This window comes from Chelonoidis abingdonii, chromosome 22 (genome assembly GCF_003597395.2).
Source record: "Chelonoidis abingdonii isolate Lonesome George chromosome 22, CheloAbing_2.0, whole genome shotgun sequence".
Classification (NCBI taxonomy): domain Eukaryota; kingdom Metazoa; phylum Chordata; order Testudines; family Testudinidae; genus Chelonoidis; species Chelonoidis abingdonii.
This window is the reverse complement of record NC_133790.1, coordinates 18,159,267-18,303,445: the sequence shown is the minus strand read 5'-3', so window position 1 is coordinate 18,303,445 and position 144,179 is coordinate 18,159,267. Positions and strand designations below refer to the sequence as shown.

The 144,179-nt window shown below is 43.1% G+C and overlaps 3 protein-coding genes across 6 annotated transcripts in view; 2 read left to right on the top strand and 1 right to left on the bottom strand.

Annotated features, from left to right (window-relative positions):
* MAPK1 (mitogen-activated protein kinase 1) overlaps positions 1 to 5,332 on the top strand; it is a 50,640-nt gene extending 45,308 nt beyond the window's left edge. Inside the window, 1 exon segment of the mRNA XM_032776920.2 lies at positions 1,119 to 5,332. The gene's annotated coding sequence lies outside the window, so the exon portion shown is untranslated.
* A 25,654-nt stretch (positions 5,333 to 30,986) lies between these two features.
* On the top strand, positions 30,987 to 71,736 carry YPEL1 (yippee like 1). 3 transcript variants are annotated; one of them, XM_032776952.2, is made up of 5 exons: positions 30,987 to 31,483; positions 38,610 to 38,892; positions 64,205 to 64,248; positions 65,819 to 65,927; positions 67,257 to 71,736. In XM_032776952.2, the coding sequence occupies exons 2-5, from the start codon at positions 38,776 to 38,778 to the stop codon at positions 67,344 to 67,346; spliced, it is 360 nt and encodes a 119-aa protein (XP_032632843.1). In that variant the 5' UTR covers positions 30,987 to 31,483; positions 38,610 to 38,775; the 3' UTR covers positions 67,347 to 71,736. The 3 variants fall into 3 exon arrangements, with proteins under 3 accessions (XP_032632843.1, XP_032632825.1, XP_032632863.1); XM_032776934.2 differs by lacking the exon at positions 30,987 to 31,483 and adding an exon at positions 31,548 to 32,367; XM_032776972.1 differs by lacking the exon at positions 30,987 to 31,483 and adding an exon at positions 49,441 to 49,523 and having other exon boundaries at positions 38,810 to 38,892.
* Positions 71,737 to 133,450: 61,714 nt separating this feature from the next.
* The window catches only part of PPIL2 (peptidylprolyl isomerase like 2), a 152,780-nt gene continuing 142,051 nt past the window's right edge, over positions 133,451 to 144,179 (bottom strand). For both annotated transcript variants that reach the window (XM_032776982.2, XM_032776988.2), the window contains 4 exons: positions 137,535 to 137,607; positions 137,300 to 137,362; positions 136,669 to 136,808; positions 133,451 to 135,115 (listed from right to left, as the gene is read on the bottom strand). In XM_032776982.2, the coding sequence (XP_032632873.1) occupies positions 135,022 to 135,115; positions 136,669 to 136,808; positions 137,300 to 137,362; positions 137,535 to 137,607 (370 nt within the window). In that variant the 3' untranslated portion in view covers positions 133,451 to 135,021. The remainder of the gene's footprint in view (positions 135,116 to 136,668; positions 136,809 to 137,299; positions 137,363 to 137,534; positions 137,608 to 144,179) is intronic.

The following is a 144,179-nucleotide window of genomic DNA, read 5'->3' as shown; positions in this document are numbered from 1 at the left end:
AGTTCATTTAAACTTCACAATGATATTCCATTCCCTTTGATGTCTCTTTCCTGTTTTCTCTGCTTTATCAACCAGATGGATTTCTCCCATTTTTTTAGAGTTTTTACATCCAGTCTTAGCACTAAACTGCATATTTTCCAGCAAGTATCTGTGGCAGTGGCAATGAGAGGCATCTTTCCTGTACAGTTGTTTCTGTGCATCTGTTGCCAAGTGGTAAGGATGATTCAGACAGACAAATCCAGTCCCATTGTTGTAATTTAATGTATGTGGTCTTGATGAGTCTAAATTTCTCTCTCAAGCCTACGGTATTTTCTGAGATTCAAAATCTACTGTCTTGAGCCTGGTCTCTGGCATTGACAGCCTATATAAAAGTAGCTGATATTCTTCAGTCCACAAAAGAATATACAGTTACCTGAAAAAAGCTTCTTCCTGTGTAGTAGTCATTGTCAACTGTTTTCTCTACTATACATGCTAGAATTCCTTGCGGAAGATTTACACAAGTGATTGTCCTGCAAATGTTAGGACATTCCCCCAAGGCAATGGCTTGTTAAAAGAACTCAGCAGAACTATAGTTTCCCCCTGTTTGCCTTTTAACAGAGTACTGCAAGCTGGATAGCTTTGCCTCCAGTTAGGTGATACATTTTAAGAACATTGGTTCCTGTTGAACTCCCTCCCTATTCTGTTTTTAGTACTGATAGTAAGATTCCATCAATTTGGATTGGTGGATCTGAGGGTATGGAAATACGATTCGCTTTATCTTTCATTATTCGTAAATATTTTTGCTTCTCAGGTACAGCAATCTAGAACATTCTTCTGGTAGTTTAGAATGTTTCCTGTGGGTAATAAATCAATTAATATTAGGAGTTCTGAAAATTTTCTCTTTTAGACAGTTTGTCTGAACACCAGGAGATCTTCTGTAGAACACGAGCAAAAGAGGGTGGGATTTGAAAATCTTATGAATATATTGGTACTGCTGCCTTTGACTTTTGTGATTAGCTGCAACTTGTCAGTCCGAATTCATGTATGTGAGATACAGAAACACTGGTAATTTTTCTTATCTTAAATTACAATTTCTTGTTCAGATCTTCTTCATTAAAACATGTTTTGTTTTTTTGTAGGACAAGGACTTAAAGGACTGGGCATACTCAAACGTTGCTGTTCCTCTTCCCAGTTCTTATATCCTTGGTCATGTCTTATGGCCTATCTCAGCTTACCCACTAACTCCTTTGAGCCGTTCAGGAGGGCAGTTACTGGTAGTTTTGGCTTTTTATGCTTTCAGTTAATTCTTTAAGTCTGAAGAATTGTTATTGATAGTCTTATCCGTAATGCCCATTGTTGACCTGTTGCAGTACTGTACTATAAGTGCACCCACTGCTGACCGTACTTTAACTGCTTGCTTTCTGGTTTGAAAGATGCAGTAGTTCCTTTCACTCCTGTATCAATAACCAAGCAGATTACTCATTAACCCATAGAAGTTTGCACCATGAACTGTGTTTTTCTGATTTTACCGAAGTCACTGGCATTTTTTAGGGAAAGCTACTATTCAGGGCACTTTAAGTCAGTGACATCCCAATTTTTTTGCACTTTGCCTTTATACAGTAACCGTTTACTCACAATGAGAACTCATTCATATATACACCATTAAGGATTACAGCATAGGCCACATTTGCATTAATCTTGCTTATGCACTTATTTAGGTTTCTTATTCTGTACATAAAAAAATCTACACAGCATATTAGTGAATATCTAGGAATACAACTTAACAGAATCATCTACCCATCTAGAACATTTTTTCCTATGTAGTGGAAAAAAATCCTACATTTCCCCTGCCTTTTCTAAAAAGATTGTGGATACTTGTACCATTCTGGAGGTATAGTACTTCCAGAGTTCATGCTATATGTAGTGTTTACAAGATTTATGCAAAAAGAATGAAAGTGGCAGCTCACTAATATATTTATTCACTGTGTGTGTTGAAAAATTAATAAAGAACACAATGGCATATTTACCTAATTATGAATGTTTTCCTTAGTAGAAGGCATCCATATGCATTAGTAAGCAGAGAAACCAAAATGTGCTGTTACTAAACTCAGTCTACTTACTATATATACCAATGAAACACTTTAAATGAGGGTGATTAGTTTATATAATATTTGAATTTAATGAATAAATTCAGGGTTCTTGCTGAGAGAAACACTGCATCTTTAAATGAGAAAGTTTGAATTTACTTTTGCTACTACTGCACGTCAGCATCTCCAGTTAATTTCTTGCAACCTACGTTATAATGATTTGTAATCAAGCCTCCGTGAGCTCGTGACGTGAGTACTGTTCTCTTGTCAAGTACTATCAAACTTTTCTGATAATGCTGAGTTAGGACAGCCAAACAAAGCTAGCACTAAATGATGTTTAAAACTGTATACATTTTAATGATATTTTCAAGTATTTGTTACTGAAATCGTATAATGTGGAGTTTCCTAGATGTTCTGTTCCAGTGCAGTGCCTCCTTTTCTTTCCCCACTGCTCTCTGTGGTGAGAAACTTGCCTTGTTTAAAATAATTACTGTGCCCTCTCGCATGACTGTTAAAGCTTTCTGTGCAAAGATGATTGTCTAAGTGCCACATGCCTATGATTGAAAAAAAAAAATCTATTGTTACCTCTGAATTATGTTCAACTGAAATGCTATTCAACAAATAACTTAGGAAAACTAGTTTTATTTTTAGCTTTTTATTTCTCTGCTGTCTTTTCTCACTTTATTTTGGCAGCAGTGAAGAATGGATTGTATAAAGACTGCCTGCTAATATGAACAAAATGCACTTGTAATTCATGGAAATAAATTTAAATCTTATCTTCACATTAATATTAAGAATTAGTTTTTGGTTTCCTTTTGGATAATGTGTTTGAATGGAAATCAGGTTCCATTTGTTACTGTAGTGTGTGTATATAAGGATGCTTCCTGGTATGTTATCCCAGGCTTCCTCATAGCACTTCTCTGTCTGCTTTTCAAGATAATTTAGAAAGCCATTAACTTAGATTCTCAGTTTATAAGGGTGCTTATCAGATATAAAATTCTGAATTTTCATTTGTTGTAGGTGGTGTTAGTCTGCCAAAACTAATTTTTAATAAACAAGGATTCATCTTCAAAGGGCATTTTCTGTTAGAAAAATCCTGTGGTCCATGAATATCTTTGTTGCATACAATATATATTAAGAGCATTATCAGAACACTGCAAAGTTGATCATTGAATTGCTGGTATAGAGCCTATGCTAACAACTTTTCTACAATACTGCACTTGACTGTTGATACTAGTGTAAAAATCTCTTTTGATGTTTCTACGCATTATATCTTCACCAAAATACTTTCCTTGCCCAGTTTCTAAAAGCTAAACTATATCTAGATGCTTGGACACTTGCATGATCATGGTCACTACAGGAGTTGATTTGGAAAAATATGGAAAGAAGACTGTTATTGAAACATTTAGTTTGCAACAACTCAACTTTAATTTATTAAGGAAGAGCTTTGGCAGCTTATTTCATACACCCCTTTTCCCATTCATCTTTTAACCATTTTCTTTTTAATATTAGATTTTTTTTTTGGTATTACGAATTTATTGTCAAGTTGCATGTCTAAAAAAGAGAAGCCACGGGGTTGATTTACTAACATCTGGTGCTTTGGCGCTTTCTTCCTTAGCTATTATTGCTGAATCAGATTGGCATGAAACCACTAACTGCTTTCATCAAAGTGTCATTGGATGATGTTGAGTGGAACTCATTGTCTGAACTGCAGAAGCATGATTTTGTCAGGTTGGAGAATATTTTAAAAGAAGGTGCCTATAATAACAACACTGTTATGTGAATTATTTCATCACTTCATGCTTGATTTTCCTTGCCTGTTCTGTGTATTTGTAGATTATATTTCTGGAAATTCCCATAGACTAGCAGAGAACCGAAAGGCATATTGTTATTGATGTGACACACATAATATGCCTATTAATAGTAAAGACATTTTTCGTATAAGGAATGTAAACAGAACTATCAAAACATTCCAACCTTTATAAATAAATAAATGCGAATACATAAACATGTAATACAAGAAAATTCTGTTTTGGTGGCTCTGGTGATAAGCTTTTTGAGCTCTGCTTTCATGACTGGCATCAAAATTTCTCATATCAATATTTTAGATAGTATATAAAATTTGGAGTGTGCAATCCACAGTACAGGGTGAACAGTGTAATGCACTATTTGCTTTCAGGAGTTGGGTATGATTATATGGCCAAAAGAAACCATAGATGAGTTAAGCATGGTTATCTTTAGTGAACAAATGAGGGAAAAACCTGTTGTTGCTGCCACTGTAATGTGCTACAGTATATTTATACCATGTCTCTCACAGTCTGCTGAATAACTATACCGTAGATATAAACTTTTATTAATATATTTGCTTATGTTAGTGTAGTTTATGTAGCCCCCTGATTATTGATAAACTTATTGATTGATTTTACAGCCAGTGATATGGTATAAATATATGTCCCTGCAGACATACAGGTATGCACATGATTTGGGTCCCTTGCATAGTACTTTTGTATTTGTACAGCAATGTCTTCAAGCAATCTCAAATTTTAGGGAAAATATTTTTGTAAATGCAGTGGCTTAAAAAAGGCACTGAACAATCCTTTTGCATAAGTTTTAAACACATTGGTCTTTCAAATGGTTTAGTTGGTGGTGACTGAAATACATCACACTAAAATAATGAAAAGTGTACATTTAGTAAAATGAAGCTTACAGTGATACTTGTAGCATGTGCTGGATCAAAACTATGTGATGCATTGGAAGAAATTTAAAAGTTGGAATATCTTTGTAAATCCAGAACGAATTTGTAAAGGTTCAAGGGGATTTACTTATATTGTTGCCTTTTCTTGTGTTGTATCAGTGTAGAACACTCTTTTAAAAAAAAAAAAAAAAATACTCAATCTGCTTTGTATTTGCTTTGTACTGTTGGTGCCTTCTTAGTCATGTACCCCAAAAGTCCTGCATAGCTAACTTAGTTACAATGGTAGGTTTAAAAGACAAAACAAAGGAAAATTTTATAAAAATCATTTTCTGTATGTTCTTATTCATTATATTGTAACAATTAAACATTTATATTGTGACAGATTTGTGATTTGGTTAATCTGTATAGAACAATTGTAAGTAGCAAAGGTTGATATTTTGTCTTGATTCTTTTGATGTTGTAAACGTACCTAATTTTTTTCAAAATCAGTTAACTGAATGTTTTGTTTGTTTCTGGCATCTGACTCTTGTAAAAACAAATGCAAAGATAATCATTAAATTGTGTCCCGGTATTACCAGTGTCGCACAGTATTGTGCATATATAGAATGACTGGAATTTCACTTTTTAATACTAATTGCTACCTTTTTACAAACCGCCAATACATATTAGCTTATTTACAATTTTATTATTTAAAAATTGACTTTATCAGTTTAACCCTTTAATTGGTGACTGTAACTTACGTTAATCAAAATATTCTTTAAAAATATACAGGAAACTGATCTTTGGGTTTTTTGGGTCCTCCCTCCTCCCCCCCCCCCATACATAAGTACAGTATACCTGGTTGAAATGAGAACTTGTGCCATCCAAAAGCTGATAGGATAAATTCCCCACCAGTAAGCAGACCTTCATTTAATGCTTGCTTAAAAAGGCATCAGGGGCTTTCAAGTAAATGTTGAATACATGGTAGTGCAAATAAATTCCAATATATGAGGATTCTTTAGTCCTTCTGATACTTGATATTAACACATGATTTACACTTATATAAGAAACTGAGGAATTTGTTGTTACATTCAACAACTAGCATTTTGGGGTGCTAGTTATTCAAACTAACTTTAGTTACAAGAAAAACAGATCCAGGTTACTTTTGCATCCCACTCTTGGGCGTCCATGTAGAATTAGAGCCAGGCTTCTAATTCTGCTTGTGATCATGGACATGTTGCAAAGGAGTTGGAATTACATTCCAATTCCATTTGCCTTCAGATCTCTTATCTTTCGCCTGTTTTGGTTAACCTAATGCCTACTTTTTTAATCTTTCTTTGTTAATCATACTGTTTAATTTTACGAACGTTAAAAAAATCAATGTTTTGCCTGTGTAAAAGGGAGTTGAGTCGGGGTTATGGTTTGAAATTAGTGAGGGCAGTGTGAGCTTAGCTGCTTTTCATCGACATAACTCTGTAGTGCAGACCTGGCCTGGTGTAATGGCACAGTGTATTTTGTGATTACATAGCAAAAGAATCTGCATGAAAGCCGCTCCTGGATCCCAGCTTTCACTTGAACAGTTTCTTGTTTTTTTAGTTTGTGCAAATAACTTAGAAAACATGAGTATAAATATGCAGTGGTGCCTGTCAGCAGAGAGCCTGAAACAAGACAATCTCCATAAGTAGTAGTTAGCAGAATTACTGTGCATGCTCCCTGTGCTGTTCCAGGGAGTGAGAGGTAAAGTCCCATTTGCAGTCAGGCAATGGGAAGAATTAGAAATGTAGGCTGATGAAACAGGCAGTATATTAATTAAATCAAATCTTAATGTATTGCTCTTTTCTGTATTAGCAAGATAACTAGATGGAAAACCCAAAGAAGTGTATTCAGAGGTGCTGTATCTTTTCTGTAAATCTGATGTCTATAATCAGCACTTCAGATGGTAGAAATACCTAGAAAGGATTTCCTTCAGGACTGTTCAGCTTGAACAAGTTGTACTCATTAGGCATGCAGTAAGTGAGCTAACAAGCTCAGTTATCCTCTGAGGAAGCTTTATTGATGACCTTTTGATATCAGTAGGATCAGTGTCTTCAGTACAGTTGGATTCTGATCTGAAATCAAAGTCTTCGATTTTGGTTATTTCCATTAAACCTCAAATTTTCTCTATGGTTGTCCTCTTTATTAAAAATAGCATTTTGAAGTCTGTAGACCGCTTGATGGAGCATTCATGATCCTGATCCATACATACAGAATCTGTCTTCATTATATGAAAAGGATTATAGACACATCCTGACACACCCTAATGCAGACAAACCCTTCAATGGGAAAATTTGGTGCAAAGAGCCTCCCTGAATTCCAAGCAATTCAGATCCACAGGTCAGTATTGGCATACTTATTGACCCAGTAAGTTCAGGTAGGACTCTTGGATCCAAAATCCATCTCTGTTCTGATAGAGAAGCCAACTCAGCAGATGAAGGTGATGTTTTGTAGGAATATTATGGAACCTTCCAATATTTCTTGAATTCAGAGCAGTCCTTGTATTCAACACTCCTATTCACTGGGGGATTCCCCACTGCTGTTGGGATCTTTAGCATCTGAGGAACTAGTCTCTGGATCAGATTCTGAAAAGGCTTTCTACTTCAAATGCTCCCCCTTCTAAGTATTTCAAATCTTTGAGTAGCCTGTGTGTAATAGACAACTGTGTAAATGGTTATGGCTGCTCAATTCCTAAACACCTCCCCTCATTTTCCTCTGCATTTTCAAGACCCATCTTCTTCCCTTTGCTTTTCCCCGTTCCGTGTGAGGTACTGGTATGACAAGTCAATTTACATACAGTCCTTGTAGCTTTGCAAACAGTCCTTGTAGCTTCACATGCCAAGATGTGCGGAACTGGTTTGTGGTCACAAGAAGGTTGTATTTCCTCTTGGGGAGGGCTGTTCTCCCCCACCCCAAATAAGGTGCCAGTAGCACCTAACAATCATAATGACTGGCATTACATGCATATATTCATAGCTAAAGCTGGGCTAATAAAATTGATTAACATATTTATTGGGGAATTTTTACAGCTGCCATCTTACCTGCAAAGGCAGGACTTCTAGATCATTCCAGAACAGGGTGAGCTTTCCCACTGTCATCCATCCAGAGTAAGAGCTTCACTACCGTCATGACAAAGGACAAATCTGCTAATTAGGATTTGTGAACATGGCCTTTGATGTGTCACCTTGGACTAAAGAGGGAGGATATTTAACTAGTCATCTGGAAAGCCTTAGCATCTTCAGAAGGAAAAGACCATGAAGACCATGTGTAAGAAACTTTTGCTTATGTTCTTCTCGCTCAAGCTCTTTCAGATGAAAAAATTCTGAAGAGCTCTCAGGCACCTTTCTGGAGGGGGCTACGGGTGTGGGGAGAACTCCCGTCCCCAAAAGGATTTGGCAGGAGGCTCTTTACATTTCTCTTAATGTTAGAGCCAGATTGGGGGCTTATTTTTGGAAGGGCAGTCCTGTTTCTATTCAGTTAAGCTCTCACCAGCCCTCCTCTAAAGGATTTCTACAGTTTACCAATCTTCTACAGCAGAGATCATTAGAGTTATTTACATGGAAAAGAAAAGTTTACTTTGCATAACTAGTTCTGAGTTCTCTGCAATGAGTGTTGTGAAAGTTCTCTGCAGAGCCACACTGACCTATCTTTTTGTTCCATGCTCTTTCAGCATTTTAAGATTAAGGGTGAAAACCTGTCCCCGCTAAAGTAGATGGAAAGACTCTCATTGTCTTCAGTGGGACTAGAATTTCACCCTAGATATCAAATGGACAAAGAGAAACTGAGGACGTTTGGGGCCACAGGGTATTATTGCCTCAGAATACTATGATCTGCAGTTAAGACCCACAAGTGTATTGAATGATTCCAAGGCTTGAGAGATGGCACTCAATTCCTACAGTGGGGATCTGCAGAGATTTCGCATTCAGAGAACTCTAGCTAGATTGTTGGTAAGTAGTTTTCCTTTCTCCAAGTTCCAGAATAGCCTCTGCTGTAATACTTACAACCTCTGAATAGTGGTGAATTGTTTTCCACTAGTGCTGCATTAAAGACGTTTTGATGGATTCCCACTTCTGTTAAAGGGGGAATTTATTTGATGGTTTGGGACTCATCTTGGTAAAGATGGTGGCTAAAGCTTTTACAAAATAGCTTTTCAGATTCCTCTAGATCACACACTATGTACCTGAAGAGTATAGTTAAAAACACCCTAACATTCCTCAAGGTGTCACAAAGCTCTGAAATGGAGGCTTTGGGAAGCAAAGAATGCTTTGTGATCCATCAGTAATGTGCAGAGACACAGCAGCATACATGCTGAGTGACATTTGGGAACTTTCTATGTTTGAAATTCTTAATGTGGTTAACATTAAAACGCTTATCACGCCCCTCCATGCAAAAAGATATCATTGGCCCCAAGATCACTAGTGTGTGTGTGTGTGTATGTATACAAATACATTAATGTCTCCTACACTACTAGTCTGTTTTGATCACTCTTGAGAAATCACAACATTAGCATGGTCCAGGCTGTCTCAGACACACAAAGTAAATTGTTTTTCTTGTTTGTATAAATGATAAATTCTTTGACCACCACACTTGGGGGAGCAAGCCCTGGCAGATGTCAGCTGTAGGCTGGGCTGTCAGAGGGCAACTTTTAGTAGGTGTGATGCCACTGCAGACCATGCAACCACAGCTGCTTTAACTGGCACTGTTGTAAAATTAATATTTTATTGGGTAGGTGAAAGAGTGAATCGCAATAGAAACTTTAACAGCTTAAAGCTACTGCACTGAAAACTTGTCCCAGATAGAGGCAGCTTGATCTAGTAGACAGATCATAGAGATGGGAACATAGAATTTTGATTCTAGCTCTGTTCATAGAACTTGATGTGTGGGTTTGAGCAACTCACCTGCCCTCTGTTCCTCATCTCTAAAATGGAAATAAATACTGCTAGTATTTACTGACAGTTATTTCCACTGTACATCTGGTAGGATTGCCCTTTCTTTTGATGGTAGTAGCTTAGTCTCTATTTCAGATGGCAGGGGATTTCTTTATAATAGACATCTAATTGTATCTTATTTACTTGGTGGGGAATATGAACTGCAGCTACCATTAATTTTATTAGAGCTAATGCTAGACTTGAATACAAGTCCAAGAGAAGAAAGGTCAGTGCATTTCCTATCTAGCCACAGTGCTTGTTATAGAACCTTTGAAAACCATACTTTTACGGTAAAAAGGGAATATAAAAGCATGCAAAATATGTTAAAACTTGAATTTATGATCACTTAAAGATTTGGCATATGCCTTTTTTGGTTCATTGTGTTCTATTAAGGCCAGAAAGAGACTCTTTTTTCCTACCTTTATTTAAAAACAAAAAAACCAAAATATTAGAAAGTCAGACTGTTTAGGCTGGAGTATACTGACTTGAAAACTAGTGAAACAGACACATCACAAAAATGAATTGAACAATCAGGTGAAGGATTTTTAGTCACTGTTTTTAAAAAAAAAAAAAAAAAAAAAATTTCTGACGCTTGTTTCATTTCAGTGACTGACACGTTTGGTAAAGGAAGTGCCTCTTCAGTTGAAGGTATTAAAACTAGCAAACATCTCTGTGACCTCTTGGATGTTCACCAGCAAAACAAAGGAAGACCAAACTTGACACTCCTCATGTTTCTAGGGTTTTTTTAAGCAAAAACTTCAGCCTTTTTATTAAAACATAAAAGCCTTTCAGGCTTTCTTTAAATAAAGAAATAAAACAACTCATAAACCAAATTCTTAAAAAATCCTTTGTAGGCCACTTTTTAAACTTAAATATTCGGATGAGTTTTGCTAAATTCTGTTAGTGTAAGTGGTATAGCTTTCTGTTTTTACTTCAAGTAACTTGGCTATAAGTAGGTTGTTATGAAAAACATTATGAAGCTAAACATGAGGTCACAAGATGCTCCATATGGGGAAAGGGGAACTGTGGCCAAATGTGGAGGTATAGTCAGGTCATAACTTTAAGTTCAGCTGTAAAAGTGATTTTTCTTTCGTCATTGAAAATAGTAGCTTGGTGAAGGTAGTATTTTAGGAGAACTGTATTAGACTATTTACAGTTGAATTGCTGACATGTTTCACTGCACATTCCTTCAGGCATAATGTGGTGTTCTAGCGTTCCATAGGTCTGCATGATTCAAGTGTGATAAACTTAATCACTGGTTTTCTCCTTGTGACAATAAGTGGTATGGTACCAAAAGCAAAAGCACAAAGATTCTGTATGCAGTTAGTAGTGGAAATAATAATTACTGTGCAAATCCTGTTTTAAAAGTTGCCTTCCCATTGTTTTGTTGGTTGTCGCCAGAGCAGACTATGTTGGTTTGACAGTCTCTCCAGGCTATTACAGCTGTGGGAGAGAGTGTCCTGACTGTCATTTTTTTGTTTGGTTTTAGGGAGCTGCTACTACCATTTAATAGCATTTAACAGCACACTCTGGTGCCTCTGGTGCTATTTTAAATGTGTTTCTCCTGGTATAACTGTCTTAAGGTAGCTACCAAACTTTATTAATGGGTCTGTAGAGTTTCTCCAGACCTGTACCTACCCATTTTTCCTCTGCAAGAAGGCCAGGCCCAGCACTGATGGGCCTTGGATTTACCTTAAGAGGGGGAAATCTGCTCTTCTTTGGTTTGGGATTCCACTTGCGTTAAACCTAGACTCCAAACCTATAGGTAGTGGAGCTGTAAAAGGTCATGGGACATTGTAACAAGCTGGCAAACAAGCTCAGTTGTACTGATACTGGAGGACAATGCACTGGCGATACGGAGTGCCTAGGAATTATCTCAAGTTCTGAGAGCCTAGAATTACCCAAAGGAATACTTGTACACAGTAGTTGTATTTATTTCAGTGATCAATGCCTGCACTTCTCTTCGTCTGAACCTTTAAACAGCCCCTCACATAAACACCTTGAGCATCTGGTTTCCTGCTTATATGGGAACATGACTCTCCATCACAGAGGTGATGTTCTTTCAGCCAAGTAACTATTTGATTGTGTTTGTGAATTCTCTGTTGCTATATAATTCTACCCCTTTGTTTCCAGTTATTTCTGACTTGCTTGGCCATGTAGCAAGGCAGTCCTGTGTAATTTTCCTGTGTGATGGGTGTTTTTGTTTTCACTTGATGCCCTGCTCTAAAAGGAGAAGGAAAGAGATTGTATCTTCTCCCCACTTCCTACATCTTGTAATTCTGCCATTTGTATCAAAGGGTCAGTTCATGATCATTTCTTTGCTGTAGCAGCTCCTAGGGTGTGGAAATTTCTCCCCCTAGACATCTGCCTCCGCACATCCTTCCTTACTACTTTTAAATGCATCTGAAAACTATTTTTCTAGAGAAATTTTTAGTTTTAACCTGTTAGCTTCCATAGAATCCACCCTAAGCCTACCTCCATCCCTCCCTCCCTCTTTCCACCCCCACTTTTTTTCATATTTGCTGCTAATAGCATTTTAAATAGTGTAGTATTCCAAGTGCATTGGAGTAGAGTTTAAACCAAATTACCATGTACATATCTGGCCAAGTTTTTGGTGGTGTCAGTGAGACAATAAAGTCTGCCACAAAGTATAGTGTTTTTTAGGGACCCTGTTCATATCTGTCATTGCTGGGACACTCCTAGCTCTACACCACAATGTACCGTCTTGTTTGGGAAGTGTACCTTGCTCTAAGAGATTTATATGAAGCATGAGGACTGTGCTCTTACCAAAAAAATCTTTCTATGACTGCTGCCGGTACAGCAGTTCAGTGCCAGTAATAGATTCCAGGCAGTCATCACACTGAAAACAATCACTTCTGTAGCCAGTAATTTTGTAACGTAATTTGCTAGATGACGACGAAACACATCAACTCTAATGTCATCTGGCCATCAATGTAGCAGTTGTACTTATTATTTATCTTCAGCTTTCTGTATAGAAAGAGACTATACTTCAATGTAATTTATGGATGGAGGCTGTGGTTAGAAATCTGTTGCTGTGGTATCATATTGTCCTTGGAACCTGGCAGCTGCAGCAGGGTATTGTTAGTTTGCTACTCAGTTGAGGGATCAGCGGAAAAGAGAGAGGGGATGACCTGTGTAAAGAATTCAGAAAAATAAAACACTCAATTTTAGTTCAAATATAGCAGTACTATTTTCCTTGTATCCTCTTCAGGGCTGCTATTGTGTACCCACAAGGGAACCCAGCTGATGGAAGGTCTGGCTGCTGCTGGAGATATGGTACAGGGAGAAAGTTGGGATGTGCAGAGAGGTGTCTAAGGTCAAGATCACCTGTAACTCCTGAAAAAAACTGCATTAAGAACTAGCATAAACCTAAACAAGATTTTAAGATCTTTGGGGCAAAGACTGCCTTCTGCATGTTTGTATAAGGCCTACTGCAGTAGTGGCCTTTCAGCATTACCACAGTACTAATCATTAATAATTCTACGTTTCTGAGGCTGGTGCTATGATGAGGCAGGATTGCCTTGGGGAAGCTATGAAATAGCTTAAATATGGTATTAGGCTAGGCTGAATTGGCTGTAGATTATCCACAGTGATGCGGGAAGGATAAACTGCATCCCACCCATGCGTGCATATCTAGGGAGCACACTGACCCTCCGAACAGAAGCAGGTTTCTTCACCATGGATCCATAAGACCCAGGAGCGGTGCTAGGGTTTTTGGCGCCCTAGGCGCAGGGCCGGTTCTAGCCATTTCGCCGCCCCAAGCACAGCGGTACGCCGCGGGGGGCGCTCTGCCGCTCGCCGCCCTCCTGTGCTCCTGGTCGGAGCCAGCCCTGCCTAGGCGGGGGTCCTTCCTGCGCTCCTGGTTGGGGGCAATTCTGTGGCGGGGGAGTCCTTCCGCGCTCCCGGTCTTCGGGGCACTTCAGCAGCGGGTCCTGGAGCGAGTGAAGGATCTGCCGCAGAATTGCTGCCAAAGACCCAGAGCGCGGAAGGACCCCTGCCGCCGAGGGTGGCAAAATGCCACCCCCCCAAATCCTAGTGCCCTGTCGCCTAAATGGAAGCACTGACTCTGAGACCTGGGGGGAGGCTGTACTATTCAAAATATGCAGTACTTAAAACCTGACATAGACGCTTGCTAGGGGTGGCTTGACAGTCTTGGCCTCTGTGCCAATGCAGCTACCTCCCATTGGTTTTTGTTTTGATGGGGAAAATTGCACCCTGTTTGACCAGAAGCAATCCCAATCAAAGTGAGGTTTTCCTAAGTCTGGACCCCCTATCCACAAATTCCATTGGAGGCAGCCCTTCCTCTCACTGTAGTTTTCAATTTAGGCTAGACTAGATAGAGGACTATGCAGCAGCAATGAAGTTTGTGGCACTTGTATAAGTATTCATATCTGCAAATTGTCATACACTTCCTTGAAGAAAGATAGCAGCAGTTAATGAGTGGTGTCCATTTCAGCCTCTAAGGTGCCTTACTCAAAACATGCAAGTATTGCCTTAGCATTCACTTACTCTGAAGATGGATTCATGATGACATTTTTCTGTTAACTGAAATTTTGCATGTATGTACTTTTTACTTAAACCTGTGAATCACTCGAATAGCTACTTTTCACAGTGAAAAGGAACATGACTTGGTTTCGGTGAAAGTACTTTGCACCTACTTGCTACCTCTACTCGCACTCGAGAGAAATAGTATTTAATTAAATTGTCTCATATTTGCCCTTTTTTTTTTTTTTTTTTTTTAAACGTTCCCCCTCCAGTGTTCTGGGCACATGTCTTAAGAACAAAAGATCTGTCAAATAAACTAATAACAAATGATATGATATCCCCCCCTTCCCCCATAGCTTATCAGGTGTAATAAATCTCTCTCACCCCTTGAACCCAGGTATTCTCTACATACCCCTTTCGTGTCTTAAAAGCCTGGGAAAATAAGTCTTGCAGTGTGCTTCTAAGGACAACAGTCTTGGTCTCTGTGTTGGACCAAGGAAGGAAGTAGGTTCCAAAATGAAAGAACCTTTCCTGAAAACATCCTGAGAGCCTATTGCAGCTAAACCAAGGGCCTCTCAGCTTTGTATGTTTATGATATCAACAGTAGTGTTGCTACATCAAGAGAGAAGCAGTCCTTCATTTTAGCAAGAAGATGATGAAGATCCTTGATTCCAGTTTGCTTCTCCATTTCCCACAGGTCTTCAGAGGCCTGAAGCAAAAGGAGCTTGTATGGGAAGTGGAGTTTCCTCAGAAACAAGGCAACTGAACATCTCAGAAGGTTGGTAATAGGATCTATTCTAGACCCTTTCACTTCAAGAAAGCCTAGAGCTGCAGTGAAGAAAATTTATTTCTACATGGTAGCTAATCAGTGGCCGAGGTAGAGTGAATATGGTGGGTTCATTTTAGTTCACATGGACAAATGACCATATAAAAGTAGGCTAGGAAGGATTAGATTTTTGAGTGTCAATAAACATTGATTTTGCCAGACACCCACAAACCAACGAAAAAATATTTCTATCAATGATAAATATTTAGAGAGAGGCAAAATGAGAAAAATGCTGTTTGAATGCTTCATAAAGGCTGTCTTTAAATAATTGGCACCCCTACAATATCCTGCAACTGTTAAAATATAAATCAATTTAAAATGGGGGAAAATGCAGAACATCCAAAATTGCATGCCACTGTGGAAAATGTACATTGATAAATATAAAAATCCTTAAAAATAAACATTGATATTCATCAAAATCGTAAAATAATAATCCAATTCTGCTAATCCTACATCAAAACCATCATTGCTCATTGGCACTCTAGTTAACAGTCTTGTCAGAGGGCCAGGGCCTGAATGGGCTGGGAGCCTGAACTATTTTTTCCCTTTATGTTTCGATCCCGGAACATATTTTCTTCCCTCCTGATTGGTTGTGTTCTCCTATCCTTCCTCTCACTTCCTTTGTTGCAACTTCATTCTTGTAGTCCTTCACCCATTCCATCTACCTTGTCATCCCTTCCAACTCTACGTTGCCCTTCTTTTTCCCATGCCCATTGTTCTATTAACTCATCTCCCCTCTTTTCCCTCTCTGCATCTGATCTCCCACTATGTAATTACATTTCTTCTTTTTAATGTGGAACTAACATGATAGTTGCCATCCATCATGCTGATCACTCTGATTACATGTTGCATCCTCCCCCCTTCTCTCTCTCACCTCCTTTCGTCTGTGTATAGTGTAAGCTTTTGGGGACAGAGACTATATTTTATTGTATGTACAGTGTCTAGAGACAATGGGGCCCTGGTACCAATGTGAGGCGTTTGGGTACCAGTGAAATATGAATGATGTACTCCCATCTGTATAGGTAGTCTCTCAAGGAGTCAAGAATACAGTGGAGAAGCTGACACTGCCTTTGCTTATACTGTAGGCACTTTGTGGCTAAGAGGATTTTCATTCTCCCAGGACTGTCCATCGACCACCTTTTACAAGCACTACATTTCACATGCACTATAAAAAGAAACCAAGAAAATGTATGATGACTGAGAGGTACTTCATGTAGCATTTGCTATTGGTTAATTTTGCCTGTAGGTGATATTTTTCATCAACCAATTCATGGAGATTCTGTGGCCTGCATTGTGCAGGAGGTCAGACTAGATCAGAATGGTCCCTTCTGACCTTAAAGTCTATGAGTCCTCAAAGGGCAAAAGAACCCAGATTGGACCAGCTAAGCATATAATGAAGTCTTTTATTTAACCTCCTCCCCCAAAAATCTGAATTAACCTGTCGAAGAAAGGAAAATATTGTGGCCTGCAGCTGTGGTCAACAAATCTCTAGTGTAGTTATTTCAATGATGTCAGAACTATTAGGAGAATTCATCTTAGTGTAGGTTGTAGCCTGTTACTATGCCATCTGCTGGTGAAACGTTACAATTAATGTAATTTATTTAAACAATAAAATGTCTGAATTAAGCTAATTAACAAAACTCATTTATATTTTTATAGCACCTTTCATGCAAATAGCTCCCAAAGGGTTTTTCAAAATGTTCTACAAACTAGGGATCATCAGTGAAATGCCACCACAACAATTTAGTGCAGGAAGTGAAGGATGCTATATTGAAACTTCAGGAGAAAGATTTGTTTACATTATTGTACTAAGTACACTTTGCACGTATGAAGTAAGAGTAGCCAAGCGAGAAAGAAATAAGAATTATCCCCAACTTAAATCTTTGTTAGGTTTGGATTAGTTTCACTATGTGCCCCCTTTCCTTCCCCCATTCAACATTGCTGAGATCTTAAATGGATCTTGGCAATTCTAACAGTCCCTGAGTACAGCACCCCACATGTTCTTCAAACCTTGCAAATTCACACAGTGCAATAGCCTCAGGGGCTTCTCTGTGGCAGAGCATGAGATTTGGCACATAGCCAAAATTTAACTGCAGAGCTAAATGATCCTATTTTCACCTTACCCCTAAATGTAGGTGGATCAAAGAAGCTAAATTTAGGACTGAAGAGACTATTTGAACTAGGGGAAAGGAACTGAAAGTCTCTTCGCCCCTGCCCCGAGAGAGTTGGAGATCAGAGGGAAGAAACATTGCTATATCTAGCAGCAATGAGAAAGTTGGGGCAAATATTTAAAGAACTCATAGAAAATGAATAAAGATGCAGAGCTAACCTTGAATCTCAGAATCTCCCACAAGCAAGTGCATTCACAAAATGAGGAGGTGAAGAAAATAGGAGTGAGAGAGCAGTTCTAGATGTATAAATATTCTACCATCTACTGTATTTGTTTAGGAGATAACATGATTAGAGGGGAATGGCAGGTAGGAGACCTGGGTTCTGTTCCTGGCTCTACCACTGACTAGTGGGTTGTTGAGCAAGTTCAGGGCATCAGCTTCCTCATCTGTAAAACAAGGCAGATAATAATGCCAACTTTTTGTGAAGTGCTTTGAGATTCTTGGGTGGAAGTAGTATCAGAGTGTAAAGTATTATTTAATCATATGACTACTTTCAGTTTTAAAATCTGCAAAAATGTAAATGCACAGTGGCTGTGCTATGCTCCAAATGTGGACCCATGCCTATGGGGAAATTGGTATAGGCCTGCCTGAACCAGGCTGTCATAGAAGCCAGAATCTGTGTGATTTCTGCAAATTTGCAGTGATTTCTTCCTTTCCAGGATGAGATCATGTTTTGGTTTGTGGAGCGTTGGAATAGGGAGGCTGGTGATGGTACTTCCCAGGGTATGTCTGGGGGAGGGGGGGCAGGAGTTCTACAGCTGAAAGGGTTTTCTTTTTTTATTCTGTGAATCTTGATACTTTTCAGCATGATTTATACCTGTTCTATAACTTCCCAGAATTTTGTTTTTAGACAAACAAATAAGCATTACCAAAATCAACCCTAGATCGCTGTTCAGGTTTTGACTGTGTGTGACAATTTTCTTGATATTAAAGCAGATGCCTTAGGTTCAATGCATTGGTGATATCAAGCCCCAAATTGGAACACTGGGATTTTTGCAGGTAAGGGTTTAGATACATTGACAGATCTGCCTTTGAGTGTTTCCATACAACTATGCTCATCTTAGCTTGTTCAGCAATGGCAAGGGTGTAATGTGACTGAGGTAAAATTGATAGTGGTGTGTGGGCAATTTACACTAGGTTTGTCTTTAGCCAGTGTCATTATCCCTTCATTACCAATAAAAATTCATGCCATTTTTAAAAAGCAAGGATTTTTATTTATTTAATATTACTAATGTCTATAGTGACTATAATAAGAATTTAAGGATCAGACCTAGTACTGAAAAGATATTACAGATTCAGCCACAAGATGGAGCCAGAATAATGCTGGACACACCTTGCTAGAGGTTTCATTGACAAAACATTTTACTATTGCATTTGTCTGTCTCTGGCATCCTCAAAAGGGATAGGGGTTTTGTGCTGATCACTTGTTTCTCCCTATTTACTAGGTCACATTCCCAAACCTACCTGAGATGAAGTATAGGCTAAAGCACCAAGGACAAAGAAATACAGAGGAAATCTCCTCTTATATGTGGAAATCCATTTTTCCTACAACTTCTGTATATAAATCACACTATCCTACAGATGAAAACCTCTCAGATAATCAGATCACAAAGCTACTGTCCAGAGATGCTTCTTTCATAGCCTAGTACGTTTAGCTGGGTTGTGGGCTCTGCCCTGCTCCCTAAGTTAAAAGTAGACTGAGTTTTCAAATTCAGAAGCAGAAGGGCAAGAGGAGGAGAGAAAAGAAAAAGGCTGATAATTAGGAAGGTTTGGTCAGTCTTAGAATCAGGTGGGTCAGTATAAATGGGAGAGAACAGTAAAGAATCTGGTAGCAATCTCAGAGGACAACGGTTAGCAGAAATTATTGCCAGTGTCAAAGTCAGAGAGATATCTCAGGGCACCAGAACAGAGAGGAGTTGCTGTGGACCCTTCAGATGACAAAATGTAATTTTAAAAACCTGCCATTTGTGGACTGCCTGAGTATCAAGTCACATTTCTACTATTCAGTGTCTAGACTGCTACAGAGTGCTTATACGTTTTCCTGTTATGCTTTCCCATCTAGAAGTTGGCTTAAGACAGTCATACTTAACTCAGAATAATTGCACAAAGATCTTATTTCTGTCTGTTCCTGCCAAGAGGAGGATAGGGAATGAGGAACTGGCAGAACATACCACTTGCTAGCACCATCTCTGGCTATGCCACACCAAGGGGGAAAATGATTATCATTACTATTATTATTTTTAACGTAGTTTTATCTTGATGTAACTGGTCAAGGTGAACCCATCATGATAAAACTACAATGTGCCTCATCTGCACTAGTGAATACATTGTAAAATCCTATCCTGTGTTAGCTATCTCTTTGTAAAAATACCTTTCGTCTCTTTTTCCTGGTATAGAAATTGTCTACAGCTTTGCTAAGGAAACTCATGCATAAGCTAGCTGCATGAAGTAAATAAACTACCTTCTTGATAGGAAATCCACATGACCTGTTGAACATTCATGGCAGCTCATCACTCATGAACTGGTTTAAAAAGCCAACGCTGCTTTTGATGCCTGCAGATGGTGGGTGAGCTTTTGACTGGTGTACCATACCAGGTGTAAGCATATCTAGTAAGAAAGACATTTTTTTGATCGCCAGCCAAATATCTGTTGTTTTTTTTCTTTTCCCCTTATCAAATTCTCAGTAGCAGTAGCCAGCATCAAAGTATTGGTGAATTTAGGAACAGACAAGTCACAGCTTGTACACGTTTCACAGAGCTGGGAATGTATTCATTCCCTTTTTACATGTAATCTTACTGCATAACTGGTAACACTCTTAGGAAAAAGAATCGCTAAACACCTTCTCTGAGGGTGGCTATATCTTTCCAATACAGTTTGTTCCTAATATTATTCAATTAGAAACTATGTGAACACATTTTATTTAAAATAAATACTGCCTGTGGGGTAGGTAGACTAAAGGAAAATAAATTTACTTAAACATTAGTGTCCTTCCAAATCTAACCTTTAATGTTTATGCAGCCAAAAAGGACCTTGTGCATGTTTCATACATGACGTCAATAGACAGCATAACAATTCTTTAAAAACCTTGCATAGCTTCTCTGACTTGAAAGATATGCTTGACCCAGGGGAGGCAATTCAGTCTCTCCAAGATTTCATTTTCATATCCATTAACTTCTCCTTCACAATGTGCTCTTTCGTCTCTCCAGTCCTTTAATTGTGGAGGTCTGTTTGCTCAGACATAAAGGCAGGGAGATGAAAATATTCAACTCTTACAATATGAGTCTGATATAAAATACCTCAATGTTTCCTCCTGGCCAGGACAGGATGTAGGGAAAGGTTACAAGTGTTTAATTCTAGGTTTTAAAATGACCAAGAAACACCCTTCTTTCTGTGTAACTATTGCACAAAGCTTGACTCCCCTGCCTGTTGCTATGTATACCAGATATCTACCTGTGCACATATACTTAAGGCATGTTTATACAAGACACATGTCAACAGAAAATGAATACCAGTTTTGTTCCCTATCTCTCAAACTACAGGCCTAACTCTTTTTAGCAAGGAATGGCAGGCTAACAATAGCCGGGGTCTGGCTATAGCTGGAGAAAGAGAAGAGGAAGTGTAATATTGACTATATAATGTGCATGTGTCTATTGAGTTTTTTCTGTTGTTTTTTTCCTTTTGAACTCAAGTGCTTGGTTTCTGCTTTATTATTATTAAATACATTGTCAGTTTTAATACAGTGCATGCTGTAATCTGCTTATGTGCATTAAATATCATGGTCCTGCTAAGGCCCAATTAGTGTGCATGTGTTGTTGCTCTAGTTAATTGCATGTTATCACTCAGTTAATTGCACAGTACATTGAGGTACAAATATTCTTCTGTACAGTGAAATCACACTCTATAAGGAAATAATTGGAAAACTGGTGAGATTTTGTCCATTCTTGTCACAGTGAAGGGAGTCCTGATTCTTGCAGTGTCAGGGTTAGCTCATCATGGGGTTACAGGAAAAAAATCTCCTTCCTCATTCTGAAGTTACACAGCCACTCTCAGGGCTTCAAAGCAACACTGCAGCTGGGAACATTATCCTCAAGTTCTGCATGAAGTCAGCTACACCTCCAGGCATGAGGGCACACCACCATTGCAAGGGAAATTCCCTGAACTGCACAACTTGGGCTCTAGCTCTGACAGATTAACCAAATCTGCACCTTTCAGTTAGTCTGACTCTTTTTCTTTTTTTTTTTTTTTATGACAGAGGACATCTATTTTAAGCACAAATTTGCTCCAATTCCAATGTTGTACTAACCCACTTTCAAAAACAAAATATTTACTTCTGAATTCTGAAATTAAGACTGCAGAAAATATGTTAAAAATACTTAGCATTTACACACTGCTGTCCATCTTTAATGTGCTTTTAAAAAAAATCTGCTTTTAAAAAAAAACAAAAACTAATTCATCTTCACAACAATCCTGTATTTGGTAGATAAATATTTTTATTATTTTATGGAAGGGGAAACCCAGGCAGAGAATGTGAGTGTTTTGCCTATGGATAGTCAGGATTAGAACTCCAGAGTTTAACTCAGTCCTATGTTCAGACTAGATCTTGTGGTAAATCTATAATGCTGATTAAGATTGAAAAGCTTGTCAACTCTTAATTATTGCTTTGACAACTATTTTTGTTCCTGTGTCTTATTTGCTAGCATTCTGAAGTGTAGTAGAACATTTAAACTTACTGCACTATGATAACTTTAGGCCTTTACCTTTATTATGACTTACATTTTTATCCTAGCTTTTTGTCTTCTATGAAAGTGAATCCTATAGTACACGTGTGTTTTAATCATACAAGGTTATGGGATACATTTGACACAAGCTAAGTCCCGTCATAGCTTCTCTTCTAGGAAAACAATTGCTGGTAGCTTTCTTTTGTAAGTAATGTCTGAATTATTTCTTTGTCTCTTGAAAGAATGTCTGGAGTGCCAATGTCAACCAACAGAGAGGGCAGAAACATGATCAGCTACAGGGCTTCCCCACTTCTTCTGCTCAGCCAGCCAGCTGCTTGTGGCTTTGGCAGCTGTCCCTGGTTTTGAGGACAATTAGCTCTTTATGGATCCATTTATCTCATTATTTCCAAAGATCAGATACTAAAAGAGGCAAGTGCCCACACCTCGCAGATGAACTCTAGGACCCAAAGCTATCACCTGTCCTAATGATAATACCCTCTCATTAATGTATTTAGATAAAAAAGACACAGGGAGACAATTATTGCTGATATAAAGGTTTGTTTGTTTTAAAGAGAGGCAACCACAATGTGTGTCACAGTTCAGGGTAACTGCACCTGGATTCCTCCTCTGTGATTCTTGAAGGGCACCTACTCTTGATTCCTGGCTCTTTAGCCATTACTGCTTTTGGGCAGAAACCACTCTCTCTCTCCTTCTTTACCAGGAGTCTTCCAGGCTGCACAGTTCCTTGCCTACACAGTGATATCCTCAGCAAACCAAACCACCTAAAAGGCAAGCACCTGCACTTTGCTTTCTCTCTAGAGGCTATGAATAGCATAAATATCCCATAGTTAAAAATTAGCACCTAGTTCTTAATAAGCAAGCACATTTATTCTTAAAGTGAAAGCACTGTAGAGAAAACATATTAAAAACATTAAAAGAACCTGTGTGCATGTTAAAAATCTTACCAGAGGTTAGGCCACCTACAACCATGGGCTCTGGTAGATGTCAGTCCTTCAAAACCCACAAATGGATTTTTACCAAGTTCACAACTATCTCCTATTCAGAACCAGAACAAACATGAATAGTTCAGTCTTTCCTTTATACAACTTGGGTCTTTGATCTTAGCCTTGTGATCAGCAGACAAAGGCCAATTCTACAGGGTATAGCTTCAAAAGGCTAGGTTTTCATTCATCACTCCCTAGATATTTCCCACAAAAGCCACTTAACACTTTTTGGGCTCATCTGCACAACCACACAGGGTCAATCTAAGATATGCAACTTCAGCTACGTGAATCGTGTAGTGAAAGTCAATGTAGTTAGATCTACTTACTGCAGTGTCTTCACTGCGGTAAATTGACAGCTGACTCTCTCCCGTCAACTCCGCTTGCGCTCCTCATTCTGGTGGAGTACTAGAGTTGACAGGAAAGCACTCAGTGGTCGATTTATTGCATCTCTACTAGACACAATAAATCGACCCCCACTGGATCGATCAGTGCCTGCTGATCTACTCAGTAGTGTAGACAAGCCCTTAGTTCCAAAAATCCATTCTTAGCTGCCACATTGTTCAGTATAGTCCTTTGAACCCCCCAGGTCTCTCATCTGTCACATCTTCCCCCCCGCCCCCTTGGAGGTTACATACAATGCCAGCCCACAATCGTATATAAACCATTCATTTAATACAATGGACCCCAAAGACACTTAAATTTAATTCATCAAGGTCTCCCAAAAATATTGCAGGAAGCTGTCAAATCCCTTTGTATATAACAAACATTCAGCTCTAATAAGTTGTTACCATTATCAGTCAGTGCAATGTCTAGATTTTTCTAGTTAAACCAGACATTTAAGTGCTACAGAAACAAATCCAAGAGCCAAATTAGTTGATGTATGGAAGAAATTATAGCTAACAAGCCTTTAAGCTGTCAACACATCTCTTTGTACAGGGCTGGTTAACTCTGGTGAACTTCTTTGCTTTAGGTGGGATGTTTTCCTTTGCCAAAATTATTTTACGTTTGCATGTATTTGTCAATTTGAATATCAAGAAAGTACAGTTTAAAATATGTTCTTGGTACTTTCATAGCCTCAGACAGATAAAAGTAAAGTTACCAAAAGTAAAAGTAAAAGTAAAGTTACCAAATAGTCACTTCATTGCAATGACAAGCAAAATATTCAGTCCACATTCAGCAGCATTTTAGTATATATATAGTGTGTGTAAGGGCAGATGTGTGTGTGTGCCCATTTAAAAGTAACCTTACAACATTCATTTGCTAATTTGATAGCCAGCATATGGATTTCTCTGCAAATATCTCACTACTCCATTTCAGGATAACAGTGAGAACCCATCATATTTTCAGGACAAATTAGAATGACATTTATTGTTGCATTATGTTCTAAAAAGCTCTTGCCCTTTTTCTGGTCATATTCCCCATATGTAATGGCACCATTGTGTTTGTTGGGGTATGTAAATTCTTCATTCAGTATTATACAGTGCATTTTAAGATTTCTTCCTGATACACCAAACTGAGGAAGAACTTGTTAAAAAATCATTGCTATCTAACATGCTAAAATGTTGATCTACTGAGTCACCCTTAACATTATTTTACACACATTTCCAACTGAATAAAGTGTGAGAGATGGCATTTCAGTGCATGTTATCATTTATCTGCTTCAAGGGAGAATAAACAGCTTTACAATGAATGTACAAAGCCATTTTCTCTTTGGGATGTAATAAACAGTTTGATAACTCATTAGCTTCCTTCCCTACATGACCACTGTGAAGAACCAATTGGTTTTGTTCCCCTTTATTTTGCACACTCACTTTAGAAACAAACACTATGCATGTAGCTTGCTGTGCACTGACCCCCCCTCATATTGCTTCTCAAGGGTCTAGTGTATACACTGTTTTTGTTGAAGTACTCCATGAACAATATGAGCTAGTGAGATTATGGCATCATAAATCATAAATCTGAGCAAGTGAGCATGGGATTTTTTAGGCAGATGCTTTAATATCTATTTAACACTAATTATTGACTAACATTTGGAGAAAAGTTCTTTGTTAAAAATTCAAACAAACTCTCCCTTCTTTTTCAACAGTGGGCTAAGAAAGCTCTTCCTCCAATTCGTTGGTCCACCAAAGAGTTCTCTGCCCAAAACAAGGTACACAATTTTATATTTGTAAAGTTAAAAAAAAAAAAAAGTAGAACTTTTAAAAATCCCAATATTTTTGAGCCTTTTTCATATATCATAAAGAAGCAACAGAGGGTACAAGCCCAATTCTTTTCCCCTGGTATGCCACCTTTAAAGTTCCTTTGCATCCCTCCTCCTCACCACACTCTTTTTATTATGATTCTTGTTTATAGAAGGGCTTTTGGCTATAAATCACAAACCCGTGCTATTTCTGAAGCGTTATCAGCACTGCAGTGTAATGACTGCACGGCATCTCTCCAAGTCCTGCACCCACTGAATTCCAAGGCTGGAAACCATACCCTACTGCTCTGATTAGAGTCCTGTAAAAATAAGAGACCCTCCTTCTCTAAATTCACCTTTAATAAGTTCTCTCACAATGCAGAGTCCATGATAAATATAGAGGCAGGAGCTGCCACACTCTAGAAATCAATATTTGTCATTAAAATGCTGAATATAATAGCAAAGATAATAGGTGGCTGTAGTATAACTAGAGCATTACCAGGGGAGTTTGTTTTTGTTTTTTGACAGTAGCACCTACTGTCTCCACTCAAGCTCAGGGTCCCATTATGCGAGGCATGGTACAAAAACATAGTAAGAGACAGACCTTGCCCTAAAGCACTCATACTCTAACTAACTAGTATAGAAATTAGTACTTCTTAGTTTGGTCTCTTCCCTGTTTTCCATTTATTCGGACTATTTCCTGTCCACTGCCAAAGTCTCTTTAGAAAATCCACAGTACTTTCAACTAAGTAATGTATCAGTACAGAAATGCAGGTCCATTCAAATAAGCCTTAATCTACCACTGAAGGGAAAAACTGAGTGCATCTTTGACCTGTCCACATCTTAAAACAAAGGAGAATGGATGGGTATCCACCAGGGGAGCATGTCTATGTGTTACGAGGGAAACAAACAGCAAAAATAAAGGAACCCTCGGTGTCCTTGTCATTTAGATTTTTTTCAACTGGAAACAGGGCCTGCATTAAAATGATGAAGACATTGTTCTGCCTTCAGGACTGTGTGCTGTCCTCACTGGATGACAGACATATCATTCTCTCTATCATGTTCTCTCTCATAAGGAGAGCCACCCAGTTACGTATTCAGAAGAGAATCATTGATATTTTCTAATCCTTGAGCAGTGTGCAACACACCCATCTTCTAATGAACTCCAACGACCTCAAGCTGTGGTAATGGCAAATATCTTATATTAAGCAGGGTCGAAGCTAATAAGTATTTCTGAACACCTGTAAAGAGTTGGATTTAAACTGAATGCATGGTGGGGAGTAGGGGTACAAAGGAACTTTAAAGGTGACCTGCAAAGGGAAGAAATTAGGCTTGTGCCCGCTTTTGCTTTTTTATGCTATATAAAAAGGGCTTAGGAGTTGGGGTGATTCAGTAGGTGTTATTCTTCCCTGTGAGTCAGTATTGGAAACATGCATCAGCTGCGTATTAGGAGTTATAACGTTGCAGTTGTTGTATTTCAAATGAGATGCAAAATAGGGACACTATGTACTTGTTGTCAATGAAAGGTACTATGCAAGTGCTAGATTATTATCATTCTAACTCAAGTATGTGTGGAATATTGTGCCTTGTCCTTAAATTATGGCCCGTGATCCTCTACAGTCAAAGTCAATGGGAGCTTGGCTGCTCCTTTCAATGAGCATAGGATTAAGCCCTGTGTGAACTAGTTGTTCTCCCATCCAGATCATGACAATTACATGTAGAGATGGAGACAAGAGATTCATTGCAATTGTTATTTTTTCTGGGGGAAGTGTCTTCCATCTCCTGATGGAACTCTACAAACAAACCCTCAATACTTAGCATTAGAACTATTGATCAGTGTTGTACTTACTTGCTGCATAATCTTGGACAAGTCACTTGCTGTCTCTGCCTTGGTTTTCCAATCTGCAAAATTCTTACCTCACAGAGAAGTGTTTAAAGAATTAATAACTCAAGACTGCTACAATGCTTTGAATAGGTAAAGCACAACATAAGTGTTAAGTAATATTAATAGGCAAAGAGGTTGCTGCTGAGTAATGTCAGAGGTGAAAGTAAGCCAGTATGGTCTGGTATGGCGTACTGGCAGGAGCCAGTACGCTGTGCTGGACCGCACTGGCTTCTGCGGTGGGGATTTCAAGGGCTCTGGGCTCCCCGCAGAGTCCTTTTAAATCTCACCTGCAGCTCAGCGCCTGGGCTGTGGCCGTAGGATTTAAAGGGCTTGGAGCTCCCGTGACTGTGGGGAGGCCCGAGCCCTTTAAATCCCCCCCGCAGCTCCAGTGGCTGGGCTGGCGCTGGGATTTAAAGGGTCCAGAGCTCCGCGGTGGCTGGAGCCCTGGGCCCTTTAATTTGCCCCTGAGCCCCAGGGGCTCCCAACCACCTCTGCAGCTGGGAGCCCTGGGTTGATTTAAAGGCCCTGGGGCTCCCGGCCACAACCGGTGCCCCAGGGCCTTTAAATGTCAAGAGGCAATGCCTCTGCCAGATGAGGCCACACACCCTTCAGGACTCTGGCAGTACCCATGAGTCCTGTAAGTTACTTTCACCCCTGAGTAATGTGCATGTATGGAGTACACAAGGAGGGATATTTTTTCACTCAACTGGATGTTTTGGCCAAATGTTGGAATATAAACTTTCCATGGCAGTTGGCTTTGGGTAGTTCAGAGTAGCAGCTGAGTTTGAGTGGATGAACGTAGATCAGCCATACTCTATCACAGCAGTGGTCCATCTCATCCAATATCTTGAGGTTACTAAGACAACCAGAAAATCTATTAAATCTATCTGGACGACAGTGGCCAGTATCAGATATGTCAGAGTAAAGTGCAAGAAACACGAAGTGGACCATTTACAATAACCATCCCATGGGAGTAAATTTCTTTCTACTGTTTCAATTAGACCTAAAGCATGAGGATTTATACCTTACGATTTTTATTTTCCATATTCTCCATTTTTTAAAAATCCTGCTACCTTCTGGCTAATGGTATCTAGAGGCAATGAGTTATCTGGGTTAATTATGCATTGTGTAAAAAAGTATTTCCTTTTATCTCTTAAATTTTCTGCCTTTAAATTAATCAACTGCCTTCTTGTTCTTATTAAAGAGCCACATTGAAATTACCATCTTTGTCCCATTCATTATTTATATACCTCTATTTTATCCTCTTCGTTACCTTTCTCCTCTCACAAGTGGATTAGGGTGCTTGGTTTGAGGCACTGTGGCAGAGGATAGACATCAAAATGCTTAAATAAAAAGTAGCCATCTGTGCCCTGTCAACACTAGCATTTGCACCATTGCTACCAATGATGGAGCTGAAGTTACTGTATCAAGACTGGGAAATGTTTGGGAAAAAAAATCTACTGTACAGGCCCCATAAATGTTTAGAAAGGGCTGTTTCCTAGTGTTTTTCTCAACTTCTTATCATGGAATTTTCCTTGTACTTACAACTAGCTGAGAATAACACAAATCAGCACTGAGGAGATGGAAATATACAAACAGGAAAAATGCACACTGTAGCTTTCTGGGTATTGGAATGTAGATCTATGACTAACCACGACTCTCCCATGATTTGATTACAACCCATCATCTCAAATGCAACTATAAAAGTGAACTCTATTATTCTAGTTAGTAAACTCTGCTGCTCCCCTTACCTCCCACTGAAGTCAGTAGGAGGTCCTAAGAAACAAATGAGTCAATATTGGTAGGAATAAATGAAGGGAGGGGGCAAATACTATTGTGAAGTATTTATGTAACATAGGTTGGGACTCAGGGTTAAAGCCATAAATGGCAAAATGAGGGATTCTGGTCAGTCTTAGCTTGTTACGTGAAGCACTCCTCCTTGCTCCTTCTGGTCTGAGTATACTCCTGCTGGCCTGAGGAGTTTAAAATGCAGAACCAATGCAAACGAGGCTTGGTATTTATTTTGTCTCTTGAAAAAGAGGATCAAAGGCAAAATTAAATAATGATAAAAATCATACCTACCTCTTTTAGAGCACTTTCCAGCTCTAGATGTCAAAGCACTTTACAAAGAGGATCACCATCCCCATTTTTACAGATAGAGACACTAAGGCACAAAGAAACAACGTGATCTGTCCATGATCAGGGATCAGGTCAGTGACAGAGCCAGGAAAATAGAACCTAGGTCTCCTGAAGTTCCAGTCCACTGCCCTGTCCGCTAGACCCGGCTGCTCTAGAAGTTAATAGACTCTGGACACCTCAGATTTACATAATATTTATTTTTAACTCTGTAATGAATGATTGTTTTTCAGAAACAAAACTGTCACTGACAGTCAGCCACAGTCACTTGTTCACTGGCAATGAACTACAGCTAAAAATAATTTTCCAGAAAATATCAGCTTGACCCATTCTACTTTTCTTGGATGTTTTGCAAGACATTTCCTAAGGAAGAATTTCTCTACAGTACTATATGTGCCTCTCTCCCAATAATTTCTCATCTCTTCATAGACAACAGGTGAGGGAAATAAGAACCCTCAAAGAGCAGAGAAATAAAAAAAGAAAGGATGTAGCAACTTTATATAGTTTATTATACAGAGATAGATTTAAACTTTCAAAATAGTATAAGGAATTTTAGACAAATCTTCCATTAAGATCTAAATCCCTCAGACTGCTTTAGAGAAAAAAAAATCAGCCGTAAGTCATTGTTTTTTCTTTCCTATGTCATATGCTATATTAAACTTCTGTGTTCTCACCCATTTTTCTCGATGTAAAATGTTTTAATTATCATAATTATTGTGGCCATTTTAGAATTAGGACTACTGATTATCTTGCCTTTTTCTTATATCTAGTTGTCTATTGAAATGTAATCGTTTTCCTTTGTCTCCTTTGAACAATAGTGTGTACTAATCAGAAACAAAAACAGGCAGGAAAAGGAAGGACTTAAAAAAATCCTGCCTGTTAGCTGGTGTGAGGTGGAGCTGCCCCCAGAAACGATGATTTAGGGGTCAGGCCATGGCAGGCACCAAGGGAGATGAGAAATGAAGGGGACTAACATCCCTTTTACTTTTCACTAGTGGTGGCAGAATGTTACTGTCCCCAAGGAGCTCAAGGGGCCCCGCTTTAGTCTTATCCCCAACCTACCCCTCATCGTATTGACTCTGGAGGTTTTAACAAGGGTTAAAGTGGGGGCGGGGGAGTATTTTTTGGGTTTGTGGAAATAATTAGTATTGTAGGGAGTCGGGGAGAGGCTCCCAGTGGATGAGTCTCTGCTTGGCAGGGGACCCTGTTGAGCAGCTCTTGTGTCCTCCCTCTTTCACTGATCCCTCTTCGCTCTGGGGCTGCGGTCATTGGTCCTGGTCGCCATCGTCCCTCTGGCGAGCCGAGCCTGATACCACTGGCCCTTTGTGCGAGCTCCCTGTGCAGACGGGGGGTTGTGGCTGTTACGTTCTCCTTGAGCCCGTGCCGAGCCGCGCTCAGTGGCAATGGCCTGAGGCCCTAGGCTCTGCCTGCCCCGAGTTCCAGCCCGGCCCTTGCAGGCAGCGCTTGCGACCGCAGCGTGTCCCTGCGCGCATCTCCAACCCCGCCGCCGCTCCCTGAATGAAGTGAGTCAGGCCGCAGATGCCAGCCGCACAGCGACGCCAGCTGGGGTGGAAACAATGTAGCGAGGCGGGGTCACTGTGCAGGGCTCGCGATCGCCGGAGAACACCGCACGCACCGCCTATTATTTATAATCCCTGTCTCCCGACCAGACCGCGCGCAAGCCAGCAGCATCGCTCTGGCGCGAGGCCTCTATTCCCATTGGACACCCACAGCGTTCCACTTCTTCGCACGCAGGGAACTAAGGACGCGAACGACTAGACCACGCGCTCCCTTGTCTCGCGCTCTCCCCTAACAAAAGAGGAGGAGGAGAGGGATTTGGCGTCGCGCGCTTGAGTCTCGCGCTTTCCCGGGGGTTGACTGGTGGAGCGCGCTAGCTCTCACGCTCTCCCTCTACGGGCCCACGCGCGAGCGTTCTGATTGGCCGCAGCCAACGTTCTCCGGAGACCGTTTAACTGCAGCAGCGAGGTTCAGGGAGAGGAAAACAAAACAAAGGAGCGTAGCGGCGCGGGCGCCGGGATGCCTCGGCCACCTCTCAGTCCCGAGGGGAGGAGACACGGGCCCGGCCCCCGGCTCCCCTGATGACCCTGGGCGCTGCAGCCGCCGCGGGGAAGACGCCCCTGAGCCTGGGGAGGGGGAAGGATCCCCCGGGCGCACGCAGAGCCGCCACCTGAGCGGGGCATGAGGGGCCGCTGCCACTAGACCCTCCCCTCGCCCCAGCTAGCCGCGACGGAGGCTGCTCCTTCCCCGTGCCAAGCCAGCCCCCCACGGAGGGAGGCAAGGGGGGGCCACAACTGCGCGGAACCCGCGGGGGTCCGGCCTGGGCAGCGGAGCCACCGGTGAGTACCCATCCCTCGCAGCGATCCAGGCAACCGCTCCCCCAGCCCAAGGGACCCTCCCCCGCCGCCGTAGTCGGTAGCCAGTCGTGGCGTTTCCTCCCCGCACCTCAAGGACCCGGCGGCGGCTTTCGGTGTCGGCGAGGCGGGAAGCCGAGCCAACTTCCCTGGCTTGCCCCGGCGGGCTCGGGCTCTATTTATAGCGCCTGGAAGTGACGGCAGCGCTGCCCGACCGGCTGCAGCCGCCGTGTTACCGGGCGGATTGTGAGGCTTTGCATTGCTGACCAGAGGGCGGCTAGCCCCTTCCCAGCGGGCTGATCCGCGACCGCTTCGCCTCCCCCTGGCCCAGCTGGAGCGGGCTGCCTCGGCCAAACCCCGCTGGCAGGCGCCTGCCAGCCGCGGGGCTTTGTTTGCAAACAGTGGGGACGTTTCGAGCCCTTTCCGAGGTCCTGTGGTGCGAGCCGAGGCAGGCCGCGGCGCACAGAGGCTGTGGGGATCGCTGCTGGGGCCGGAGGTCCCTTGGCCGGGCTGCGGAGTCCTGACGGATTAGGATCCCCCCTGCCTTGCAGACAGAGCCGTGAAATGTGCCCGCTCCCCCAGCGGCTGCTGCATAACAGTGCCCAGGGCTGAGGCGCCGGCAGGCTGGAGGGACCGGTCTCTGGGTAGCAGGGAAAGCAGAGCGTTCTCTGTGAAAAGTTACATTGTCCTGTAAGCCTCCTCGGAGATACTGTTGCAAACGAAAAGCGGCATCGTTTACGGAGGTAACTTTGCGCGGTGATACTGAGGATGAAAACTCATTTGCAAAACGAGCTTGAAATGGGAACAGACGAATACTCGCTTACTATTTAAAACTTTTCCGGTAGGGAAATCAAGCTCGATCTGTGGAGGTAACTTTCAGCTTAATTGTGTTTATTTTAATTTATCTATACACTGGCTACTAAAAAATCAGGAATGAGATTTAATAGTTGTCGATATGATATATTGCAGAGTGTTTGCTCGAGCTGGAAACATGGAACCGTATCTGATTAAATTGACTTTCCTGCATTTCTTTTTTTAAAAAGAAAGTGTAATCGAATCTTAGTTTATGAACAGTGTATTTAAAACAAAAAACCCTGGCGGGCTTGTTGGTGCCAGACAAAACATTAATTTCCCCCATTTTTGTATTGAATGGATTAGGAGAGAGGCCCCTTAAATAGTCAGGAGCCTTGAGTTAACTATTTTTCTGCTTTATTTTATTTTTGTCATTACAATTCCGAGTGTGACTCGAGTTGATCTTACTAAGAGTGGTGGGAAAACTGCCTAGATAGTCATTCAACTGAATTAACTACTAAGTTGTCAAGAAACTGATTTTTTTTTTTTGGTTGACTTAGATATATCTAACTTTGCTATGAATTTCTTAAAGACTGGGAATTTTAGTCTGTAGCTGTCTTGTTGCTGATGTAGGGGCCAAACTTAAATACATTTCAAATCAAGCATGAAGTAGAAGTCAATGGTTTTATATGCAACTCCATAAGGTAACTTGTCCAAAAAAATAAGCTGTTACGAATAACAATGAGAAATGCTATGAAGATGGCATATTTATTAAATGTTAAAAGCTTTGAATAACTAGCTATAGGTCAGCTGCTAACCTTGTTCAACTAGATTGACTAAAATGTTTAGTTACCTAGATCTGAAATTCCAGTACTAATGTCGGTTACCTGGTGGATAATAGTACTGTCCTTAGACTGCATCTGCTTTAACATGCTTCCTCTCACTGTTTGTTTACACATCCGGGAGCATGGTTGGGGACTGCCCACTTCATTAGGATTGGCTGATACTTGGCTACCAAATTTGGACATCCCATTCAGTGATGTCATGCTGCTAGATGGGAGCAGAACTGAAATTACATGATGAAATATATGAATTGTAAGTTCAGATTTAAATGCTAAATTTCTTTGTTCAAGAAATTAACATGTTTTAAGAATTGTAAACGTTGTCAGCCTCCAATAACAGAGGGATCGAGAAGCAGCGTCAGTAGAATGTAAATACCAAGGTTAAACTGAGAATTATCTTTAATCAATGTGATATATGCCATCATGTTTGGATACTGTTGAGATTGTTTGACTCCTAGATTTTGTCATGGTGTTTGTATGTGCTGATCAACACCAAACGTAGTTTATCCATGGTATCTAAGAGTTGTAACTTTTGACACTACCAGGATTCTGTCACTACTTTTGACACAACCAGGAGGAAGGTAAAGTGCTGAATATCTTTGATCCTGATGAATTCTGTAAATACACATCTACCCCAATATAACGCTGTCCTCAGGAGCCAAAAAATCTTACCACGTTATAGGTGAAACCGTGTTATATCGAACTTGTTTGATCCGCCAGAGTGCGCAGTCCCCCCTCCCCGCCCCCCGAGCTCTGCTTTACCGCGTTATATCCAAATTCGTGTTATATCGGGGTAGAGGTGTATAATTATCAGTAACCTAGAACAAGCAACTAACTTTTGGAGTATCTTCAAGACTAGTACTTCCTGAGTCATATATGCAGTAGTTTAAAAGATGGTTAGACTGTACATATTTGCAGACTTATTTTCTTGTATTATGCTTGTGGTTATTCTGTAATCTCTTGCTTTCCAATCAAGAAAAGAGGTTAAGTATTCCAGTACGTTCTTGGATTATTTGCTTGTTTTGGGACTGGGGGCTGTGTTTTCTAATTTTCATAATGTGTCATGGATACAATTTTATATTTTCTCATTATTTAGTGGCTCTTTTCTTTTTGACAGCAGTGAAATAGAGTGCGTTGAGTTATTTCAACAGGGAAAAAATAGGCTGAAGTCATGTGGTTCCTGCATCTTGGCATCAGAGAAACAATTTCTATTTTAACTAGCAAGTAAAAGGTTTTGCTCTGAGGGTTATTATTTAACGCTCCATCGTTTCCCAACGTGATTTATATTTTGAAAACTAGTGATAGTAAAATTCAGAACTTTCTTAAAGTCAGTCAGCTAATGCTTTCAGGAATATAAATAGTAAGCCTATAACATAATATTCAGTCCCCTTTTTGACAATAGTTAAAATAGCTTGAGTTGGTAAAGTGCTTTTATGACAAATCTTATAAAAGGAAGCTAGCAATTTAAAAAAAATTCGTTCTACCTAACACTGAAGTTATTAGCTGTGTATAATTTTTTTAATGAGGAAACCCAAAATAAATCAGAAGCAAATGGTATTCTTTATTAATCACATATTGAATGTGTGCCCTAAGGCCCCAGTCAGGATATGGGGAGCACTGTGTCGTGAATTGTACTAACATTCAAGAAGACAGTTCCTGTCTGGAAGGGCATACAGCCTAAAAGCCACAAGACCAGATAAATTGTTGGCAGAAGGGGGAGGGTTCAGACTGTATCAGGATAGTTTACGTGCCTTTGTTACTTTGTGTGAGAGTGAGGGAGAGTGGGTGAGGAAAATAGATCATCAACACTCTCGAGGGTGGGTATGAAGAGGAGGAGAGTATGGTGTTATGGAGAGAGAAAGAAGGATGGCAGGGGAAATAGGGCTGTTAACAGAGAAACAGTGAGGGAGGGTTTGGAAGGAGGAGAAGGCAAACAGCCTGTCAGAAGAGACTGAAGTGCAAATCTGATGACATCACTGCTGTCCAGTAACTGTGAAAATGCATTGCTGCAGCTCCTGCTTTCTAGAGGCCAGTCTGCAAGTGGCAAGCCTTTCCATCAGAAGTTCCTGCTATTCCTTCCCTAGACCCATATTGCTGGAGGGAAGGGCACATAAAGGCTGGTGTCTTGAATTGCACAGTTTGGAATCTGTGTAAAACTTCTAATTTTTTTACGTCAGAATTCTGTGTAAATTCAGATTTTCAGGGCAACCTGCGGATCATGGTCTTGGCTAGATATCTGTGGTGTAAGTAGCAATAATATGCAATTGTCGTGGTTCTTGACAATCACTGCAGTTTAGAGACCTGTGGGAAGCCGCTTCGGAAACTGACCCTAGACATGTTTGGTTTTTTCCTTCTTGGCACAGTTATGGGCAGTAGTGCTTGTTATCTGAGGAAGAGAAAATTGCATTGATTTAGTACAGTTTGGAAGCATGCCTTCTATTTTTTTTTTTTTAAAGCAACATATGAAGGACTACTTTATGAGGTGCACAAAACCTGTGGGGTCTCTCTTCTTGGAGATGAAAATATGGTTTTGCCAAAGGAGGTCTTGGGAATGTTTGAGGGGAACATGTTTTAACTGAAGGAGTAAAAATGTCAAGTCTCTAACAACAGGGCTTCCTTTACTCAATTTCCATCACTTGGATTTAAAAGGCATGAAACTAAAACTAGAGTTTTAAACAATCTGACTTTAGAGTAGAAAGAATATTTTAAATTGGTTAACTTTCAATCTATTACCTCTTGTAATGTCATTATTTCACTAGTTTTTCAGTCATCATCCTAAGAGGCCTGATCCAAAGCCCTACAATTTCTGTGTGTATTTTTTACTTCAGAAATTCAGATCCTGTTTAGTCTTGGAGATCTGGGACCTGGTAAAAAGCCCAGACAGTGGTTTTGGATTAGGCCTAAAGTCTCCAAATCTGAGGGGGCAGGGATATGGACAACTTTCAGGGCTTCTTAAGAGGTCATAGAAAAATAAGAGCGCAGAAGCCCTATGCCCTCCATTTGCAGGTTACCTTTAAAAACGAAATCTGCAGAAATTGGCTTGATCCCCTCTCCCCTTCCCGGGAAAGTGGATTTTTCAAGCCCTGATGGGTTTTTGAGGGGTGGTTTCTTTCTTTGCATATACATTGCACTTATCCGTAGTAGCTTTCTATAAATATACTTCTAATACTGTCGTTAGATCTTAAAATGCAATGATATTTCAGGATGTCTGTGCCAAGAGAATATAATGATGCCATAGTGACGTGCTTTGTAATTAATCATATATTGAAACTGACAGGAGTAGTGGCCTACAATAAAGAATTTTTTGACACAAATCCTTGTCACTGGCAAAGATGGGGAAAGGAAATATAAAAATGTATGACAACTTAATAGGTTTTTAGTAAAACATTTTACATTGGGGTTAGGTCTACAATATTGGTGTTTATCCATGTCTTATTTGTCTAGTTTTATTTCAAATGTACCATCTTGGGCTCTGGATGCATGTTCACTCTAAAATCCATGCATATTAGGCCAACATTAAAAAACTGTGAAATGAGTTACCTGCCAGATCCTTTCCGTTCTTCAAACCTCATCTTTCTCCACTCCTGTCCACCCTTAAAAACTCTTCAGGAAAACAGGTAGGCCTTGTTATGAACAGTGGACATGCCCTTATTAGCAACATATGTTCCCATTTAAAAAAAAAAATAATGTAGACATCCCTCTAAGTCTTTTTTGAGGACTGTTTCCTTACAGTTAATTATGTACTATACAAATAGAATTATCTGAAGTCCTTTAATTTTATAAAATATGGACCCATCCTTTTTTTAGCTTGAGGTCAAAATTAAAAAAGAGCTGATGCATGTGGTCTTTGTGCCTCCTGAAGCAGGCATTATATGTTCATATGGTTGTTTCTCAAGACAGTCTGATTTGTGATAATTTACTTATAAATTGCTTCCTTGAAACAATCAGTGGAATACATGTAATTCAGGAGTGTAAACTTACATTTTATGGCAATATGAGAAGTAAATCACCTTTCTGCATTTTGAAGTGTTAACACCATTTCAGGCGATGCCTCTTTTCCAATCGTTGACTAAAGCAGTTGGAAAATAAAATGCAAAGTTATGTAAGGGTGGGTGGGTGGCTTTAAATGGAAAACACATTGTCATGGTGGTCTCACATATGATTTATGCCTGATATCATTTGTTTCATTGTTTTGTCAAACCAAATTTCATTTAGACCTATACAAAAATAGTTGAAGTTTTAGGTGGTGGTTGCTTATTTCTTCCATATAGCAGCTAGTGATGGGCTGATTAAACTTTTTGTTTGGGTTTTTTTGGTTCATCAACCACAGATGAACAAATCAATTTTAGTTTCCAGCTATACTTAGGCTACTGCTTTGTTGTTAACAGGAAAGAGTAGACTTTTTTTTTTTTTTTTTTTTTTTTTTTACTCTCGTATTATATAGCTAGTAAACCATACATGTGCTCTTTATTCTCACTTTTCATAAAGCTAATAGAAGAGACCAGAAGTACAGTGAATTATTATATTGGCACTTTTATTTCAATACTTCTGGTATTGATCCATTGTACCAGCCGCATAATGATTGGTGGCATAATAGATGATCTTTTGTACAGCATCACTGAATTAGTAGTCTTCATGCTTGAACTGTTCAGTTGCTTTGAGTCACATAATATATTAAGTAATGTTTCACTAAACAGATCTGTAGCTTGCAGATGCAAATTTTATTTTCAAGGTAGAAGATGATAGAAAAGTGTATCTTTCATTTTTTTGTATATGTATATAAAATGTCACAGTGTATGTAATACATTATTTCCTCTAAGGAGATCTGAGGATCAAGAATGTGTACAGCATTTTGAACATAGAAAACAGAATTCTTAATATTTATGTGTAGGTTGTAGAATCTGTTCTCCACTACTGAAATTTGTTAGATATTGAGATTATTTTGGTAAGTAAGGGGAAAAATGAATAGTTGAAAGAACTGATTAGTCTTGGTGGACAGAAGACTGGTCTAAAAGGCTCTAACTTTGTAGCTGAGGAATAGTCTGATCTCAAAATAGTGCAGATTTTTGGTCAGGATTTTATTGTGTGTGTGTGTGTGTGTGTGTGTATCACATTTGACTTCAAGTTCAGTGCTTGTGAAATGCCCTAGAAGTTGAAAAAATAGACACAACTCCCCATACCTGTATGTTCTGGAGTTTAGCATGGGTTTATGAGTTTAGCAAGTACAGGTTTCCCACACTATTTCCACTTTATTTTAGTGTCTACCAAAGTTGTTGAAAAGCTAGTTCAATCTCCATCCCTTTTAGTACTTTGCCTTTCTGCTGAGACTGCTAAACAAAGATGTCCTTGTGTTAGTGGGGTTTGGAGTTTTTTGAAGCAGAGATGGAGGTTAAAGTTCTGAAATCCAAGAGAATAGTTGAACGTATTTATAAGCTATTCCTAGCTTTTAAAAAGTTGTCTTCTCTGTTTACTTGCAGGTTGTGATTGTTTCTCTTGTGGCGTCTGTGTGGAAAGTGCCACACACACTACAGAACAACAACGGCTTTTGCTTGCATTTTCCAGTGTTGTTTTTGTCAGCGAGTTCAGCAAAGTTGTAATTCTTCAAGTTCCAGCCCTGAGCTGAGTGAGGAGCCACCAGCAGAGATGGTAAAAATGACAAAATCAAAAACGTTCCAGGCTTACCTGCCAAACTGTCACCGAACCTACAGCTGTATCCACTGCAGAGCCCACCTAGCCAATCATGATGAATTGATTTCCAAGGCAAGTGATTAATTGTTTAGAGACTTCATGTGGGGTTTTTTAACCAAAATTGTTGTCATTGGGTCAGTACTTCCAATACGTAAGCAGTATAAATCTGATGCATACTTCCAAGTATCTTCCCAAGAGCTCTATTCTTGGGTCATAGATGCATTATACTGAGGAATGGATGTTTTCAAGAAACTTTGTGTAAAGTCCCATCTTCGCAACACCCCACAAATAACAGGTAGGTGCTACTTTTGAGATGTGCCTGGTCTTTACCAGACCAGGACTAGATGTGATAAGTTTACTAAGGAAGGAAACTGTCTGATGGAAGTATAGAGCTCAGGATTGGGAAATTATTCTTGTTAAATTGATTCAAAAGATTCATCTACTAGAGAGAGGTCACAAAATTAGCTGGTATTGCACAATCCAGTGGATCAACATGAAGTCCATCACTACATTATCTAAGCCCGTCCTTCTCTTTCATTAGCATATACCATCTGGTTAATTTGTGGATCTTAAAAAACTGATTACTCTGAGGAATGTTCAAGCTCAACTTTAAATTTCATAAAGAAATTCTGAAGCTTTTGAAACAATCTAGCCCTGTCCTTTTATATCAGTTATTGAAAAACTAAGTCTCCATAATCATGTAGTAAAATTTAATACTGAGGAAAAAATATAAAGTGACAATTGGTGCTGTAAGTCAAATTAGGCTTCTGATGGAGCACCCTGTAAATATTTTCTAAGGAAAAAATTCAATTCAATTTTCAAACTTTGGGTTGTTTTTTTTAATGGATGTGTTTTGGGGAAAGGATGAGACTTTCTCTGCTGATAGTGTCTCTTCAACAGGTAGAGTGGTTGAGCCAGAGAACATTCTTCTTGGGGCTGTCCCTTATTTCTTCCCATCTTCTCTGTCCCCTGCCATCATCACCCTCTGTTGCTCCTGCCTGCTGGTATCTTTAGCAGCATTGAAGTAAAGAAGTCACTCCTTTTAAGTACCTTCAGTCTTCCCTAGTCCTGTGCAGAGGCCTGGGGAGTGAAGGAAGTTCCTTGAGCCACACACTCCTTTACCTCCACCTCAGTCTTTTGTGCTCCTCAGCTCCATGTACATCTCCTGGGAGGAGATGACACTTCTGGCTCCAAACACAAATGCCAGTAGTTTTGCTGCAGTATTGCTTGTAGATATCCTCTTGCAGGTCTGCTCCTCTCCTCCTCCATTCCTCCTGTTCCCCCCCCACTCCCAAAAAAGGGGGGTGAGTGATGTGCCGTGCTAATGCACAAAGCAGGAAGTATGACTGATCAAATGCAAAAGATTTGAAACTGACTATATACAAAGTGCTGTCCAGAGTATACATTTATTAAATTCAGAAAAGATACAAGCTCTTTAGTTCTAGTAATCATAAATATTGCTTTTTTAAAAAACTGTAGGAAAATACAGGCAGAAATGTGACTCAAATTTCTTTTAATCACAAAGAAAAATATTAAGGTTAGAATCACCTTTTCTTCAACAACACTCCAATATAAATTTCAAGGAGGAGACATGACTTCATTATTCAACACACACTGTAAGTAAGTGGAAGGTTAGATTTGAATAATTGAGAGGGGGAATGTTTTCCAGATCTATGGAGTTACTGGGAATTGTATTTCATACTAAAAAAAATGGAGGAGGAGTATGGCAAACTTTTCTTTCTGAACTTTGCTGGTAAATTAAAACACTGAACTTTCAAGAAAAAAATGAGATCCAGCACATGTGGTTGGTATCTAACGTCTCATCTAGTAGACTTTTCTAGGGTAATCTAAATGTGATGCAACAAGCTCTTTAGTTTGACAGTATTAAGGTTTACCATAATTCCCAGACAGGCAGATATGTATACGGATTTTGAAAGAGGTCTTGATAATAAGAATATCTCTTGAATATATGCTCCAGTTGGATCATAGGTTCGCACTACAACTTTAAGTTGTCTAGAAAGGATTAAAAACCTGAGACCTTAAAACTTTGAAGAGGGGGTTATTGAGCATATGGAGATTTTTAAAAAAAGATGTAAGTCCTGTGTGTTCAAATAAATTTAGCCTAAGAAATGTCTTCCAACCAGGAAGGATTTGGATATATGATATAAAGTCTCTTGTTTAATACTGGTTTCCTATTCTCCAGTGAAGGTTTCTCTAAACCAAGCTTCCAAACTTTAAAAGCCAGCAAAATCACATTTATGGCCAACATTCCCTGAACTCTGAGTTTCCTGCCTTGTTTATGTTGTCATAGTCTGTTGGTATATGTTGTGTGTCAAATCTAGAAATGCATTAAATGCGAGGTGTATTTTTGCTTGTAAATAAAAATGTACTTGATTCTTTGCTGCTTTCTTACATACTGTACTGCTATAGTTGGGACCTGGGCAATAAAGGCAAATGAAAGGAAAAATGTTCAATTATTTAAAGCTCAGCATGTATGAGAGAGAGACTTTGTAAGAGTGCATAGACAAATAAAATGTTGTGTGAATGCTTTACATTTTGAGGGGGGGGTTCTTTCAGCACAGAGTATTAATTCCCAATGTGGAATCTTGTAACCTGTAAGCCTCTACGACACATAGTGCACCCACTGGGAAAATGAAGAGATCACTACTAACTTAAAAAAAAAAAAACAACAACCTGTAATTGTACTATTAGCATCGAAGGTTAAAATTCTATCTTAAAACAGACTATTAACATACTTGAATTATATATTTAGGGATTGTATTTAGAATTATACCCAAGCATAATTGGTAGTTGTAACTGAGTTTTCTTCTGTCATTCTTGCAAACCATCCCTCCTTCCTGGATCTCCTCTCCAGTGTAGTGCTCTTAATTCGTGTATTCATTAAAATAATAGGAACATGAATATATCTGTGTGTGGCAACAGTGAAGCTATTTTAAACAAAAAATTACTTTACATAATAAAAGTCAATGAGATGATTCTGTACTCCAGAGACTGTTGGTATACATTTGCCATCTGAAGCTAAAATATTTGACTTTGATTATAGAGAATTGCAATAAATAAATATGCTGTACTGCAGTCTATGAATTGTGTTGAAGAATAGTTCTTTGATTGAAATCCAAAGAAAAGAATGAGTGACTTAAAGACCAACTATTAAAATTGTCGCTTCCTCATTAATAGAAAACTAAATGTAAGCTATCATTTTATGAATACTACTCAGTTGTGGATATAATGTAAGAGATGTTAGACTGTTTAGATTAAAAGGAATAATAGTTTAACCCTTATGCTACCTGCTCCAACATTTCTTTTCTGAGAACATATTTTGAAGTGATCCATGGGAAGCATGTAGATGTTTGTGCTGTTTTAGCATGTATTTAAAAAAGATTATAAAGGAGACCTTGTAAACCCTCCCCTGCTGGTTTTCTGTATTGAAATTTTCTGGTTGTGACTTTCTGTTCTTTCTTAAGTACTAGAACTCCTGGGATTATGATGTTTCAAGAGATTGAAACAAGGAAATTAGTGGTGGGGAGAAGATAAATTGCTGAACTTTTTTTTTTCTTTTGGGACTTATTTTTAACTTTAGAGAAGCTAGCCTAGCAAGAAATTCTGTCTCTCTGTTGCTTCTGTTCAGGGCTACACAATCCTACTCCAGATTACTAGTTTTTCAAGGCTTCCTGAGTGAAAACAGGACAAGTGAGACTTGATAATCAAAACACAGCACTTTCTAAACTGCTCTGTGGTGCTGGTGGCTCTTGTTTCCAACAGAGAGAAATACTTGCTAGAGGAGAATGTGAAATGTCTTGTCCTTTTTAAAAAATCAAATAGATTAAAGACAGCTATACAGTAATGCCTTACGTAATATTGTAGTTATGTTTCTGAAAAATGCAACTTTAAGCGAAACAATGTTAAGTGAATCCAATTTCCCCATAAGAATTAATGTAAATGGGGGGTTAGGTTCCAGGGAAATCTTTTTCACCAGATAAAACATATATATATAATCTCACACACACACACAACAATGATGACTGTGAAGCGTGGTTGAGGTTGTGAAATCAGAGAGTGGGATATTTCCCAGGGAATGCCTTACTGCTAAATGATGAACTAGCACTCTGCTGAGCCCTTAAGGGTTAACACGTTGTTAATGTAACCTCACACTCTACAAGACAGCACAAATAGAGAGAGGGGAGACAGCATGGCAGACAGAGACACCGTGTGTGTAAGAGAGAGGCGCATTACTCCTTTAAGTATGCTGACCCCACTCGAAGTACATTGCCTTTTTAAGTAGATCAGCAAGTTGAACCAGCAGCTGCTGCCAGCATGCTCCCTCGGTCCTGAGCCCTGTCACGTCCCCCCTGCTCTATGGACATGGGGTAAGTGGAGAGCAGGAGGGAGGGGGACACCCTGACATTAGCCCCCTTCTCTCCCTCCCTCTCCCCTCACAGTAAGCAGAAGGCTCCGGGGAGCAGCTCCAAGGCAGAGGGCAAGAGGAGCACATGGCAGTGGGGGAAGGGACAGCTGAACTGCTGGCAATTGGTAGTCTGATGGGCGGCTGCTGCACAGGGAACTTAGGGGAGCAGGGAGCTGATGGGGGGTAGGGGGGCTGCCAGTCCACCTTGGTTCCAAGCCCACACCAGCTAGCTGCAACTGAGTGCTCTTTCTGCAAGCAGTGGACAAAGCAGGTGGCTGCCAAACAATGTTGTAAGGGAGCATTATGCCACTTTAAATGAGCATGTTCTCTAATTGATCAGCAACAAAACAAATTTAACTGGGACGACTTTAAGTGAGGAGTTACTGTATTTAATTTCCTATTACTTTTTCATGGGTAATCAATTATTATAGCTTCCACAGTAATGCTTATTAATACAAAATGGGAGGGAAGGTGATCCATGCTATGATAGACTTAGGGATCCCTACTCTAAGGTGTTAGAGTGCCATGGTGGTTGTTGTAGTTTTAGTTTTTTGTTTGTTTTTAAATTCAGCCCTACTGTCAGAGAAAAGCTAAAAGACCTAAACACTTTCCCTCCCTCCAGGCTTCTTTTCAGTTATGGTGTGGAGAAAAATTCTTTTTTGTAGTTTACATTTCCTCTAGCTCTAGACAGCTATAATGTATTTCTGAAGTGGCTTTGTCTTTTTTATATATATATAATATAATAATTTTAACTCTAACTTTCTCAGTTTATTTTGAGTGAAATGCTATACTTGTTAACCAAAAGCTGAATTATCCTCCCACCCCCCAAAAAAAAATTGACTCATTTTAATTTTAAGGCAACCTCCTCTTTTCCAAATATAAAAACAGCAAGCATGCTCCCTCTCTCTTTTTTCTAAAGCCTATCTGCCAACCTTCACTGGAGGACTGTGTCCTCCTTTGTGTGCTGTAAGCAGTCAGCTGAAACAGTTGCCAGTTAGGAGAGTAGTACTAAAATGATTTGCCCCTTCATTTTACTGCCAACAGTTCTGCCAGTCCACTCTGGACAGTATTTTCCTGCCTTTTGGTCTATTCACGTGGAACTTTCCATATCTTTCCCCTTTCTTCCCTACCCCCTTGGCCACCTTTCAATAGAATGTGCTAATTTTTGAGAGGCACTAGCAACTACCTATAGAAACAAAAAATTATATTGATTTTTATTCAAATTTGAACATTACTTTTGGGGGGAGGGACGGGCATTCAGACAGTGAAGCATTTTTCTGTCAGCTGCTCCGGTAATGAGTTATTTAGCTATACTGTGGCTGTTGGAAACACACACAAACAAGGACAATCTCTGGAAAGCCAAAGAAATCTAAGATGCCCAGCATGTGGGCTTCAGTTGCCCTCTTTACAGGTTATACAAACCTTTTCCATTAGAAAGAGGAAGACCCAACAGAGAGCTATCTTCAGAGAAACCACAAAGCTGTCCTTACTCCAAATCTCATAGACATGGAAATCCAGATAGATAAGGCCCCTTGACAGGCAACATCCCAACACAGATGACTCAAGCCACCAATAATATGGTAAACAAGCACTCTTGTAATGATCTAGAGACCAGAATGCATTAGTAGTTTGCCTTATGAAGTACTTACATAGATTGAGACCACCTTTGGGTGTAGTTTTATTTAAGTAGTCTCCTTCCCTACAGCCTATGGAAAGCTTGAATTAGCCACAGGCTACTTTGAAATCCAAATCAAATAAGATGCTCATGACTAGTAGAGCAGTCTTGCTGCTGGGTTCTCCATTCTAATCTTCCTTCTCTGTATGTTCTCTTCCCTGCTGATCTTCTCCAGGGATGATCTTCCTAAAGACTAGACTGACACAACAGAGAGGTCTTTCAAAACTTTAAGCTTCAGCATTAGATTTTTAAACTTCAGTGGCTTCCACAAGATTAGTTACAGCCCTTCTCACCTTGTCTGGTGATTTTAAATAAATTTGGAGCTCAGTACATAAATGCCATTTTGAAGACAATTGAGAAAAGGTGACTGAGAGCAAAGATGCTTTGTAGAAAGCTTTATTGAGGAACTTTCTTAGTGATGTGACTATGAAAAGCAGACGTCCACACAAAATGGCTTTTAGCATGAACTAATATTATAGTAGGCAGAACTTTGGTGAAAACCTAGATGAAGCTTAGGTAAGCATATCTCACTATCATCAAATGGAGTAATCAGACCATACACCTAGCTCAGATCTTCCTGTAGGTCAGTGTAGCAAACAAATTACCACAAGCTACCTGGAAAACAGAAGTGGCTAAAGGTTGTAAGCACTCTTCTCACCACTTCAGTAGGAAGACAAGAGACTAATTGGGCTGTCCTTGGTTTTCAATTTCTAGCTATAGGAGCTAGGCTATCTGATTAACTTGCACGGTGAATTAAATTACATCAGACTAACAGATATTGGATGTGAAACTTACATTAATGTTTTGAAATGATGAATACTCCAAGAATGAAGTTCCTGGAATCTCCAGTTTCTTCTCCCACCCTTGTAAAACACTTTTTGAAATCTTTGATGATGGCGGGCACAAGAACAAGAAATTCTGGGGGGTCATACTCTTTGGAATTTCACATGTGCACAAACAAAAGTGGAAGGCTCAATAGAAGAATGAAGAGGTACAAATTCCTGATGAAAATTTGAGAGACAAGGTGGGTGCAGTAATATTTTATTGGACCAACTCTGATTGGTGAAAGACAAACATTCAAGCTTAAACAACTCTTCTTCAGGTCTGGGAAACATACTCAGCCTGTCACTCCTAAATGTAAGGTGGAACAGATTGTTTAGCATAAGTAGCACATATTTCAAGGGACTGTTCAAGGTGAAGTGGTCCATTAACACCCCTCCAGTCATCCTACAGTCTTTTTCCGTCATCTCTATCAGTCCATAATCTTAGCAGACACTTACTGGTCCCCTAAGCAAAGATCATAGAAAACATCTCCAGCATTTGTTGTGAATTTGGAAAAAAACTTCTTAATCCTAACCCATACTTTTAGCTTGGAATATTGATACATTTCTGGGAGAGGAACGGCCTTCCTATCAATGGAAAGAATAGGAACTGAAGGAATCTACGAGACCAGTCAGTCTCCTAGAGCCTTGATTTGACCTTTTCATAAGGCTTCTGGGAGTGATCATCATGGGGCTATCGATAATTTCTTGGACCTTTCATAAACTGTTGCTATTATATAACAGGTCATCTATTCAATCTCTTGGAAATACATAAGGGGAGTATTCTAAAGAGTTCTGTTGTAGACTGAAGCAAGGATCATTAGCTCAGCCAGTGCATTCCTATAGGGTGAGGAAGCTCATTGAAAGAGATGTCCAGAAGATAGCAAGTGCCTATTTCCTAAGTCCATTCACATACAACACTGGATATATTGTCCAGTAAGAAGCATTTGGCCCTAGATCCTCAAGGTATTTAGACTCCTAACTCCCACTGAATTCAGCAGAAGTTAAGACCCTAAATAGCTTTGAGGATCTGGCCTTAGAGCATTTCTCTGCTGAAAGTGGCAAGTTTTCTAATTAAATAGGCAGAAATAAAATTCATCCATAAGGGCAGTACACATGTAAGGGAAGACCAACATAGTAGACTGGTTGAGGACTATAATGTAAGGGAAATGTCCCAACAGACCACTATTAAATCAGATAGATATTCTGTAGGAGAAACCGTAGGTAGACTTGTTTGATTCAAATGAAAATGTGATGAGTTTCTTAAGGACAAGTTATCACTGAAAAGGTCATGTCAACTTCTGTATGCTTTTTCATTCATCCAGGAAGAAGGGACCGAGGGTAACAATAGATTTCCACTTGCTTAAAGATAAGGCTCTCTGAGAAAATAGGACTTTTTGTGGTAAAGCTATTCAGGATGACTGACAGATTAAATCTACTCATGGAAGACCTAGTACTCCATCAGAACCTACTCTTTCTCAAGATGGCTGCATGGTTGTTGAAAGAGAGAGTGGGGGGTAGAAAAGCAAGATTATTCTGATTACATAATAGACAATACCTTTGTTTCTAGAAAATCATCTGCAATGCCAGAGTATACTAAGATTTGGAGATGTTTGTTTTTCTGCCATAAAGATATGCCTGATTGCTCTCAGATCAATTATCAAGCTGATAATTTTACATGATTCAAATGGGCTCTCAATACTGCTTCTGCTGGTTGAATATTTTCCTTTTCTGTTTAAGACCAGCAAAGTTAAGCAAAGATCCCCATGTGAAGCATTGCTGAAAGACTAAGTATAAAAGCCTCAAAAGCTTTTTTGTATACTCTTCTTGGAAGCTTAATTTTTGTTGTTAATCCTCCTAATTGTATCAATTTGAGCTGATCAGCTCAGTTTTACTTTATCTTCTGACTATCCAAACTGCCCTTTATGATTCTCTTTGCTCAGGTATGCTTTGCTCTTGCAGTTGTTTGAACATCATTGTTGCATAAGATACAACGACAAGACAATGATATGTACATTTCCAGGAATCAGTACACATTTAATTTACTTCAGTGGAAGTTACTTGCATCTTCTGTTGAGAAAATAGGACCCTTGGATTTTATCCCAACGTGAATGCAGAATTCAGTTCTTCCAAGGAATTAGTATTTCTGCCCTACTATGGTTTATGAGAAGGAGAAGTCTTGGCAGAAACTAGATGTCAGCAAAACAGTTTTATCCTAAGTTATTTAGAAAGGCTGCTTTCTTCATCCTTTGCATTTTGGCTGGTGGGGGTGGGAGGAGAATTTTCCCAAGTCGACTATTACAAAGTAATTGTGACATTCTAAAATGTTCCAAACTCAGAAGTTTATCTCTCCCCTCCTTTATGGCATAAGGAATATTCTAAAAGATAATTGGTCACCTTGTGGGCTGAAAAGACATCTGCGCCTCCTGAAAAAATCCATAAAGGGCTCCATTCACACCATTCTAAACTGGAATCTTCTGCCCCAGATGCACCTTTTTGTGAGGAAAGAGAGACTTCTGTTTGTCAGAAGCATGACTTTAAATCCTCAAATTAATCTTTGATTGATTTCTTCAAGGATTTTTTTGTTTGAAGTGTCATGGGAGAGTTGTCATAGCTAATTCTGAAGACCCCAACATGTTTTAGCCTAAGAAGATAATTTTGTCTTTCCTATCAATTTGCCTACTTCTAGAAATAATGCCCACCAACCCTGTGTACACTGATAGTTTTTAAGGGTGGACTTCTTCTAAAATTAAGTTTTGCAAATTCAACTTTCATTAGACTTTTTTAGTTTTGGGTGTAATTCCATCTACTGTTCTATTTTTTTAAGCAATCATTTAATCTTTGGAGTATATCCATTTGGTATGAAGTCCTTTGGTGATTCTGCCCTGGTAAGCAGCTAGAACAGAGCTATCTCCAGTTGCCTCCATATAGTGTGAGGAAAGAGCTATATCTAGGGAGAACTAGCAACTAATCTTTATAAGAGAAGAAATTAACCAGTATGACAAATTTTCCTTTTCCCTCTCTTTTTCCGTTAATACTCTTAATCCTCTGAGTAGTTGTCACTGCTTCTGTGAAGTGCCAAGGAATCTTTGATATCCAAAAGTGATAAAAGACCTCTGTTTTACAGCTTATCCAGAAGGTATTGCTTGCAGGATCAGTCAGCTATTGGTCCAGTACTGACTGAAAGGGAAGAGTACCACCCACTGAATTTTCAAGTTTCATTTCTTGCAACACATGCTTTTTCTTTGGAAATGTATCAGAACATTGACTCCGCCTAGTTTAGTTGATCACCATCTAAAATAATGTGGTAGATTAACATTTTGCATTTCTTATCTGACTGTTCTTTACAATTCTGCGTAACAAATGAGGAATATGTACTTATGAATAACTAACAACAGTATGCTGTTATCAGATAGTGCCACTATGTTTAATGACTTCCTCTGTCAAACTTCAGAATTGTTCATAATGCCTGCAGTAGTCCTTGGTAGGACGTGGTAGACCTCTTTCATTCCACTAAAGTCATTTTCTGTGCAGCCACACTCTCTAGTCACATGACCTAGTCTAGTGTGTGTTGTCTGTGGAGCAATAACCAGCCTGATATGCTTTTTGCATCAGGATAAAACCACCTGGTTGCCTTGAAGGGTGTACATAGAATTGTTTGCTTAACTGCAATTTCCTTTTCTCCTGGGCAAAAATAGTTAACCTGATGCTACAACAGAGGTCATGTGATTTAGGAGTGCATCTCATACCTAATTCTGCATTCAAAGAGCTTCACTTGCAGGTATGTATCTACCCTTTTAAAACATTTAGAACTGCTTTATAACATACTGACTATGTAGTGCAGTACTTAACAGTTGTATGACATGGCTACAACAAGTAGTTATCATAGACTGTAATAGGCTTACTAAATATATTTAAAAAATCTTACTGTTGACTGAACATTTGTTTTTAATGGACATATCTTAGACCCTCCCCAATGCTATGAAACAGGAAGAGAGAGGGAACTGAATGGAGTTACTGTGTAGAAATGGACTCTTATTGACTTTCTGGAAAACATGAAAAAGCTTTGGAAGTATAGAATCATAGAAATGAAGGTCTAGAGTGATCCATGGGCCATCTAGTCCACCCCCCTGCACTGGGCCAGGACCAAGTACACCCGGACCATCTAGGATAGATGTTTATCTAACTTGCTCTTAAAAACTTACAGTAACGGGTATTCCACAGTCTCCTTTGGATGTACTCTAACTATAACTTTGGTTGTCACTGTCTAGGACTATGAGAAAGCAGAGCTGCAATACGTTTGCAGTGTAACCTTCAGCAATGTTTAAATAAAAACAGCTTCCCAGCTGCAAAGTAAATATCTTACTACTTAGGCTGGATTTTGAGTACTATCTCATAATTGATGGCACACTTTATCATGAATCTCTGCTCCTGTCTATTCCTGACACTTGTAATCCATCTTTTCTGAATAAATCAGAAGCTAAGCATGCCAACATGACCATTCTGAACATGAGGTACTGTAGTTGCTTATAATAGCACATGTTTGGTACTTAACATCTTGAAAGTGCTGAACAAGCATTATGGACTATATGTTTGCAGTGCACTGATACAATATTCTCCATAGAGTGAGGTTTATATACTGATTAATGCTGGAGATTAGTCATTTTACAGTTATAGATTTAGTTCTGCCACTGAAGTGTCATTTCTCTCTCCCAGTCCTTGGGCAAGTTACTTAAATTCCCTCCACCTCCGCTTCCCAGTCTGTAAAATTGTTTGAAATAGAAACATGAAAAAAGATAACACAATAGAGAATAAAATTAATGGTGTTATGCATAATGAAATTACTATCTGTGAGCAAACACGCTAATTGCTAAAGTTGTAATTTATCTGCAGCTTCAATGCTGAAATAAGCTGCTCTTTGAGTGTCCTCTGCATATTCCCACTCATGGGATGTGCTGGGAGGTGCAGTTGTGATGATGGAACCATCTTGTACCAATGCTTGTTGGTGTATTGTTGGCCTCTCCCACACTTTACCCCTCAGATCCTGAATATTCTTAATGTGAGGCTATAAAAGAGGGCTTGGTACTCCAGCTACCTCATTTCTTTCCAACAGCAGCAGCAGATGGCCATAAACCTGACTAGATCCATCAGATCTAGATCTTCTCTGTAAGAGAGAGCCATTGCCATAGCTTAATATTATTAGGTGCCAGTTCTGGTGTTAAGGTTAGTTACTCTGTTTCTTGTTTGTTTCTAAAAGTTCAATTTCATATTTTAGTTCATATCGTTGGTTCCGCTCCCCAGATCCGTGGTGGTTATGATAGCTAAAAGACCTGATTTCAAGAGGTGCACCTCTTGTCCATCACCCTTCTAATGGTGATGGCTTGTTTAGTAATAAAACAGATGAAACGTTAAAGGAAACTAAAGATGCAAGATCATTAGGTGTCTCCCAACCTGCAAGAAGAAGGACCTCAGGATCTGGCTTTTGGTATCATAATAGACCCTTCTGCTTCCTTGTCTCACTTTTCCCAAAGGCATGAGTTTCAACAACAGTAACCACCTTCTTCACAGCGACAAAGGAGGCGAAAGTATTTTAAACCCAGAATGAAAGGGAAGGAACTTTCAGCTTAGTCTTCAGGATTGAATGTCAGCCACCTTTCCCACTTTGTCAATGCTTGGCGTTGCAGCACATCAGACAAATAGATTCTGGTGCTAATAAAAGATGGATATGTCATTCAATTCAATTCCCAACTCCACTTAATTCTCCTCCTTCCCCTCTCACAAAACCTTTTTAAGATTGGAGGTTCACTCCCTTTTGGAAGCAGGACGAATAGAGAAGGTGCCAAGGGAATTCAGAGGTCAAAGTTCTTTCTTACATATCAGAAAATATTTGGAGTAAAATGTAGGGCTTTATCCCATATTAGATCTATAGAACCACATTTTCTTTATCAGAAAGTTCCAATTCTGCATGTTAATACTACTATCCATTATACTTTTGCAAAATACCCAAGATTGTTTTCAGCTTGTGAGCTGAAAGTTGCATACTTCCATATTTCCTTCAGACCCAGACACCACAAGCACCTTCATTTTCTGATTGAACAAGACCAATTCCAGTACAAAGTCTTACCTTTTGACCTATTTGCTGCTCCCTGGATATTTACAAAGTTTCTAGCCATAGTAGCAGCTCATTTAAGATGCCAGGGTATATCCATTTACGCTTATTTAGACAACTGGCTGATCAAAGCCTAATCAAAAGGAGGCCTTTCCAAGGACATAGCTTATACCTGTTCCTTCCTCAAGATGTTAATAGCTTTTTTAAAAAAAAATGCTGCCTACTCAAAGGATTCACTTTCTAGGATCAGTTCTAGGGTAGGCAGAGCCTTTCTGCCAGAAAACAGATTTCTGAAGCTTCAATGCATTATAGCAGTGCATCACCAGAATCCTACTCTGAAAAAAAGATGTATGTATGTATGTATGTATTTATTTATTTTATTTACAGTTCTCACGGGACTTTTGGCTTCAATCACTTATAACTTTTCGTTCTCAGCTCAGGATGAGAAGTCTTTAACAATAAATTACAGACCAAATGCAGCATTAAATTACAGACCAAATGCAGACAGCATATATACATGATTGACCATCCCATAAAAGATATTTCTGTTCTTGACGTGACATGGTGGACTCATGCAACATTCTAAGAGGGGTAGCTTTACCCACCATCTCCATTGGAAAATTGCCTCAGATGCTTCCAACCAGGGACAGCAGCATATTTCAGCAAATTAACAACTGTAGCCAGCCCTTGGAATTCTCAGGAAAAGATACTGCATATAAATATCTTTGAATTGAAAGCAATCTATTGTGCCCTCAAATCTTTTCTACCTCAGATCCAAAATAAGGCAGTACAGATCTTCATAGACAATATAAGGGCAATATGTTACATGAACAAACAGGGAGAGATTGACCCTTCCTAGCTGTGCCTGAGACAACAGCCTGGTGGGCCAACTGAGCAATCATGAGGATCCATAGGTCTGGAGCCTGGGTCCACATTGCCACTTGATAGCCCTGGTGAAATGAGGAACAATGGTCTGTGCCCCTTGTGTGCTCAAGCACTGCTGGATGTCCTACCCATGGAGACCATAATGAGCTGGTCCCTACTGCATTCCCTGATTACATAAGAAGAGCCATACTGGGTCAGACCAAAGGTCCATCTAGCCCAGTATCCTGTCTTCTGACAGTGGCCAATATCAGGTGCCCCAGAGGGAATGAACAGAACAGATAATCATCAAGTGATCCAACCCCTGTCATCCACTCCCAGCTTCTGGCAAACAGAGGCTAGGGACACCATCCTTGCCCATCTTGGCTAATAGCTATTGATGGAGCTATCCTCCATGAATTTACCTAGTTCTTTTTTTTAACCCTCTTATCTTGGCCTTCACAACATAGACTCATAGACTTTAAAGTCAGAACGGACCATTATGATCATCTAGTCTGACCTCCTGCACAATGCAGGCCACAGAATCTCACCCACCCACTCTATAACAAACTCTGGCAAGGAGTTCCACAGATTGACTGTGCATTGTGTGGAAAAAATACATCCTTTTGTTTGATTTAAACCTGCTGCCTATTCATTTCATTTGGTGACCCCCTAGAAAGCATAAATAACACTTCCTTATTTACTTTCTCCGTACCAGTTGTGATTTTATAGTCCTCTGTCATATCCCACCTTAGTCATCTCTTTTCCAAGCTGAAAAGTTCCAGTCTTATTAATCTCGCCTGATATGGCAAGTGTTCCATACCCCTAATCATTTTTGTTGCCCTTTTCTGAAACTTCCAATTCCAATATATCTCTTTTAAGATGGGGCAACCACATCTGCATGTAGTATTCAAGATGTGGGTGTACCATGGATTTATATAGATGCAATATGATATTTTCTGTCTTATCTACCCCTTTCTTAATGTTTCCTAACATTCTGTTTGCTTTTTTGACTGCTGTCATGTAGTTTTTGTATCATCTGCTGATTTTGCCCTCTTACTGTTTTACCCCTTTTTCCAGATCATTTATGAATATGTTGATTAACCCATTCACACTACAGTAGAACCTCAAAGATATGAACACCAGAATTACGGACTGACCGGTCAACTGGACACATGGCAATCAGGCAGCAGCAGAGACAAAAAAAAAACAAACAAAACCTCCAAACCAGCAAGTACTGTACTTTACCCGTATTGCATCTTAAAGGTAGGCACATCTGAGCTGCCTATCCTCACTCCCCGCCCCCTACTTGCCATGCGTGGGGCAGTCACTTACAGGTAGGAGGTGAAGATGCTGAAGTTCATAGGCACAGCTGTGAGCCCCTGAGCAGGCAGAGCAGGAGCAGCACTGGGGTCTATGCCACTTTCCTGCACTGGCAAGGGGATAGTCCGAGTCCTGGAAAGAAGCTTCTCCAGCCCAGCTGTTGACGCTGCAAGGAAGCTGCCAGTGCTGGGGCGGGAACTGCTACTGGAACCTGGCCTGGAGTGTGAGCTGCTGGAGCCAGAGCTTGAGCTCCTGCCTATATACTGCGCTCTGGAGGGGTGGCTCAGTTTTAAAGGGCTATAGCCTGCACTGTGTGCCGACTGACACCACAATGTCCCAGGATGCCTCACTCATCACCCTTCCAGCCAGGGGGCTAGAACCAGCTGCCTGTCCCCATCCCCACTTGCTAGGCAGGCACAGATAGGGAGGAGGGGAAGATACTAAAGTTTGCTGGCACAGCTGTTAGTCCAGCTCTGAGCAGTCTGCCCTGAGGAGCATCCCATAATGACTTGTTCAGAGTGACGAACAACTTTCATTCCTGAGGTGTCCGTAACTCTGAGGTTCTACTGTATTTAGAGCCTAGGGAAATCACCTGGAAGCTGTCTGTGCAGTTAGGCAGATCCCCAGCTTGCCGCTAGAAACAGACCCTGCTGCCTTGCTCCTGGTACCTTGCCTTGCTCCTGGTCCCAGTTCATGGTTTCCTAGCCCCCACTCTGCTCCTGACACCTCTCCTGGCCTCTATTCCACTAACCCTACCTTGGCTGACTAATTTGTCAATGAGCTGCATCGGATTGGAGCCCTTGACTCCAACCTGATCCTCTGGCATGACAGTATGGGCTGCTTCTTCTGGTCTTGACCCTCTAGACTGAACTCAGACTACACTGAGTCCCCTGCAACTCAGATCCCACCCTCAACCCATGCTCCATAGCCCGGATCCTTATAGCAGGGATGTAATAGAGCTGAATGAATGGTCATTAAAGAAATCAGTGTTAGACAAGCTCTTCGCTGTGTGGGGGTATCTGGACATAATCTTGAAGTCTTGCCTATTAAAAGTGCAGCAAATATTGTTGACTGTTTTCTACAATAAATCTCGAAAGTGCTACAATCTCAAATGGAGTAGGCCTTGTAAAGTGGGCAAGTGATACATTTATAGATCCACCATTTGTACCAGTTCAGTCTATTCTTGAATACTTACTTCAGTTAAAGCTATTAGAAATGTCTATATCCTCTTTGAAAATCTACCTAGCAGCTGTTGCTGCCCACCATGCATTGGTAAATAAGTTAAGTCTTTGTGCATGATACCGGAAAGAAATTTATGAAAGGACTTGTCAATATGTATCCTCTGATAAAGGGTTCCGTACCATCATAAGATCTCAATTTAGTCCTTTATGGAGCTAATGAAATCTCTCTTTGAGAGTGTTCTTTTTTTCATCTGTCTATTAAAACTGCTTTCATCATAGTCATCGTGTGGGCTAGATGAATGACTGAACTACATGCTTCATGGCTAATCCTTCATTCAATGTCTTTCACAAATATAAAGTACTGCTTCATCCTAATCCTAGATTCCTCCCCAGGATGGTATCTGACTTCATCTTAATCAAACTATTAATCTACAAGTATTTTCCCAAGACCTCATGCTCTTACGGATGAGTCAAAGCTGCATACTTTGAATGTTAAAGGAGATTTGGCTCACTCACTGTCCTAACAAAACCAAGGAATGTTGCAAGTCTCCTAATCTCTCTATTTCATATGCAGACAACTATAAGGGACTTACAGTCACTGCACAGACACTCTCTAGATAAAGTAGCATTTATTCCACAACCTGTAGGGGTTAAGTCATGCTCTGTTATATCAATGGCAACTCCACAGCATGTCTTTAGACTAGGGCTGTCAATTAATCAGTTAACTCACGCGGTTAACTCAAAAAAAATGTCCACTCAGTCCTATTTCTTGTTCAGCCAATTGCTAAGACAAACAAGTTTGTTTACGGAAGATAATGCTGCCTGCTTCTTATTTACAGTGTCACCTGAAAGTGAGAACAAGCATTTGCATGGCACTTTTGTAGCCGATATTGCAAGGTATTTGCATGCCAGATATGCTAAACATTTGTATGCCCCTTCATGCTTTGGTCATCATTCCAGAAGACATGCTTCCATGCTGATGATTAATTAAATTTGTGACTGAACTCCTTGGGGGAGAATTGTATGTCTCCTGCTCTGTTTTACCCACATTCTGCCATATATTTCATGTTACAGTAGTCTGAGATGATGACCCAGCACATGTCCGTTTTAAGAACATTTTCACTGCAGATTTGACAAAATGCGAAGAAGGTACCAATGTGAGATTTCTGAAGATAGCTACATCACTCAGCCCAAGGTTTTAGAATCTGAAGTGCCTTCCAATATCTGAGAGGGATGAGGTGTGGAGCATGCTTTCAGAAGTCTTAAACGAGCAAGACTCCAGTGCGGAAACTACAAAACCCGAGCAATCATACAAGAAAATGCTGGTGGCATCTTACCCAGATGAAAAGAAATGAACATGTGTTGATCCACACTGCTTTGGATTGTTATTGAGCAAAGCCTGTCATCAGCATTGATGTATGTCCTCTGGAATGGTGGTTAAAGCATACAAATATTTAGCGCATCTGGCACATAAATATCTTGAGACACCAGCTACAACAGTGCCATGCGAACACCTATTCTCACTTTCAGGTGACATTGTAAACAAGAAGCGGAAAGCATTATCTATCTCCTGTAAATGCAAACAAACTTGTTTGTCTGAGCGATTGGCTGAACAAGAAGTAGGACTGAGTGAATTTGTAGGCTCTAAAGTTTTACCTTGTTTTATTTTGAATTCAGTTATTTTTGTACATAATTCTACATTTGTAAGTTCAACTTTCATTATAAAGAGATTGCACTATAGTACTTGTATTAGGTGAACTGGAAAATACTATTTCCATTTTTACAGTTCAAATATTTATAATAAAAAATAAATGTAAAGTGAGCACTACACTTTTGTATTCTGTTATTGAAATAACTATAATTGAAAATGTAGAAAACATCCAAAATATGTAAATAAATGGTATTCTATTATTGTTTAATAGCATGATTAATCACAATTTTTTGATCGCTTGACAAGCCTACTTTAAACATTTTCCTATTTTAGAAGTCTGTAGAGCTGCTACTTGGACCTCTATACGCACATTTACAAAATACTACTCTCTATACCTAGTGTCCAAATCAAGCCCTTAGTTTGCTAGAGCAATAATTCAAATCTTAATCAGGACTCTGAGCTGTACCTTCTTTACATGAGGTACTGCTTATCAAACTATCCCATGAGTGGCAGTAAACAAAAGGAAGAAGGTACTTACCTATAATCAGAATTTGTCAAGATGGACTCTGCACATTCATGCTCCCACCCCATCTTCCCTTCTTCCTCATAGTCCTAATGAAATCTTAGGCCTGAGAAAAAAGTGGAAGGAACAGAAGCAACCAGGAGTGCCACACACCCCTTTTTATAACCTTGCCATCACAATTTTCAGGGAGAAGGGAGAGTAGGGAGGGGCACATGAGTGCTCCCATAGGCATTGCTGTGAGAAAATGTTACTGTCAGAGCTGCATGTTCTGGCACATCCAATGAGTGGGAATATGCAGAATCCTTTTCGATGAACTCCAGTTATAGGTAAGTAAACTTCATTTTCTGGAACTCTGCTTTCAAAATATATCAAAGTACTTTGATGGGGCTTACAGTTTTGTAGCAGAATATTTCTTAAATATATGGTAGTTTGAGTCTGTTACTTTTGGGAAATAAATCAATTGTAAGATAGTTCCTCTTTTAAGGGACCATGGAACTCCCATTCTTCGGGTATTAAAAACTAGTCAAACATCAAGAATCAAGTTATGTCTGTGGTACAGCACTCCACGTTGGTAGTTCATAATGTTGCCATGTCTTGATCTCAAGAAAGCTGCTACATCATCTGGGAAAAGGGCCTAATTGCAGTCAGGTTGAGGGTGATGGCAGAAAGACAGCTTCCATAGGATGAAGAGGTTGGCAACTGCTTATCTCAGTTGTCTGAACTTCTCTGCTATAAGGAGGAAAGAAAAGAGAAGGAATTTTAAGAGTGAGTTCCTGAATAGGTAAAATTTCCTGAATAACATTTATATAAAATTGCTTGTTTCACCCCTTCAGTTTAAATCTAGATTAGTTATTTTTTAAAATAATTTCGGCAAAATCTGTTTTATGGAAAAGATGATCTAGTTTAGTTAATTTGCCATGGAACTAGAAGTTAGTAATTTGATGTGTTTCAATCCCAGCTTTGCCATTGTCTTTCTGAGTGGCTTGGGTAAGTAATGAAATCTCTTTCCTCACCCATAAAATAATGTCTTACCTGCCAAACATGGTATTGTGAAGCTTAATTACATAATGTTTGCATGCTGTTTTGAAGCTGTAATGCAATGTAAGTGCTAGATATTATCAATAAATGAAGATTCTTTAAATACAAGCGTTAGTTTATTTGTTTGACTTTGATGCAATAATACTTAAGTAGATAAGTTGTACCTTTCTTCCTAAAGTCTTATGAAATTTAGCCTTAAAATGACTGACACATGATTGAGTATATAGGATAAATTAGCAGAATTTATGAAACCCACAGTTGGAGATTATGCCTAGGTCCCCTCCTATAGAAAAATGAAGAGGCTCAAAAACTTCTGAGTTATCACTACCACACAGAGGGTTTTTGCATAATGGAGGGTAGAGGCTACTTCAAATTAAAGAGTCTGAGAATCTCTGTGGTAATAGAGTCCCAACACCAGAACACTCATTAAACTTTGGGGAGCATCTCTGGGGATGCCTGCCCTCAGCATGGCCAGTATGGCTATGCTGCCATCCACCCTCTTGCTGTCAGTTGTGCCTCACCCTCATATCTAAGAGGAAGGGGGACATGGTCCTGCCTTGAGAAATCTAGCCTAGACATATCCAGTACAAATGTATTAGAAGATTTGGAAGATGGGGCTAACTAGAACACCCCCCAAAAAACCCAAACCACTTACCATGTTTTACCATCATGGATTAATGTGTGTGGACTTCTCTCTTTAAAAACTCATTTCTTTTGTGATTAGAATGACATGTGAGATGACTGGTACAGAAATGAGTGCAAGGTACAGGGAGCAGCGTGAAGGAAGGAATAATAAAGTTTCTGAGAGGAAAGATGCAGAGCTTAGTTTTCACCATATTGAGCTTAAGCTGTGACAGAGCAATACAGCATCCTATGTCAGAAATACAGTAGGTGATAATTAAGAGGTGATTTTTGGAAACAGACTAAAATGGTGATAATAGAAGTTCTGCCATTAGATTACAAGGAAAAGAGAAAGGGACCAAAGATACAGCCTTGAGAAACATTGATGGAGATGGAAGGAAGAGGGACCACTGAAATACAGTGGGGTTGGAGGGAAGAAAGGAACCAGGGAGGAAGAGAGTTGATGAGGGAATGAGGCAACCTGTTAAAGAAGGTGAAAAGATCATGGCGGTTAGAGAAAAGGTCCTGAAATGTGGCTATGGTGAGTCATTGGAGGCCTTGGTGAGGACAGTTTTTTGATGATGCATAAAGAATGAAAGCTAAGTAGAAACAGAATCCAGCAGAGAAGTAGAAGCAACAGTTGTACACATGATTCAAGAAGCTTACTGATGGGAGACAGGACTGTCCTTACTGAAGTCAAGGGTCATTTTTGAAGGATAGGGGATATTAAAACATGCATGAATGCTGAAGAGACAGCCAGGAATGGGAGGAGGTGTGATCAGAATGACTCAAATCATACAACCTTTCTAGTCAGTTTCACTGTGAAGCTAAGTACAGAGGTAGAGCATCTTAGTATCAGTGCTGCATCAATAAGGTTAAATATTCCAATGTCTTGAGGTGGTACTTATGTGTGTTAGAGTACAGTGGCAACTATGGGGAAGCAAAGAAAATAACTAATTTTAAAAGACAAAGCTACCCTTCTAAAGAATTATTATCCATTGTGCATTTCTTGTTGAACTTTCCACACAATTGTAAATCACAAAATTGTAAGCACAACTGCAATTTTTAAAATGATGGAAAATGCATGCAATCCTTTCCCTTTTTAATGTGAGAATTTTTTTGAAATGTACTTAGCTCTTAAAAGTTTTCATGGTAATTTTAAAATTACTATTTTGCATGGTGTGATTTATAATAGTCTTCCCCCTCAGACTAAGGCTTTGTGACTGCTGTGGGTTGACTTGGTGTTAGACTTGCAGCTGCTTCTAGAAGATCAAACAGCAGCAATAGCCAGATAGTTATTTTTTTTTAAATCTACTTACAGCTGGGCTTATGACTGTTTGTTTGTTTGTTTTTTTGGATGTGGATCTTGCCACTATTATCCATGCTTTCTGTCACCTTAGGACTGGAGTACTGGAATGCACTTTAAATAGGGCTGGTACAGTATTTGGCAACCATTTCTTAAGCATTGTTTCTTTTTTGTGAATACATTATACTCTTTTATCTTCACTAATTACTTTTTGTTTCTGTGTTGAAGGGTATTGGTTTTAACTTAAAAAGCTCTGAGTGGCCTGGGACCATCATGCCCCATTACAAAGAGGCCACCCCTCTCTGTTTCTATACTGCTGTAGGTGTGGTCAGCAGAGGTACCTAGTAAGTTGGAGTCCAATTGGTATAAAAGAGGGAGAGCTCTGTTAGGCCCCCCAGACCTTTTTGGAACACTCCTCCCCATGGTATGTAATGGTTTGAGTTTGCTAACCTTCATTGTGTGCTCCAAGGCCCATCCTCTCTCCCTCTGGCGGGGAGTGGTGAGATTTGTGATGCTGGCTAGTGGGGAGGAACATATCTTTGCTATGTGTGTTCTGGTATAAAATGAGTCTTTTTATTCCTTGTATGTAGTGTATGTTTTTAAAAAGAGTTGCTTTGGTGCTCCTTTTGATTGACAGTATAAATCTAAATAAATGGCAAAAAGTTGCTAAGGAAAAGAGGATTTTTGTTTTGTAAGCAAATCTTTGTTACCAAAGTCACCTTATATTATAAAACAGCATTTTTAAAATTTAATTTGCTTTCAGTATTTTGTGGTGATTAGTTTTACATCTACTTCAGTTTGGATTGTTTTCTGACATGGCTTCTCATCCTTGCCTCTCTAATGTGCTCTGTAATCTGTCCCTGCAACCATGGGAGCAGGTATAAACAGGCCTCCTGCCTACTGTCCAGTGTTCCAAAGTGGCAGATTTCTCCTTTCATATTGCTAGGTGGCCACAATTGCATCCCAAATCACTGGCCATTCCTGGCCAAAATGATGTAATTCACATTTACCTTTTCCTTTGACTGGCACCCTAGTTTGCTAACTGTATTTTAACCGGGTGTATGAGACATGATTATTTCAAAGCTGATATTAGTATCAATGCTTTGTGTCCTTCAGACTCTGTAACATACATATACTACGTTGACTTAGTCATTGGCTTCTTCTCTTTCGCAGTATAGAGAGGTGACAACTTTAGATCGAGTGCATAACAATTTGTAAGGAAAAAGTGTCTTAAAGTTACCGCACATCATTTAGATCTTTCATGACAAACTCTGTCTTAAGCCTTAATGATACAGGAAATGCTATGCGTTATTAGGGTTGGAGGAGGGGCTGGGAGACATTGTGTCAATTATGCCTATAATTCAAATGGTTTCAGGTTATAAAAAGTAAAAAATCTGTACTGCAAATTTCTGTGAAAAGATCCTGTGTAATGGGAAGTCCCTTTATATATTATATCTACATGAATGTAGTCTTTCAAAGAAAATATTTACAGTGGGATTTTTCAAAAGTACTCTGACCTAATTCTGCTCTCACTGAGTTTAGTGGAAGTTTTTTTACCATTGATTCAGTCAGAGCAGAGTTAAGTCAGTGCTGAGTATTCTTAAAAATCCCTCGCTTAATCTACAAACAGATTGCACTGCCTCTTCTGCATAATTATGATTCATTTTCTTTTGAAGTAATATATGTAAGGGAAAATGAGAATAATTTAACAAGAATATCCAGCTTGCTTCAATAACTAATGAAATCTCTACCATTCACAATATTTATCCCTATCCATATTTCTCAAGATGGCCCATAATACCTGATAACGTAATTGAATTAGAAATTTTAAAAAGTGGAGAAACACATTTCCATCTGAGCATTTTGAATACTTTCATTGTACATTGAATGTTGGGTTGCCATAAAACAGTTTTCAAGGAATAATAAAAAGTACTCAAGTTTTCAGGTAAAACCTTTCATGAGAATGTTTGGGGGGGCGGGGTTGGCGGGGGGGAGATGATTGTAGCCATACCATCTTGGGCTGTAATTTTGTGAACTATATAGTGTTGGATCTATTCTATTCAAGTTTTTATAGTGCATTAGCGCCATGGTATCTGAGCACTATCCCAAAGTGTAATAAGTGATCTGAATAACATCTGTCATGTGGTTCTTTCCTTCTTTCTCTCTTTTCCTGCTTGGAGGGATAGGGATAGGAATTGTATATGGAATATTGTTGAAGTTAGTGGGCGGGGGTGAATTTGGTATGTGTTATGTGCTATGGGTTTATATGAGCAAAGACAAGGTCAAAGAATTATTTCTGCATTTGAAATAGAAAGTGGTGAGATGGGTTGGTTGTTTTTTGGCTAGACCCCCAAGAAAACACAGAGTACCCAGAAAGTTGTGCTGGTGATACAGAATGAGTGCTGAACAGATGCCCCACAGTAGTATCAGAGGAATGTGTGCACTGTACTTTTGGAAGTACTGTTTTTTTATGAGATTTAAAATCAAGATCCTGAGTACGGTAGTCGTTGTGGCCCTTTTCCCAAGAAAATGGAATTTGGTCAGGACATGGGGATAATAACATCCAACCTGGATAATTACAGTCTCAATTCTAAATTCCCTCTGTATTTTCATTTGGATATGATAGTCTTCAGTTTCTTATCTAAACAGAGCAATAGTGTTGCTGTAGCTGTTATACTCACTCTCTCATTCTTTGACCAGCGTGGCTGCATTTCAGTAGTAGGTGACCTGACCATAAAGCTGTATCTAATATATATTACATCCAAAAACCTGTTAAGTTTGCATGCCTCTTAGTGCGTCTACAATCTTTGTAGGGTTTTATACTGTTTCTCAAATAATACAATGTTGCATACGTTTTTTTCCCTACAAACAGATATACAAATGTACAGTGTAGTCTACTACTTTATATATCAAAAGGAAACAATGAAGTGTGTGTGTGTATCATGTAAGGTACTTTACAAGGCTGTAGAAAAAACTGCAAAATCGCATGATGATTGAGAAATGGCATGTAACTCCATAACGAAAACTGAATTGTAATGCCTGCGCACGAGGGGACAAAGTTAAGGGTTGTGCATGCAACCTTAATTCTGATAATTTTAGACTTTTGAGTGCTTAACCATTCAATCTTAACATAGTTTTTATGAAGGAATTTCCTCTGTGACAGGCATGCTTGGGGAATAACATGGAGATTAGCCTGATAAATTTCTCTAGGGCAGACAAGGCCTAAGTGGCAGAATACTGCTATGTTGTTTCTTTTCTGGATCAGTGTGTGAGCTCAGCCTCTGACAGTCCCTACTCCGGAATGACTGGGGAAGGAAACATGCTTCTGCTGGGCTTGTCTACCCTTTAAGGGTCATATTCTACACTTTTGATGGGAAACTCCCATTGACATCAGTGAGACATTTCCTTTGGGTCAAGTGTAGCATATGGCCCTGACATAGGCCAGTCTATGGACTCTAACAAAAATTGTAACTTGGCCCACTCCATAGAACTTGGTTAAATGCATTTTTATGGACATTTAAGGGGATTTCTAGCCATTATGCACCCTTTCAATTTTTAAAAAAAAGTAAGATGGAAAATGGGAAGTTTGGAGAAAAAATTGTGTTTTTCAAATTGAAGCCTTTATGATATAGCTTTTTTATTTGTTTCCTCATTCTTTGCTGGTACAAAATCTTCCATTATTTTCATACTACATACAGATGTGGTTAAAAGTTGTCATGTGCAATAAAAGTAATTTCTGTATGAACCTTAATTTCTTTAAAGACAACACTATATTATTTTCAATGATTTGTAACACATCACTTCTGAAACTGTTTTATTTTAAAGATTATATTTTTCTCTTTCTTACAGTCTTTTCAGGGAAGCCAGGGAAGAGCCTACCTCTTTAATTCTGTGTAAGTATGACTACAATTACATACTTCCTATGCAGTATCAACTTTTGGTATGTTCCTCAAATGGGCAAAATACTCAACATTAGTAACAGTCACACTTTCATCTGCTCTTTCAAATTCTTTTCTTAATGGACTACAGCCTTATACTGGCAATCCTGTTGATAAGCGTGACTGGGATAACTGGCCTTTCTCAGGAGAATGTTACTATTGTGCAACTTGTAGTCTGAGTCTTCCTTACAGTTATTTAGGAAATCCTATCATTAGTCACATTTAACTCTTAATTAGAAATAGAATCAGATGCAGTTGAAAGTTTTAACTGAATTGAGGCAAGTGACACTAAACTCTTTTATTCCAGAAAACTAGGTAAGGGTTGAAATTCAAGTAAATTACATTACTGTAACTTTACTCTGGACATCATCACTATAGCCCAAAGCAAAGCCATTATTTTTTCAGGTTAACCTTTAGAATGCTTGAGTATTGGCCTTGAAAATTGCAGATTTGTCAGAAGCAAAAAGCCAGACATATCTCAAGAGAGTCCAGTGTTTGCTGTAGCCCCTTAACATTGCAGTCTACATACATGCTTGTTACCTTGCTTTTATAGATCGTGAACTAATTTAGATTTTGTAATATGCTGTCATTGAATTGCATCTCTATTTTTAACTAGCTGAATTGCTCAAAGCAATTCCTAAGTAGAATGCAAGTCAGATGTATCTGTTTTATTTTTATAGATCAGGTAATTACGGTGAAGATTGAAAGATGTGACTCTACCTTTTACAAATATCTTTTTCTTTATTCTTTTATCTGTAGTTACTTCATGTAGAATTGAGATGCCAAGCATAGTCAAGAGTACTACAGATCTGGGTAGTATAACAGGTTTAACCAAGTATTGCCTGATTTTCCTGGAATGACTATTGGACTAGTATTTTAAGTATATGTTTTTGATTGGGAAAGTTTTTTGTTTTGGAGCAGTACTCCATAGCTAGATGTGCAAGAGGCTTTCCACTGATTTTTAATATTCACTGTCTGTGATTATTGTATTTTAACCTATGGTCTATAGCATAGAAATATTGCTAAAGCCTTTCCTACATTAGTGTAGTCCCGTTGTTACAAATGCCTAGCGTAGAACAGGAAAACTGTAATTGGCACTGGTGGAGCTTACCCCTGTTTGAAAGCAGCTAATTCCCAGCATGGGCAGGGCCTAAGTTATAAGCCATCTGTCGCTTATTAATATATTGTTTTAACTACTGTTAAATAGTTTCCCATTTATCATGCTTCGTTTTATGTTACTTGATGACGTAAGTGATAGTTAACTCATGCTACAAATGACACCATTTTACAGTAGAAAATGAAAAACAAAATGATTACACTTTTTTCTTCTTGCCTCTTTAAGTATAACCCTAGAACTTAATTTCACAAATTTTTGACTAAAAATAGTGGCATATATATCCTGGAGACTTGGTCTCAGATTTTGCTTGAATTATTTCATCTCCAGGAGAAAAGTAGGATGTTGTCAAACAAAAAGCAAGATCTGTCTTGCAGCTTAAGATACTACTATTTCTGTTCCTTGTTATAGGGTAAATGTGGGCTGTGGTCCAGCAGAGGAGAGAGTTCTTTTGACAGGTTTACATGCTGTAGCAGATATCTATTGTGAAAACTGTAAAACCACTCTTGGATGGAAATATGTAAGTAATATATGTAATAATTTCTTTCTTGATCAAACATTCATATATATATATATATATAGCAGTCCACAGAAGTTGTCTTTAATCTACTGAGGCACCATTCGTTATTGTTATGCGTGACTCTTAATCTATTGTATCCTATTATCTTGGAATTTAAGTGCCAAACACATTTTGGTATTAAAACTTTGGATGTCAAGTTTTCAGATTTCTTTATTTTCTTCTTTAATTATCTGGCATTTTAAGAAAACACAGTGATGTAGTCAAAGCATGAACTAGGTTGTTAAATGGTGAGTATATTGTACACTATGCTACAAATAATCACAATAATTAACTCAATTTTGTGATTGAAAAGTAATCCAGACTGCTAACATGCTACAGTTTTCACACTGTGAAAATGTTAAATTCTTCTTTGAGGTGACCTTTGCATTTTTCCACTTGAAGGATGTACTCGATTCAGCTGAATTTCAGAATCTTCTGGAAAACAGCTGCATGTGTTCCCTCTCATAGTAATAATGAACATCCAGAGCTGAGGTTGTAAAATGATTGGGTTTTTTGTCCAGTCATGGAATGAAGGAAACTGAACAGCTATGTTAGAAGGTTCCAGTTCCATATTCTAACTTTGGTTTCTGTCAACCCTTCTCTTACCATACAAGACTGGTTTGGAACTCAGAACCTATAATCTGATAAACACATTCTTCAAAGTAATGAAAAACAACACCTGTCCAAAATTTTAAGTTGCTGCTAGGAAATCACCTACAATTAAGCTATGGCTTAACAAAATTTTAAAAAATGGCAAAAATCACCAGTCTGAATCCAGCAATCCCAGGGCTGAGGAAAGATTGGCCTTAGCAGACCTGTAGCTGATGATATGTAAAAGAACAGACACACACACAGTCTTGGCTCTGAAATAAAGTAACAACATGATAATCCTGGCATTCCATAGAAATGACAGTCATGTTAAAGTCTAATGTACCTTGAGAGCTGCTCAAGATATTATACTGATGGGGATCATAGTAATATCTAGGTAAATAGATATATGTATGTACTGTAAATGTTGAATTATAGTTTTATGCATAGGCATGTGCAATTTTATATTAACATTTTAGTGTGGATTTTATGTAAAGGACACCATATGTGCTAAAAATTAGATACTTCAATCAGGAAAGAGAAAACATCCATACAAATAAAATATCACCAGAAAGCCTTAATAAATGTTACAAATGTTAATTATCTATTCATTTTTATTTGTATGTCAAAATTGGTAATGAAATAATGTGAAAAACTAAGTCTAATTCAGTATTTTAAATATTTTTATTTTCCCATTTCTAGGAACATGCTTTTGAGAGCAGTCAAAAATACAAAGAAGGAAAATTTATCATTGAACTTGCCCATATGATCAAAGACAATGGCTGGGAGTAAATTAAAAGCATTTTTTCACTCTGTTTGGACAATATTCTGTGGAACATGCTTTATAAAGACTAATGCAACTGAAAGAAGGATTTTGGCTGAGGTAGCTCTGAGAATATCACTGAACTTTGCAACCTCACAGATGACTAGTGTAGTTTATGTGGCTCGTTCAGGCCATGTTTGCCTTTTTCTCCTTGTGTAAGTTCCCTCTTTTGTATATGTATTCTTGAGTGAACAGTTGTTTTGGAACATTTTGGATGACCTTTTTCTAAATTCTCAAGTTCTAGAGAAACAGTTCACTAACTGCAAATGAATTTTACTGGTTAGCATTTTTATTTGACCTATGCCTTTAATGCTACCTTTTGCTGTGCATGCTTCTTGCCTAAACACCTACACCAAATCTAGCAGAAGACTGATATGAGTAGTCCTGAAGAATGTATGGGCTGGGGGTGTCTTTTTATATGTAGCAATTTCTGATATCTCTGGCAGTGAAAGGGATGCGGTATTAGAGTATTCATTAATTGCTTTTTAAAATTTGGGAGTACCATAATCTATGTACATCTTGCAGGCAAGTAAGTTAAAGGTACAGTGCTCATTTAGAAATCTTTTGGTTGCACTGACTCATATATAAGTAGATCTTAAGTTTTGCAGAAAAGAATACATTAATGATTCAGTATTTTTAGTGCAACTAATTTTCAAGAATACTAAGGCAGTGATACTGTAGAATATAGTTAATCAACATAATTGCATTCCTTATCCAGCAAACTTGTGTCTTGAAAGGAGAAGTTGATAAAATTACAGCCTGCAAGATCAAAGGGCACAGAAATATATGGATCTTGTATTTATAAAAATTAGTCAGTAAACAAGTTTTTGGTACTGTGCCTTTTAACAGTAACAGGGACTTGTGCATCAGTGAAGTTTTATGGCTGGTTCCATGTAGCTGTGTAGTCTAATGCACTGGACAAAGAGGTTGTTATAAAGAAAATTCATTGAAGTATTCTGCTTTTGCTACACTTTATAACAAAAATATACTTATTTTTGTGTGACAACAGGCCAAAGCTTATGAGATGGAAATTAGTAACAGTACCTGAAGAAGAGTGGGGGTTGGTGGATGGGCAGGAAAGTGTGACGTTGACTTCATTTCTTCATAAAATAGAATAGCAAGATAATTTTTAAAACAAAAATAAAATAAAAAGGGGTTTGTTGGTTTGCTGGATAAATCATCCCCAAAGACATTTTCATAATAAAATTTATATAAAGCTCACATCCTTTCTGTTTTTTGCTTTTTTCCAGCTGCTTCTTAACTGGAGTGACTTATTAAGAAAGCCTTCTGTGGATGTGTATCCACAAAATTTACTATTGGGTTTTGTGCATGCACTTTCAGAGAGGTTTAAAAAAAACTAATCTTGTGTCTTGATGGAATGAACAATATGAAACCCTTACAATAGAATAGAAGTTAGTTTCCTTTTAATAACTATTTTAACATGGCATTTGTGAAGGTTGCAATGTGTGCCATTGCTGCTGCTGTTACATTTTAGATAACTCTCTGTGACAGGTTTTCAAAACTCTACTGCACTTTATTACCAGACATCATTCATTTACAAGCATGCCAATGACTAGGAGTAATACAGAAGCTCTATATCAGGAGCTGTGATAATGAACCTACAGAACTTAAATTTTAAACAGTAGAAATAGTAAAAACCCTTGGGCTTAAGTCCAAAGAACTGGTCTAGTACAGCTGGGTCCAATATGGATTTTGTGGGGTGGCTTATACCGCTCATCCATAATCAAGAATTAGATTGAACCCAGGAGTCCCCTTTATCTGAAGGTCACTGGCACAAGATGGTCATCTGGTGCTGCCATCTGTTCAGTCTGAAAGAACCTGGAATACTGTTTTGTTTGGGCTATTTTTCAGTTTTCCTCTAGTATAATGTCCATTGCCAGCAATGAAAGCACTGAAACAGCTATCAACAAGGAGTTTGTGTTGGCTTCAAAGACTAAGTGTAACACCCATGAAGATGTCTGTAGGATATTTATATTTTCTTTGTCTGGCTACAGACTCAAGAAGAATTACACTGAGTTGAAGAGAAAAACACCGCAACCCTTCACTATAAAAATGAGAGTACAAATTTAAGGTTAATTTTTTTTCTTTTTACGAGACAGAACAATCTGTAGTCATATTTTAAATAGTGGATTTGGATGTTTCCTATTAATAAGCTTTTTAAAAAAAAAACCAAAAGAACTAGAAAAGATATTCTTATTTAGATACTCAACCTCTTTTTTCAGTGCATTATTTATTTGTATTTCAAACTGGACATTTTCACCAAAACCTTAATTACCCTTGATGCCAAAGGTTGGGATTTCATTAAGTGCTTAGCACCTAAAATTTCAATTACTGGCATAAGGAGTTAATGTGAGTTATGTATAATGTTATGGCTTTTAAGAGAACCAAATGAAGCAATATTCTTATTAGTCTTTTGAGGGGGAGTAAGAGAGAGTAGAGAAGGAGCTATAACTAATACAAAATTCCTACTGCACACTACTATGTAATAATTTTTTATGCTTGCTATGATAGCTGGGAGCATGTGAACCTTTTCTTTCTTATTGCTTGACCTGAGCAGTGATTCTTTGAAACAGTTCTCCCATGGTAAAGAAGTGGAGAGTTATGCTTAATGGTTTTGGTGAAAGTTGGTTCCAGGTCTTAGTGGCTGCTGGTTGATGTGAAGAGGTCAGTCTGGTCACTGAACCTTCCAGCAGTACATTAAAAAGAAAAACTTACTTGAAGAGAATTCTACAAAGCATTTTCCCTCTAACTTTTTTGTGTGTGTAATATATTAAGATTATATTTAAAGGTTTTGTGTGTTCATTCTGGGCAAGTTTACTTCCTCTCCCACTTGAGCACTTTTGTTACTTGTACTGGTTATTTTTATTGTTGGTCTTTAACATTTATTTTGTTTTGTTTTGTTTTTTTTATAAACTGTAACAAAAAGCTTTTGTGAACTCTTGTTTCATGCTAGCTCTTTCTTGGACCAAATGAACCAACTACGAGCTGGCTTCTTGGAAAGAATGTTCATTGGGATACATAAGAATGTGCTAGCAAAAAATATACATGTATTGAAAGGATTTTCTTTTGAACCCATAAAAGCTATGGCTGTTTTAATATAATTAAGCATCATAATTTGACATGATTTTGGAATCTGGTGACACATTCTTCATTGTCTAGGCCCTGAAGAGTGGCTGTAACACTGGTATTACAATATTGAGAGTCTGCTTCAAATGCCAATATTCTTTCTTTGGTTTATAACTATGGACATCCTTTTGACCAACGAAAGGCAATACTATCATTTACAAAATGTTAAGCTGCAAAATTTCCAGTCAACTCTGACAGAATTAGGGAGGGCTTCCTGATACACCGGCCTTACTACTTTTGCTGTTTTGGATTTTATTTCTTTCTTTCACTGTGTTGCCATTTTAATATACAGTATTTTATTACCCTCTTAACCATCCATGACCTCTTCTGACTTGTTTCTGCCTGTTGGTAAAAGGGGCTGGAATATGTGAACTTTTTCATTATCTACAAACTATATAATGATGTAGGTTGAATTGTAACAGTACTAATGTAACAGTACAAATAAAGTCCTGATGCCCTACTGCAAACTAAATATTTGGCAAGTTTAAAAATAATCAGCAGCCTCTCTGTAACTGGCTTAATTTTCATGCATCTAAACTTATAGCAGCTTGTGGAAGACATGATTTGAAATTAATTTGATTTCAAGCGAACGATCCCTCAAAATAACAAACAGAAGCAATTAACCCCTTGATTATGGAAATAGTAATATATCCCTATTGCTCCCTAATGTAAACTACATTTGTGCTAACATAGGGTGCTCGGTACCATTTCCAATGGACTTGAAAATTTTCCTTTATATATTGCTCTCAAAAAAAATTTTCAGATAAGAGGATCATATAATCAGATTGCAAGACCTGTATCTAGATTGAGATACCACAGCGCCACAAAGAGAGACAAATTTTAACATCCCACTTGTATGATAATGGGACAAGACTGGAAGGAAGCCGTCAAATTATTGTTAAACTTGTAGGATATTGTATTGTACTTCATTTAGCACTCGTGTAAGCCAATCAGCAGTATCTATTGTAAAGGAACAGGAATCTCAGAGGTAATTTTGAAAAGGACTGTTACAAATCATTTAAGGCCTAAAGCATGAGTCATAAATGGCAACTGAGTTGTGCCTCATATTGTTTCTTAAACACTTTAAAATGCTTTCTTTTACAGATGACATGGCTGCTTTGCTGTTTTGTCCTAGCAATACTGTATATCATTTGTTGTTTCACTATATTGTATCTGAGGTATCACAATAAAAGTTTCAATGGTTTTGTTGAATTACTTTTTAACTTTGTGCCATTTGTGGTCATAGGAATCATGGTACGCTATGTGAATACATATTTGAGTTATAATGTCAAGCTAAACATTTGCTTTTTCTTAATAAAAATATTTTTTCTAAAGATAAGAAGTTAGGATATGTCCCTGGTCAGTGAGTCTCAAACCTCTTGCTCACAAATGTGGAGAATGCTTAATGGCACTTTCAGAACCTAAAAGCATAACAAACTTATTTTCAAAAGATTCTGCATAGGAATTGCCTTCTTTTTGAAGGAAGATAATTTGGGGATCTAAACAGATTGGATGATGCCTCTTTATTTTATTTAGTAAACTTGGCCAGCCTGACAGCAGGCATGAATTTCAGGAAAGCACAATAAACAGACACTTTCTTTTATATTTCTTCTTTGGCCAGGAGGAGCTTTTGTGATTCCTCTTTAATCAGAAAAGTTTTTAAATAGTAAACATTAATTTAGACAGCAGCTGAAAACACCTCTGAAGAAGTTCACTCCAGTGATGAAGTGCAGAGATATTTGGAGTCACTTTTTAATATATACATTGCACAAAGTCTCAACTCTGAGTCAGTAATGGGTATGATGGAATTCTGTGAAATGCAACTCAGTCTTCTCCATATGATGGCATAAGCCCTCAAAGACTTTGCCAAAAGTATATATTTAAGCTAGCATGTATGTACAAGGACCTTGGAAAGTATGCTGCATCTCCTAGTAATGAAGGACTCTGCAGCATTAATGCCATTAACTGCTAATCTCATTTCCTAGACCTCCATAGGTGCTGCTAGGGTGCCCATCTCTTCTGGGGTGCCTGAGATGGTTAATTACTTTTTCAGGAGTTCCAGCTGAAAATTTGTTGGAGCAAAGAGAGAGTTTTCACCATACAACTGGAGAGGAAAATATAGTCTTGTGATTGAAGGAATTCATTTAGAACTCAGGTGATCTGGGTTCAGCTCCTGCCTTATCCACAGGCTGCCTTTGTAATTTGGGTAAGTCACTCAGTATCTCAGTTTCTCTTCTATAAAATGAGACCTCATGGTGTGCTGTCAGCATAAATTCAATTAATATATCTGAGGCACTCCTATGCTATGTAATGGGACTATACCAGTGCCTAAATAGTTCCTGGCTTCTCTTCTGAGAATATACTCTGGCAGTATCTGAGCTGCTTAGGGATTTATAGGAGTTTGACCTCAAACATCACTCAGAGTCTCCCATCAATCATCACTTATGGGTTTTATGCGAGAAGTATTCAGAGGTTATTTTAATAGTTGATTAGAATGACATGTTTGGATGTGTAGATATAGATTATAATATAACACTCATCAAACCCCATCTCTCCTAATAGAACTCCCATCAAATCAAACATCCTTCACAGGAAAGTTTTAAGAGATTAAATAGGCCCTGCAGCATGGTCTGGGAGTCAGCTGATGTTTAGGTTTTGGCAAACAGTTAAGGAAAACAAATTAATTATCTGAGGATGCCAACAAAGTGTACAGCTTCTTATCCCCTCATAATTAAACTGACTCCACCTGGTGAGAAACTGCCAAGCCTGAAACAAGACAGGGGAGCTGGAGGGTGGATCCTAGGAACTGCATAGGACAAAACAAGCAGGAAGGCCTGAATGAGTGGAACACTGCCGGAAGTCTCCTTGCAGCAGGCCTGAGAGGAGGACTGTGAGAACCGGAGCCCAGAACAAGAGGTCCTTCCCAAAGCAGGGGAAGGAATCACAGGTGGGGAGGTCTCTTGTGGGAAACCTGACATGGGGCTATTGAAAAAGTGTCACAGGAACAAAGCAACTCTGGGAGTTCTCCAACAATGGCCTGGAGAGTAGAGGTCTGGGACAAGAGCAGAAAGAATCTGGGGACAGCTGGGTTAATAACTCCAAATATGAGCTGGAAATGACATTGCAGGTGGGAGAGTGGAAAAGGATCCATTTGGAGCCTTTTTTACTTGGAATTTTGGGAGAATGGTTTTATCACGAGGGTTCTGTGAACTAATGAGCAGGCAGAGGAATAAATAAATCATGCCTAGAGGCAAGCTTTAGAATTGGATATGGAGCAAGACTGCTCCTTTTATGGCTGGACCAAGGGGAAACTAAGGTGAGTGCACCTGTCATGGCAAGGTCAGACATGGGGGCGTGCAAGGCAGGGCTGCCCTATTGCAGAGCCCTACCTACAGTCAGTAAAAAAATCTCTGAAAATTCCTTTAATCAACCAGTTGATTAAACTAGTTAAATTTTCAAAAATACTTCAACTGATTTGAATAGTTGTCCTTTCTTTTGTGTACTCTAAATGGGTATTTCCTTCATGTATTGACTGAGTCTTATCTCTACAAGGTATTAATGAAATTGGAAAATATGCTTCCTAGAACATAAATGTGACTGGTTCAAGAAAGCTACCAGTTCTTCAAGGCTTATGAAGCATGGGCTTTGTTGTGGTTTTGTTTTGGTGTGGGGTGTTTTTTGTTTTGCATTACTAGGGGAGATGCACACCAATGGTGCTAGATACAGATATTTTGCGTGTGAAAGATTTAAAATATCATCCTTTCTGGAAAACTGCCTACATATGAAATAGGCTAAAATATACAGCCGAACCCACTTGTTCCAGTTCCTTAGCACTGTAAATTGTTGCTGACTACTTGTGATATACAGGAGGTCAGATTAGATGATCAGATGGTCCCTTCTGGCTTTAAATTCCATGACTCTATGTAATCTGTAGTGTCATTGTGCATAGTGCATATTACTGAATACAAAGCTATCAGCCACCCTTCAATTGTTCCAGTTTGTGCATTTTCGTTTGGGTGGAGGAAAGGAAGTGACGTGTCCTTGCTGAGGCTAGAGGCCAGGACCTCTTACATAGATGTTTTTTCTCCTTATGTAGCTCTGCCAACTTTGAAAGTACTGTGATAGCTGAATGCTACAACATTGGATCAGGACATAACCCCTTTTGAACTGCACAAGAATGGGTATTGTCTACTTGCCATGAATTCAGCTCAGGTTCACTCTGCGCCTCCAATAATCTCTCATTCTGTCTCACAAAAGGGTGTGGGATTCTTTACATTTGAGTAAAATTCTGTTTGATCTCATAATGGAAAAACTATTTCACTGCTGCATATATAATTTAGAATAATTCAAGCAGCTTCTTTATACTTTTCCTGGATTCAGTCCCCAATGAGAAAAAGTACCTTTGATATGTTTTGAGAAACTGATTTAAAAATGCCATTAATGTTTGAAACTTAGATACTTTCACTGTTTGTATGGATGCAACAGAATTTTATGAGAAAAGTTAATAGAATGTATATTAATTTTGGCAAAAGAGAGAGAATCTGAGCTACCTACATGTTACCAAATGATGGAAGGGTCCATTTGTAACAGAATTTGGAGCTAATATAGTACTTTTCATACTCCAGGCACCTCACAGTAATAACACATTAGGTACTGATAGTGCAATGACTATATATAGGCAGCTACACCAGCCATTATATGCTCAGCAATGTGAATTAGTACACTTTGGCAATCAGATCAACATCACCAAGGGAACTGGAATGTTATCTATTCTCTTTGAAAAGTGCACCTAGGATATTTGACTTCCAACTGGACAGCCATTAGGGGATAGGGAACTCAATCACCTTTTAGTAACTTTTATAAGAATGCAAACTGTTCATCTTAAGAAATGAACCCCTGCATTTGTCACTTGGTGGAAAGCCCTTGTCTTTACACCTTAAAAATATCTCAGCCATGAGGCTAGCCTATGGTAAAATAAGACAAAGTCTCTATTTACAGATGTCTGATTATTCTAAATGGGATGTCAGTAGTGACTACAGCTTAAGCAGTTAACCCACTTCGAGCCCTTCTCAAAGACTAATCTTGTCCAAGCGTGTTGTTTTACCTTTTTTCACCTTCATCTGTTGATTTCCCAGACTTGCACAGCCTGTGGAACAGCTGAGTAACTGTGTCTACAACTGGTGAGCAAGCCAGCTATGGATTCATTGGCTGAGCAGTGCAATTCTTTGGCTCTGGAGCATCTCTTGAACAATGTGATAATATTAACTACTACTTCTCTTGTAAAGACTGGCCCATTGAAGGTTATTTGCTCATTCATTTTTGGCGATGTCACTGGTTGGGACTTGGAGGCTGAGCACAGCAAAGGCAGACTTTAGGCTCTGGGATGCTTCTACAGACATAGAAGCAGGTTAGTCTGTGGTTAAGTTAAGTTACAAGCCAGAGTATTCAAAACATTTGACTTAAGTACAGACTAATAATTATGGGAAATAGGTAATATATGCGTATTAATCTCTTCATGTCACGATTGCTTGAAGTAATGTGCTGTTGCTGTGGACATTCTGGCTTCGAACGTTAAAGCTGAATTTTCCATAGATAAATGTTACTTCTTAACTTCAGTCCTGGGCCAGATGGCATCTAGTTAGAGATTTCTAGAGCTCTGCGTTGAAGGGTGTATATAAATAATAATACGTAGCATGTATATCGCTGGACCTTAAAACTTGACAATCTTCAGAATGTCCTTTATAAGACAGCGACAAAGAGTCCTGTGGCACCTTATAGACTAACAGACGTTTTGGAGCATGAGCTTTTGTGGGTGAATACCCACTTCGTCAGATGCGTGGGGATTCACCCACAAAAGCTCATGCTCCAATACTTCTGTTAGTCTATAAGGTGCCACGGGACTCTTTGTCGCTTTTTACAGATCCAGACTAACATGGCTGCCCCTCTGATACTTTATAAGATAGAAATGAATGATTACCATCTCCATTTTACACATGAGGAAACTTAGGCAGATGAGTGGCTTTCCCATGATCACATGGGGAATTGATGTCGGAGTCAGGCTTAAACATGAGTTTCTTCTTCCCTGTCCTTTTCTTCCAACTCTGCCTCTTTACTTGCAGTGCATTACTAGTTTTCAGAATTATGAAATGTTTAAATAGCAAAAAATGTACAAGTTCTTAGGATCTTCTGCTAGTCATTATATTTTAAGCAATATTTCTTTTTATACATTTGACCTGTCTCTCATTGTTTGGATTTATATTTGCTCATTTGTGCTGTTGTTGTCTCTTGGTTCTCAAGTATTTTGTATGTTTTAGTAGACTGGAGAGGAAGCAGACTCCACCATTCTCACTCTGAATATAAACCATATGCCAGAGCCAGCAGGGTTGCAAAAGATGCATTCCTGGGTTCAAGGAAGTCTCCTAAATTGTAATCCGAGTCACAGAATAGACGCTCAAGTTCACCTTTAGCTCTTGCTAGCAATCCCATCCTTCACGGTATGTTAGCTATTCCTGTGGTATTGGAAAAGCTGATTCATCTGCTTACCCTTGGGATCTTCCCTTAAATAACTCTGCTTTCAAACAAGCCTGGGAAAAATCAGAATCCCTTAGTGCGTGGGTTCTCACAGTTTTCCATAATGTGGATTACCCTTTGTTAAAGACTGGCTTGTGCATTGCCTTCCTTCACTGAGACTGAGCAAGCTTGTCTCCCACTCGTGACTGAGCAGACCTCCTCCTTTTCCACTGGCAATCAAATAACATCCCTGACAACTACAGCAATTGCTTAGACAGTAATAATAAATATACTTTTTAGCAACTTTTAATGCAATTCAATGGCTGGACTCAGAAAGAACCAAAATGATGTGACTGGCCAGGACTCTGCCGATCACCACCAAGTGCTGTGTGGAGCACAGGTGCTTCAGATCACAGTTTGGGAACCAATGTGCTAGTGGCACTTCACCATCATCAGGAACAGGAAAATACAGTGATCTTATCTGATCTTCTAACTGGAGAAATCTCTCGAACAAGATCCAAGTAAATGTCCTCACTCCCTCCACCCATCTGTCACTCTCTCACTGAGCATTCTTGATATTCAACCAAGATGGAGAAATCAGCTATTTTTCAAAAGAATTACCACCCTTTCGGCACCATGCCCAGCTTATGTTGATATTCCCTTTTCTGTGCTGTGTTGCATGTAAACATGCTGATTCTATCCATAATATGACTTGCTCTTCAGAATCTGACAACCTTTTGTTCAGGATTTTTGTATTTCCCTTTGATAAACAGAGTTTTCTTGCTCTTAAAGTTTCAAGTGTGCTGTATACATGAGATCTCAATCAGTTAAGTAGAAGTAGTATTTAGTTAGTTATTTTATTCTGGTCTGTACTTCTCTTGGTGTGTGAACATATACAACTGATCACCTGTCCCCTGGATTCTATTATGGAAGGTGGGCTGTGATCAAAATTGTAATAGAGGTATGTTGATCATACAACATACATTTAGATTGGAAACAGACATAGCCAGAATCAGAATAGTCCCTTTGAGTCCATTCCCAGAGGGTGGGCAGAAGAATGTAGCGGAGTTTACTGAACAGCTCTGAGAAGGGGAAACTGAGGGTAAGGGTGCTGCAGTGCAGTATGAGGAGCATGCTGTGTATGTGGTGACCCTGGAACAATCAGCATGCTAGACGGCAGTCTCAGCACATCAGCAGTCTAAGTACTGTCAACTTTCTGAGCTGGATTTCAGGAGCTGGTGTGTTATAGACTCTAAACCCCATTGTGTGACAAAGGAAATTTGTTCAGTGTGATGAGCATTAATGGGAATAAGAGTTGGGCCATGTTAAATCTGAGACAAGTTTCCCAGTCTCTTGTTCACCTGCAGGCTGAGAGGTGAAACTGTCATTATTATTAATCCTGCTTCCCCCTGCAGCCAGCCATATTCCTAGATTCAGAGTAGAAAAATGACACATCCCCTGCCTGAATACAGACTGGAATGTTGTTTAGGAGCTCTGGACCAGCTCACAACCCCGTAACTTCCCTGTTGTTTTCAGCTTCCTTGCCTACTTCAGCACACTCTTTGGTTTAGGAAAAGTGCTACAGAATTTCTCCAGGCTCCTGTAAAATAGTTTACTATTGGTAGTGTTTTGACATCCCTCACTGCTCAGCAATCACCCCTCCCAGCTATGGCCTAAGGGGAGCAAAATAATCACTGTTCCCATCTAAATATTTGCCATTCACTAGCTCACACTTCAGTCATGTCAGCACTCATGAAACACATGCATAGTCCCATTGAATTCAAGGAGCCCCATTCGTTATCACCTGACACCTTATGCAGTCATTTGCACCAGGGCAAAATGGATATAAAACACTCACAAATGAGAATGATGGGCATTTGGTGCCTACTGTCACTGGTATGAATTCAACAAAATTGGGCCCAAGAGGGCTATTCCCTTGTATATAATTAAGCACATGCAAAAGGGGCCTAGGGAACTAGATAGCAGGTCTGTCATAGCCAGCTGCTGCTTTCCCTCTTGCAATAGAAGAACCCTTGGTCATGCGTCCCAAGACTTTTGATCCATGGCCAGAGCCAGCCCACAACATTCTGGCACCTGAGGTGGGAAGCTCAAATGATGCCCCCATGTCCCCTCACTTGGGCCAAAACTTTGAAAGGTCTCAGTTCTGCCTTCTTCCTGTTCTACTCCTCTCATGGTACTGCTCTGCTACCTACCCCAATAAAGGAGAACTAACAACTTAAAATGCCTTGTTCAAAAATTTTAAGTAACACTTAACTTTCAAACGCCTGAACAGCAAATGTAACTTTTCTTGTCTGCATAGTAAACAGTGGCATTTTTATCTGTTTGAATAATCAAAGTGGTGCTTTCCCTGCCTTCTTGGTTGCAAAGATTTGAACTGCTTCCTGAAGGTCCACAGTCTGGGCCAGCTCATGCTCTATTGAGATGGTTGCAAGGCCGACCAGCCTCTCCTGTGTCATTGTGGAGCGTAGATGTGTTTTTATTAACTTCAGCTTGGAGAAGCTGCGTTCTCCACTGGCAACTGTTACAGGAAGTGTTAGAAGTATGCGCAGAGCAACAAAAGCATTTGGAAAGAGGGTGGTCATCTTATTTGTGCACATATATTCTAGAACAGCCTTTGGAGTTGATCCTGCTGAAATGTATCTCAAAAGGGCTTTCAGTTCATCACCTAAATCACTCACATCAATATTGCGCATGTCATCATGTGTCAACACTGTGTCTAGTGCCCTGCATTGCTGGTGTAGGTCTTCAGGTTTAGTGAGGAGTTTTAGAATATCATACAACATCCCGAATATATTGCTGTGTTCCTTGAGCTGCATGAAATGTTCTTCAACTGACTGTATGCACAATCTAGCACCTGGTTAAAGAATTCAACTTTGAATTGTTGTTTGGGGTCTCTATTGGGATCAGTTCGCCTCATGGTAAGGCCAGCCCTGTCCATGGCAGGAACACCTTTGCCAGAGCACTCACAAACTGTTATTCACTCTCACGCATCTTTTCTTTTCTTGAGATAAAATCTGGAGACAGCTCCTTATTCACGATTTGAGTGGATGGCTGTATCTGTAGAATGGACCCCTGATAGATGTGCACAAAACCATTCTGCTTTGCAAACAAAAATTAATTTCTTTTCCTCTCAGAAAAATCTCTTATATGCTTAAGATGTGCACTGTACTTTCCCCAGCTGAAATGAGTATTTATTGTAGCAATAGCCATTGAATTGTTTCCATTCATTGCAAAAGAATTAACTCTGTCTTGTTTGTTTTGTTTTGTTTTGTTTTTAAATCTATGGAATCATAGATATATAGGACTGGAAGGGACCTTGATAAGTCATCTAGTCTGGTCCCCTGCACTGAGGCAGGACGAAGTATTACGTAGATCATCCTTGACAGGTGTTTGTCTAATCTGTTGTTAAAAACCTCTAATGATGGAGATTCCACTCCCTAGGTAATTTGTTCCAGTGCTAAACTATCCTTACAGTTTGGAAGTTTTTCCTAATGTATAACCTAAATCTCCCTTGCTGCAATTTAAACCCATTGCTTCTCGTTCTGTCCTCAGTGGTTAAGGAGAACAATTTATCACACTCCTCTTTATAACAACCTGTTACATACTTGAAAACTGTTAACATGTCCCCTCTCAGTCTTCTCTTCTCCAGACTAAAGAAACCCATTTTTTTTTCAATCTTTCCTGATAGGTCATGTTTTCCAGACCTTTTTTCATTTTTGTTGCTCATATTATGTGATAAGAAATATTTTCAGAAGCTCTTAAGTGGCATAGGGTCAGACTTTCAAAAATATTTAAACACCTAGAGGGACAGATAGAGAGCAAACCTTGCGAAATGCACTGGAGGGTAGGGGTGGTGGAGCTAACACCTGGCAGAAGTCCTGGTCAAAGAGATGCATTTATAGCACCCTGTGCATTTACAGCACCTTCTGCATATGGACAGGCTGGGGATTAGATGTAATTCTGGTGGGAGCAAATTCCAGAAGTCAGGACCGGCTACTGAATGTTACCATATATAGATGTTCAATGCTGTGGGGTGTTTTGCAAGACCAAATCCACAACTGTCTAAAAAAAAGCTTACGTCAATTTTAAATACACACACAAAGCCAGACAGTGATATATCACAGTTGTTTTAAACTCAAGACAAAGCCCTGTGTGTGTTTTGTGTACACCCTGCGCAGAAGGATGTAGGCCACTGCTCACATATCCCGGTAACTATGCTGACACAGGCTCACACTGGAAAATTAGGCAATGTTTGCGTCAGATCAGCTTGACTGTTGTTACAGAGACTGAACTCAGCATGCCTGATAAGTCACAACTCTCCGAACATCTGCCTTTTGGGCCTGAGGACTTTTCTACATGTACACAACTTAATCTCCTTATAGTCCTGAATTAATCATGTTTTTCACTGGCAGGCAAATATGTATTAGTGGTTTTGTGTTTTGATTGGATGAGACAGTCTGCTTAACTAGGCAGTATAATTGGTATGACTAGAAATCTGCTTGTGTTTCTATCTGCTTCAGCTAGCTTTCTCCTCATAGATTTTGACATTGTCTCCAATAATCCAAGGTCTGCAACATTCCACTTCCTTGCTGTTCCTGGATCATCCTCCTTCTTCGCGCCATTGTCATAACAAGGACAGAATTCATGGATATTTGTGAGACTAGAATTTAACAGTGGTCCATTACCTGGATGATGGTAGGTGATTGAGAGTGATGCGCTTTCTGCACTCTGCCCCCATTGGATAAGAAACACTTCACATCCATGCCAGAGTTGAGCACAGCCAGCCCCAAGCACCGGGGGGCCCAATGTTGTCTTTATCACTAGAATCCCCGCCTTGTATGTAGCAATGTGCTCGCACAGCTACAAGAGATCTGCGGCTGATGTGTGTCATTAAAATCTTACTGCAAAATTTCAAGCTCATCATTTATATAGTGAGTGTTGTCCTGTTGTGCCATAATCAAAGTGAGATCCTACTGTAGTGTCAAAACAACGGCCCTCCATCCTCTGGAAGTGGCATACGTCTCTGGTGTGCTCTGTTCCTCTTTTCCCATCCCATTAGTCCAAAGGCAGCCCTTTTTTCTCAATCTAAGCTCAGAGAGAGCTTTCAAAGTTGTGGTGCCCTGAAACACAGTTGAGACAAAGTGCTCCAGATGGGGTCACCAATGAGAAATTTTCACATGATTTTCACTCCTTCCCTAAGAAGTCACTTTTCTCAGGTACCCTCTGAGCCTGGCTCTGTCAAACCCCCAGAGTTTGCTACATCCAGGTGCTGAGCACAATTTAGCTCACTTAGGAACTGGATTTCTTTTCATCTCCCTCCTCCCCCAATCTCTCATGGTGGTAAATCTTCCCCCCTCAAAAAATATAGTGGTTCATTAGGCAAGTAATTTCCATTTAATAACCTGCCTCCTGGGTTTCTCAAATCCAGGCATGATCACACTGATGGTCTTTAAAATCCATGTTCTATCACTTTTCCATGTGGTTGTTCCTCACTCGCTGGGCCAAGCCATTACACCTGTGTTCCAGATGTTGCATTGGCTTCCATTTACTTCAATGTGTAAGATTAGCCAGGGCACTTCTGCTATAACAGCTGTAAGATCTGAACTCTGGAGGAAGGATGACTTTGATGGAGTATCCTTGACTCTGGCACTTGTTCGCTGTGTCAGCTGGCCAGCCCTGGAACTTGGTGTAATGTAAGGCCCTTGTCTGTGGTCAGGCTTTTTGCAGCAGTCTGGATCAATGAGAGGAAAGGGCATGTTTCTTTAGTTAGTGGTTGCCGTTGGAATTCTGGGAATTATCCAACTGTTGGCACTGCAGTATGCTGCAACTAGGTATGTCAAAGCCTCAGGTGATGAGAGTGGAGGGTTTGGGGTTTTATTTCTATTTTTTACAGTTCTAACAGTAAATAAATATTTTAAAGCTCTGTTTATTGATATGGCCTTGAAATGCTGTAATGTTCAATAGTCCAAAAGTGTAAGTATTAGCTTTGCTAGAGTTGTTTGTTTAGCTAACAGTTGATAGAGAAAATAATGTATTGTGCTCTTTGTCAACACTACTAACATGCTCTCTCTGGGCCCCCATGAGTGGTGTCAGCTGGTTGTCTCCTAGCCAGGGTGAGGATATAGAATGACCTGCAGCTTCTAAACTAAGGGCTTGGCTACACTTGCAAGTTGCAGCGCTGGTGAGGGGGTTACAGCGCTGCAACTTATTCGGTGTCCACACTTACAAAGCTCAGCCAGCGCTGCAACTCCCTGGCTGCAGCGCTGGCTGTACTCCTGGTCTGCTACGGGTGTAGCGAATCCAGCGCTGGTGATGCAGCGCTGCTCATCAGGTGTGGACACTCACCAGCGCTGTTATTGGCCTCCAGGGTATTAAGAGGTATCCCAGAATTCCTGTCTACAACAAACCGGAAGGTACTCCCCGGAGCTACCAAACACAGCTGCTCTTTGCTCCAGCGAGCGAGCCGAGCCGAGGCTTTGGAATGTTCACAGCTGTTTGCTTGAGGAGACAAACAGCACGGCGGGGGGGAGGGAGTCCCTCGGAGAAGCTGCTTATCTGGTCTGAAGCCTTTTTGCATTTAAGAGTGATTGAGAGAGGGGTGGGGGAAATGGCCAGAATTTGCAAGGCAGGGAGCTGTCAGCTCCAAAAATCCACTCTCTCTGTCTCCCGCACGCTCCCTGTCACACTCCACCCCACCCCCCTCTTTTGAAAAGCACGTTGCAGCCACTTGAACGCTGGGATAGCTGCCCACAATGCACCACTCCCAACAGCGCTGCAAATGCTGCAAATGTGGCCACACTGCAGCGCTGGTAGCTGTCAGTGTGGCCACACTGCAGCGCTGTTCCTACACAGCTGTACGACCACAGCTGTAACTCCCAGCACTGCACATTTCCAAGTGTAGCCATACCCTAAATAACTGAGCTGGGTTAATGCTACAAACATTTCTTCTGCAAATATTTCCTCCTGTTTTTTAATGTACTTGTTTCAAGTCTCACTTGTATCTCTTTTTGTGCTCTTAGTTTCCACCAATAATCAAGCTTTATTGGCAGGAGCACTGTCCCAAAGTGAATTTCAAAGTGACCTACGTGGAAAGTGAATTTTACATTCATATACCTATCTGACCAGTTGCAACTAAACAATACAGATGGAACAGCCACTACCATCAAGAGAGAACTTTTGCAACCTATCCGCAAAGTTTTAAAGAAATTAGGGGTTTCCTGGCTGATAGCCCACAAACAGAAAATGAAGCTAAATCTGTTTCATATTATTCCTTAGAAATTATTTGCTCCTCTCTAGTAGACAGAACCAGCAATACCCCAGCACTCTTCCAATGGCCACTAAAAAATATACTTTGATCTGATACCTCTGACTAGCCAAAATTTACACCGTTGTTAATACCTAACTTTTATGACTATCTTCCTTGTGTTCACCTACATTAATCCTGAAACACTGAGCAAGCAGATGCCCGCTTCTACTTGCTGCAACTATCTAGCTTACAGGGTCCACATAAAATATAAACAAATACCTTTCAGTAGAGCAAACTCTCTACTGCCTTGTCTGGCCTCTGTGAGATCAGGGAACCTATAGCTATCTGAGTATCAGAAAGTAACCAACAAATAGTTAAATCCATCCTTCTTAGGTTGGAGATTACAAGGTATATACGATAGGGGGAAAAAAACTCAAAATAGTAGGTTCTAATCCTTCCTTAGGCCTTTAATCTTGGGTCTAATCCATCAAAACTGTCCATACGGTAACATACAATGATTCCTGTGGTTTTCTGAAAGAGTCTATGTACACTACAACATTTACTGTGTCAGAAGATTGTAGTATAACACTGGTGAATTCTATCCAGTGTAGAAGTGACCAAAATGTTAGTGCATCAAGATCCAGGGCTTCAACCTAATCCAAGGTTTCAGAGTCGCAGCCGGGTTAGTCTGCATCAGCAAAAAGAACAGGAGTACTTGTGGCACCTTAGAGACTAACAAATTTATTTGAGCATAAGCTTTTATAGGCTACAGCCCACTTCATCGGATGCCATCTCACAAGGACACCCAAACTTCATTGTAACCCCCTCTGTGCAGGATTGTGTTGTAACACAATCTCCGAACTTAAAGTAGACCAGCTCTTAATTCTATATTTCTAAAGACAAATGAAATGGTAGTTGCTGATCTATTTCCAATGAGATTTACAACAGATGCCCTGAATACTTATGACCATTAAAGATCTTGTGACTCTTTTCATAAGAGTAGCCTCTCTGTCCTGGCCAAATTCCAACTCAGATAATTATCTCCACCTCCCCACATTTCTCTGTACAGTTTCAACAGGACATGGTCTTCCTTGACTGCTATGTTATGTTGCTGTGCTCTATTTGACCTCCAAGAGGACTGCTTTTCAGTGCTGGGGTACATGGCCTGTGTGTATACGTTGCTTATCAGTGTGTTATATGTGTAAAAGTAATGGGATCCCTGAGGTAAGAAGCACTAGATAAATGTTAAACTCCTAGATTAATTATGTTGCAATGTCAAATGTCGTATATAAGCAAGTGAGTCAATGATCTGTTGAATCTTCTCCTGCTATGGACTCTCTGGAGGGCTCCCCATGTCTCTGGATTATTTTTAGACTGGCTCTGGGCTCTGGCTGAAGAGAGACTGTATTATTTCCCAAGCTCCCCTGACTCATGGATAGTCCAAACCCTTAACTTGCTGCATAGCAGGAAGTGAAAGATTACAGCACAATTATAAGTAGCTACCATGCTGTGGGGCTGTATGATTTCAACACAACAGCACAGAGAGGAAGAAAATCCTGCTGCCTGAACTCCACCATGAGCCTTGCTGCTGTCAATTATCTCAGTAGCTCCCTATATGTAACTATAATATCCAGGGCAGATCTCAGGCTGAGCTGCATAATTGTCAGGTAAGAGGCACATTTTGAATAGATACTGGCAAGGTTGGGATTGCTCAAATTTGACCTTCCCTTTCCAGGGCTGCCCAGAGGGGGGGCAAGTGGGGCAATTTGCCCTGGGTCCCATAGGGGCCCCGCGAGCCGCTCCGGGTTTTCGGTGGCACTTCGGCAGTGGGCCCTTCGCTCACTGTGGGTCTTCGGTAGTGGGTCCTTCAGTGCAGTGGAAGACTCGGAGCAAGTGAAGGACCCACTGCTGAAGTGCTGCCGAAGACCCAGCCTTGCTCCAGGCCCCCTGAATCCTCTGGGTGGCCCTGTCCCTTTCTTTCTACTTGTATGTGTTTACAGAATCCATATAATTCCTTATATAGTGAGTATTTCTTCAACTCTCCAAGCATATGCGTCAATACAAAGATAAACTAAGGTGAAATGTTCACCAGAAGTTTAGGGTTCTGGACAGACATTTTGTTCCATCCTAGCCACCTCACAAACTTGTGGTTCTCTGCCCTTCCCCACTGACCTCTTGCTCCTTCTCCTGACACCTTGATCTCCCACCACCACCTTCAGCCTGGTTCACCACTGCAGCCAGCCAGCTCTAATCAGCTGTGCGCTGTACTACGGTCAGTGGCTGAACTCTGATTCAGTGCTGCGACTGGGTTTCCTCTGCCGTTTGGATCCCAACAATCCATATACCATAAACAGTACCCTCTGTTCTCAGATAAAAGCAGTGATAAAAGCCCTGCACTTCAGCAACCCTAGCATAACAACTAGTGCATGCATTAGAGGCAGTGAATCAATAAGGAAAGCCACTTCTGTTGCAAGGTTCTGAGGGCTCATTACAAACAGATCTGCCTCCTTTCCAGTTTTTGAGGAGACCATCTTACAGGCTTCAAGACTTGGTAAAATGGGTCTTGAGGTGAGGGGCTGTTGAGGGCACGTTTCATTGAGGCACTTTTGTAACAATGAGATGTCAGCTAGGGGTGAGGGGTAATAAAATTGGGACCCAGGTGAAATAGACATGATCCAAATTTAGGTGGAGTTTGGAAAGAATACTGGGCAGCTACCTGAGGCTGACAGGGAGCCAGGCTAATTGTGGCAGTGTAGGCTGAGTTGAGCTGGGAGATTGACAATAGTTCTTTCCAACTCAAAATTCGAAGGGTGCCCATCATACCAACCATTGTGCATGGGTTGGGGGGTTGGTATCAGTTTGTGCACAGAAACATACACATGGTTGTGACATTACTGACATAATCTGTAACCGTATAGATCATTGTGCAACCACTGTTATATATTTGCAGCAAATATTGTACAAAGGTTGTCATGTAAGGGGTCTATGAAAAGGCTATGATTTGCTGGGTATGATTATGCTATCTGTATGTGTGTATCATTTTTGTAGTCGAAATTATACATATTGGCTATGTACTTGTATCTCAATGTGTTTTGATTCTAGACTCAGTGAAGCATTTGGTCAGCTTCTTGAGAAGGACTATTCTCAGTAAGTGCCCAATCAAGAAACACTTAACTGACAATGGACTTTGGGAGACATCAATCCACATCTGAGCTTTCCTGGGAACATTCAAACTAACACGGAAATAATGGCATCGGCCTGCAAACTGAGTCATGCATGGACATGTGACTTGCCCATGTGACTCCAAGCTCCATCTTGCTGCTGCAATTTTCCACAGTTAGAACAAAGAAGGGTCCTTCCACGGGCAGAAAATATAAAAGGCCCTGAAAGGTCAGTCCTGCTTCTGACCTCTGGAGGGACTTTGCTACAAACTGAAGCTCTGAACAAAGGACTGAATGACCCATCCCAGCTGTGGATGTTCTCCAGAGACTTGATTTGTGCCTGCAGTTTATTCCATCACTGCTACAAGCCTGAACCAAGAACTTTGCCATTACTGTACGTAATTGATTCCATTTAACCAATTCTAGCTCTCATCTATATCTTTTTCCTTTTATGACTAAACTTTTAGATTTTAGATGCTAAAGGATTGGCAACAGTGTGATTTGTGGGTAAGATCTGACTTGTATAATTGACCTGGGTCTGGGGCTTGGTCCTTTAGGATCAGGAGAACCTTTTTCTTTTACTGGATGTTAGTTTTCATAACCATTCATCCCCATAACAAGTGGCACTGGTGGTGATACTGGGAAACTGGAGTGTCTAAGGGAATTGCTTATATGACTTCTGAATAGCCAGTGAGGTAAAACCAAAATCTTCTCTCTTTGGCTGGCTCGGTTTACCTTGGTGTACAAAGGAACCTCAGCCTTGGGCTGTACCTGCCCTGCTCTAAGCTATTTGTTCTGAACTGATACTGAATGGACATTCTCAGAAGTGTTTCACGAAAGGCAGCATCTTTATAATGTGATGATGTGATGCAAAATAACTGTCCAGAAGGACAGACTGTTAAGTGATCACCCTCATAAAGAATGAGGAGGGGTTAAATACCATGATGAAAAAATACTTTCACCCTTATCCTCTGTGAGTAACAAACATTCCGGATCTTCTCTGCCATTTGTATTACTATAAGCTGCAAAATGACAGGGTGGATCTCTGAGCCTGGAAAATCACAGGGGGTTTTGACTTCATGGGAGGCTACAGGCCAGGCAGTGTTAGTTGAGTCATACAAAGGAAGAAGTCTGGTGCCTTGCCTACAGCTGATGTTCCAGTAATTTAAACATTAGGGAACAAACTCTACCTTCCCTCTTCCACCCCCTGCAGTAGCATTCTTTGCTGGGGGGCAGAGGGAGTATTCCAGGAACTGTGGTGGTAGGTGTACAATCCCACATGCCATGGAGGCTAAAGTCCATAGGTGATCCTTGTGCACTTGTGGCTGTGCAAATACCCTTTGGGGGCAGGACAGGAAGGGGTGAATCCTCTCTACACAGTTGGACCAGTTATAGCCATTACCTCAATATGCACACCTAGCCAAGTAGAGCTGGGACACATGGGCCTTAGAGGCTACTCCATCTGTGGTTCTGGAGTACAGCTGGAGAGCAAAGCTATTGCTGTTTTTTAGCTAGAGCAGAAGGATTCCACAGTGATTATCAAATTCCAGCCCAGCGACTCAAACTGAGCCCTGGGAATATAGTCTGGAGCTACCCAGAGTGGACTCTCATTTCATTGATGCACGGTGCAGTGGAGTTTAATGGGTGTTATGTACATAAATCTCCTGTGGAGAAAGAGGCTAGGTCCCTAAGGGCTGGCAACTTCTCGTTCATGCCTCCTGTGTGTTGCACTGTAGCTAAGCCTCCATGCTTCTTCCCCTGGATCTCAGCTAAAGGTAGAATCTGGCAGCAGGATGCTTGGTGATCCATGGGGTTCTGGGCTGTAGGAGGTGCTCTGCATAACATCTGCCTGCAGCTACAGCCCCAGCCTTGTTGAAGACAGGGGCAGTTTTCACAGTACACTTGTGAGGAAGATGATAAACACAGAATGTTTTGTTTTTTTTAGAATGTCCTTCGCAAGAGATTCCAAGGTCTTGAGCATAGCGTCTGATTGGGTTTTGGAGAGTTTTTGGTAGTGGGGTTCCCCCACACACACACACTGCAGTGCAAGTAAGTTCATTAGCAGCACCAGATGTTCTGCACTTCCAGCTGAATTGGCATCATCAGATGTCAATGTATAGAAGCAAAGTGTTCTCTCTGCTCCCTCTGGGAGGACTGGGGGCTGTTATGTTAATCACATGATGCAATAGACAGTGTGAGAACAGGACATTTGCAGCCTGGAGTGGATGATAGCGTATTAGTAAATATTGCAACAACCTCTGGTCCATGTAAATCTTAAATCATCTTTAGAATGATCTCACATCTTGAACAGATCAGCTGGACTCCTCTGGGCTTTTAGTTTGGCATTTTTGAAAGTTACCGTTTGTCCATTTCTTTCCCCTCCTTGTTGCTCTTTTTTATCTACTCCTTCCTCCTTTTATTCACACTGCATCCTATGGCTGGGAAAGCCTTTCCATTCCCAGGGCACCCTCCCATTCCTTTTTGCCTCCTTCAGATCCCCCCCTTTGTCATTCAGACTTCCAACACTGAACTCCTAGATGGCGCTCCCCACTCCCACTGTGCCCCCTAAGTCATTTTGTTTGTCTCTGGTTAGCTTTGGGTTATAATTTATTCATGATTGGCACCTTGTGCTCTCATTACTCGCTAGGAGAATGGTGTTCTCTCTCTCTCTCCCCTCCACTGCTTTTTGACTAGAGCGGCTAGCCAAAAACTTAAGGTCTAGGAGGTTTGTTCCCATGAGGAGCAGAAATGGGTGATAGATACTACTTTGATGTGGTTTTTGCTTATTTACAAATAATGTACAAAGTCCTGTGTCTCTGAACACAGAAACAATCAAATTGCATGAAACAGCTTCTTTTGCTTGTAGCACCAATGGCACTCTTTTCAGCCTGCCCCCTTGACACAAAATCCTCTCCCCGTGCTTCTTCCTCTGTCAAACACTGCTTTCAGCTGTTCTTTCAGGCTGTCTCTGGCTTGCTGGTCCTCTGCTTTTTGCCTTTTTTTTCACACACCCACTCTTATCCAAAACAATATTCAGCAAAGTCCCTCTGCCCACATAGCCCACAAAACTCCTGTGCGGGTTCCCATTACACTTTTGTCGTAGGTGGGGCTTACAATTAACTTATCCTTACAGTTCTGTTAATTGCTGGATGTGAATGTATGCTTCAGTCTTAGTGAGGTTGTGAGCCATGCAGTCACCAGTACCTCTCAGCATATCAATGGAGTTTCTAGGTTTGGGATTTTTAAGAGGGCGCTGACCAGCTGATCCAAAGTATTAAATGAGTGGTCCAAAGGTATAGTGGCTTGGGGGCAGGCCTGTATTTAGGAGACATGGGTTTAATTCCCTGTTCTGCTACAAACTTCCTTCTGTGACTTGGGGAAATCACTCAACCTGGCTGTGACTCAGTTCCCCATCTGTAAAATGGGGATAATCGCACTGTCCTACCTCCCAGAGGTGTTGTGATGATGCATATGCTAAAGATAGTGAGGTTCTCAGATACTACAGTAATGGAGGCCATATAAATACCTGAGATGGGAATGCCTCTCCTCTTCTGCTATGAGTTAAAGCAGTGCTGAGCTGCTCAGATCTTGAATTCGGAGGGTAGCTGAGGATGGAGGTAGGATGAGGTTCCCTCAGTAGCTTTAAGGGAATTAAAACAATAGAGAGAGATAAGAAAAAGGCAACTGCTAGTTAATGGAGTGAATTTCCACTTAATGAATTTCCCCAAAGTGTGTCCCGCTCCATAGGTGGCAAGTTATATGGGCCCGTGGTGCCCATGCTCCACCAGTATTCCTGAAGGTGGGCCCAGCTCCACCAATGTTTGGACACCAGGCCCCGTGCTTTGGGGGTCCCCGCACCAGGGGTCAGCAATGTGGGGTGCTCTCACCTCAGGAGCAGCTCTCCCACTCCCCGCAAGCAGCTCCCCCCATCCCTGGAGAGGCCCCAGCGGTTCCCAGCCAATGGGAGCTGCAGGGGATGGTGCCAGAGCTGCCTGGCCACATCTCCACAGCAGGGAGGGGGAGGGAGCCACAGGCAGCGGCTCTCAGCCCTGGGCAGAGCGAGCCGTAGGGTCTGTCCCTGTCAGACTGACACACACTCACAGCCGGTGAGCCGGGCGTTGTGGGGGCAGACAGACACACGGACACAGCCGGGGGTTGTGGGGACAGACAGACACAAAGACACAGCCCAGGGAATTGTGGGGGAAGACAGACACAGCCGGGGGTTGTAGGGGCAGACAGACACATGGACACAGCTGGGGGTTGTGGGACAGACAGACACAGCCAGGGGTTGTAGGGGCAGACAGACACAAGGACACAGCGGGGGGGTTGTGGGGGCAGACAGACACAGCCGGGGGGTGTCGGGGCAGACAGACACAAGGGCATAGCCTAGGGGGCTGTGGGGGCAGACAGACACAAGGACACAGCCCAGGGAATTGTGGGGGCAGATAGACACAGCCGGGGGTTGTAGGGGCAGACAGACACATGGACACAGCCGGGGGTTGTGGGACAGACAGACACAGCCAGGGGTTGTAGGGGCAGACAGACACAAGGACACAGCGGGGGGGTTGTGGGGGCAGACAGACACAACCGGGGGGTGTCGGGGCAGACAGACACAAGGACATAGCCTAGGGGGCTGTGGGGGCAGACAGACACAAGGACACAGCCCAGGGGGTTGGGGCAGACACAGCCGGGGGTTGTGGGGGCAGACAGACACAAGGACACAGTCGGGGGTTGTGGGGGCAGACAGACACAAGGACACAGCAGGGGGTTGTGGGGGCAGACAGATGGAGCCGTGGGCGGGGGAAAGAAGCAGCGATGGGCACCCCGGGGCTGACATAAAATACACAGGACAGAGGGGGCTGACAGAGGGGGCTTCCTGAGGGGACTATAGCAACACCCCCCGCAGAGCAGACCCAGGCTGCGGCTGGCTCCGTCCATCACTGTCCCCTGCCCCACAGAGACCCGCACAACCCTCTGCCCCCTCGAGAGACTCCCAATGACCCCTGCGCCCCTGTCACCCCTCTCCAGAGAGCCCCCCCTTTGTGCCAGACCACTACCCTCCCCTCCTCCAAAGCTCCCTACAATCTCCCCCTTTGCCTTCCACCCCCCAGCCCAGCCCAGCCCACTCCATTTCCCGGGAGGCTCCCAGTCTATTGGCCAGCAGGGCCCATGGGAGCTGCACCTGAGGCAGGGCGCCTGCTTACAGATGCAGACCTGCCTGGCTGTGCCTCCACAGCACAGGGAGGGGGAGCCACAGGTGAGCAAGCCTTGGTCATCATCATCATTACAGGCCCAGCAATTCTCTGGGTATTTAATTTCACTGAGGCAAGTAATTCAGTCTACTCTTCCTTTCCAGACAGTTTGTGACTTTTCCGGTAAGAAAACTTACAATTTCTTTGCCAAGAAGTCCATTTATATTTTTTTCACTTGAGAAGTACAGTATATTTTCTGGTTGCTCATAAGCTCATTTATTTTGTTAACTCAGTTTTATAGGCAATTTTAAAAGTCACTTGAATTGTACCTGGTTTTTTCGATTGGTCCAAAAACACATGAAAGATGTGCAAATTTTTATTTCTATGGGCCAAACCACCCTGTATAGAAATGTAAATGATGGAGCCAGAAAAGCTCTGCAAGGGTAAGGGTCCCTTCAGGAAATTGTCCTCAAGTCATTCATTCTTCTGGGCATTCCATTCTATTGTTCCCTCCTATAGTGATAGTGATCAGTGTTTCCACCCACAGGGGAGAGGCAGAAGACTGGGTCAACCTTGCAGTGACTCTGCCCCTACCCTTGTTCTGTCTGCTCCCTCTACCAGCCCCTTTGGTCTCCCTAGGATTGCCCCTCCCATTACTCCCTCTGTCTTCTTTCTCTGGAGCTTCTCATGAAGTAAAGTCTGTCATTACAGGTTCTTATCTCTATAATGTATTTAATTTCAATGTATGTATTAAGTGTTAATTAATGCACTATGGGAGTCTCCTTCAGCGCTCTGTATAAATTGATCCTCTTCTTTCCATATGTTTTGCCCATATGGTTTTCTGCAGCCCTAGGGCAGCCAGCAATAACCCCTGTGCCTTTGCAGTGGGTTGAGGGAAGGCGACCATGGGTTCCCTATTTATGTGGTTTGCAAGAAGTGTAATCGTTATTCAAGGTACCAAATGTGTTTAAGTGATATAAGTGCCTTCTAAAATCCCAAAGCAAGCTCATTTTCATTTCTCATATAATCTCATATACAGGATACACAACTTTTTCATTAATTATATGAGTTGAATTATTATTATTAACTAGCTTACTGTGTTTTGGGGGGGGGTTCAGTGTGTCAAAATGTGTGCTATTTTATGGATTATAGACTCATAGGTCAGAAGGGACCAATATGATTGAATGACATAATACCCACTGCCCGCATTGTCTGTCACTAAGTCCAGTAATTTTGTCAAGTGTTCATCGCACAACATGGTGGTGCCTACCCCTACCTTGTGCTTCAGGGGGGTCATGGGGTCCAGGGCAGCCTGGGGCATTAGCGGGGGGCCTGGCCCTGGCAGCAGCAAGTGACCTGGCCCCAGCCCACTCCACTCAACCTCACCAGCTCCCAGCATTGCTCAGGGTCAGGGGCTTTGGGGAAGAGGTGAAGTGGAGGCGGTGTGGGAAGAGGCAGGGCGGAGCAGGGTTGCTCGCTGCTGTCAGCACCAGGCACCCCACTAACCCCCCAGGCCACCCTGGACCCCACGTTCCCCTGAAGCACGAGGTAGGGGTAGGCATCCTATGGATGGGATGGATCCACTTGGGCACCACCAAAAATTATACAAGCCTGCTGCCCATGTGTCCCATGTGTAGAACACCGTCATGTCTCCTCTCTGTCTGTCTTGCTGTTCACACCTCTTGCTTTCTGCCTTGGTGACTCAGGAAGAAAACAGACACAGAAAACAACAAGGAAAATGAGGAAATAAACTGTACCGAAGTGCTGCTTTGAGGTTTGTTCTTAATAACATAAAACAGGAGGTGACTCCAAATCAGACTGCAGAGCTGGAATCCCACATGAGCTGGGCATCCATTTATGCTGTCGCTATTTCTGAGCCCTGGAACAATGAAGCGCTGGTCTCAAAAGGGAATGAAAAAAGTTCATCAGCAGCTTGTGTTGATTAATCCTGGATACTTTGTTATAAATGGCCAGGAAGAATGCTTTCACTCCAGGGTAATGATACCACTTCTGTCCTGTAATGCCTCATTTATCACAGCCCTGGCTATGCAACATGACAGAGTTTTAGAGAAGTCACATAAGACAGGAAGGATAGTCTGGGGGTTCAAGCACTGAATTGCACTGGGACTCAGCAGATTTTGGTTCAATTCCTAGCTCTACTGCAGATTCTGTGTGTGACTTTTTGACTGAAAAAGACCAGGCGCGTGAGGTAATATCTTTTATTGGACAAACTTCTGTTGGTGAGAGAGACAGACTCTCAAGCCACACACAGCTCTTCCTCAGGTCTGGGAAAGGTACTTGCAGCACTATAGCAAAATGCAGTTTGCAAGCTGATCCAATAAAAGATATGACCTCACCCACCTTGTCTCTCTAATATCCTGGGACCGACACAGCTACAACTACATTGACTTTGATGAAATCACTTTAGCTAGATCCTTAAAGGTGTTTAAGTAGTCAGTCACCTAAATACCCTCAAAGATCCTCCAAAGGCCCATACTTGTGAGTAGGGTGACCAGATGTCCCGATTTTATAGGGACAGTCCCGATTTTTGGGTCTTTTTCTTATATAGGCTCCTTTTACCCCCCCACCCCCATCCTGATTTTTCACATTTGCTGTCTGGTCACCCTATTTATGAATAACCTTATGCCTGTGAGCAACTCCATTCAGTCCAGTATAAGTGAGGAGGCCTGAGTGCAGGTGCATTCGCTCAAGCAATCATTTATGTAACTGGAGTGGTAGCACCTGTGTCCTTTCAGCTGCACTCCAGTCACTGCTGTTGGAGGAGGCGGAGGAGGAATCTAACCAGCTAAGTAAGCTTCAGGCTGATTCCTTGCAAAACTGTGCTTAAGCTACCTGGGTTAGATTTTAAAACTTGGCAGGTCAAGGAACACACTGGCTTAACCCTAACTGCTGCTCAGGAAAGGCTTGAGCTGGGCAAAGTGTTTGCAACTTTATTTGTAATGCTTGTCTTTAAGATTGGAAAATAGAAGCAATTTGACTAAAAAGTCCAGCGAGAAGAGCAGTCCAGCCATCTGCGATGCCAGAGAGAAATAAGAAGGCCCCATATGAAGACATAAGCAGGTAGGGTTGGAGGACTGAAGGCTGTGTAGCCTGGGAGGCTCCTCCATGGATGGCTATGTAACTTGGGTGTGAGGAGCCCGTAAATGCAGGCTGAGTTATTCCATGCGTTCTCGTAGTTTGTGGGTGCTGGCTTTGCATTTCTTTCCACCCTTGTAGCCACAGTGTACAGAACTAGTAAAGCTCTGAATTTCTGGTGAGAACTAGGCTGGTTTATGTGCTGATGTGCTGTGCAATAATATCAGCAATAACAGTTATGCCCCTCACCTCTGACTAGAATTTTGGGCAGCAAATCTAAGTCTCTCCATTCCTTGACTGGCACATGCAGGACCCAGGAAAGTTCCCCACGGCACTTTGGATGTGGAACTGCAGGTGATGTACCCCAGGCTGCTATTGTCCCCTTGTGGCCTGGGCAGTGTGTGCATTTGTCCCTGTACAGAACATACGGTACCTCAAATGTTTGTGTGACTGTCTCTCTCCCTCCCTGCCTTCTCTAAGGCGATCTGCTTATCTGCATCTGGTCTAGCCAAACTACATAGAGGCACCATAAAGTTCTTCGAGAAACAGAGTGTGTGGGGAGGAGAGCGGGGGTGGGGGTGGATGCCCTTTATGTTTCCATTGCTCTACCTGACTCTTTAAATTGGAAGAATTATGAAAGCTCAGCGATGCTCACTGTGTGTGTAAATGGCACTTGGAGGCTGGAAGGGACTTCCCCCTCCACTGCGGTAGGACCAAGTACCCCTAGACCATCCCTGACTGGTATTTGTCCAACCTGTTCTTAAAAACCACCAATGTCAGGGATTCCCCAACCTGCCTTGGTAACCTATTCCGCAGCTTAACTGTCTTTTTATAGATAGAAAGCATTTCCTGTTGTCCAACCTAAATCTCCCTTGCTGCAATTTATGCCCATTACTACTTGTCCTCCCTTCAGTGGGCATGGAGAACACTTGATCACCACCCTTTTCATAACAGCCCTTCACATATCTGAAGACTGTTTTCAAGTCCGTCCCTCGACCCCCCAGTCTTCTTTTCTAAAGACTAAACATACCCAGTTTTGTAACCTTTTATTGTTTTTGTTGCTCTCCTCTGGACTCTCTCCACTTTGTTCACATCGTTCATAAACCATGGTGACCAGAACTGGACACAGTGCTCCAGCTCTGGCCTCCCTAGTGCCAAGTAGAGTGGGGCAATTACCTCCTGTGCTTGCTTATGACACTTCAGTGAATACACCCTAAAATATTCGCCTTTTCTGAAACTGCATCACCTCTTTGACTCATTCACTTTGTGAGCCTATATACTTTTAATTCTAATCCTGCCCTCCAAAGTTCTTGCAACATCTTGGTGTCATCTGCAGATTTTATAAGCATCTGCTCCACTTCATTATCCAAGTCATTAATTACAATATTGACTAGTTCCAGGCCCAAGACTGACCCCTGAGAGACCTCACTCTATACTTCCTCCCAGTTTGACAATGAACCATTGATAACTACTCTCTGTATATGTTTTTTCAACCAGTTTTGCATCCACTTTATAATAATTTAATCTAGGCCACATTTCCCTAATTTGTTTATGAGAATGTCATGTGGGACTGTGCCAAAAGCCTTAGTAAAATCAAGATATATCATGTCTACTTCTTCCTCTCCCTCCAATCCACTAGGCTAGTAACCCTATCAAAGAAGGTTTGGGTCTAGTCTGTTTGGGTACGTCCAGACTACCCGCCATATTGGCGGGTAGCGATCGATTTATTGGGGATCGATATATCACATCTTGTCTAGACGCGATATATCGATCCCTGAACGCGCTCCCCGTCAACTCCAGAACTCCACCAGAGCGAACTGCGGTAGTGGAGTCAACGGGGGAGCCGCGGCCAATGATCCCAGGCCGTGAGGATGGGAGGTAAGTCGGAATAAGATACGTCGACTTCAGCTACGGGAATACTGTAGCTGAAGTTGCGTATCTTACATCAACACTCCCCACCCCCCGGTGTAGACTAGGCCTTAGACTGAAGTAGGATTGGTGGTAAATAATCTCCAGATGGAGAATACGTGTGTAGTGCTGGAGACCTGAACAACGTGGCATGGCTGATGCTCTCACCAGCAAAGGCAAAGAACTTATAATAGCAGGGATAATGTGGGTGGGAGACTGTGCTGCACTGGCAGGGTTGTCTGAAGGCAGCTTGTCCTGCACCTACCCAGCACTATTAGTAATGAGCCCTAACGTACACACAGCCTCCTTCAAAATATTTCCCCCCAGCAATGACACAGTGCTGCAGCCACCTAGTGATTTGTCAGTTTTTTCACTGTGAACCTTGGGCTTCGCTCTCAGAGGCCCTGAGCACCCATAACTCCAGCTGAAGTCAAGGGGAGCTCTGAATGCTCAGCCCCCCTGAAAACCAGGCCTCATCAGATGCCTGGCCTCTACTCTTAGGCTATTTAAAGCTCAGGCTAAGAACATGGGAGGAAAAATCTTTCATTCGGTTAATTTAAATAACTAGAAAAGTAGCTGAAGCAATGGGAAGCAAACTCCCCTTGTGACTGGGAAGAGTAAGTGAAGCCTCTGAAAGAACTGCATGTTAATTCCTGGCCTAGCCTGACCTGAAAGAGCTGCTGGAATACTGCTCTCCAGGTCTGACTTCATGAAATCCCTTTGATTTCCCATTTTCTCTCTCTCTCACCCCTTTTTCTCTCAGGGATCAATCAGAGCCTCCGTGACAGCTCACAACAGAGATAGGAAATTGTTTGCTGTGCTCCTGGCCTGTCTCCAGAGAGTGAAGTGATGGGTTTATGGAGGTTAATCGGAGTTCTGGCCCTCTACTGGATTCTTACCTCTCTTCCAGGAGACAGAGCCAAGGAGCTGCAACATTTTCCAATTAATCTTTGTCTCCTGTAGAGAAGGGAAATGGAGTAACCCAGCTTAATAACAAAAGCCTGTCCAAAGGCAGAGCTGAGGGAAAGGTCCCCCCAGGTCCAGGCACTGTCGTTTTAAATGGTGCTGCTAGAACAGGAAAGAATGAAAGGAGTGGAGAAGTGAGGGAAAGGATGCTGCGGGAAGAAGTGGCTCTTGTCTTGAAGCACCCTAGTGACTCAGGTGCTGTGCACAGAGCACAGTCCTTGGGGAGGAAGGAATGATTCCCCCGCCCGTGGGCATTTGATTCATTTCTCTTTGAAGCCTTCCTCTGCTCGAGTGAGGCTGCGCTGATGGCTGCGATTGAATTTGGTCGGCATGTCTGTCAGTGTAATTGTTTGCTGTGGGGCTGTAGCTGTGTTGGTCCTGAGATAAGAGACAAGGTGGGTGAAGTAATACCATGTATTGCCCCGACTTCTCTGGGTAGAAGGGACAAGTTTTTGTCGCTGTTGTTAATGAGAGCTGGGCCTTCAACCAAAACTCCAGTCTGTTTCCAGTGTGACTTTTCTACAGGGAAGGGGGTGTGAAGGCCAAAGCAGGCAAAGGGATCCCAGGGATAGCTGAAAGGGAGTGACAAGAATGCAGAAATGTCAAGTCTCAACTCTGAGAATCAGATGTTAAATGGAGGGTTTTCTTAAGATAAGCTACTCCCCCACCCTTTCCTTTTTCTTACAGCTTTGTGTTGGCTGCCTGCCTGTCTTAGCTAGGCCTCCAGTACTGTGGTGTCCAAGCCCCTCACAATCTCTGATGTATTTAGCCTCAACACCCTGCTGTGAGGTTGGGCAGTTCTAGTATCCTCATTGTGCAGATGGGGAGCTGAGGCATGGAGAGACAAAGACTTGTCCAAGAAAGCTGTGACAGAGCAGGACTTTGAGCCCAGGTCTCAAAGATCCTAGGTTAGTGCCCTAACTGCTCTACCTTCCTTCCTCTCACTAGCTAGTGCAAGGGACACGTAATAGTGCAAAACTTTGCACTGGAGTGCATATCGTAACCTTCTAGTAGCGTGGTGATGAGTGAGAGAGTCTTTATGTCTCAATGTGGGAGTTCTGAACATAGGAGCAGTTGGCCTTAAGCTCTTCCTAGACTAATGGTATTTGAAGGTTCTGCAATATGCCATTCAAAAGATTTGCCATAAGGTCTAAGGTCTGACCTCTCACCTGGCAGGCATGTGGTATTCATGGAACCAACTTTGGTTTCTACTTTGTTGCCGGTATTGGTGAAAAATAAGCTTGGCTCTTGTTAGACATGAAATATGCTCATAATTGAATTATTTATCAGAAGTGTGGTGATGGCAGATGTAGGCTGTTGGTTCAAAGGTTTTCAAACTTCCCCTCTCGTGCTGTGTGGAGTTTCCAATCTGGCCCCGAAGGCCCTGCTGGGTTTCCCAGAGTTGGAGATTCAGCTGGAATTTAATCACTTTACTACACTTCCAATTCTTCTCCCTTTTTGTTAACCTGGGGACAGCCTGGAAGGGGTTGTAGAACTCATTAGCTTCTTGTCTGAGTGCTGGAAATGCGCACAGCATTTCAAGTGCCCTGAAATAATAATTGTGTCTACTGCAGGCTAGAAATGCGTCTTTCTTTGGCAACTGCCATTCTTAGTCTGGAATGCTCAGTACTGCCCTCACCTATGTTTAAAAAGCCCTGCACCGTGGGAGCAGAAGCTTGTATGGTGCAGATGGCTATAGTGTTATGCAGAGTACTGGCATCAGACTTCAGAGCTGAGGATCCTACAATACAATTAACTTCCTGTTCCTTGGTCTCACTGGAAATGCATCTGTGCAGCCACTGAGGAAATATCCTGGATATCCTCTTTGGAAGCTATTATAGCAAGACATGGCAGCTGGTTGGGTTTTATTTTATTTTCCTCCCCAAGGCCTCATTGCACTATAAAGACTTGATTTTAATGGAAGCTGAATGCATGTCAAAGTCAAGATGAGCAAGCAAAGTCAGCCCAGTGCCTAGTGCAGTTCAGACTCTCACGGAGAGAGCAAGCAGGCGCTGCACTCTCACTAGTCTTGCTCGACTCCTGTGAATATTCATCCTTTAGAAAAACACATGCAGCTGTATAAATCCTGAGGTCTAGGATCATCTCACTGTTTTTATGTCACAGAGGTGCTAAAACAAACCATAGGCAATCTCTCACTCTAGAATGTAAAGATGTATTTTAAACCTCCCTCCAGTGAATGGTTTTTAAAGGCAGGCAAATTATGAATCGTTCTTCATATGCTATTATAATTCTGATTAGATGAGGGAGAGATGCCTGTCTCCAAATAACTTTTATCCTCCTCTTAGAATTTTGAGAGGGATAAAAACCTCCACCAGCCCAGGACTCAGTCTGCCAAGTTTCAACCTGTTCTGACTTCTAGAAACCGAGTCCCCCAAAGGCATTCTAAACTTGGAAAAGGTGTTTTTACCTTCTCAAGCCTTCGTCACCTTGAGGAGCAATGGACTGAGATGTATGCCATGAGGGTTAGCAAGTGCCACGTGCCAAGAGCCACCATGGCAAAGGCATAGATTGCATGACAAATTAAAATGCAATACTGAAACCCTTAAAAGGCAAGCTGAGTGAAGATAGTCATCAGGCAGAGGTCTTGGATATACCCAGTGCCTGCACCTTTGTGGGCTTCAAAAACAGTGGCCTCTCAAAGACAAACCCCACTGTATAGACAGCCAGGGTGAAAATGGCAGGGTGAGCATAGTGTGATTAGTCACACCAAGAAGTGAGTGCATGAGCTGTTCTGAACAAGCTGCAAGGGATGGAAAAGCCTTACTGAAAACTCACATTGAGGGAAAATGTAGTAATCTAGGGCACGTGGTGATGAGGTGAGGTCATCCTGGGATAAATAAGGGCGCAAAGATCCACACCCATGAGGTGACCATCTTTGTAACATGTTTTAAACACAGAAGCTCTCCATGGATTAGATATGCTTGGAAGCAACCTTGGGATCTCTGCTCCTCTGAATGACATTTACTGTAGAATTCTGGGATGTAAATAGAGTAGAAACACCACAGATTGTGTGTGTGGAGGCCAGGGTGTGTGTGGATTGAAGTGCATAGAAGAAATCTCTGCAGACTTTGCCAACATTCATCATTGCAGACATTCATCTTGTGTCCTTACATGTTGGCTGCAGGGCTGGCCAGGTCTTGTCACCTCACCTCCCTGCAGAATTACTTACAGGCATTCCTACCATTTAACTTCTTGCATTGAGTTGACTGCTTCACTCTTCTTACAAACCATCTCTCTTATTACCCTTAAATTCTAGCCTCTTCCCTGCTTTCAGCTCTGATTTCCTCCCCTTTTTGGACTGGGTGGGGCACTTCCCCTTTTCCTAAATCCTCAAATAGAAGAGATGCATTGGGAGGGACTAAGTTATTTCCTTTGTAGTTGCTTCAGATGAAAGCTAGAGAATGACACAAATGCTATAAACTACTGTAGCCTATAATCTTATTAGCATATTTAATACAGCCCCTCGGCTTTGCGTCTGTACATGAAGCGATTCCCTGCAGTGATTCATTCTTCTCTTCATACTTTGGGATATTCTGTAATCTTTCTTTGTCTGGCTAACGCCAATACAAAACTCAAGCAGCTTTCAGCAGATTTTCCTTTCTTGCCGAGTTTTCTAAAAGAATGATTTATTTCTGGAAGATCTACTAGATGAGGAGCAAATACATTATTTTCCAGGGCCCTTTTTTTAAAATTTAAATAAAGGTTGCCAATAATAATAAAGCAGGGATGACTCCTGCCACCTCAACCATCAATTTTACTCTGCTTTGCTTTAACAAGTGTCGTCCTGGTCCCCTGCCAATCCACTATCTGCTTCTGCTCTCCTGACAAGCTGTCAATCAGAAATATACCCTGGAATTAGCCAGCTGGCTAGAGCAGCTGAAAGCAGATTCCCTGCTGAATGGCTGAATTTCAGCCAATGGTGTCATAGACAAGCAATGTCTCTAAACAAAGAGTCCTTGTAGCCCAGCCACTGTGGCTTTGTGCATTGGGTTGTTAGGATTAATCTGAAGTGGGTCTTTCTCCTCTTTAATGTGTATGTGTGTGGCATTTGCTAGGCTCCTCCCGCCGTGTCAGGGAGCGTGAGCCGCATCTGGTGAGGAAGGGCTGTGCCCTTAATTTGTGGTGATCATGGGCAATTGCCCGAGCACAATAATTTTCATAGCAACTATCCCCTTCTCCCTTCATGTAGCAATGGCAGCAGCTTGCAGAAATGGCCCCTGGGGCTATTCCATAGCAAAGCGTTTCCACAGCGCTTGGAAACTGTGCTGCCACCACAGCTTGTAATATAGCTTGGATCGCAGATGATGCACACACTGTTATCCTTCCACGTTAATGCGTTCCAGCCCCGTTGCTCAGCTGGCAGCTCAGGTCAGTGCAAGTGAACCAGTTTCCAGACGTTGTGCTTTGGGACTTGGAGTACCCCCGACTGTGTTACATCCAGCAGCTCATTAGGGAGGCATGAAGTCTGGGTGAAGTAGAGAGAGAGCTAGATCCCATAGCCGCTAAATGCAGGGACCAAGTCATAACTGATGTGAAGAGCCAGAAGACAGGATGGGGGCGGGGGGCTTGAATAGTGTCACACCCCATTGCAATGACAAGCGCTCCCAACCTGACCTCTGCTCCCAGCAGCCAAAACCCTCCTCTGGGACAGCATTAAAGAAAAGTGACCAGATTTGCTATGTAAAATGATATGTGCCCCTTAAGGCAGTATCCTTCAGAGAAAGTGCTTTCTTTGGACATCACCCTGCAAAGGCAGTCAAGGCCATTTCAAGACCATCTCTTGTATTTCAGTCACTGTTAGGGAAGGGCGGAGAGAGACAGGCTCCAGTAAGTTAATTGACATTCAGGATAGCACAGGCATTTGCCTACGTAGCATACACCACCTCCACTCCTCAAAACCCCCTGCGCATAGGCATTACAGAGCATTGGCCTACACAATTAAAGCCTGATCCAGTGCCCAGTGACATCAATGGGAGCTTTTTCCATCGGCTTCAATGGATGCCGGCTCGGGCCCTAAAAGAATGGAAAGGCCCTGTGGAAAGTGGCACAGCAGTGCCACTCCAACCAAGTCCTGACTGAACATAGATGTCTTGCAGCATATCCTGAGGCTCAACAAATTTGTACTGATGAACCATGAGTGAATTCCCTGAAGGAATCAGCAGTGAGAACTGCCTTGTCCCACATGTCCACCTTTAAGGGAGAGGCTGGTGGTGCACAAAACAGGCAAGAAAACTAAGGAGCCATCTTAGATTTTATGGCATGGGAACCTCGGGGCTGAGAAGCAAACCTGTGTCTGCCGCTCAGAAAAGGACAAACTTGAAAGGGAAAAGAGAGCTGTTCTCAAGCTTCTGCAAAGGTATCGCTATTGATACGGGGTTAAAGAATCCAGCAAGAGAGAGGCTGTGCGCTATGTCCATGAGAAAAGCTGACTGTTTTGCTGTTGCTTGAGAGCGCAATACAGATCTTTGCAGGCTGTGTATGGGGACTGGCCCTTGTCACTCTGAACTCAGGAACTCTTCTACTGTGGTGCAGAGCATCTCTGAGCAGAGAGGTGGTGCAGAAATGCCCACAGTGCTGTCGTTGCAGAAGCAAATCGACTCAGAGCCCAAGTTTTCCTTTTCTTCTCCAGGCAGAAGCAGCTTGGGCTTCTCACTCCAGCAACTTCTGGGGCTGGATTTTGCCGCGAAGACTCTGGACATACCATCTTGGTCACTCCTCTCATGTTACTGTGGCTTGGAGAGGGAAAGTCCCCCATGGTAGGACTGGGAAAAGAAGCCAAGGTCTAAGATGACTTGCTGGGGATATCAATGTTTGTGATGTTGTCGATCCAGTGTAATCCCTCCTTCTGGGGGCACTTCATGGGGGTTCCAACAGAAACATAAAATAATTCCACTCTTCTGTAAGCAGGGACTGGTTGAAATAAACATCCAACCACCCCACCTCCCAACCCCTATACCTGGCAGCACCATCCACTAGGAACTGGATATTAGTCTGTGCTGACTGCCTCAAGGTCAGCTACAAGTTGGCAACAGCTAGCAAGGAACAGGGTAAAGGGTGAAGAATAAAAGCGAGTTGGAAAAATGAACTGAACCGAAGGCAGAGAAGGAGCCACACGAAGCAGGGAAAGTTGGATTCCCCATGTATTAAGGTTTTAAATCAATTGCCTCTTTCATACTGTTTGTTGTGTGGTGCTGTCTGGATCTTGACGTATGCTCTGTGTCTGCCAATCTCCACTAGGGCCCAATGGCTTCTAGAACCCCTGGTAATTCTTAGTAAAAAAGCATGCAATTTGCCTTAATGGGGCAGAGGTGGGGGCATCTGTGCCTTAAAATGTGACCCTCCAGCTCCCTTCACTGCAGAAATGTTCCCTCTTAAAAAACCAGAGCCATAAAAGTTAATTAACTTTTTCCTTGAGCCTCTGCATGGCTCTGATTGTCATTCAGGCCTCACTGTCCCTGACAAAGGTGGCCATAAAAGCCCAGGAAAATGCAGATTAAGCTCCACGAATGCAGATGACCAGGAAGCCATGCAGAGCAGGAGGAGCCAGGGAGGAGTGCCCGTAAGCCCTTTAGCCAGTATAGGGCTAGTTCCACTAAAAATCCCAGCAGTTAATTGTATCAGACTCATCTCTCCCCTGGTACCCACGTTATCTGCAATAGCTGCAGCCCTCGGGAATGACAGAGCTCTCTCAGGCAAGCAGGAGCTGGAGGCAGGCACAACTTGTGGTTAGCCACCAGGCCTAATAGAGACTGCAGCTATAGTGGATTCAGGAGAAAACAAAAGGCCTATCTCTTTGCCATAGGGCATGTGTGAGCTGTACTCAGATGTGACTGCACCATGTGTAGGCAGGTCCCAGCTAGCAGCAGTGAAATCACAGCAGCAGCACCCTCTGTATGCACTCAGCTAGCCTGTGCTGCTATCCAGGCTCCCATCCCTGGACTGCGATTGCCCTGGGTGCTAACTCGATCAATGCTCGCTCAGCACAGTTGCCAACGTTCATGCGGTAAATAAGCACTCCAACTTTCAGAATAAGCCAAAAATCAAGCTAACCTCATTTCCAAACAAGCCAATCCCTAAGAATCCCAACACTGTGTGACTAAATCCCCACCCCCACCCCCTGGTGTGCAGTCTGGGACTGGGGTGGTCCCCCTGTGCACCTCTGACTCTCTTTTCCCCCCCCCCCTTGCCCCTGCTTGGCGGGAGCCAATCAAAAAAAAGAGGTTACAAGCCAAAAACTAGCCAACAAGCAACTCAAGCGAATTAAACCAAAACCAAGCCCAATTTCTGCGGGTTTTCACGTGGGTTTAGCATGTCTGTCACTCGGGTATTGCTACGCATGCTGCAGTCACGACTCTCATTGCAATGTAGACATACCCATAGTGTTGCTCTAGACATTTCGCCACCCCAAGCACGGCGGCATGCCATGGGGGGGCGCTCTGCCGGTCGCCAGGCCCGCGGCTCCGGTTGACCTCCCGCAGGAGTGCCTACGGAGGGTCCACTGGTCCCACAGCTTCGGTGGAGCCACGGGACCAGCGGACCCTCTGCAGGCATGCCGCCGAAGGCACCCTGCCTGCCGCCTTCCCAGCGACTGGCAGAGCGCCCCCTGCGGCATGCCGCCCCAAGCACGCACTTGGCATGCTGGGGCCTGGAGCCGTCCCTGCTTGTCAGAGACTCCAGGGTGACGTATGCTTGCAAAAAATGTTACCAGATCAGAAAGGTAACATTTTCCATTCTCCTTGCACAAGTGAAAATGACTCCAATGGGTGTCAGGCAGTAGAGGATGAGGTGCTAGGTCTGGATTTACACTGGCTCACTAAACTGCTGAAACCTGCAGCGATGGGTATGGTAGATTGTGTACAGATGGGAAAATCTGCTTTCCACTCTGCTGCTAAAGTGCAGGAGAAACCAACCTGGTTGTAGCCTTTACTTGGCTTTTCTACTCTCATCCTTGTTTCTCTAATGAGTTAGTCAGCATAGCACAGACCACAGCTACTCAGCCTTTTATGAAGCCCAGCCCGGCTCCCTTATCAATGGGAGCTCAGCTGACCTGTCCAACCCATCCTGATTTCAGGTAGTGCAAACTACAATGATGAGGATTCTCTGACCCCCTCGCCTCCCAAAACTGGAACGTACCGTCTTTCTCAGCTGCATAATTCGTGTTTCCTGCCCACACCCACCTCTCGAAGGACACATTTGCAACGCCTGTTTGGGATCAAACTGAGGATGTGACTACACTGTAACATAAGACTGTGCTCAAGCTAACCCCCCCCCCTCCCCCCCGCCCAGGCATCTGCATTGCAATTGTGCTAACCCAAGGCTCAGATTCAGGACCCTGGAGGGCCCAAACTTGGCACCCAGGGTCGGAGCCCTATTGCTTTGCAGAGTAGCCCCGGCCCTGCTTGGCTTGGGTCCCAGGAATCAGCTGGAAGTATCCCACAATCCCATGGGACAGTTTCCTTAGTCCTCTCTATCCCAACAATCTGCAACCCGCTCCATTGAAAATGGAAGCCCCTCCCCACTTTGGCAAATGGCAGTAACTCAGGTCAGCATTATCTTCTGAGCATCAACTTGCAAGCAGGCTGTCAGAGAGCCTCCTGGGTCTGCAATGGAGAGTGAATTGATCAAGCCTTCTGCAAAGCAGACTGCCTCCTGGTAACATGCAAGACAGGTAGTTACGTTTTTCCCACAGTGCACCATGGTCCTAGGGCCAGAGCAGCCACGTTTCGGGAGGGGGCACTAGGCACTCTGGGATATGCTTACTTTGACTCAGGTCTGTGCGCTACAGTGTGGATGCCAGAGCCCTAGGTTTGAGCCTGGGTTAGAAGAGTCTTAACCGAGGGTTAAAACAAAGTGGAGATGCTCCAGACCAGGGTTCTCTAACATGGGCCAGTTGTCAAGAACTGCCTGGTCCCAGGTCATTTAGATAAAAGCTCCTCCCCAGTCTGACTGCTTTGGAACATTTGCAGGAAGCATCCTAGGCTGATTGTTTAAAGCAGCTCCACACAGTAATGGCTACATCTCGCAGCTCCACTGCAGTGGATCTCAACCTATTTACCATTGTGGGCCGCATCCAATACTACCTGTATAGCCCTGAGGGTGTCACATGGGCCGCAGCTGTGTGCTGATTAGCCTGCAAGTGGCCCAAGGACTGCGGGTTGAGCACCACTGAGCTTGAGAATATTTCACAACCCGTCCCTTCTGGGGCCTTGCAGATAGATCTCTTCAAATCCCCAACCATGCCCCCTCCAACCCCTGGATTTGACAAAACACTAAACCCCCCATTGAACCCAAGTAAACATGTCACAAGCCAAACAATCATACTCAGTAACCTTCCTCCTTCTTACCCCTAATCAGGGCAGCCTTTTCTCCTAAGGGTGCTTCCTCTTCTCACGGGACGCAACCCGCAAACTTTCTGCCCTTCACTCTAGGAGCCAACTGCAGATCATTCAAATTCAAGCCCCCCATCCCCATCCCGACCCAGTTCTGAACGAGCTGTCTGGGTGTAGCTTCTGTCTAGGACTCCAACCCTCTGCCTCCATGCACAGAGCAACGCATGTCTTTTTTGGTCTTTGTCCCATAACATGCCCCCTCATTCAATTTCCATTAACATTTATTCCATGACCGCATCTCATACGAGTTTTCAAATCAACATAATTTCTTCTCCAGCCGCTGTTTGCCGCACAGTGGTCGAGCCAGTTTTGGCTTGGAACCCCCAAGAGAAACCCACTGCACCTCAGATACTGCCCTGCTTGCCGCCTCTGAAAGTACAGTGGGGTCCAACCACGTGCATGTTGCATGAAGTATTTTGGGGCTGAATTTTTAACCTATGCCAAGCAAAGTTGAGCTGTGGCCCCCTGTCCCCAGTACATAATGTGATGGGGCAAGGCCAGATGGCTACAGGTATGTTAGCCCCAGGCTAAACAAATCCCTAGTACCCTGGTAACCAAATGGCAGTTGCTCCAGGTTAATCAAGGCACCTAGAGCCAATTAAGATCTTTCTAGAAGGCAGTAGAGATAGCTACTTTAATTAGAACACCTGCAGCCAATCAAGGCAGGCTATCAGGGCACCCTGGGTTTAAAAAGGAGCTCACATCCAGTCAGGCAGAGGGAGAAGGAGTGTGGTGAGGAGCTGGGTAGCCAAGGAAGGTAAGGAACTGAGAGTGGAAGAGTGTACTGCTGAGGATTGATGGAGGACAGAGCATTGTCAGACACGCAGGAGGAAGGTCCTGTGGTGAGGATAAAGAAGGTATTTGGAGGAGGCCATGGGGGAAGTAGCGCCAGGGAGTTTTGTAGCTGTCCTGCAACTGTTACAGGAGGCACTATAGACAACTGCGATCCACAGGGCCCTGGGCTGGAACCCGGAGTAGAGAGCGGGCCTGGGTTCCCCCCAAACCTCCCAACTCCTGATCAGACACAGGAGGAGCTGACTCAGACTGTGGGTTCCACAAGAAGGGAAGATTACCGAGGTGAACAAATCCGCCAATAAGCGCAGGACCCACCAAGGTAGAGGAGGAACTTTGTCACAATAAGCATATGCACACTCCAAAGCTAGCCTCATCTCAGTGAACTGGAATTTCCACACTGGGACATATAAAAAGAGCAGGCACGCACATTGTATGTGGCTTTTTCTTTTCTAGAAATGAAGCTGCAGAGACTGTTGGTAAATCAAACTCCAGCTAAGAAAAGGTTCTTGCTACCTTAAGAGTATCCTCAGAGTCCTGTCACATTTTGCCGTGTGTTTTTTCTGACCTAGTTTCTTCCCTCCCACACTTGCTTTACTTCCTTCTAGGGGGCAGCCAGCATAACTAGGAGCTGTGTTATTTAAACATGACACAGTTACTTACTGACACACATAGACATTCTTCTTGTGGGTCTGTCCTGCATGAACGCACCTTGCTTAATGCAGCTGAAGTGGGTAGGCAGCTGGAGAGAGCCAGATGCTGCATGAATCAGCTCAGCGTTCTACTGCCTCCTGCTTCTCTGACAGCCTGTGAAGCCAGGGTTGGGCACAGCTTGTCTAGCATGTGTGATATTGTGCAAATCTCCCATGAAACCTCTGCCTAGCCCCAGCGTACAGGGCAGACTTTACCATTTTAAAAAGCATTGGCTTCTTAGCTGATAGCACGTGAATATTTACCTAGCTCCAGATCAGCCTATTGTATTACCATAGTGCCTGGAAATCCTAGCCATGGGCCTGGGCCACAGTGTGCTAGGAGCTGTACAAACATACTGTCCCATTCAGCTATTCTTTTTTTTTCTTTAAACTTGGGGGTTGTGGTGAATAAATGGCTGAACATGAGCTCCTCATGTGACACTGGGGCCAAAAGGGCTAAGAAGATCCTGGGATAGTTAAACAGGGACTCTTGAGTAGGAGTGGAGAGGTTATTTTACCTCCATATCCGGTCCTGGTGTGACCGCTGCTGGAATATGGTGTCTGGTGCTGGTGCCCACAACTCAAGAAGGCTGTTGATAAATTGGAGATGGCTCAGAGAAGAGTGATGAGAATGATTAAAGATTTAGAAAAGATGCCTCAGATTCAAAGAAGCTCAATCTATTTAGCTAAACAAAGAGAAAGTTAAGGGGTGACTTGATCACAGTCTATAAATACCTACATGGGGAACAAATATTTAATAATGAGTTGCTCAGTGTAGAGGAGAAAGGTATAATGTGATCTGATGGCTGGAAGTCATTAATAAGCTGGAGGATGGCGTGGACTGCACGCTCAGCAAGTATGTCTTCACTACCAACGTTAAAGCGCTGCGTTAACTGTGAAGTCTCAGCACCAGCGCTGGGGGAGAGCTCTCCCTGCACAGTAAAAAACCCACCCCCATGAGGTGAGTAGCTACCAGCACTGTCTACACTGCCACTTTACAGCGCTGCAACTTAAATCGCTCAGAGGTATGTTTTTTTCCAGACCCCTGAGTGATGCAAGTTTCAGTGCTGTAAAGTACCAGTGAAGACAAGGCTTAGACACTAAAGGTTTGACTGGCAGCATGGTATTTTGGATAAGATCCAAGCCTATGCTGACCTGGTGATGTGGCTGACCCTTTGGGGTCAGAAGGACATTTTGTATATGTGAGCAGAGTTTATTAAGTAACTTCTCAGTAGGGTGACCAGATAACAAGTGTGAAAAATTAGGACAGGTGGTGGTGGGGTAATAGCTGCCTATATAAGAAAAAGCCCCCAAAATTGGGACTGTCCCTATAAAACCAGGACATCTGATCACCCTGCTTCTCACTGTACTGGACCTGGGAGCCAGGGATCTGGAATGCAATAAAGGGGGCTGTCTGATTTTTTTTTTGCTTCTTGATAACCACTGTGGGCAGTCAGAAGCAGTTTGTGGCTGGTTGGGGAGTTAACTTCACTGTTACCTACCAGTCTTGGGCATAACTACTCTCCCTTTTGCAGCCTGCCCTGACCTTGGCATTTCCATGGTAATGTGGGATATTGTTGAATTAATGCACTTCAGAGACTTCCTCAATACAGAGTGTGTCAGGGTCTGGTCTCCTTTATAGTAGTGCCACTCTGGAGTAACACGATTTAAATCAACCATGTTCCCCCAGGTGCATGTGGAATAGGAATCTGGCTAAGTATGTGTCCTGTGTGGCATCTATCAGAGACTGACTCACACAGTTTACATTCTAGTCCAAGCTATTTGTGCTCAGAGGCTAATGGAGTTGGTTTGGATAAATATACAGACTCGGTAATTTTATTGTGTTTCCCTTCCAACCATATCAACTTTGGGTCAGATCCCAGGATCACTCTGCCTCGGCAGGGCTCTCCAGCCAAACCTCTTGCCAACGAACTCCTAGTTCCTTAGGCAGCTAACAGGCCCAGAGACTTAAACAAATGACACAACCATTTGGCCTAGAATTCCCTGCAGAGCTGAACGCTCAACGCCTTCTCCAGAGAAGTGACTTTCCCTACGTCTCACAGAAAAATAGTTTTAAGGAGAAACTGAGATTTGAAATACTGTGAGCAGCTGAGACAATGCACCAGAAACAGCCTGTGCTGTTTCGTCTGTGGATTCTCCCCGTAGGCAGCCTGCACTATATTTGTCTTCACTTGCCATTTCGGCTGCAATCAATTTGCAGCTGCCTTTGGCCAGGAATCCATCTATTAAAAGCTTAACTGAGATCTCTGGTTAAAAATGTATTAAATAAAAAGCTGGATGTTCACAAAATGCTACAGTGTCCTCCCCTCCCCCCTGTACTCCTGCAAATAATCCATCAGAAAACTGTTCTCAACCACAGTAGCTGAACTTGGGCTGAGTTGAAGGAACTTTGAGTGCTGTTCAGTGGCAGATAGGGTCCTGGATACAGAGCTAAGATTGAAGCAGCTATTGTATGGGGTGTGCAAGTGACTGTATGCAAGTCATCCTTTTAGGGTGAAACTGACCCTACTGCATTGGGCCAGTACTGTCTCTATGCTCCACTTATGCTATCAACACAGAGGCAAATGGCCTTGTGCTGGTTCTCTAGAGGGGTGAATTTCACCCCTAATGTGCCACTATTGTGGCTCACTTCATTTAACAGCTACCAGGCTTGTGCTATTGGATAAATCCTATTTAACAGAGTCCTGGACAAGCAGCATGTGAGCTAGGTCAGACAGCTCCTGAGAAGCTTAGGGGAGAAGCAGCTTGGGTATAGAAGCTCCCAATACAGCTGATCTTAGAGATAAGAGCTTGTAGTATCCTCCCCAACAAATGTTTAATGAGCTATGGTGGCAGGCTAACGGATTTTAACCCAAAAGGAGCGATTCTGTTCTGTAGCTGCTGGAATAATGCACAGTGTCTGGAGTTATCTGTACATCCATGATTTCTAGTACTGGCGTTTGTCAGGTTCTAACCTACCTTGGGGAGCTGGAGTCCTCTGGTGGCAATGGCTTCTTTCTGATCGTTTCCATGGCCTGTTTCATGCAAGGATCTCAAAGCACTTCACAAACCCTACCTGAAGGACCCCAACCCTTTTACAGGTGAGCTGTGGTGGATAGGGGTGACCTTGCCCATCAGTGGGGCATGCCACGCTGGCTGTTTAATAGCACTGGGAGCAATACCCCACAGTACTAGGAGAAGGAAGAATTGGGAACCCAATCAATGTTCTGGGCTGGACTTGGGGCTAGTAGAAAAACTAGAAATTCCATTTTTGCCAAAAATGTCAAAAGGACAATGAACGGTTTGTTTGAAATTGTTCATAATTCTTCTCTTTTTTTTCTTTCAAAGAAAAAAAATGGAAAGAGCAAACTTTCTTTGTTGGAAAGTGTGTGTCCGTCCATCCCACTCCTACTTAATGTACAAACTTTCTCTTATCCTTTTCCAGTCCAAAAGAGAGGGAGAGAGTTTCCCTTCTTCCACTGGGAAAACCGAGGGGTGGAAAGGGCACTAAAACCCAAAAGAAAATCAGTCACAGAACCTCATTCACCCACTTCTGCAATAGGCCTGTAACCTCTGGCCCAGTTACTGAAGGCTATAAATCATGATTTATAGACTTCCAAGTTACAGAGAATCCACCATTTATTCTAGTTCAAACCTGCAAGTGACCTGTGCCTCACACTGCAGAGGAAGGCAAAACCCCCCAGGGTCTCTGCCAATCTGCCCTGGGGGCAGGGCCGGCGCTTCCATTAGGCGACCCTAGGCGGTTCCCTAGGGCGCCAGGATTCAGAGGGGCAGCATTTTGTGCGCTCCCCCTAGGGGGCATGGGAGCTTCCAGTTCCGCTCCTGTCACGCTGCCGCAGAAGGACCTTCTGCCAATGTGCCATGGAAAACAGCGGCAGGCAATTGAGCAGCTCAATGACTGCTGCTGTCACCTGCACCATTTCGGCAGAGGGTCCTTGTAAACTGGCCAGGCTGAGGCTCGTCCCCCTCAGGCGCGGTGGGGAGCCAGGGTGCCTCCTTACACACAGCAGTCCGCGTCTACGCCTGGCCCTTGGGCAGGGCGGGCGGCAAATGGTTCAGGCTCAGCTCTGGCACTCAGGGGCTGAGCAAATGCAGTCTATACCCCAAGCCCTTGGTCAGGGCGGGGCAGCAAATAGTTCAGGCTCACTCAGGGGCTGAGCAAACACAGTCTATACAGAAGGCCTCCTCAGGCCACGGAGAGGGGGAATCTGACACAGGCCCTCCCACTCCACTGCATCCCAGCCCGGGGCCGTAGCAGCAGCAAGGGTTCGCTGCAGTCAGTGGGGAATCCTGGCCGCAACACACTGACATGGATTCACAGTCCCCAGGAGCCAGACTGGGGTCAGCTACCCCCAGGCTACTTCCAATTCCCCCCTCTCCCTGTACCTGGCCTCCGCTGGCATAGTTCAGGGGGTCCCAGACCATGGGTTCCTCTGGATACTGGGAGGCAGGACACTCCGACAGCTCCCCCGGATAGCGAGCGCAGGGCAGGTCAGGCTGGGGGTCCTCCGGATACCGGGCACGAGGCAGGTCCGCCCAGCGCTCCTCCGGATAGCAAGGAGCGCAGGGCAGGCTGGGGGTCCCCCGGATACCAGGCACGAGGCAGGTTGGGCCCAGCGGGAGCTTGGGCCTCAGCATCTGTCCTCTTCAGCAGCTGGCCCACAACTGAGCTCTGGGGCCGGGCTTTTATACTTCCTGTCCCGCCCCCTTGACTTCCGGGGGGCAGGGACAGGTGGCATTGGCTCCGCCCATGGAGGTGCCTGCTCTGGCTCATCCCCTTCAGGCGCAGCAGGGAGCCAGGGCACCTCCTTACAGTCCTTATTCCGCGGCGGGATGGGAGTGGAACTGGAAGCTCCCGCATGCCCCGTGGGAAGTGCACAAAATGCTGCCCCCCCCCCCCGAAATCTGCCTACAGCGCCAGAAACCCTGGTGCTGCTCCTGCCTTGGGGAGAATGCCTTCCTGACCTCAAATATGGTGATCAATCAGTTAGACTCTGAGCATGTGGGCAAGACCCACCAGCCAGACACCTGAAGAAAGAATTCTTTGTCCTAACTCAGAGCCCTCCCCTCTCCTTCCCCCCACCCCCAGATGCCCCATTTCCAGCCATTGGAGGTATTTGCTAATAACAGTTGCAAATGGGCCATGTGCCATTGTAGGCAACCTCATCATACCATCTCCTCCATGGACTTATCAGCTTAGTCTTGACACAAATTAGATTTTTTTGTTCCCGCTAATCCCCAGCTTTCCCTGGTTCTGGTGGGTGCTCACGCCCCCTGGTCCTGCCCTGACTCCACCCTTTTCCCCACCCCCATTCCAAACCCTTCCCCAAAGATTCTGCCCCCTTCCTGCCCCTATTGGACCCCTTCCCCAAATCCCCGCGCCGGCCTCGCCAAGTATGCTGCGTCCCCCCTTCTCCCCCCTACCTCCCAGCGTTTGTCATGCAAATCAGCTGTTTTATGGCGCAAGCGCTGGGAGCCGGGGGGAGAAAGTGCCCACATGGTGTGCCCAGGGGAGGCGGTGGAGGCAGAGGTGAGCTGGGGATGGGGAGCAACTTTTCCCCATGGGTGCTACAGACCTGGAGCACCCATGGAGTCGGCATCTATGCTGTTGGAGACTGGCAGCAGGGGCTGACGGTGATATGTGGTGTTTTGTTTTAATATTGATAGATTCCAGGGCTAGAAGGGATCATTGTGATCATCTAGTCTGACCGCTTGTATAAACACAGGCCAGAGAACTTCCCTGTGTAATTCCCAGAGCAGACCTTTTAGAAAAATGTCGAATTTTGATCAAAAAATGGTCAGTGATAGAGACTCCCTCATGACCCTCTGTAAAGTGTTCCAGTGGCTAATATGGACATTTGCTGTCAGGATGCAAACTGACATCACTAACTTTGTTCGGTGGCCTGTCTGAACTGCTGTCTGATCGTGACACAGCTGCCCTGGGCCAGGTCACAGCAGTGATCTAGAGATGAGAGGTTCCACAGCTGTTCATTGTAGATGGAGCTGCCCCGCAAGGACCATGGAAGAAAAGGCAGGGGAGGGGTGACTGTGGGAAAGAGAGTAGCTTGTAGCGTGGGATTTATTTTGGTGGTTTGAAGGTTTTTGTTTGTAAACTGCTCCAACAAATAAATAAAAGCAGGGAGAAAAATCTGGACAAACCAGTAAAATAGCTATCAGCAAGCCCGCCCACACCACTTGCTTTGCCCATTGCGGCTGACCTTTACACAGCAGCCAGCAAGCTCCAGGAGGGAACAAAGTCTCCTGTCAGCACTAGTAGCGTTCCACCAACCCCCAGTGCTAAGAAGCTGCTGCTGCTCCCCAGACGGCTCACAAAACTCCCACTCCTTGCCCCAAGCAACAAACCACCTCACACTAGCTCATGTCCGTCTTTGTCCTTTTGCATCCCCATCTCCTTCCCTCGGCCTCAAAGTCAAGGAGATATCAAAACACACAGTGCCTACAGCAAACCTGCTTGAGCCCCTGTTGATCCAAGATGCAAGGAAGGCAGGTGTTCGCTGGCTTTTACAGGAACCAGCTGCAGTGGAAGCTTCTAAGAGATGCTGAGAACAGAACATGTGGCATCTGAAACAAGTTCTCTGCTATGAAAACTGTTCTCCCCTCAGCCAGCTTCGTCTCACCCTCCCCTTTGGTCTGTCTGGTTTGATTTTTTTTTTTTTTTTTTTTTTGGTTTTTTTTTTCTTCCCAGCTCTATTTCATGAAACAGAGTCAGACTGACTCATTCCCATGCACATGGGCTGTCACCGGGCCTGTAGGTTTGAAGGTGGGGCCTTAGTGCCCACAGGACAGCCTTGAAGAATGAACTGGCTAGAGGCTGCTCAGGATGTGCCAGGCTCTAGGACAGAAGTTCGCAAAGAGAAGGCGCACACACCCTGGGACCAGGTTAGTGGGGCATAAGGACCTCTCTGTCCATCTCGGCCCCTATGCGCAGCCGGGGAGGCTGGCATGGACTCTGCGTCTGCAAGGGAGAAAGCGGAAGGCTGAAGCTTGTGAGTACTGACCCTCTGTTGAACAGTGCCTCTCCTGACCTGGCCCATCATTGCAGCCCCAGGGCCACAGAGCCCATCCACATCCCCTGCTGCACAGAGCTGTGCGGGCAGTGGATGGAGCCATGCTGAAGGCTGGAGTCAGGGGCTATGTCCAGCCAGGTGGCGAAATACTCCTGGGAGCAGCCTTCCAACTCCACTCCCTGACCTGCCCCCAGCAAAAAAGAAGTGTGAGAACCTCTGTTCTAGAGGAAGCAGTCATGGACAGAAGACTCCCTCCTCTTCTCCTCCTTCCCCCATGCTTTCCCCAGAATCTGGCTGCAGAAGGAGGTGGCTGGACAGACCACAAATCCATTCTGGAACCTGTCCCCAAAAACTGTATGCCTTAGTTCAAGGAGAGCCCTCCCCAAACTCCTAGGCGTGTAGAGAGCCAATGTCTGAAAGCTTTTCCAACAGCGCAGGCTGCAGAAGGCTGGCTGCCCAAAGACAAGTTCCTGCGCTAGTAAAAAGAGACAAAGCGAAATAGGTGGCTTGAGGATGGGAACATGTCCCAACACCGTGATTACCATGAAATTACCTAAAGAATGCCTAGGGTAGAAAGAGGGACACCAGCTGAAACTGACAGTGCGCTTTCATTGACTCAAGTGGAAAGTGCTTGTCTGTTGATCATGATATAGTCTTCAGCCTTGGAATCCTTCTGACACCCAAATGGCAGCAGCCATGGGCCTAGTCCAGAAGTGGGCGAATATGCCCGCGGCCAGAATCTGGCTGGCAGGGACGTCCTGCCCAGCCCTGAGCTTGCCTGGGTGACTAGCGCCTGCGCTCCCTTCGCCTGCTGTCCCCCCTCTCCCTGCAGCTACGCCACTGCCATGGCAGCGCTCTGGGCAGCGGGCTTGCATGCTCATGCCAGGCAAGTGGTGCAAATGTGTCTGGCTCTGGCGGGACGCACGGCTCCCGACATGCTGCCTCTGAGTGGCATGGTGAGCGGCGGGGAGTTAGATAAGGGCAGGAGTCCTGGGGGGCAGTCAGGGAGCAAGGGGACAGTTGATGGGACAGAAGTTCGTGGGGAGCCAGGGGATGGGGAATGGGGGATTGGATAAGGGATAGGGGGCGGGGCAGTCAGGGGACAGGCCCTGGGGGGGGTGGATAGCGGGGTGAGGGGCGGGGTTAGGGTAAGGGATCCTGTGAGGGGGTGGTCAGGGGACAAAGAGTGTGGGGGGATTGGATGGGTTGGGGTTTTGAGGGAAGCAGGAAGTGGGAGGAGATGGCTAGAGGGTGGGGGGGCCAGGCTGTTTGGGGGGCACAGCCTTCCTAACCCAGCCCTCCATACAGTTTTGCACCTCGATGTGGCCCTCGGGCCAAAAAGTTTGCTCACCCCTGGCCTAGTCCCTGTGGTCAATGCAGTGCAAAAGAACATTGTTGCCTGCTTGGTATCTTCAGGGCTTTCCCATATAACCAGTGGCTTTAGGGGCGGCTCTGGTGACTTTTTGCACTCCGCACCACCTCAGCTGGTAGGACCTCTTTCTGAGCGAGGTGAGGTTGGCCATGATTTCAGCTATTCTACTCTTTCCTCAGAGTCTTTCATAGCTCCGTGGCTGGCCAGCTCAGGTGCTGAGCTAGCCCATGGGTTTCAAAGGGAAGGGCTATTAAAGGCTTTGATAACCTTAGCTGCAAAGAGCTGATGGAAAGGCAGAATAGCACCTGTCCATTCCCGCGCTGAAGAGCTGCCCTCTTTAATCTCCGCCCCTCAAAGTTGCTCTTCAAGGCCCAGATTTGTAGCAGTGTGACTTTGTTAGCTCAACCCTCCATGAGCCAGGCCAATACCCTTTTGATCTTCAGCTATTAGAGCCAGAAAAGATCATTTCCTCCTTTCTGATATATGTGTCGTCTTTGCTAAGTAACTTAGTTCCATGCTGTTCTGGCTTATACAGGCTAGACTTAGTAATTACCTTCCTCATTCAAGCAGGGGTGAAAACCTGCCCTTCCTGTCAGGAGCAGACATTGGAAAAAGGGCATTTGCTCTGTTACTCTGCCAAGGTAGGAAAGGGGAGTTCTGGGTGAGGAGCCATAACGCACAGTAGAGAACAGGCAGCATACACCCTTAGCTAACATATGCACCCTAGTGGCTTAGGGCCCAGCTGAAACCCACAGCCAGTAGACCATGACTCATTTGGGGTTGGGGTGAGCTGGCCAGCCTGGTAGCCAGGCTCCCTTTTTATGGTAGTTTGGAACTCTGCCTACTGCTACCCACAGAGGAAGAGGCCCCATTATTCTACACCCAGCACCTACTTATGGGTGACTGAGCCTGTGTGAGATACCTATCAGGAGCCATTTTGCGAGGCAGTGCTGGTACAGCATGTCAAAAGAGAAATACTCACTGTGCTATCTCACAACCTAAAAAATAAGTCATGCAGGCTGGAAGGATCTGTTTGCTCTTCCTCTGCAGAAAAACACATTGGTGATGGCTCCAGTCACAGGCTGCCTAGGTTCCCAAGTGTAAAGACACTCTGAACGTCTGCTCTGGTTAAGGCACATAGTGTCCCTGCACATTTTTCAATTAACTCTCTTTGTATGGCTAGAGATTGCAGGCAACACTTACTTACATAATTTCCTCCCAAGTAAATTAATATTTGAGGGAGAGATTTTGAAAGGCACAAAGGAAAGTTAGGCACCCAACTCCCACTGACTTTGTCCCTTAAAAACCTCCCCCATATCCTTAATGGGAAAGTCACTACCCTCTTAGTCAACAAAACCACAACTGAGCTGAACAACATCAATCCATGATACGACATCTTCCAAGTACAATAATCCAAAGGCTGATGTATGTCCTTGGTTATTCTTAGCCCCAACTCCCATTTAAAGGAATGAATCAGACTAAGGGAGGGGGCTGGCTGAAGCACTATCCCTGCAGAAACTGAAGGACAACTTGGCTAAAACACTGGTAAGAATGAGAAGATCTGGAAAAACACAGGTTCAACCAGGCTACTCAAATGGAGGCACCTTCTGGCCTGCCTGTCAGGTAGTGTAGAATAATTGGTTCTGCTTACTGGAAGTTCTGTCCCAAGGGAAGGGTGAATTCTCTGTCTCTTAATGGCTTCATATGTAGACTGGATGCCTTTCCAGAAGACTGTTTCAGTCCCATGCAAGTTATTGCACGCAATACAAGGGGAACTGGAGGAACTCAAATGGCCTGTGACATAAAGGAAGTCAGACTAGATGATGTATGGTCTCTTCTGATCTTCAAATCTATGAATATTCTGATCTCTGTTACAGCAGTGTAATTCCAGGGACTTCCGTGGAGTGACTCTGGATGTCCACTGGGGTAACAAAGGTCACAATGTGGCCCATGATAGTAAGAGACGGAAAACACCTATTAGATACGGCATCTGTCCCTTTGTCAACGCCGGAGCTAGTCCCCAGCCAGCAGATGGGTTACATCCTCAATGAACACATCACTTGAGCGTAGTCCTTGTCACACCTTGCCTCCCAAATGCAGGAAGCTTTGTATAAATAATAGTTAAGCTAATGCTATTTGTTATCCTCTTGTTTTATTTGTCACCAGCTATTCTCTTCGGCAGTCACTATCTTGGTAGTTTAATAGGAACTGAAAGTTTTTCATTACTCAGGTGAATATGCAGCAGATGGCACATGGTATGCTGCCATCAGCTGTTTTCTGTGATGTGCTGTAGCTGTTAGTAATTAATCAGCACACTCAGACAGGTGACTTCTTGATACCTGTTTGTTTGAGAGTGGAGGCTTTTATCCTGTCCGCTCTTTCTCCAAGGTGTTAAAATTTTGACACTGTAAGTCCATGACACCCGCTTCAGAGGAGCTCTGGTTAGCAACTTATGCTGGGGAAAGAAGTGCAGTTGTCTCCCAAAGTCATTACTCTAGCCCAGCAGGAGGTGCGTCTGTTACTCAGTTACCATACTAGGCCCACAGGAGTCTGTGGCACATTGGGGTTGCACTCTGGGGATTTTGTTAGCAGAATCTGAGCTCTCTCTGTGCTGGTCTGAACAGCCCCGCCCCCGACGGAACCAGCCCTAAACTCCAGAATCAATTTTGGGAGCCTGTGGGAATCTCTGTTACTGATGGAAGAGACATGCAGGACAGGTGAGAATGAGAAAAGGGGGTGAGTGAGTTCCCCTCCACACACACATACTTTGGCGTGGACATAGAAGCGCTGGCCTATGTCAGTTGCAGAATTTACCCCCCTTTTCTTCAGGCTGGGCAGCGTGAGTATTTGGGAGTTTTTTCAACTCTTAAATGTGGGCTGCCATCACCTGTGTCGCTCTGGGGTGAGCAAGACCAAAGCTCAGTTACTGGCTTTAGGCTCTGACAGTCCCCTGGCAACAGGGGCTGGGATCTGGGAGTGTGTGTTTATATGGGTATAAAGTAGAGGGGGAGAATGTTCCCTTCCCACCTTTCTATTTCAAGAGGATGAAGTCACCAAGGCAGTAGCGTCTGAGCTCAGCAGAGGGTGAGTCAGAGCTGGGATTGATTAAGAGCCGCATACAGCACTGAACAGGAATCTGAGTCCAAACCAGACAATGACAATAGCTCATATTATGAGGCCTTTAATATGACAACTTGGAGGGGGCAGGGAAGCTAATTAACCCTTTGCGGTGAGCCCTGCATTAGGCAGCATGGTAGAGTGACCAGATGTCCCAATTTTATAGGGACAGTCCCGATTTTTGGGTCTTTTTCTTATATAGGCTCCTATTACCTCCCACCTCGTCCCGATTTGTCACATTTGCTGACTGGTCACCTTACAGCATGGGGATGGTCAGGGCTGCACTTAGAAGGGCATTGAGAGGGGGTAGGGGAGGCCAAGCCAGTCAGTTTTGGAACGAACTGACATTTTAAGAAGACAGCCTGGTCCAGGGGGCTGGCAATGGGATAAGGAGTCTTTCATGCCAAGATCATTGGCTCAGATGGGGTCCCTGATTTCATGAGTGGATTTCCACTAGGGCTCTGCATGGCTGAATAGGAGGCGGTCCAAAGTGGTGGCTCATCTTTGGTGGCTTTGTTTTTAAGTGAGCTTGGGGATGGGGTGGAGCCATAGTTGTAACGGCAGCATTGCCTCCATGTGCAGACTAGGGCGTCCTACACCCCCTCGGTGTAGCTAGGACTACTAGGCGGTACTGTGGGCTGGTTGCCACCCCAGCATTGCTCTCTGGGCTACCTGCAGTGAGGACACTACAGAACCGACTCACCATGGTAGAGACACACAGCCCATGCCCGGGCAGCCTATCTACAAATCATATAAACTTCCACTGGCTCTGTCTCATCTGCCTGCAGCAGCACGGGAAGGCAGCTGCTTGGCCTTGAAGTGCCTGAAGTGGCCTCTCAGGAGGAATTATATGAGAGGACAGACTGGCCGGGGAATGTCAAAGGAAAATCGCGGAATGGGGCGGCCTTGTACCTCTAAGGAGCTTTTTCTCTCTCTCTCTGTTCTGTTGTTATAACAGGCTCCTTGCTGGAGGAGCCGAGCTGAACAGGTGGTTTCCAGCCTGTCAGCAAGCCGGCTGCTGGCATCAGTGTTACAATAAGAGTTAAAAATAAAAGGCCACAATCTGTGTGGATTAATAAGAAGCTAAGAGCGGAGGTGCCGCTGATATGTAAGGCAAAGGTGGGGGAGAATATTCAGCTGTAGCCCTCCTTTGCTCCCTCCTTCCAGCTCTCCCCTCCACGCCTGGGCTTGTCTGGATCAGAGCGGTTTGGCCAAACGTAGCAACCGTCACTCATTGATCTCCTGCAATTAGCCCCAGAGCCCCTTATGAAATGGTGGTGGGGCAAAGGAGCAGGACAAAGGCTGCCTTTGTAGCTTTCTTAGGACTGAAATCACTTTTCGGGCGGGTGGGGGGGGGTGGGTAGGAAATGGTTTTGATCCTTTTGTGCTTTCAAAGTCAGCTTCCACAGCCCTGACCCATTAGAGGTGCTGATTACAGGGGACAGACCAGGGAGCTCAGACAAAAAAACTCTGGTGTTTGGAATAGATGCTTTTCAACCAGCATTTAAATATTTTCAGTCTAACTTACCCGTCTCCTGTTGAGCTGTTCTAGGCTGGATGGTCCTCGCTGTCATCCCATGGGATTAGCAGGTATATGATCCCTGCCCCTAGCCAGGTGTGGTATCCTTCATAGACAAAACCCCAGCTAGGTTAATACTACAGCAGTTGTGGTGAAAGCAGAGTCTGCCTATGAGGGGGTTTTGCCCCTGTCTCCAGTGGAAACCTGATGCCTAGATGGTGGGCTGTGAGGAAAGCCAGCTCCCAGCAGGGTGGCTCATGCATGGTAGGCCTATTTCCATCCCAGAATTCTTTGCACCAGAGCTCCTCCTGGGAAGAGCTGGTGCAACTATGGTAAAAGATAATACGATGTATGTAGTTAAAGGGTGGAGCCATCCATGCCCAGCAGGGGTGGCACTGCCTGCTCATTCACAGGACAACCTGTTGTTTAGAGGATCCTCTCAGGGTGGGATTTCTGCACCAGTAACGATCTCCAGCACATACAGAAGGGTGCCACTGTCCTTGTCCATTTGCACAGCCTAAGGTACCATTGTTCATGCAGCCCCTTTTTCCCCCAGTGCAGTCTCAGGGCCCTTCCCAACAAGCAGCAAGATTCAGTGGGCCCAGGACAGCTCTGGGGGTCAGGAGGCCGAGGTTTTCTTCCTGACTCTGTCACAGACTTGCCATGTGATCTTGGGCAAATCACTGATCCTTGCCTTCCCTGGGGTGTAAATGGGGACAGAGATACTTGTTCTAAAGCCCTGAGGTCACTGGGTGGACAGTACGAGGTAGGCGCACACTACTACTTACTATCACTGCAGATGCAGCCAGTGTGGTGGAGCCTGCAAAACAGGTTCCAACCCACGTTCCTGTCTTCACATGCTTCTGCCTTGCAGAAAGTTTCACCTTCCTGGCTTAAACTTTCCATATGCTTTGATTCTGGAGGGTTTGAGCAACAACCCTTCAGCCACTGGGGTGAAACATGGGGGCATGCCCTAAGGCTGTGTGTGATGTGGTGCTCATGTACAGATGGGAGTGACTACGCAGCCAAGTTCCAATGGCTTGTTAACTCCAAAGCCAGGACAAATGCTGGAGCTTGTTAGAGTGCAGGTGGGATAGGGAACTACACTCTGCTAGGTGTAGCTCTGGAGATGGTAAGGGAGGTTGCTACATGTAGAAACCAAGGCTTACAAACTTAGTTGCACCTTGACTAGCAATTGTAGCCAGCACTCATCGACTTTTGCCCAATGGGTAGATCTGGGAACTCTTTTTATCTTATTTTCTTCCTGTTTAAAAAACAAAATAAGGAAATTAAATGCAAAAAACTTAAACACACTATTAAGGTTGCACATAAGTAGGCTTGACAAAATTTGATTTGTAATGTTGGGAGGTAATATCGGTGTTTTATTCGTAAGCATTTTTTTAGATTTGTATCTATTTAAATGTTCAGTTGCAAAAAATAATAGGAGGGAGTCACAATAATTATTTAATGAAAGTGGCTATTGAGAGTCAAACAGTGAAAGCCTTATAACCATTAAAACACACATTGTCAACATCACATGTCAAAATATATACCAGCCCTCCCAGCTTCGAGGGAGAAGGAAATGGGCAGCTGTAAGTCACCTCAGTGTCACTCTGATTCCGAGTGGTTCCAGGGGCTAAAACAGTCCGTCGTTTAACCGAGTTGCCTATGGCCAGCAATGCTGCTTAGAATCATTGTCAGTGTCTGTTATGGCCCCACCCAGGCAAGCCACCTGCACCAGCCCTTGCTGTGTGGGCCTTTCTCCCCAGCTAGATCTGTGGCTTGTATGCTGCCACAACAGCACAGAGAGACCATAAAAGCAGGTAGATTCCCCTTCCACAGCCTTAACTCTGTCCTCTTACACAAACGAATTATGGCACAGACCTTAGTTATGTGCTCACACCTTAAGAATGTGGTAGAAAAAATTATGGGGGAGCTGGTAGCAACTCCAAGAGTTGGGATGCCAAATATGTTCCATTATGAAGGATTCTAGGGCTGTTTATTTTTTATTTCTTACACTTCTGCTGCAGCAGGTGTCTGAAATTCAGCAGGACCCTGGGGTGAGAGAAGTGCCTTTTCTTTTTCTCTTGAAATTCCATTCAGACTTATTGGAGATATAAAAGTTGTCCTTCTCCTTCTCTTGCGGGTGTTCCTCAGGAAAACATTGGCATCTGCCCAAGTGATAACGGCAAACGAACAGCAGCATCACCACTACTCCCTGCACCAGGCATCACCCTTACCCTGGATCATATCACCTAGACCCAGCACATACCCCAACACCACTCCCTTTGGGGTAGCATGTGGGGCAAGTGCTCCCCCGCTGCACAGGTGAGAAGAGAGAGAGAGCCAAGAGACCAAGCTCCCCCTGGATGGACCTAGCACATGGCCCATCCTCCACACTGGGACAACAGTCTTCTCCTGTTGCCAGCTATTAGTTAGTCCTATAGCTCGATTGATAGGAGTCTTTGCTGAAGGTCAGGCTTCTAACTCTTGAGTGGCAAGGAGGGAGTAGGATACTGCATGTGAATGTTTTTATATATTTTTTCATTTAAAAAAATAATCGCAGGCACTTACGTACTGTCCTACAGTAAAAGAGTTATTTAGGACCCAGTCACGCACTGGAAAGTGAAGAATTGCTAGACTGACAGTTGCCCACAGCTGTAATTTGGCCCCCTTGTGCCTGTGCATTATGGTATAATCTTTAATTCCATGACTCCCATCCTACTTTTTCCACAGGCCCCCACCTCACTCAGTGCACTGGCTGGATGCACAGGGAAGCAGGATTAAAGTTCCACAAGCTGCCATATACCTGGCATTTCCTAGTGGTCAGTGCTTGGCTTTGTAACCTAAACTTTTGTATACAAGATTGTATAGTTCGAACTTGAGCTGCTAATCCGATAAACTGTCCTGTGATGTAGTTGCACAGTGAGAAGAGCGCTAACACAGCCCCCCTTCAGTCTTCCTTTGCATTTTCTGACTAGTGAATACTTAACCATGGAACTGCAATACTGCATTAGGACAGGCCTTTTTGGCATTTAAAGATAGAGGCTTTCTCTAGTTCAACCCTGAACTTCTCTAGCTGCAACAATTAGATACAGCTGGATGTCCATGCCGCTGCCACAACCCCAGGAGTGTGGGCTGATGAAAAGCTGCAGACTTCCTGCTCTGCTCACAGGATGTTGCTTAAACTCCTGTCTGAACCACTCAGTTGGAGACAGACTGAACTTTCTAGCCTTTTCCTGTGCAGACTGCAGTGGGCTCTCCCCACATCCCCATAAATCAACCCCCCACCCCCATGCACTGGCTGAAAAGTGCCTGCAGCTGCTTCTCGGCCAGCAAGAACAATACAATAGCAGCAGCAAAGGGTAAACCTGGCCGCAAATCTGACCAGAAGCTGAGCTGTGCTTCCTGAAGCACTTCCTCTTTCTGCTTTGACTAAATCCAGTCTGGCCAAGCCAAGGGACAAACAGGGGCCTGGATGTACTGGGGGTTTCTTCTGAACAAGGGGGAACCTTCAAGCCTTGGGTGCCACTCACATGCCAAGTCAAAATAAGTCATTTGCCCAGCTATAGCTTGTAGTTCTCATAGCACTTAAATACTAATACATCAGTGCTGCTCTCAACACCCCTTGCACAGAGGGAACGTATCCTTGTCCCCATCTGACAGCTGGGCCTCAGAAATGAACCCGAGGCCCCATACTATGCCAACGGCAGAGCCAGAAATGGAGTGTGGCCCTCCTGACTGCAAACCCAGTGGCTTAACCACAAGAACTGCCTCAACTGCAGTAAGTACCCATTGAGCGAGTTTGCTGTACAATGGGTGCTCTAAGTCTGGTGAGGCTGTATAAATCTCAACATTTCAGGGGCCCTCATTGACCCAGAGTGCTGCATGGGCAGCTTGCACCTAAGTGATGCACATCTGTGTACAATTCTTAATTCTCACAGCCCTGCTCTTCATTTATGGTTGTACCATTTGCTGAGCAAGAATGGCTTGTTAATTTCACCAGCAATACAAGGCTGCAGCTGACCAGCTTTGTTCTCATACTGCAGCTACAGTGGGTAGTTATGACACTAGTGGCTTCAGTACGCCTGGTGCTGCACTTGGATCATCCCAGTTCTACAACAAACTCAAAAACGTCACATTACCTTGGGTTTCCTTTGCTAAAATATGTGGCTTCTGCCTTCCCAGCCCCATTTCAACTGTAGTAGCACTCCTCCGATGACATGGACTTCAGCGTAGGCGCAAAAAGGAATAGGGCTTGGAGAATTGTTATAAAGAGAGCGATTTACAGGGGCAGAACGATCCAAAATGTTTTGGGTCAAGAGATCCCAACTTCAGAGGCAAGGTATAGCACTATCCAGCCTGTGGGGCTGGCACGCAGTAACTACAGAGCAGGTTGTGGCCTGTTATCACTGGAATGGTGTGCAGGACCCACCTGTTTAAGGGCTGACTTTTTGGTGTTCTGCTAGTGAGAGCTTTCTTTTGGGATGGGAGGTTAAAGCTGTTGCAGATACAAATCTTGGCTTCCAGGCTCCTCCTTACAGCTGCAACACAGGGGGGGTTAAATCCCCAGACGGTCATGATAAGAAATTAACTTTTTGAAGAAAGAGAAAGGAAGTGAGAAATTCCCCTGGCCTCTGGCCCAGCCCCGTAACCCAGTGTTGCCCAGTGAAGGTGGGACTTGCCTTCCTGCTGCTGGCAGTAGTTACAGTTTATTCGTCTTCCCAAAGGAAAAATGCTGAACCTCAGTGTTTTGTAAATTTTTTTAAACCTGCTTCCTGAAATGAGGTTTCCTGTTAGTGTCTCTTCCATTCCAGACAGCCTGGGGCATTTCCCAGCAAGGGTATTTTGTAATAGATTTCCCAGCGGTGGGTGACTTCAGCTGGGGCCAACCTGCTTAGGCTGGCTGTGAATAAGGCCTTGTCAGCTGGACTTTCAGTCGTGCTGCGTGCCTGCTGCTCCCACTGGCTTCACAGAAAGCCGAGGTTGCTCAGCACCCCTGCAAATTGGATGATAGGTATTAACAGTCCTCCCAGCTGATAGTGCCTACCTGGCAGGACCACTGGCTACTGCCATGTGGGCCAAACAGCTGATCCATCAAGGGATTCATTTTACTAGTTGCACCTTTTTCTTTCCTGTGTGTGAGCTGTATTTGAACAAATTGTGACTCAGCGTCTCACAGCCAATGTGTAAGGCAACAAGAGCTGGAAGATATCAGGGGCTGGAAAGGTAAAATGGATGCAGCTTTGTGCTCTCCTGTAGCTCGGCCACAGGTTGGAACCTTAGAGCCTGTCTTGGTTACAAGTTAAGTAAGGAAAGTAGTAGGCAGCTTTCACTTTCTGGACAACATTTTGGGGGTAGTGGTTTCAGAATGGTGGGTAAAGTGTTTGGTACCAAAAGACCCGATTCAATTGTTGTATTAGTTTCTTCATTTAGTCTGTAGAAGAGAGAGACCTGGATCAAAGATTGAACTTGAGGAAGATTTTGGATCCAGTTCCAAACTTCCCTTTCCTGCTCTGAACTGCACCCAAGCTCTGCTTTGTTGTCCCTGAGTGAGGCACTTTGGCTCCAGCTTCATACACAGTTCTAGCCTGTAGGTGGTTTCTGCTTATCTCAATCCCATGCTGCTGTTGTGTGGCTGAATGAGCAGGACTGTAAGAGCCCCAGTTTGAAAAACATCATGACAATTCATTTGACACGCATCCACTTAGGAATCTTGGCTGCTCTTAACTTTGCAAGAATTGGGGATAAGAGTAGAGATAAGAAATCTACAGTACGAAGTTCTAGACTCGTCTCAGACATAAAGCAGAGTTGGCTGGACTGAGAAGATTCTGCTGCAATTCTCAATTCTAACCTGCACAAGGAAAATGATACATAAAGGGCTCCTGAGCTACAGTTTGCTAAACAGCAGGGAACTGAATAATATGTAAATTATATGCAAACTATGACTCCATGGCATACAGTACTCTGTCCAACAGGATTTTATATCTATAGAAACAGAACTGGTTCAGCTGTGAGGTTTTGGTGTTTTGTTTTGAAGCAGAGGGTAGTTCTGGACTCCTATTCAGTTCAACAGAATAGAGATGATGGCCGTGGAGTGCAGGGAGAGCAGAGTGGGCTTGTTGCAGAGCACTCTACCTGCAGAATTAGCAAGGGAGTGGGCTGTATCAGTGGCTACAGAATGTTAATAGAACTAGGTAATCAGCAGCAGGTGGCTTAGGCAGCCGAGCGCTGGTGATTCTGGTTTTCACAGGAGCTAGGGCAAAGTCCCTATATAATGTAGGTGGGTGGGACACACAGAGTGTTTGCTCAGGCACTAACGACAGTTTCAATCAAAGTCTGAGAGTGAACCAGCTTCTCTGCCCTTCGGCCTGCAGGTGCCTGAGAGGCAAGCAGCACAAAGAGGAAAATAGCCCCCTCTGTTAAACATGCACAGCTCCTCAACCAAACTGTAAACCCTGTATATGATGGAACCCATTACAAGCCAGAAGGTGCAGCAGCACCCATGTACAGTGAATAACCACTGAGCAAGGGCACAGGGCTCTGTCCTATTCCAATGCCATGGGGCTAGTAGATCCTAAAATGAAATGCTGTCTCCTTAAACCAAAGGCCATTCTTTCCTCCAAGTAAATCTGTATGGAACCAAGCCAGCTGCAGCTGCCATAAACATTTCTAGCTACAGCCGCTACCTTGATGTCCTTAAGTGTACAATGCTGAAGGCAGAAAAACTGCATTAATTCACACCAGCTCCTCCAAGCCATCTTGCGCCTGCAGCCACCCCAGGGGAGTGGGCACTGCCTGCTGAGGGGAACTGCGTGTGCAAGTAGAAGCCTCTCTTTCCCCACTGACAAAAGGCAAAAAACTTAACATGGTCTCCTGGGTGAAGTGACACTGCCTCCCTACTGCCTCTGCCTCCAGCCAGCCTTCCACACAAACAGGTGAGTGACTGCAGTGGGAATTGTGTTTCACCTGAAACCCAAATTATGTAAAGAGAGCTTTGGGGGAGTGGATTTTATAGCTGGTGAAGGGCTGCTGACCATTGTTTTTCCAAGAAAATCCACATCAAAGCACAGGGCAGGAGATCATTATGTAGGTGCCTGCAACCACTAACCTCAGCGCTGTTACAATTGTGCTCTTGCCTGCGAGTTGTTCCAGGCCACCAACAGTAGAAGAGTGACATGCAGCGTTCTTATAGAAGTTTCTCACGACCACTGCTCCGCCCTCTCAGGGGAGAGTAGGGTCACAAGTGAAATGAGTTCAGCGTGCTCAGCCCAGTCCCTACCATCCGCAACACCAAACAAACACAGGATTTGCAGGCATGGCAAGCCAGCTCCACTCACAAAGGGACCATCACAGAGACCGAGGGGCGTGTGTGTTGATGGGGGAGTGGCAGAGCTAATGGGAAGGGGGGCCACCTCAGTAGGTTTATGTGTGGCATCTCTTTAAGCCATTAGATATAACTGAAGGTGGCATCGCCCATGCCACTGCCTGCCACCCCAGCTCTGCTACAGGGAAATGCTGCAGGTCAGGCTCGAGGTGCGCTGGGAGGGCCCACAGAACCTAACGCGGGCTGAGGCTTTTCACAAGCACTAGAAAGGGGCTTAGAAATGTCCTTGCTGCCTCCCTGTGGGTTGGGCTGCTTCTTAGATGATTCAAGCAGAGGCTGGCAGGTGCTGCAGGAGGTTTCTTTTCTTAAGGTAATTGTGAGAGCAAAGTACTTCTCCTGCCCCATGCAGGCCGCCTGGCTCCCAGGCTGTGTCTGGAAGAAGTAGGGAGCAGGAGGCACAGGCTGGGGGAGGGCCAGACCCCACAAAGGAAAGGGAAAGAAGCAGATGAAAGCTGCTGTTGCTGCTGCAACAGGACAGGTGGAAGTGCCTGGCTAGCCCAGCCACTCCTGTTCAGTTTTCATGTGGGCCTGGCTAGTCCGCTCACATGGCAACTTAGCTTTGCACAAAGCTGCTGTGTGCCAAGGGTAAGATGCTGTGGAGCATTGACTAGTCAAAGGAATAGGCAGGGTGTGTGGGGAGGCAGGGGGGCACGTGAGAGAAGAGCCCAACTTTTCACACTTCTGGCCTGACTGAGCTGCCTGTTGGCCCAAGTCAAGGGACTCCACAAATAATGCAAGGGGAAAGGTGGCTTTGTATTGACTTTAAGGCTGGCAGAGTGTCGAGAAGGAAGGATGTGGAGAAGAATAAACCCTTCACACCTGAAAGACACATGCTTTGACCACCATAGTTCCGTGTTTGAGAGCATCAGAGAAATAAGCATCCAAAGATACTGAGGTGCTCAAAATTGTTCCTACTGATTTCTGCCACAGGGGCTCTGGGGACATCAAAACATTGTTTCTTTGTGGCACATCTTGGGCCCTTCCCCCTCTCTACTACTTGCTAGATTCAGTGATTTCTGGTCTTGATCCGCAGCAAAGGCCACCCCCATTGACTTGTGAGTGTGCCGTAACTGCAGGATTGCACCCCCATCAAAGACAGGACATACAGAGGCTTAACTCTCTCCTTTGTCAAAAGTTCAGTAAGAACACAGTGTTAGTGCAGTCAGTGCCTAGAGCTGTGTCAGGCGGAAGGGAAGGGATGGCCATTGTGCTCTGAATTGTCTTAGGTTTGTGTGTTTAATACAGACAAATTTTACAGCGAATTTAGCACTGGCAAAAGATGTAGGCCTGCCTGTGCTGGAGCGTGACTCCCTCTGTTTAACCACAAAGCAAGGGCTGTCCAGGCAGTGGCAATGCAAGGTTCTTCTCATCCTAACCTCGACCTGGGGTGCATGTGTCACCTGTATGGGAGAGGGGGGGAATCACTTGGTGCTAGGGGCCCAATTCATTATTTGGCCTGATTGCCAAGAGAGCAGCTAAGTGTTAATTTCTCTTAACTGGGATGGTGGCTTTTGTTCAGGGAGATCCTGAAATTCATTTTAGGCCAGGAACAGCTATTGGCTAGGAACGCCACTCGGGCCAGCTGTACCAGTGTGAATTTGAACCTGTTTTGTTCACACAGGGTTTGACAGTGGCTTGCAGCAGTTTAGCTTAAGTCAACTGGGAACAGGTTTAAAGCAGAGGAAGCTACTTGCCCACCAAAGTAAGTTGCCTGCACCTATTTATATGTTTTTAGAGCTGGTTTAAGTTACACCAGGGCACCTTTATCCTACAGATAAGACCCCAGTAATGACTGCACTGGGCTGATTTCAAGCCACACACACACGTGGAGAGTTCCAACTCCCCAGTAATCCCCAGCCCCCCTTCATGTTGTTTGCATGCAATATGACAGAATGGTATATGCCTGCCCATCCTATTGCTTCATACTTCTGATTTGTAAGCTGCCTCCTCACTGAACGATTGTTCATTGTATTGGTTAGGTACTTCATTTTGCCACTTGATGGAGGCTATTTTGGCAAGTTGCTCAATGAACTATTAACACAGTGCTGCAGTGAAATCATACACGAAGCACAGAACTTTCTCTCAAGGATCACAAGTGTGCCACTACAAGGCAGCAGAGAGGTATAGTATCTCTCACACTCGCTCAGGCATGTCTATTACCTATTCTATTTAAATAACCCCACTCATCCCCCCCCCCCCCCGTGTATTTAGTATAAAGGTAAACAACAACAGAGGTGGTCACCGTATAACAGTACCCGGGCCAGTGAAAGCACCCAGAGGAAGAATAGAGAGAACAGACATAATGGGGCTGTACAATCAGAGTAGCACAGTCCCCACTTCACAGAGCTTACAGTCTAAACCAGTGGGTCTTAACCTTTACTGCAGCCTGCACCCCTTTGGCTCTCAAAATATGTTCTCACCCCCCTTACCAAAAATCCTTGAAGTAGGTCAGTTCTTTAAACCTAGATATATTTTTTGTTTGTATATTACAGTCATCACTAAAAATGTTTCATGTTAATAAATACATAGTTTGATGAAACAAAAGAGCTGTACTTACATGCCTGTGCTTAATTTGTGTTTTCAATGATTTACCTTCTAAAAAAATCTGGCATGTCTCCCCCCCCCCCCCAAAGGATATTGTGCACCCCAAGTTTAAACAGACAAAGGACATAAATCCTGCAATGTTTTACTCTTATCTAAAACGCAACCCAGCCTTTGCTTTGAACCCAATTTCCACTCTGAAGATCTGTCCACCATCTCCAATGTTGGTTTACTTGTAGTTGTTACCTGAAGTTCAGGCTCTGTGTTTGCTATAATTTGAACTAACAGCACATATCCAGCCAGCCACTGAGCAAACTGCCCGTGTCACTGTGTTGCAAACTGAAGTTTTTTAACTCTAATGCATAAGTGGTGCTCACTGTGACTGAAGTGTCGTGGGTGAAGACTGCCTGCCAACAGCCAATCTAATTCTCAAACTTTTATCCTCCTATTTTTGCATTTGTGTTGAGGAGTTTAAAAAGACACGGCTATGGTGAACTCTTGCAAAATGTATAAAAATGCCAGCCTGTAATGGAACTGAAAGGTACGCAGGGAAACCAGGTATGACAAGATTTGTGAGCTTTGCAACCACAACCGTTATTAAACAGGAGAGCTCAGCAAAGATTTGCCAGGAAAGAGAGCTAGAAATTTCAGTAATACACAAAGAAAGTCAGTTTCAGGGAAATGCCACGTTTCCTGTGCCAAGATTTGGACACATGCTTATTCTGTTCAAACTTAAACACTGCAAACTATTTTAAAACAAAAAAAATCCCCATTCCTTTCAAGCTAGTTTGAACTTCTTATAATTTACAGAAAGTCATAATCATATTCGAAAGAGTCCAAAGTCTTTATAGTCAGATCTGCTAAAGTATGGATGAATCATTTCCTTGTACTTTGTAATGCCATAGTCCTAGAAAATATTTGAATAAGAGCAGTCACAACGGCAAGTGTTCAAAAGGAAATAAAAGCTTTTAATGAAAATATTTTACCAAAAGTTCCTAGCTGGAATTCTGTATAAACGTGGAGTTCTTTTAAAAACAAGACACTGTTACTAGAAATGCACTGTTTACAAATCTGATTGCAAAAGCATGACTCAGCTCCTTAGATGGAGTAAGGAGGGGATTCCTGCTGATTCAAAATGTCGAAGGAGCAGTGGAAAAGAACTGTTCTGTAGGATCAGTACCTTGCTGGGCAACAAGGATGGTAACAGAGGGTGCAGAATGTTAGGATGTTAAGAAGGTTAAATGCGATGGGCTGATACAAGTCTCTTCTTCCTAAAATCTTTAGTTTGGAAACATCTTAATTTGTGTGTGCCCGGCTACTCTGGGTAATTAATATATGCGGGGCTTATTCTGGAAGGGATTTAAGCAGCTGAGGTGAATGGGTGCAGGGTGTGCATGCCCTTTGATATCACATTATCCTGATGAGGGGTCTCTAGTTGGACACTGTAAATGGGAGGTATCAGATGGATGTGATTTCTGGGACTGTTGAAAGCAGGGCTCTCTCTCTCTCCTAGGAGAGCAGAACTGAGTCCTGTTACTCTGCGATGACAAGGACAGGTTTAAAAACTAAATCTACAATGCTGCTTCTTACTAGTCACTTGCCCCAACTGGGGGCTACCCATCAGCACTGGTGATAAGGACGGGCTTCTGAACTGGTCCCAGGCAGCGTGGCCCTGATAAGGGCCAGAAGGGGACACAGGTGTTCCCGTGGCTACCAAGACAGAGCAATAAATGGGCCAACATGGTGGCTTAACTGCTCTGCAGTGCCAAGTGGAGGCTCGGGATCAGGCTGCCAGTCCTTAACAGCTGTTTCCCAGGCTGTGGCAGGGGGGTTTGGTTGGCAGCAGACACAGCTTGTTCAGGCCCATGGATTTATGTTGATTGCCAGCAACCTCTCAGCCCATTAACAAGCAGTACGGATAGGCTCCAGAGGCAGTCCTTGGGCGGAATAAGGGTGGCTGCACAGGGGCTCAAAAGGGAATGGAGGTGGCAAGAGGACAATAAGTGGCAACCTGGAGTTCCAGCACAGAGCTGGGGGGTGAGGGGGGGAGAGAAGAGAGAGAAGACTACAGCATCATCACTGATTTCCACCAATTCACTCAGCTGGCAGGGTCCTGTCTCATCTGGAAGCAACTCCCTGAAAAAGGAGCTTGCTCACCACCATGCCTGTTCCCTGAGCTCCTGTACTGACAGGAGATGATTCTGCTTAATCTGCCGAGCAGCGAAGTAGACAAAGAGGCCCTAGATAATCAACAGTCTGAAAGAGTAGTGGGGGTACCCACTCCATGGCTGTAAAATCCACCATAACCCAGGGCTTTGAGGAAGATGCAGTTGGAGCAATGTAGCTCTCTAGAGAACAAAGCCGCATTAAGGAGCTTTAACAAAGCAGTGATTTTCTTCCCCACTAGAAGGGTGGGCCAGTGCTTTCCCTCCCCAGGACAGCCTGCCTTTCAGGCCCCTTGGGGTTGGTGGAAGGCTCTTTTTTGCTGTTCTGCTCCAGTGACAGGCTCTCCACTCTGCTACCAGGAACTGAAGTCCCCAAAGCCTGTGCTCCTTTTCTCTTTCTTCACAGCTGCACTGGTTGAAGGCCCCTCATCATCTGCTGTTCGTTTTCTGCAGCCAAAATGAAAACAAATATCAGTGACTGCTAATGTTAGCTGGATTCCTTTCCCTTCCAAGCATGATTTAGAATGGAGCTAGCCTGTCACATACAAATTAGAGAGATGCTTTGGCTGCAGTACTGAGATGTGGTTTACCGGGGGTTGAAGATGCAGGGTTTTGGTCTAGCTCATTAAAGAGAGAGGGGCCACTTAAAATGTTGGGAATGGTTCCAGGTTTGGATTTTGAATACTCCCGAAATGTGGAAGGGATGGGGGGTGGTTTGAAGCTATGGCTTTGGTTTGGGCCCAGCACACAGGAACACAGGCAAATCGGAAAGCATGAGCCTGTTTCCTCACCTTCCTATGGAGTGCTTCATGCTTTTAAAAGTAAAAGGGTTTTGCAGTTAGCTGGACACAATGCAAGAAGTAGGGGGGCTGTGAGACATTTCCCACCCCTCCCAGTGCTGCCAAATGCATGATCCAGACCAACAGCAGTCCGTGCTGCTATTCCTGGCATCTCTCGAGCAGAGCCTATGAATCATGCAGAAATTTACTTGATTGCCAAGTCCCATGAGGTGGCCAATAGGGATCAGACTGAAACCACCAAAGGTGTCATTGGAGACCAGTGTCACACATGTTACAGAGAAGACTGCAGGGATGAAAGCCATTGGGAAAAAACCTCAGGGAACTGGTTGGCCCACTCAGCATAGACTATTAATCTTGCAAACTTTCCTACATGTTTCCATAGTAACCACGGTGGAGCAGGAAAGCAATTTTAAGTTCAACCGAATTTCAGCACAATTTTAAAACAGAGGTGAACAGCAGCATGTTCTAGCTGAACTTCTAAAAGACCCAAATGACTAACAATGTACATGTGCTGGCTAAACTTACAGGACACATTTTCAACTGAATGGGCACCAAAATCTCCCAACTGCACAGGCATACAGGCCTGTCGGCAGCCGAGGTCTGTACATACAAACACATGCTTTTGTGTACACTACGATGTGAGAGCCACATTTGTGGGAGGATTTGGTAGAAGGCTGTTCAAAACTTGGCAGTACACATTCTTTTTAATTCTCCAAAATAGGTGAAAAGCTGGGCCAGGGTTTGGCGCTCGCCTCTGGAAAGCTAAACTACCAACAGTACAAGAAGTGTGCAGGGAAAAGGCTGCTTTAGGAGTTCTCAGTAACACTGCAGAAGGGAAAACTCAGGAGACTGAATTCAGGTCCTGTCCAGGAAGTGATGGACAGGCTCCTCCACAGAGATGATAAAAGTGTTTGTAACTACACACACACACACGCTGTTAATGATCAGCTCTGGCCTTTACATTGAGCCTTTAAAAGAAATGTTTGCTGTTTTTATCCTTAAAACAATAGGGCCAGACACTGACTGCTGTGATTGGTACACGAATGTTCCTAGCAAGGTCCATCGGCATCAAACGGCTGGTAAGTGACAGTGTCTCCCATACAACACTGAGCCGTAGCGCTGGTGCCAGAGAGGAAAGGGGAGATCCCCGGCCAAGACAGCAGGAACACTGAACAAAGCACAGTTGTGCAAGAGACTTACGCTGCAGCCATATTAATGTACTTCCCAATGCCTGGCCGGTAAGTTTTGGGAGCCTGGCTCTCTCTCTTTGGCAGGACAGCCTTAGTCTTGGTTTTGGATGCTTCCTCCTCTTGTCGGGCCTTTTCTCTCTCTGCAGAGATCTGAGGGAAATGAGTATTAGAAGAATATGTTACAAGAGATTAGTTCAAAGAAAAGGCGACTGTGTCCAAGCGCTGTGTAGTGGCAAAGCACTATGCAATACCATCACTGCCATGACTTACAGTGCATGCTTGGGTAACAGTGCCTCAAGGAATGAATGGTCTATGGCCATCACTCCACTGCAAGTGATAGGCAACTGCCATTGGGAAGGCAGAGGTAACACTGGGAGACATGGAGGAGCCTTTATAAGTCTGGTGTATTACTCTCCAAACCACTATCCACTCCAACACTAGCATGTTTCTAGCAAACGAGATAGCCTCAGATAGCAGCTGTTCAATCTTTGCTTGTAAAACACAGGTGTAATCACCCAAGGGGAAGACAAGAGAGGCACGCAACATGGGACGAGTACGAATTCCCAGAGAAGCAGATGGGGCTACAGATTAGAATTAAATATTTCTTTGCAAACCTATCAAACAGATGATTTCCTCCTCACCTGAGCATCTGCCTCTTCATACGGATCAACAAAAACAGTTATTGATTTGATTCGTATTTCCTCCTGGAAACAAAAAATTAAAATTAAAAAAGGTACCAGAAGCTGCTAATTGGGTTGGTTTCATTTTTCTGAAGGTAACTTTAAAAAATAAGCAGTAACAGCCTGGACTGCATTCAGGGAACACACACACTCTCCCTTTGTTTGGTAACCCTTCTGGTTTACATTTAAGTAGTACCTTGGGACGATCTGTTTTTGGATCGCTGTCCACATTCTCCATAGCTGTCAGAGTCTCAAAACCACCAACCACTCTAAAACAGAAGAAAGGACTTAATTTCCAGCTGTACCAATGGAACATTAACCACTCGTTCTGGAGGGTGATGCAGCAGGTGTTTTCCCTCAGCTTGAAAAGAGACAAATCCACACTACATGCGCTTAGCAGTCCGAACGGCTGACAGATGTATAGAAACCCAGGCAATGAGTGTCCCAACATGGCCCATGTGGGCCAAAGCAAAGGTTTTAAAACCAAGATGAACATTCTTAAAGGAAGGAGATAAAATCAACACACGGGCGAGTCATTTGAGGTCTGTTAATATTGTGACAAACCCCCTAAAATAGTAGTTGGGAACAAAGGACTTAATACTGGTTTGTCACAAATTATAACCCACCGCAGCAAACTGGTTTTGCTAGAAGGAAGATAATTACTTCTACCATTATTAGGCACTTCCACTCTAACAACCACCCCTGGATCTTTATAAATCACGAATAATAAAGGCCCCATCCAGCAAGGAACATAACTACACACTTGGCTTTAAACACTTAAATATTCCTGTTGAATTCAATGGAACTGCTCATGTGCTAGAAGTTAAACATGTGCTTAAGTGTTTTTCTGGATTGGGGCCAAAGTGCAAGAGGTAAAATAATTCAATAGAAGGGTCTGAATTCAGTCATCGGGAGGTTTTGATGGAAGAGGAGGAGTTAGTTGCCCTGTGTACCCAGAAGCCTCCTGTTGAGGAATTTTTGCAGTGTCAAATGACTTGTACCAATTCTTCACTCAGTGCAGGAAAGGGGACAGACACTGCAAGGATGAAATAAAACTCCAGGTGTAGCTATATTTTCTCAGTATCCAATTTATGGTTGTCTGATTTAAGTGCTGATCTTTCACTGTGGTGAAGTACATGGTGTGCACAAATCTAACAAGTCAGACTTGATGATATCTGATCAGAATAAAAAGACTTCAATTTGTGAAGGCCAAATGCTGGATCAGTATGAATTAAAATGAGGGTCACTGTGAAAATGACGTGACTTTGTATTCTACCATAAAAGTCCTCTAGAATCAGCAATGTTGTTGTTAAAACTGATATTCAGAAGTGTAATAACACAGGACTTGAATACAATGGAGGTAATTCTGAGTCTAAATGGAGGGAGATATCTTCAGTGAGGAATAGCTGGGAGACCTGCAGAGAATTAATCTCAACTCTTTCACTTGGGGGAAATCTGACCAAAAAAAGCACTTAGTACAGACAATAGACCCAAATTAAGTCTGTCTCAAAAGCAGGTAATAAAGTAACAGACCAATATAGGTACAAATACTTTTGCAGAAAGAAAAAGGTGTTTAAGAAAGAAACATTTCACTGTTATTCTAAAATCTGAAAAGCTCTAAAATAAGATGGCATAATGACTCCATTAAAGAGATGCTCTTATGGAGTTATACCCTATAGGCACAAGAACACCTTAGCAATGTACTAGGAGCAGTGTTATAATGAAAACCAGAACGTTTCACACTGATTGGAGTGTTCCCTCCAAATCTAATGCTCTATTGTGTTCCCTTAAATTACAGTTCCTGCATGGAAACACTGCCAGATCAGGCCGGTCACATTGAAGCTTTTACAATGTCAAGCTGAGCTGGAGAGCAGAGGTTTAACAGGGTCTATTTTTCAGTCCCAGTATAAAAATCTGGGGCCCATTTCAGTACTGGTGTTCTCTGCTCGGATAACTGGGTGTACTTGCTAACTTTACAGGTGCAATTTTGGAGGTCACTTTAAATCTCACAAGCTGTTAGAAAAACATCACACAAGTATTCTTTGTACTGTGCTTAGCTAAGAATCCTTCCTCTGACTTCAGTGGGCATTGGATCAGTACACTATATGTACAAGGGTTTGTTAATGCTGCCTATAGCTGCTTCACTCAGAACTCTTATGGCTATTTAGCTTTAAATGTTACAGACTTCCCTTTGTGCTGATGTGTTTTCTCTTCGGAAGGAAAAAGTTAGTCTAGCTACCTCTCCATGTGGACAGAGGCAACATTTTTGATAACAAGGCATTTGGGGATGGACGGACACAGACACACACATAAATCTGTCATCCATGTGAAAACAGCAACAATAAATAAGGAACAAAACTGCTTCGGTAAAAAATAATTTACTTGGTTTTGTTCTTTGCTTTGGGCTAATTAAAAAAGCCTCTGAATCAAAAATATGGGAGGGCTTCTGTAAAAAATATCTGATAGGAATTCTGGTTTTCGCAGGGATGGAACTTTTTAAGTAACTGTCACTTAGAAAACTGAACCATGTTATAGATTTAAGGCAGCTTCATGACAATTATTGGGATTTTAAAAAACACTTGAGAATTAAGTCCAAATTCCTGTATAGCTTGCATTAATTCTGTGCTAGGACAGGCAAAATGAGAGTTCAGTTCACTAATGAAAATCACCATGTAACACAAGCAAAACCACGTGTCTCCTTACATAATTCTCTTTTTTCCATATCATGGATTCTCGATTATAACCTCTAACACACCAGGCATTAGCTTAACCTCTTCAGATGAGAATGCCTCAATCAATAAGCAAGCAGCATTAAAAAGTACTTTGGTGTATTACTATTCATTACATATTGGTGACATATTACATGCTATAATTTCCACCTCCTTGCAGACTTTTGATAGATATTCAGCTCTAACCAGTTCTAACAAGACTGGACATTACAAAAACTGTGGGTAGACCAGGTACAAAGGGACAAAAAAGTAAGACCCAGCCAGCCAAAAAATGACAAAATTATCCAAGCCAAAATAATTTCTAAATATTTGCAGCACAATCTTGCTACAATTATTAATTTTGTTGCTGCTGCCCCGCTTTACAAAATCTCTCAGTTTCAATCCTCAAGGGTCTTATCTATATTTTACAGTTAGATCCCAGCTTCACATGGATGTTAAACAAGAAAGAAATATTTATGCAGGCTGGAGAAGTCTCAGGTTTTTTCTGAAACTCTAGGTAGCACACAGGGGAAATCTTCCCAGAGTTCTACAGAGTTTCCAAAACCCCGCACACACTTTTGAGAATTTATAGCAGAAACCCAATTTTTATCTCCTCCTCCAGGCTGATATCACAGATTCATTTATAATGGTGAAAATTAAACCAAACTCTAAAGATATGTGCTCTGTATTTTTAATTGCCCCTGAAGCAAACTTATGATTCTTCTTCGAGTGCTTGCTCATATCCATTCCAGTAGGTGTATGCGCCGCGCGTGCACGTTCGTCAGAGAACTTTTACCTTAGCAACTCCAGCAGGCCGGGGCAGGTCGCCCCCTAGAGTGCCGCGCATGGCGGCGTGATAGTATTACCCCTGCCGGCCCACCCGGCTCCTCGAGTTCCTTCTTAACGCCGTGTCGGTCGTTGGAAAAACTGTGAGCGCGCATAGCGACCTCCACATCCCTAGCTTCTCTTGTTCATCGTTACAGTTCTATGTTAGTTAGTTATAGTTTAACTAGTCTAATATAGTTGTAGGTATAGTTATAGTTCTTGTAGTTATATAGTGTAGTTAGCGGGTTCGGGCTGCGAGCCTTTTCCCGCGCCCGGGCTGGGCTGATGCCCTGGTTCGCGGATTCAAGCGTGCTTGGCTTGGTAAAAAGCCCGATGCCCCACCAGTGATCCCACGACCGCCTGCTTAAAGCTGCCTGGGGAATCACACGTCTCAGAGAGTGCCGCATCGCAAAGCCTTCCGCCTCGGACTAAGAAGGAGCGAGGACCAGCGCCTCCGACGCTCCTTATGGAAGCGGGCAACTTCACCCGGCGCCGCCCTGGCACGAGCGCGGCTCCGGCACGATCCCTCTGCACCCGCGGAAAACGCAGCGGCTCCATCTTCTCGGCACCGTCTGGGAAGAGCCCTCGTCATCCTCTACCCCGGCTAAGCAGCCCAGAAGGAGCACCCGATGTCGATGCGGCCGCGGCTGGCCGTGCCAGGGGCTCGTTGACTCCAGCCCTGGGGCCATCGAGTCGATCACGTCTTAGCTCCCGCCAGATTCTGGGTAGAGGCTCATTAGTCCCGTCACGCCCGAGACATTTCTCAGCGGCAAGGGACCTTTATTGCCTTGCCGGAGCCTGGGCTGCGCCCAACCCCCTGGCGGAGGCAGCCAGGCGCCCGGTTGACACGGTGGTCACGATTCCCCAAGTCGTCCTGCCTCTGCTTTCCAATGGTTGGCTTAGATCAGTCCGTCGTATGTGCGGCGCTTCATTTTCAGCAGCCCCAGCCCGTCGCGATCCCTGGACGACGGATGCAGTCAGCACTTGGGGTGGGGCTCACCTAGGGGACCCTCCGGACCCAGGGTCGCTTGGCTCCTCCCGATGCTCGCCCTCCATTTCACATCCGGGAGTGACCCGAAAAGAACGGGCAAGGCGCCAAGTGATGCGGTAGACCGCTGCCTGGGCTCATGTGGAGGTGAAGTGGCCGCAGTACGCCTGTGCAGTGACGTAAAGCACGAATACCACGGCAGAGGCGCGAACACACGCCGCGCTGAAAAAGGGTAGCGAGGATTGTACAGCAACCAATCCTCCGAGTCGGACCGGCGCAAGCAGAACACCACAACCCGAAAGCCGCAGCCGAAGGAACAAGATGCCCGACGCACGTAGAAGAAGAGCCCACCAGGGAAAGCAGCATCGTAGAATAACACCATACAGGTGATACACATAACGGAGCAGAGGCGGCGAACGAAGATCTCCCTAACCTGGCGTTTTCGAGGGTATAGCAGATCACCTCTCGAGAGCGTTAGTGTGCATGAGGCGCTCAACTCACAGCCTGAGCGCACGGCGCGACAAAACACATTGATCGCTAGAGGGAGAGCCTTCGGCCGGCTCGGGACCCAAGAACTCCACCCCCGGGCGGACCCGTGCATCAGACTACACTCCGCTCAGGCTCCCAGCGAACGATACGGCCTAATCGCCGCACCCCGGACGCCGCCCTTGCTTCAATCCTCACACATCCGACGGGAACGGACGAATCCCGCCGACCGATAGGGAAAACGTCGGCCTTAAGCGCACAACCACGGGGGGCACCGCAAAGAGATTGAGAACGCCCATCGAACAGGAGATGCACAGGATTTACTAGCTCCTCGCAGCCAACACCCAGAGAGGCCGCAAAAGCCGCTGGGCAACTCGAAGTGCCGCGAGCCGACGCCTTTCTGTCATTCCACTGGAGGCGAACGGCAGTCTCTATCATATCAGCAGAGTCCACCCGGTTCCTGATAATATAAGACCCAAAGTCCCTTCTGACCAGACGCAGCCAAAGAACAGGAACATCCCGCTATGATTGAGTCGCATACACGGCATGGGGGCCAACTTCTCCAGCTCACTCCCGGATACTTCCCTACATGCCCTGGAACCGCATCGGTTGTCCGCCACCCGAAGAATTACCCCGGCCTCTTCAACCTGGCCCTTGATCACGGCCGCCCAACCAAGAAGACCAACCCGGCACGCCTCCCTAAGTCCACCCGGAATACCCAACGTCGCGTGACACCTTCCTCAGCATGGTTCCATGAGTAGGCCTAAACACCGGTCCAGAAGTTAATTGCTCATTCCGTCGAAGCCAACGGTAAACTTGTGAGGCAAAAAGCAATAAAGAAGAGGCGAAAAACCACCATACGACAAGCGCAAGAAACATACCGTAGAGGCCAAAATCGGAAAAACGTTTCACCAGCACGTGCAAGCAGGAAGCAAAGCGTTCCAACCCACCGACTCGTATCCAAAATCCAGTGGTTTCATAGATATACAAAAACACACTAATGTGAATCCTCAACGGAAACAAAGGACACTGCCACTGTCGCGTCTACATCCAGCGTTTCACGTAGCGCGCCAATCTCCACCTTCCACTCAGGGAGTGACGGCGCTCGGTCTTCTCGCACAATGGTGTCTAGATTCCTCAAGGGCTGGGAGCCCCTTTACCCCCAGGTCTGCCACAGCCCCTCCTGGATCTCAACCTGGTGTGTCCCATCTCATGTCTCCCCCGTTTGGCCGCTGGCTACGTGTTTCCCTCCTCTACTTGTCCTGGAAGACAGCATTCCTGGTGGCGATCACTTCTGCTCGGCGCGTGATCAGAGCTGCGCGCCCTCGTCGTAGATCCCCGTATACGGTGTTCCATCGGGACAAGGTGGCAACTGAGGCCGCACCCCGCATTTCTTCCAAAGTCGTCTCAGCCTTTCATGTGAACCAGGACTATTCCTACCCGTCTTCTTCCCGAAACCGCACTTGTCTCGCAAGAGCAACAGTTACACTCCTTAGATGTGCGCAGAGCACTCGCCTTTTATATAGAGCGAACCAAACCATCCGTAAGTCCACCCAGCTCTTTGTCGCCGTCGCTGAGCGAGTTAGAGGGTTACCCAGTCTCTCCTCAGAGGATTTCCTACATGGGTACTTCCTGTATACGGACACTGTTTACGACCTGGCGCATCCTCCTCCAGCAGCAGTAACGGCGCACTCTACCGAGCCCAGGCTTGTCGACGTTCTCGGCACGAGTACCCATCCGCGAAGATCTGCAGGGACGACTGGTCCTCCCGTGCACACCTTTGCTACCCATTATGCCCTGGTCCAGCATCCAGGGATGATGGCCCTTCGGCTCT

Bases quoted from the DNA above. Each gene is read 5' to 3' on its own strand.
- YPEL1 (XM_032776952.2), top strand. From the start codon at position 38,776: ATGGTAAAAATGACAAAATCAAAAACGTTCCAGGCTTACCTGCCAAAC. The intron at 38,893-64,204 runs GCAAGTGATTAA...TCTTTCTTACAG, and splicing joins ATGATGAATTGATTTCCAAG to TCTTTTCAGGGAAGCCAGGG. The intron at 64,249-65,818 runs GTAAGTATGACT...TCCTTGTTATAG, and splicing joins GCCTACCTCTTTAATTCTGT to GGTAAATGTGGGCTGTGGTC.